This window comes from Chaetodon auriga, chromosome 1 (genome assembly GCF_051107435.1).
Source record: "Chaetodon auriga isolate fChaAug3 chromosome 1, fChaAug3.hap1, whole genome shotgun sequence".
NCBI lineage: Eukaryota > Metazoa > Chordata > Actinopteri > Chaetodontiformes > Chaetodontidae > Chaetodon > Chaetodon auriga.
This window is the reverse complement of record NC_135074.1, coordinates 7,758,753-7,868,763: the sequence shown is the minus strand read 5'-3', so window position 1 is coordinate 7,868,763 and position 110,011 is coordinate 7,758,753. Positions and strand designations below refer to the sequence as shown.

Below are 110,011 nucleotides of genomic sequence, written 5' to 3'. Positions count from 1 at the left end.
TTCACCTGTGCTCCCATCACTACGTGCCCGCCATGCAAGTACTCACACCACCCGAGCGCTGTGCACTCCAGCGTATCTTGGAACTGCACACCACCTCATTACCTCGTGCCTCACCTGCTGTTCCCTGGACTTCCCAGCTACAAGTTATCTCTTTGCACACTCAATAAATTCCTATTTTCCCTGACTCCCTGTCTGCATGTCTGCAGTCACTCCTTTAAAACAAACCCTTCATCACCAGTAGCTTATGTCTGTATTTCTACAGGTTGTGATAAGATCAACCAAACAGAGACCAAATTGGTACATTGATCCAGTAGTAAATGTTCTTCATGTCTTGTGTTACATCACTGGTGTATTCTACAGACCTAAAAGTGCATCTGTAGCCTCCATCAAGGCCACATCCTCACTATAAAATCTATGTGTCACTGTGACAAGATTTTTCATGGTCTGTTTTTCAGATTATGTTCACAAAACTATTTTTGTGTCCCGCTGGTTTAACCCCCCTGGAGTGTCAGTGTCGTGATCCAGTCCTGATGCTGTCAACATGAGGGTCAGTGGCATCCTTTTTGGATTTGGAGGCGGTAAGGATAGCTGAAAGGGAAAAAGTACAAAACGGGGGAGTAGGGAGCAGAATGGGAGGAGGCCAAGGTGAGTCTATGATGGAAAGGGGCGCTAATAGAGGTCAGAACCATTATAGCTAAGAAATGTGGATGTGGACAGCAGGCCAAAGCATCAGGGACTGAGAGATGCCCGACCCAATTGTTTGTGGGTCTGTCTCACATAAGAGTCGGTCCAAACCAAGATGAGAAAAAAGACTCAAGGACAGCTGGATCAGCAAAACTGCAAAAATATTTAATATGGGACTTGTGAAAGAGTAATGGTTCAATGACACACACCCCTGCATAGACTTAAACACGCACACACATACACACATATACACGCACACTCACTTGTCTGTTTTCATTCCTCTGGGCTTTATCTGAAAGAGGAAGTGATTGGTGTTCAGCAGAGCAGAGAACAGAAACACTCCGTTATCTACCAGTGTTCCCTGGACACTTCACTTCTGCCGCCATGTCTCTGTCTGACACACACACACACACACACACACACACGAAACATTCACTGGCTTACAATCATGCACAGCTCGTACATGTACGCGCATGCAAGCACTCACACAATGTGGTGAGTAGCACTGAGCACTTCATTTCAGGTTAAATCCTCTTGAACGTGTGAAAAGTTTAAGCTTAGTCTAAACGGAGAAAAGAGTTGCATTTAAGGGCTGGAATAAAAATCACTGTTGCTTCGAGAGATGATGCTGTGCATTGACTGGTCGGCTGCTCCCATGACAGCTGAAAACAGAACACAGAGCAAAATGGGAAATTATGAAAACAAGAGCAAAGTTACAAAAAATAATAAATTATTGAAGTTCGATTTTAAAGTGACTGTTCATGCTGTTGGGCCATTTTTCAATAAACAGCCCTGCTAATAGCTCTCACAAAGATTTCAGCTAGAATGTCTGCCAGTGGCCTGAGGGCCTGTACTGAAAACACACCGAGACTGAAAACTACAACATCTTGTGGCGATATCAATTAATTCCAACTGTTGCAAAATTAACTTAATGCAAAAAATTCTGCATCTTCTTTTCTGTACAGTGCTGTCCTTTGAGGGGACAGAGAGCCAGAGTCCAAAATGGAGGAGATTATCAGCTAATTGGTTAGTGTTGCACCATTCACTTTCATTCAGCCTGCTCAGTCAGGGCATGAGCTTCTCCACAAAACAGCAGTGGTCTGCAGAAAGTTGAATGAGAGAGGAGTCGGTGGTACAAATAGTGAACTGTGCTGACCATTAGCAAGCTCTTTAGCTGAGAGAGCTTTGTTTTTCCTCTTAAATGACTTTTTATTGAATGATATAGTGTGCAAGAGAATGCAACTTTGCAGTCACCACTTTGTGGTGTGACCGCCTCTATTGGCTTTAATTTGCTATAACTCTGAATCTTTTCTTAATCTTAACCAAGTGTTTAAGTTGCCACACACCAACCATAGTATTGGGGGAACTTTACCATAAACACATTTAACCAACTAACTGTTCTGCAGCTGTCATGCACTTTTATTGCAGGCATAGCAGCTAAACAGCAACTTAATATCAGGCTGAAAAGCTGTGTTTTAGTGTAGTTGAAAGTTTCAATCTATTGCACCTGAAACCACACCCAGCAGTGCATAATGTACTGACCGCACGCTGGAGTACTCTTCTACATCACTGCAGCAAAGGGAGGAGTAAAAGCTCTGAAGGTTAGCAAATGCAAAATTTTCAGGTGGTGTTTACTTGCTCTTTGATATCAAGTGAAAGACGGAAACAAATAGAAATGGTGGAAAGTGGCACAAGGGAAACACAAAATGAAGTGTGCTGAACATGTGATAAAACAAAAATGAAATTAGATTCGACCCTGGCCATCACAAGCCCCCTGCCTAGCTTCTAGACCACTATGTCCCAAACTCTGGGTTTAAAATAGCCCTGTCAGTGGTTGATGTGAGATGAACCAAATAAACCCCTGCAGCGCCCTATTGAACACTGCAGACTGAGGAAGCACCAGGCTGATGAGTCGATGCAGGAATAGTCGATGATGCTGTTGCTGCTGCTTTTCGTCATGTATGCCTGTCTGTTGGAGGCTTAAAGGTTCTGTATCCACATAAAGCAGACACGCACGCATTTACAAGTGTGAGTATTGCACATGCAAGCACCCAGACAGGCACACGTTACACCAGACATTTTAACAGCCTTTTTCATGTGGTCAGTGTACGTACATCAAAGCCTGGGTCTTATGTAAATATGACATCAGTTGGAAATAAAGTCTGCCACTGCAATCATCAAACCTCTTGGAAAGCCTCCTCTTCAAGTGCACTGTGTGGTCAGGAGGAAATGTACATACTGTAAATGTGTGCTGCCTTTGGTAAGCTGTGCTGGTCTGCAGTACACAAGACAGAAACCATGAGTGTCTCCCCTGATGCAGAGGGAAAACCCTTTGGCCTGTTTTTACCCACAAACCAGTTTGCTTGCGTCTGTGGTCACCGGTGCGGCTGCTGATTAGATTGGCCTGTCTAAGTAATGAGCTCATGGCTATAAAGCTGCTAAAGTCATTAACCTTACAGAGCCCGCTGTAATGGACGGCCATATTCTGGCATGGATCTCTGCAACCAAGGCCATAAAGAGCAATCACCACTTTCTCCTGACCAGGGTTCTGCTTTTAGCCTCATACCTCCAACCTGCCCTCCACCCCCCGCCCACCGCACACAACCAACAGCCCTAACCCCCACTATGCCCTGCACAGCAGAGGCAATAGGCAATACAGACAATTATATTAAGCAACCATTTGAGATCCCATTAGGGTTTGGTTGGCTGGAGCTTTAGGCTTGGGAGATGTGGGAGGTTTGATGCATTGCTTTGCCTCTTGTAATGGACTGGATGACATCACATCACTCAGGTCATGACTATGTCCTCAGGTGGACTGCTCTCAGATCATGTTAGATAGTTAAACCTCAACGAATTATGTTGTTATCCAGCTTTGTTAAGACAGCCCAATCCGGTCTGTGTCTAACGAGTTTAGAGTTCACGTATTTAATTGGCTGGTAAAATGCTAGACATTGTTTTTAAGTTTTGGGATGAAGAAGTCTGTCTGAGTGAAAAATAATAGTTTACCAAAAGTACTGTAAGTCTCACAGTGTCTTGTTTTTACGCTTGATTGAGTGACAATGAGAAAGTCTAACCTGGGGGCTAAAAAGTACAAACAGTTTTCAGTAACAGACATCATTATCAGAAAGAACATTGAAACAGTGTGTTTGTGTGTGTACAGTAGTGCTGGAGGGTAGCATCACTCAATTATGTCTTCATCCCGTCTGGATTTTCTCAGGCCTTTTGGGAATTCAACCAAGCAGTTCAATTCAACCAACTCCAATCACCAGCTAGCTCCTGTAATCTGTTGTGACTGCCGACTGCAGACAGACCAGGACACACGAAAAACTGGTAATTGCCCACAGCACATGGAACATTTAATATATCACATTGTCACCCTCTGCACAGGGAGGAAGAACGTCTAGTGCCCTCCTGATCCTTCGTAACAACTGTTAGTATGCCCTTGTGCAAGGCACCCAAGCCCTGATCACTGGAGAATAATGAAAAACACTAACTATGGACCATTTATAGATAGATAGATAGATAGATAGATAGATAGATAGATAGATAGATAGATAGATAGATAGATAGATAGATAGATAGATTTGGGAAATGCAACCTGTGTTTCTTTAATTACTTTTTCATCAGTCACATTATTACAGAGTATTCATTACTCATAAATAAGACCATACCCACTTTGAACTCAGCCTTCATTATGACAAATATGTGAACACCTGCCAAAGTACTGAAAATAGCCTCAGTGGTAGCTCCATGATGATTTGCCATGATGACACACACACACACATATATATATATACACACACACACACAATTCACACACACTTGTGTATACAGTTGGAATAGACTACGACTGTAGACTACGGCTGTGACCAATCAGGCTGCTCAAATGAAACTACCTGTTGTGTATAGCAGGCTGTAGACCGGTTTAGGTAATGAACACACACACCGTCTCCTGCTTTGGTCTGATTAGTGGCCGGAACAATTACTGTAATCGTGTCATCTCATTGAAGGAACAGATAAGGAGTCAGACCTCCCCGTCCACCCGTCCGCCCTTATCATTCACATCACCACACCCAAAACACACGCACAACAAGGCAAAAGAAACACGGAACAGGAGAAAGCTTCACTTCCTACAGATGCCTGCCATTACTTTCACATAAAAAAATATTTATCAGTTCCTAAATGGAACTACTTAAATGTAAGTGGAGTGGACTATGGTAGCCCATAGGTACCCAGTATTTACAAAAATATTTGCATAATTTAGTTCTCCTTTCCTTGAAAATGCCCAGTTACTCCCCATAGTCTTGTTTTCTTCCACTCTAACTACGTTTAATGCCAGTAAGAACTAGTTAGCATTTTATTAGTACCTAAATCATGCAGTGTAATTACCCTGTAAATCAGAGGCTTTATTTTAAGTCATCTTAAAAAAAAACAACTCTACATCGATTACCTTCCGCTGTGATTTTCTATACTAATGTTATACTTACTGTCAAACTGTCCACTTACAAATCAGAGCAGAAAGACATCAGTGTCCTCTCCTTTGTGGGAGATGGATGGAACATCGTAGAGGGATGCTGAATAAGTGTAAGGCTGAAAGTTAGTGGTGAGCTTGCAGGCATACATCCAGGGCTGGACCATCATGTCTGGCTGAACTAATCGATAACGCCAATCATATTTTGAGGAGCTCAAAAAAGTCCCTATTTTTTAATTAAGTTAAGGGTGGTTAGATGGCCTGCACTTGTACAATACCTAAAGGATTATTCGTTTTTTGAAGCCACACAAGCAGCATGGCTCTTAGGATGTCAGGATCAGTCTGTCAGTTAATGTTGACATTTTTGCCAACATCATGATTAGTGCTAATTAGAAAATGTTAGCATGCTAACATGATAAGAGAGTGAACATGGTAACTATTATATATGTCAGCATGTAACATTTGTCGTTGTGAGCATGTTAGCATGCTGACGTTAGCATTTAGCTCATAGTGTGCCAATGTACAGCCTCACAGAGCTGGTTGCATGGCTGTAGACTGTTGCTGTTGTTCTTAAGATTTTGTGATTATTTGTATCGCTAACAGTAAAATAGTACTCGCCAGGTTAATTGTCTAGTTTTAGGATTCCAGCAACCACTAAAAAGAAGTGAGAGGGTATGAATCAGTCAGAAACCTGCAGGGTAGCCAAACTTATTTGGGAGATAAAACACAGGTACATGATAAACTACTAAGATGAGATTTAAGGAATTCAAGACTTTTCTCTTTTAATTTGTTAGATATAATCACATAAGATTCTAGTTAAATAAATATCTTGTTGAACAGTGTAAGGGGTGTTCTGGTTTTTTTTTGGTTTTGTTTTTTTCAATAAAATGACACTTGCCTCTGCGTCATTGTCCAAGTCCACATAAATTAGATTTCATATGCCTCATGAAGCTCTGCAGGACACCGGAAAGAAGATAAGGGTTACTGCTGGAACAAAGATATCGTCTTTGTTGACAGTTTGCTTCCTTTTTAAACAGGACTCAGCTTTCTAAACCAAATGGCCTCCATTCCTCTCAGGACGGTTCACGCCTTCTTTCAAACAACATTGAATTGACTTTTGCACCCCTGTAACGCTTTTACCTCCTTACCTGCAGTGAGTCCACCTGCCTGTATCTCCCTGGCCTCATACAGTGTTCCTGTTAGGATTAAGTCTAGATCTAATAACCACTACCTGATATGTGGTTTCAACTGTTAGGTCAGGCAATCTGATTACAGTCTGCTGTAGTAATTCCAGGCCTGCTAAGACCCTTATTCCAGCTGTCTTTGCTCTTTTATACTCTGTGTGTCGAATAAATCTTTCATCGTCAATGATCAAATTACATCCCATAGCCTAGACTTCATATCCCACATTGAGACCTGGCCTAAACCTGAGGAGTGCTCCCTCCGAGTGGAGCCACAGATTTTTTTAACCCTGTGAAACATGTCTCTGGCCCCACACATAACTGCGGACACACCCCTCGACTTACTCTGCACATGTCTCTCAATTCCCTGAATAACATTGACGTTGTCTCTAACCACAAATGTATTATCTTCAATGCACCTTTACTACCTACTGCAATGACACGTAAACATACAATCCACTCTCACATCTTTTATGAGCAGTCTGCAGCCACATTTTCCAGCTACTTTTCTAGTCTGGACAATTGCCCAGTTCACTTCACCAATATTAATGACCAAGTTAGTTGGTTTAATGAAGTGTGTACATCAGCCCTAGACGCTTCTGCTCCATACACTTTGAGGGATATCCCAGTTATTAATACAACCCCTTGGATCGACAACAACATCAGGCATCAGAATATAAGAAGGCTGAAAGTAGATGGAAAAAGCTAAACTTGAAGTTTGTCACCTACCTGCCTACTTTTCTGGCTTAATTAAAAGCAATAAACACAACCAAAGGTTCCTGTTTAGTACAATTAACAAGCTTGTAAACCTCCCTCCTCCTGTTGTTCCCACCTCATCTTCTAATGTTGTTAAAATCAATAGCCTAGAGCAGTCAACATGGTGAAGCACAATAAACTGGATTGTAATACTGTAATGCATCTATGCAGTGCTGATGTGATGGTATATTAACACAGTGTAACACTTGCTTGCACATATCCATGATCCATGGCTTCACCATTGTCCTCCAAAACAGGAGGGGCGTCAATGGCATCTATGGTGAATTCACTGTTAAGTTGGGAATATGTCGAACGATATGTCAAAAGTAGTTTGATACTAAAGCTGTGTCCATGTCTGGTTGCACCACAGAGATGTAAGGTTCACCTCAACTACTCTGAGATAAAGACCAAACTAACTACAATACTGTCGCAGAAAATTGTGTTTTACTTCCTGTGGCCAATCAGTAACAAGCACTATTCTTAATGCAGTGTTTAATACTGCGATGTCAAGTTCCAATTTAAGTGTGCAAACAATTGTGAAAGGCTCTAAAATGTGCTGGGAGAAGGCGTTCGAGCAGAATTTGAGGGTGCAGTTCCTCTTTACTGTAACTGTTCCACGAGTTTCCTTCCTGGGTGCTTCTCCCTGATGACCTCTGACCTCTAGCTTGACATGCGTTAACTGTATGTGTCTGTGTGAGGGAGATAGTAAGAGGCTAATTTGTCATTACCCAGAGTGGAAGATGCTGATTGAAACTGAATAATGGAAACAGTGGGAGTGTTGTTAATATTCTTCAAAGCCCCTGCCCTTTGCTTAGGAAAACCCCCTGGGAGTCTTAATCACTCTCAGCCCTCTAGGTTTCCTTCGGGTTGTGTGGTGCAAACATTTACTTTAAATTAACCAGCTTGAAAGAAAGTAAACAGAGCTGTGGGGCATAACTTGATTTTTTTTTTTTTTTCTTTTACCCACCCAGTCACTTACAATGTGTCATGGTGACAGCTGTGCTAACCTTCTCCCTCTGCCCCCAACTCCTGTCTAAACCTGCTATTTCCTGTTCTCCTCCACATAAGAGGAGTGGTGCCTTTCTGTAAAGGATGGACGTCCTCTTATTCACTTCCTCTCAGCAGTTACGTGGCAATTTACGTCAGGTGAGAGGCCCCGTGCAGAGGACTGACAATGAAATGCCCTTGCCCTTAAGCAAGCCTGTTAATTGAACATCATAAATGCTAAGAAATTTTTGTGAAGAAGTCCTTAAACGTTCAGTATTTTACCTCATCTGACATTGCACATGAAATTATGACAGATCATAATGCACTCAGCCTTCATGAACCAGTCTCACTGAAATCCATTTGACTTTTCACATAGTGAAACATCAGAGGGTGATGGAGATTGCCATCAACTGTCCACTAATCGCCCTCAGCAAGCGTTTCCACTCTGCCAGTCACCTGATCCCACCTCCTGCCTGTCCACTTGTTCCCCATCATTTTCCGGGGTGGTCGGATGCCTGCATAGAACAGATACATCATAATGAAGAGACAAGCCTTGGGTCATTACAAAGGCTCCACCAAATGTTATTGCAAAAGCAGCCCTCCTTTGCAAGATTTTGGAGGATGCAACCACCATCTCCTTTACAGGCCACAGTATTCCAGACTCCACTGTGCTCTACTCTGTACTTTAAAGTACTCAAGCGAGGCTATGACTTCAACTTGTCAGGAAGTGTCTCGTGTCCGTGCCGTATCAGTCAATAGTGAATATATCACATGAACTGGAACAATGAAATCTCAACTTGTTCTGTTTATCTGTAAGCCTGTCACCCTATGATTAACAGCCTGTGTGGGCTGCTAATGAGGAGCTACTCACATGGATACAGCACTGGATGCACCATGCATATGTCAGATGTCCATCACGGTAAATCCATCTGTGCCTTAGAGGTGCTGGTAGGTGGATTTTGTTACCTTCAGACAGAAGAGGCGAGCTGTGTTGCGCATTTCCAGCCTTTATGCTAAGATAACATCTACAGCCCCATCTGCATAATAAGCACACAGAAATGAGTGCTATTAGTCCGCTTATCTAACTCTCTGGAGGAAAGCAAACATATTTCCTAAAATGCCGAACAATTCCTTTAAATCGGTACTATGTTTGAGAGCAACTTCATGGGGATGATCTTGGAAATGTTGGACTTTACAAGTTAATGAGGATCACATCTGAGTAACCAGACTGCATGAATTGTATCTCATATGTCTCATGACTGCATTTCAGTCTACGCTCTTTATACACTACAATTTTAAGAATTTTGATTTGCACAGCTGCAGACTTTATCCTTAATATCAAATTACAATAGCCTATAGTTTCAACAATACCTGACTTTAAGACATATTGTCTGAATCATGCATGAATATACAGCATAGATCCCAGTGTTTGTCTATCAAGGACTGTGTATTCTTGATAAATGCATAAATACTGAAATCCCATTAGCCAGCTAACTATTTTACATTTGAAGTATGTTTTTACTTTTCTGCAACTTTCATTTCCTCAATTTTTACCAGTGCTCTGTTTCATATAACACCACAGTACATTCACACGGGGAGCCACCCTGTGCAAAATAAAATGACAGCTACCACATATTGCAGCAGAGCGCCCTCTACTGGTATCAGTAGCTCTCTCTCCCGTCCAGACCCCATCAACAGCCAGTAAATGATGTTGATTTTCACATCATTTACCGGCTTTCACTATAAACCAGCCAGCTTCACATCCAGACTCTTCCTCATCCTGAGTAGGAGGACATTACCTGGAGCAGGTGAGGCTTAAGCGACAACTGAAACAGGAAGCTCCGTCTTTAAATATAATAGCAAGATAATGCCTAATGCTATGTTGTTATATGAAATTATGAGAATATAATTATACAAATAGTAATAAAGTGTTTGGGGGATATTGCAGTATTTGTATGATAACGTTGTCATGCAGTTCCAATAATGTCCAGCAGGTGTCAGACACCTTCCACAGTCGCAAATAATTTGACATCGATCCTTTGTTTCAATGAAGGATGTGTCTTTTCCGGTACGTGTTTTTCAAAAGAAAAGCTGATTCTGAAATCAAACAAAATTACAACCGATTTAGTGTTTTGTGTATTGTCTTTATTGGAGTCATGATGGCACAATTTTTTTTTTCTTCTGGCAATCAAATCAGTAAAGTACCATATTTAACCTATGTCAATACAAATATGTAAGAATCGATTCATCAGAAAAGTACAGGATATCATCACAGATAATAATGATGTATTAACTGATTTGATACAAACGTTTGAATACATTTTCAAACCTAAGTTTCATCTGTTTGTTTTAGGTTTTACATCAAATGGCACTATGTCTTGTGCAAGTTTCTATAAACATTTCTCCAAATCTCTGCCAAAACTGAGCACAATTTGCTTTCTTTGGGACTTTCAGAATTATACAGTTTGCACACTTTAGTGTTTGACAATCAAATGTCAAGTTTTTAAACAAGGCATCGCAGTTGACTCTATTATTAGCTTTCTTGACAGCAGGTAAAATTGCAGATTTTTTTTTGGCTGATTGTAAAAGATGCAATTTATGGCAAAAAAAAAAAATTAAAAATAAAAAAAATCATATTTTGAAGTATAATAGCTCTGTATAGTTGCAGTTATGTCTTCTTAATTTGTAAAAATTAAAAATGTATTGTAATGTAGCTGGTAGATTTTATTTCACTACTGTCTGTTGTGTTTTGTTGTAGGCTACTGCAGTGTTAAAGGTCCCGTGTTTTAGTGTTTTTTTTTTTAACAGCGGATGTCTATGAGTTGGAATACAATGGCTTTCAACTGAACTGGCTGAATTTGACTCGGTTGAAGTGAGTGTAATGTGACATGATGAACTGAAGTGAATTATCAGGATTTATTTTGAAAACTCAAGAGAGAAGTGTGACGTTTATTGTGTTTAATTTGACAGTGGACAGCGGAAGTGTCGCGTGACTAACTGGGGTCCTCCGCATAGCTGGTAACAAACGCCTTTTTTCTATTTCTAAACCCAAAAGAAGAGAAGCGTAAGCTATCAATTATTCTGTTTCTTGTTGGCAGCATGTAAAAATTATAAATTGACTTCTGACTAACCGAGCCTGACCGGCACTTTCACCTGCTAACCTGGCGTTAACACCCGGCTGGTCTAAGTTTATGATGTAAGTTACCCCCTGTGGAAACTGCAGCAACAGCAGAGTAAGGACAAAAGTTTTCACTGTAAACATGATGTAAACATGCTCACAGATAATTTCACAAAATTAAACGAAGAATTTTAGTGTTTTCTACTGAAAAGGGATCCGCAACGTTAGTATTTGGTCTTATCCGCTCGCTCTATGTTCACTAACGTGCACGTTTATGTGGTTGGACAGATGAGACGACACAGCTGTGTGCGTTAAGAAGTTTAGCTAACGCTAGCTGTAACTAGAGGTAATTTTTGGCGTCTCTGACCTGTATTCCCATTTGACGGTACTTTAAAAATAGACTTACGTGTGAACGGTGAGTGACCAGCGCAGTTATTTAGTCGGCGTATGACAGTGATATTGGCCCCGGTGTCACGCGTCTTTGGTGAGTTGAATACCGTTAGCGGCACGGAACAGTAAAAGCGACAGGACTAGTGTTAAATGTTTAACTTGTGTAACTTTACGGCTATGTTATAGCCGTAAAGTTACGTAACATAACAAAGTGTCGTCTCATATTAAAAGTTACCCAGCAAAGTATCTTCCAGTGCAACTTCTGACTTTGACAGACCAGTTTAACCGATGCGCTTTTAATTTGAAGAGGCAATACTTAGGCGGAAGGGCGGATGCTGCTAGCTGCGTGTAGCTCGACACAGAGGGGACATGGTGGACTCTGTTGGGAAGCTGTAGATCATCGCCAGGCGGTTCTTGGGGGATCTCTCTCGGTTGTAAGTGAAGGTTAGCGGTGTTACCCCTGGGATGAATCCACCAAGGTATGTAGCTCGAAGGCTGGGTAGTGTCTGGAGGTGTTATGTAGTCAAATGATAGGGCATGGCCAAAACTTGCCTCTTCCCTGCCGCTGCTGCCCTTCAGTTTGCCTGGCAAATTAGCTCGCTAGCCCGTTTTTTGCCTTGCAGATAGCATATGTTTGCTCAGTCACATCCACCAGCTGCTGTAATGCCTTCCTTAATTTACATTTCATCTTTCCCTTCAAGCCTCCAGGCCTCTGTGGATTTACATTCGCCTGGAATATGAGCAGCAGAAGAAGAAGATAAGCAGCGGCGGCGGCGGCGGCGGCAGGCTTCCTGGGGAATTTTGCCCAGGCTTTTTGTTTTTCCGTGGACATGCCTGGTCTATGGAGCTGAGCGCAGCTAGCTGGCCGACATCCGGCTAGCGCAACATTTCCAGGCTTTTGGATGCTTGTTTAACTGAAGAGCTGATTTATTTTGGATCAGCGCTACCTCCCCTCCCCGAGTAAGGAGTCAGCATGGGGGAGTCCAGCTTGGACGACGCCAATGTCAAGGTGGCTGTACGTGTACGGCCCATGAACAGGAGAGGTGAGAGGGCTTCAGTCTGCTCAGACTCGGATTGTTATTGACACACTAACTTTGAAATTGAGGTGGTACACGGAGACTGCAGCTGTCCACGTGCACATGTCTAAATTCCAGGTTACATGATGGATACACTCAGGCAATGTTACAAATGGAGTGAATATCTGATGATAAATACACACAAAATTAACACGATTGGTCATAAGCGATCACAGGCTTTTAAGACTCAAGAGCGCCCTGTTTAATTTCCTGGGAATGGGATGCCAGTCAGAAATCACCACCCATTAGAGAAATGAGCTCCTGCAGATTAAAGAAAGCTGTAGTCTGGCTCGTCTGGATGGCACATGTTTGTACAGTGCTGCCATAGGGCTTTCCTCATGGCTGCATGCCATCCAGCTCGATTTAAAGCCGAGCTGCTGTGTGAGATCTGCTGTTAGAAAGTCTAGACGCTTTGTCTTCTTCGCTGGCTGATACAAATGCCAATGGCTGCTTGACTTCATCCGTGACTTGCTGCAACAGCGGGGCAAGTCACTAGTTAAACATTGTAGCTATGGGCTAATGTGACTTAAAGGTACAATGTGTGAGATGTGACCATATAGTCTGATAGTTAAGACCCTAGTAGTTTCAGCTGGGAGATGTATGCAAGGTTGCTATGTTTCACAAGCTCTCACAGCTGTTTTAGTCTAATAAATGAGCAAAATAAACTCACAAAATGTCAAGAAAGGAAATATTCTTATGAAACAGAAACGCGCAACCTCCTAAATTCAAGTTTCTGTCTTTTACTGAACGAAGACGAGCTCGATTGCCAGCTCAACTCATTGTAAAACCCACTTCATTCAACTTTGACAGAAAGAATGTAAAACTCACCAAAACCATCTTGGTTTGTCTTTCCACTGTTACAGCAATCACCAACTCTGGTTTGGTTCTTCAGGTTAGATGTGAAAATATTCCAGCTCTCGATGCTGCTTTTCCACTGTGGTTACGACCGCCCTTCCTCTCACTCCTCTCCGGGTTCACAGCTCTCTTGTCCCGGCCTGCCGTGTCCAGAGTCCTGGTCAGTGCTGCTGAATCACCTCAGCACTGTTTTCCCTGTCATCAAACTGGCCTCCTTCTGTCTCAGATGCTGTGTTTGGTACCAGCCCTATTCATCAGGAGGCTGCTGAGCCCAGTTCCCTTGCTCGCAGTGTAAGCACCAACAATCCCTTGGTGCTCCAAACTCTCAGTCTGGGCAGACTCAGTGAGCTAATAGGGCCACTAGCTGTATGGCTAACTGACCTAACAAGCTAATGGCAGCTGGTAGCAACAGCCAAAGACACTAAAGCAAAGACTTAAGTGAGTAGTGGTTAGTGGCTGCTCTGGTGACATGCTGCCCTGATTTGTTTGAAGCAACCTTTGGTAGTTAGCCAATTCTTACTCATTGTACCTTTTTAATATGAACAACAGCAGGATGTCAGAAAGCTCTCTCCTTCATGTTGAGTGTACTCAGTCATTAAGTATCATATAGAAATTGAGTTGTACAGTGATGATGTCTCTTCTGAACGGAGGCTTTGCTCGCACTCCTGTCATCGGTGCCTCGCTAACCTCAGGCCAATAAGCATGAATCTTTTGTTCAGCAATCTTCCCTGTGCAGCAACATGTCTACACATTGTTACATCCTCCTCTCCAGTTTTAGAAAAGCCTGGCAAACAAAGGCACAGTGTTGCACAAATTTGCGTGCAAATCCTCCAGCAATTATATAGCAAATGTTCAGTACAGCATGCAGGGAGGCACAGATGACATTTCCTGGTCAATTGCCAAGTTGTGTTTTTGCCATGGGAGACCATGTGTCCCATGAAAGGAGGAGGAGGAAGGGAGCCACTGAGGCAGAGCGATTGACTGACAAGTTGCAGAATGAATCACGTGTATCCCTCTCTCTCCCTCCGCTGAGCTGGAGAAATCAGTCACAAGACCAAAACAGTAGATTGGCACACTGTTCCCATAAGGAGATATTTACCGTTCACTCTAACATTTGGAAACTCGGCAGCCAGAATGATATTTTTCAGTGATGGCTCTCTGCAAGGTTAGACATTTGTTTTGGACACACAAAAATCCCACGTATTTCTGTTTTTGAACAGCAACCGTGAGTCAGTTGACGATGGGTAATTTAACTGTCAGGGTTGTGATTATGGACTGTAGATGCTGAGAAATGGTGGGAGAGGATGCAGATTAGTGCTGGTGTAAAGCCACTTCAGATCAGGTACATTTGGATTCAGTCAGGGATTTACTGTAAATGCATTTCTCTGACCGCATTTCATTCATTTCTCATGGCAGAGTCTGTGTTCCTGACCAAGTCCCAGTATGCCCGTGTCCACTTCCTGCTGTCATTATGAACTCTGCGCAATTAAGAGACCTTTGGTCATTCATATTTCTCTCCAACTAAGAGAAGTAGCTTGCGTTACTAGTAGCTGTACATATGTCCAGCTTCTCTGAAGCATGAGTGCAAACATCCAAGACTTATTTTGTCAACATTGTAAACAAATCTCTGCATCTGTGTGCTGTTGGTCAACAAGACAAGGCAATCGTGATTTTGGTGACAGGGAACAAGCAGGCAAATTGTGGGAACGGGTTTGGAAGTAGCAGTGCCACGTTTCCAAACGTGCCTTTCTGATCCCTGTCTGAATAGAACTTCTGTCCATATCAACCAGGCTTCATGTAAGACTTCTGTGTATAGACTCCAGAAACCATATGAGCTGTGAGTCGACAGAGAAATCTTCTATCACTTGTCAGCTCATCCTTATCAGCCCTTAGAAATAATGTTGCTCTATACTCTTTTCTAGCTCCACATGACTTTTATTCAGGCCTCCACACATTCACCCCTTTGAGCTGTTCAATTCAGACACAGCTCAGACAGTTACTTCAGGACATAGCAGTGATGGGGGTGGAGGGTAAATGAGTACACATTCACTTTCCACACTCACCTTCCACACTCACCTGTCCCCCACCAGTGCCATGACACAGACCTGTGACACAGAAGTGAGCTTCTTAAGCCTTGAGGCCGCTGTCCCTGTGTATCCCAGGTTGAGGAGGAGAGGTGGTGTAGCTGCCTGCCTGGACAAAGGCAGGAAGGGAGTGAGGCTGAATGAATATTTGCTAAAGTTGCGTAATGCTCCATGTTCCCATGGCTGTGGCCTTCGAAGAACAGAGCAACGCCAGGCGTAGCAACAGCAGCACCATGGCCAATCAGCTTCCCGCCTGATGTTGAGCCAAACCTCAGCTCCGGTAGCCCAAGGAAGGGCTGGAGAGACGGCCAGTGGAAAGTGGGAGCTGGTTATGGAGCAAGGAGAGGCAGATAACAATGGGTACATTTATCCTCCCAACCACACCTCATCACACTTTCCCCTCAGCTAATCAGGAAGTACAGCTGCAGCACTAGGGACACATGGGTAATGTAGGCAGCAGCAGAAGAAGAGAGGGCAGAACAAAAAGTTTTCTCCCTCGACCTCTCTGTCTCTGTCACTTCCCCTGTTTAATTTTATCTGCTTCTTTCACTCTCACTGTCTTTCTGTCACTCCGTCTCTGTTGGCTGACCCTGCTTTTTTTCTTTCTTTCTTTTTTTTTGGCTTTGTGGTGTCCTTGACAGCAGAAGAATTGGAGGGTGATTCAGGTCCTCTGACCTTTGACACCAAGTTTCCATGGCTCTACCCATGTGTTCCTGCCAGGAGCAGCAGGCTCTCTAAATAGACAACTTAGCCTCAAATCTGTAATGCTCCTGGTTTGCACAGGCACAGCTAGCTTCTCCTCAGGTTGGGATTCCCTTTTGTATCTCAGGGAGGGAAATGATTGTAGATTTTGACTGTGGTTATGTAGTCTCCCTGAGCAGTCACTTTTAGAAAAAGGTACTCTTGTGTATGTCTATGCTTTATTCTACCTGCCATTACAGACGGATAAAATGTTAACTTGCATTTTCTTGTTGGGAAAACAAGACCATGCTCATAATTGGGTATGTAAAACACACAGCCTGCTGACCACCTACACACCAGTTGAAAGCACTCTTGGCAGGAATACAGTGGACAAATATGGACAGGTACTGTTTGGCAAGGATACAGAGCTTTTCCCAACAGCAGTCATACAAGCAATAAGCTGTTGTCTGTTGAAGTCATCGCACATTTAGGAAACATTTATCTGAAATTGCTCTGTCTCCTTCACATTGTGATCTGCCTGAGTAGTACACTGGTTGTTCAGAATCTCATGGTATTTCTGTATCAAGAAAAATGGCTTCTGCTGACGAGTTTGTTATACAGCATGTGCTCCTTCTTTCTTCAGAGTAGTCTTGCCTTGGTTAGAAAAAGCAACTGTAGGCATGCATATCATAAATGATGACGCTGTGTAATGCTGCTTTAGACAGTTCTTGTAGAAGAAAGGAATTGAAACCACTGAATGTTTCCTGTCCTGACATATTTGCTGAAGTTCAGATCCCTTGCATGCTTGCTGCATAATGGAGCTTGAGTGTGTATTAAAATTAGCTGTCTGGTCATGGACAGAGGATCTGCTTTGGAAAACTACTGGTTCCCTCTGAAGGGGAATTGAGCAGGGTGGATGTTTGTTTACCTGGGAGGCTTGAACTAGGTCTTACAGTTGAAGGACATTATTTGTTATCAACAAGCCCCCTCTCTACTGCAGTGTCCTTGAGCAAACACCGATTTGCAAGGAGTGCTGTTCTAGCCCAGACCTCTGACCTCTGTGTGGAAGGGGGCAAAGTAGAAGAGGATATCCCTGCCAGGAGCAGCATTGGGTGGGGGAAAAGGATCCTGAGTACCATCCTAATCTTTTGTTGCTGTTGTTGCAAAAACCCTTCTAATTGCAGAGAAAATCATGTGGGTGATGTGACCTGTTCCTGTGCTGTTGATCAGCCTACAGCCTGAGATACAGACTGTTTTCATTCCAAACAAACACTGTTACTGACATGATCCTGATTGTTAATGCAATATTTTGTGACCCTTAACCAGACATTTTTATTTTAGCTTTTTACCACAGTGACAAAGTGTAATGCACACAGTGATAAATTGCAGGAATTTGCTCTTAAAAATCAAAGTTTTTCAGTGGCTGTGGCCCAAGCATTCACCAGCAGCCACCAGTAAAACACTGGTATTCTGCTACTGGTAAATTAGTTGGCTCTGTAACCAACCAATTGTCAAATGCTTCTTTTTTCTTTTCTTTTCTTTTTTTTTTTTTAAAATGCATGACCAGTTCTGCCAGAAACTGGATGCCCAGGGCATGCTGGCAGCACCTAGTCTGTGTGTGTAGGCAACCATCATTAGGTCTCATTGGCAAGACAGATGAATGGAGAGACTCACCAGCCTCATGAATTTCCAGTGCGGTTCATGTTGTTATTTTCCAATGCTCTTACTGGTGACTTTCACAGCAAAAGTTCTTTTAAAAGGAAAATGCACATAACATGGAGCATTCTAAACTTATGAACTTATGAAATGCGTTCATTGCATTTGGAAAGGTACATTTTTTTTCTGAAGGGACAGCGAAATTGTAGTCGGCAAAACTACAACTTTGATCAAGTAGATTGACATAAATACTCGAGTGGACAAAGAAAAAGGACCACACCTTATGCTGAGCTGGAAATGGCCAGTTGGTGGTCTGAAGGCCAAGTGTTGCATCATGACACACAAACAGGTCAGGGCCAAAATGGGAGGTCCTTAGTCGTGTGCAACTATTACTCATGTTGTGGGGACATAAATCAGTTTACACCGTCACGTTGTGGGCACTTGGCTTCCTTATGGGGACAAAACGCAAGTCCACGTAATGTAAATCATTGAATTTTAGGCTGAAGACTCGGGTTAAGGTCAGGGTAAGGCAGGTAATCATTATGGTTAGGGTAAGTTTCCAAGAAATTAATGTAAGGTTATGTTTCCATCACTGTGTGTGTTTGAGGGAGAAAGAGAAACTGTTGACATGTCCTGTTTTATTAGATAACTGAACACTCACTCCAAGGTAAAAGGTCATTTTCAGGGTTGGTGTTTCACGGCCTGCTAACACAGTTGCTTGAACGTGATGATCCAGAGGAAATTATTGTTCTATTCTGCTTTTTACTTCTGCTCTCTACCTAATTCAGAGTAGACTAAGATGTATCCATCAAACCAATGCTGGTAAAAAGTTTGTGTCAGTAAATTAGGACAGTAACATTTTGAGTCATTTTTATTAATTAAACATCAAGTTGGCCACTAAAAGGGTCAACGTTTAAGAGGTAGCTTGTAATGGGAAGAATGTAGGGGAAAGATTTCTGTATTTCTTGGTGATGATCCTATGATATCTGTGTTTCCATGATATTTTCTGCTGTATTTTATCATGAAATAGAGCTGGAAATGAGAGAGAAACATACAAAACAATATTGTGTAATAACATAGAAACCAGTAGAATCATAGGCATGTTTGGGTTGTAACACCATGTGTTGTCTGATCAACAGAAAAGGAATTAAACACGAAATGTGTTGTGGAGATGGTGAAGAACCAGACGATCCTCCATCCTGCTGGAGGTAACCTGGGCAAAGGAGACTCCAGGTACGTTTGTGTGTTTGTCAGTAGCTTCACTCCCCAAGACATTTCAGCCTCCTTTGGTGCACACCTTGTTTGCCCAGGGAGGCTGAAATTTGACAGGAAGGTCAAGTTTGTGTGCGAAGGAGTGTCTGCGTTCATGCCAGTTAACGAAAAAGAGTGGCATGGCACCGGGAGTGTCCTCTCGCAGAAAGGGGCATAACTTCCCAATGGGTCCACAGACCTGCACAAGATTTGGTGGAAAGGTTGGTCATGAGCCAAAGGATAGCTGAATAACTGTTGTCATGTGAGGTTGTGTGTGAATGCATGAACGTGTGGATACATGTAGTGTTGCTTTCGTCAACGAAAATTATGACTAAATATCGTCATCAAAGAACCTTTATCACGTGACAAAAACGAGACAAGACGCAACATAAATGCTGGTCATGTGATGATAACTAAAATATATAATGCAATATTGCTGATGAATGAAAACGAGACTAATTGTGGTTTACAAAAATATAAACTCTGCTAAAATGTCTCTTCATGTTCGTTGACTAAAACGAGACAAGACGACATGTTATAACGTTATTTCGTCTCGTTTAGTCGCGTTGTTATTATTATTTTGCAATATTTCTGTTGCCTGTGTCTCACTTCAGGGGCTGCATCAGGTCACGCTGCGCAGTCGCAGCTGACGTCACTTCTTCAATCCCCACTCGCAGCATTATTTAGAAGATGCAGCTGCGGAAGGTTAGCGTTAAGGACAGACAACTGACACAGAGAATAGAACTGATGGCCAGCCAGCCGGCTTTGGTTGTTAAAATAAATATGTTGTAAAGTCAAATCAGAGCGTCTTCCGAGTCTGGAATGGATGTATTCTTGAGTCTATAAGGTAATAATAATATAATAATAAGATAACCTTGTTGAATTGTGAAATGGATGTGGCTAAAAGAAAATTTTGGTTTCGTCTGTACTACTAGGTACTTATACTATATTGACTGGATTAAATAGAATTGCATTACTAAAAAGAGACTAAAATACAATTTTCATTGACTAAAACCAGACAAAAATATCATCAGTTTTCGTCGACTAAAACTAGACAAAAATAGTCACAGATAATTCTGACTAAAATAAGACTAAAGTGCTCAGACTTTTAGTCGACTGAAACTTGACGACTAAAAAGAGTATGAACGTGACTAAAACTAATAAAAACTAAAATGACAGCTTGACACAAAGACTAGACTAAGACTATGTGGTTGCAGCTTTTACGAATTTGGCAACTTTGCCCTTGTTTTTGTTCAGGAGGGCTGCAGTGTATCATGCGTACTGTGTGAGGTGAGAGGGACAGATGGGTGCCAGTTAGTTATTTTACTTTCTCTGTGTGTTTTTTTTCGGTCTTTCATCAAGAGCACGATCTCTCATTTTGAGAGCTTGGCTCATTGATTTCACGTTCAGATGTTGTACTCAAAAAGCCCCTGCATGCTTCCACTCAGGTATGTTGTTGCGTGCACAGATTTCCTGTGCTTCAGCTTCAGCTCTTTTCCTCGCACTCAGGCGCTTGTGAAACGTCTGCTCTCACATTTGATGATCCCTGCCTCCTTCTGGGCACATTTGCTTTACTTCTTAGAACATGAAGGGCAGGAGAGGATAAACCCAGTGAGACACCGCCCATGAGGGACACTGTAAGGGCTTCATCGTAAAATCAAGCATTACAAAATCTTCACATGAAATCAATGAGTCATGTGTTTTACAGCAGTGCCACTTCTTTCTATCCTCACTGTGCTCTGACCGATATTTTGTTTGGAGCATTTCTCTGTCATCATAAAGTAGTTTTTGGCAGGAAACTGACTGACCAGCTGTTGGGCCTTCTACAGGCAGGTGGATTTCAACCCACTTGTCATTTGTTTCCCTCTGTTGGCTTTTACCCTGTTTCCATCCTGTTCACAGCTGTTGTTTGTGGGCAACGCTGAATTATGCTCAGAGTCTCAATCTCTGCACTGAAGGAGGCAATGGTTGGTTGCATTGGGCAAAACAGAAATGTGTGATTGCAAAGTGTGTGTGTGTGTGTGCGTGTGCGTGTGTGTGTGCGTGTGTGTGTGCGTGCATGCGTGGAAGAAAGACAGCAGCAGACAGAGACAAATATACTTGAACAGAGAGACTCCTCTCCTCTCTCCTCTCCCTCCGTTGGGTCATAACTCCCCACTCCCCGGCTTCCTCCCTTTTTCTCAGCTCTTCCGTTTCCGTGGCAACACAGGGGGAGGTTAACTCCGGGTCGCTGTCGGTGACCGTGAAGCCCCTTCCTTGAGTGAGGAGACGATGGAAGAAGGGGAAAAGCCCTCATTTTCTCGAGCATCTGTCGACCATAAACTTCCCCCGGTGACTTTTATGGAGGACTAAACAAGAGCAGAGCTGTAGTTTGTCTCTGTGTCTCTGTGACAAAGGAGCGAGGAAGCAGCCGGAGGATGGGCTGACTGACTGCTGCCCTCAGCGTGCAGATGCTATTTTGGTTTTGTTTGTTTGTTTCTCCATCTTCAATTTGCATAGTATTTACATTAGAGGATTATCTTTTACTCAGCATTTCACTTAGTTGTAAATAGTTGAGAAAGACTGGAGTGGGTGCTCAGAGGAAGTATGTAGTAAATTAGGATGTTGCAGTTGCACGCCTTTTTCTTAGCTAACTGTGGTACCAGCATGCCCTTTGTTTAAAACTGGGAGGACACAGAAGATGATGAGAAAGAGTCTCAACTGAAGCCAAACTCCCAACTTCTATGGCTTATCTAACTTCAGATGTTGCAATAGAAGCTGTCTGCATCAAACTGATAGGCAAAATGTGTTGCAAGGATTCTCGTCTTATTCAACCAAAAAACGTGTAATGTAGTGATTGGATGTGAAAGGGTCTTTGTCTTTAAAACAACAATCTCCTCACAAAAAACAAGATATTCAATATGTAACACTTTAGAGGAACTATGAGGATTGAAAGAGAAAGACAGTAGGTAGATGTTCACTCCTACATAGGTACTACTCAGTCCATCGTGTTACATGTACTGTGTCTTCTATCATGGTCTGTTGCCATCAGCCATTTGTCAGTGTTGTCTACTATTTTAAATACACTCTCATTTTTGGTAATTCTTGCGCTCTACTGAAGCTTCAAATGATCTTCATTTCCTAGATTACAAACACATCCTGCCCCACTTCCAGGATTTGATCTAACCTCCATTTCATAGTGTTTTTTTTTTTTCTTTTGCTTTCAATTTCTTGCATTGTAATATTTAATTGTTTTGTTATGGTTAAACTGCTACAAGGCTACACTGCAGCTTTTGGTTTTGACAGTGCAAAAACAGCGTGGACCCTGACAATTGGGCAATGGCCCTCTATACAAATAAGCCTTAGGAAGAAGTGGAGAATCGATGTGGAGGAAGCCTGTGTGTGTTCCCGTTTTACGGCAGGTTTGCTGTTGTGATACAGTGAAACATTTTTATTCATCATCTCTATTCACCATCTTCAGCAGCAGACTCCTGATCTCTGCAGTCTGACATAAACTTATGAAAAACGTCTTCACTGGTGTTTTGGTGGGTTTGTTGCCAAAGCTAAGGATTAGTTGTGTTTGAATATAAATGAAGGATTTTCTCTTTCTGCCGGTCTCTCAGAAACAGCTTTCCATGTAAGTAATTGGTAAAAGCCAGTGGGCTTGATCTGATATCTCTCCACTAAATGTTTCACTATGAAGTAGAACTTTCATTTGCAAGTGTTGACCGCCTCTGTAGAGCTGAGTCCTGGTTAGTGAGTCCATTCAGACAAACTGCGTTACTTCTAGATTATGACTCAGGCTGCATGTTCTGCAGCTAATACATAGAGCTCATCTGTTCTTTGACTTTCATGCTATGTAGTGCCCATTTATTTCAAATGGAAGCTGTTTTCTATTTTTGCCCTCCTCTTTTTTGTGTTCCTGCGTTCACACATTGAAGACTAACTTAACAGACAAGGCTTAATATTGACCAGCGTTTGCCTGGTAGATTATGGTAATTTCCTAATTGGTTTATGTAATCTGATACGGGCGTTAACAGATAAAAAATGTATGGGAAGGCATGCATGATCATGCATAACTCCAGAGCCTAATGTTCTGTATATTGGCTTTACATATGTTTCAGGTCTGTCATGGCTCTTATGCCTACGTATCTTCACCTGTTTTTCACTCAAGCATGGACAGGGAAAGGCCGCCCATCACTGAAAGAAGACAAGGCCATGTAGGATTGGTTAAATTCACTGAGACTTGAACAACCCTGACACACAATAGACCTTGGCCATCCAGTGTGTAGACCTACTCACTGCCTGTCTACCACATGCTGTTCCTTTAAAATAAGGTCTGAGCTGCAAGACAAGAATTAATCAGTGAATTTTAATTACAAAGTCCCTTCCACAAGCCAAAGTGTTAAGAGTGTTTAGAACTTTGATGGCTGAAGTACTGAAGTGTCTTAACTTTCAGCTTACAAATAAAGTGACATGCTGTGCTTTAACTGATCAAAACACCCACAGACTATTTTTGAATTCTCCACCATGAATAATTTGAAAGGACCTCACTTCAATGTCACTTCCTCTTTTGTTTTTTTAACTTCTCAGTTGTCAGTATTTTTTTTTTTCGGCCTATGTATCTGTCCGATTCAGTTTTTCCACCAGCGGTGCACACTGGACAGGCCACATTTACTGAGAGTTCCTCGCACTGCCACTCGTAGTGACTCATTGCAGTGGTGACTTGTTATATGAAGTCTGAGTACTTCCGTTTCTTTAAGCACTATTTATAGAGGATTATCAATGGGACATTAATATTATGATGCACTGACTTTTGCACCTGCCCTCCTGATGTCCTAACCCCCAGAGTCTTGGCTGCAGGACCAGGGCACTCTGTACCAGTCTGTCTGATAAGCAGACTGCTCACCTCCCTGCAGCCATGTGGTCAGACACTACAGTTTGCCTGAGGCTGTTTGCGTTGGACTGCTGAATCTGGATGTTGACACACTCTGACAACGATCTGTCTCCCGTCAGATGTCACTGAGGCAAACACAAGCGGCTCGGTTTCCAAGGCGATACACAAAAAGAGGCTGCGTGGCCCCGTATGTTGGAATGATGTTGGACGTTTTGTGTGTACATGTGGGTCTGCTGTATATTTGTCAATATGGAAAGGTGGTATTTGTGTGCAGAGTAAGGCCAAGTGCTTAAACAGTCCAGCCTGAAACAACCCTGTGGTGGTGGGAGTTTCTAACAGCCCACTGAGATAATGATAAGGTCAGGAATTAAAGCAACAGCATGTCCTTCATCCACAGGCCGCAGTGGCTCATTTTCTCCTCATTTTTCCTGCTTTCCTGATTTTGTCTCAAGCTGTGTGGAGGTCAGCAACTCGACCCAAGCACGGTGAAGTCCAACATTATCCCAGTTTCAGACCATTTGGTCATGCTCAGGTACGGCGTCGGACACTCAATGCGATAGAGTTAGGAACAATACTTTATGAAATCTGGCTACAAAGATTGCAGGATATGCTTGTAACAGTATGTGGTATGTTCATGTGTGAGACTGCTGTCAGGTGCCAGACAACATTGCATTCACAGGTCATAGGAGCAAATATAAGCAAAAAGACTAAAATGATTGCTGGTCAGTAGCCCATTGGACTTTCCCGTAAATACATCCCCCTGAGCATTATCTGAGTTGTCTAGGCTGGAGTGAGGAGTTACTGAGCTAAAACACAACCACAATCCCTGACCATGTAAATGTGAAGAAAGTTAGAGTGAGCATTAAGCATGAGCTCAAGACAGAAAAGGGTTAAGAGGAAAAGATAACTTGACCTTTCTTTTTGTGTGCTGTAGCTCCAGAGCAAAGGATGAGAGCAGACAGAGTGCACTGGTTCTTCTCACAAATATGTGGAGGCTACCATAGTCACCACTGCAAATGTAGAGTGCCTTTCCAACCAGACAGCAGTCAGACAGCAGTGTCCAAATATGCACATTTTCCTGCTGGTGAGGCTGAACCCTGACTCTGAGACAGTCTGGTGTGCTGCACGGCTCAGGCCTGAACATCTAGACTCAGGGCCTGGTTGAAGTCTGAATGTTGTCCCCTTGCATGCTAATTTAATATCTAAAAATAAAAGAGATGATTCATTGTGCTCTTCTTAGCCACTGTCAGAAATGTCCAACCTTTAATTGGTCGTATATCTAGAAAATGTCTTATTACGTATGAACTGGTTCACTGTCACAAAGTGATAAACATTAACCAATCGAACTGTTTGTATTTTCTAGGTCAACTTTGCTGTTATATTTACATTTCAGTGAAGAGCATGAAAGCTAGCATGAGAAATCAAAACTGTCCAGAGGTCAAGTTCATGTACGTCGCATGGATGGAAAGTGAAGTGAAATTTGATGCAAGGGCTTCATGTTAAGACGTGTATCGATTTCTTGCAAGCTCTGCTTTTGATGTGCTTGTCACGGCCAAAGTCAATGGGAAGGAATAATTAATATAATGTGTGTGGACGATGTTTTGTTATCTTACTGTATACAGTTTGTTTTGATGGCTAAATCCTTGATACTAGCAGGCAAACCCATATTATTATTATTATTATTATTATTATTATTATTATTATTGTAGCAGAAAAAAGAAAGAAATTTGCAGTGCCTGAGTTTGGTTGTCCTGAGTTCTAGGCCGCATCAATTTGATATAAAAAATACAAAAAAAAATATGTCTTAAAGCAGCAGCTACACATACCATGTATTTACAATAAGTGATAAAAACGCAAGTAAAAATCACTGTCTGCCAGAGCAAATCCCCTCAGGCAGAGTGAATGCAACCAGCCTCAGACTAGATGGTGTAACATGGCCTCTGTGACATGGCAATGAATGTTCTTTTAACATCAGTGGGCTGCTAGACCACATGTACTGTAAACATTGTCCACTTGACTCAGTGCATATTTGTATAGTCCACTTTATGTCCCCCAAACATACAGTTTGTGTATGTAGGATGATATGCTGAGGCTGTCTACCACATAATCATTCTCAATGTATGTGGGGGACTATTGTCGCATACAGTGTTATTCAGTATGTGCTGAACCCAGGAACTAGCCTGTTACATGTCCTGTTGTCATGTGCCATCAGTACGCACTGTGTTACACTGACGCCGTTTCTGCTTCAGCTTAACATTCCAGTCTCAGGCCCAGCCTCTTTCCTTCCTAACCCCCCTGGCTACCTTCAGCCTCTTTTCCATCCTCCATCCCTCGTCCCTACACAGCCATGGATGGTGCAGTCCCAAAGAGGAAAAAAAACACAAGAACAGTAGAGAAAGAGAGGAGGCGTGGGGGGTGGGGTGGGGTGGGGGAGCAACCATGCATTAAGTTATTTTTTAAATGACGGTGATCAGAGTGGAGGAGCATGCTGAAGGGAGGAGGGACGAATAGAAGTGTTCGAGGACCGAGGGAGGCGGGTTCATAGCTCTCCTGACTGCCTCGTTCTCCCCTCTCATTGGTCAGGGGGGCCCCTAGCTTTGCTAATAGGCGTTTGAGCGCAAGACATTGGTGCCCCTTCTCGCCTACAGTCTTTCAAGCAACCATGACAGCTGTCATCACTACGTACGTCAAAACCTGCCACGCAGATTTCCCCCTAGTCTTCAGAGATATGACTGTGGGGAGATAGTAGACATGTAAGATGCTCTAAAACCCCCTGAGAGGAGCATTCAGAGATACAAAAATATTGGGGAATGAAGGATTCACAAACATGTCCGTTAGGGATAGACTTTCCAGCGTGACAAGGTTTCACTTCAAACAGCCAATCTGTGGAGATTTTGGTTAATAGAATATTACAATAACATCCTGTTATGTCCTTTCTTTGTTTTGTTAAAGAATGAGATGCTTTGAACACATTTGTTCTTAACAGTCAGAGAGTGAAAATTCTGTCAAATACCCCTAAAATCAATCATCTGGATAAACTTCCAACGCTGTGTAGACGAGGTCCTAATTGTATCCTGGTTTGAAGGGCTACTGGAATCAATATGCCTCCAGATAGAAATTACTCATGCATGCATGTTATTGCTCTGTGAATGCAGCACGTCAGCAGTGGAACGCCAGTGAAATATGAAGTGTTACAGATTGGACTGCATGCTGGCTGGTTTGTGCAAGAGCTGTAGCTTTGGCGGTTTATAAAGAATGTGCATGGGTAAAAGGAAACAGGTGTGTGTGTGTGTGTGTGTGTGTGTGTGTGTGTGTGTGTGCGTGCGTGCGTGCGCGCGTGTGTGTTTTCTGTCTTTAGAAGTGGCAAGTTTGAGATATTTAGATTGATATTTAAGTTGATTTTTGTGATGTATGTCAGGTCAGGCATTGAGCGTTGATGTAAGCATTACTGAGAAACAGAATGGACGTAGTTGAGGGTCCTCATAAGAACAGAAGTGTGTTTGTGTGCGTGCGTGTGTGTGTATAAACCACTAGCAGTCTCTTACCTCTGGCCTCATCATCTAACTTGATGCAACTCTCTGACTGACAGCAGCCCTCACCCTGTGGGTGGAGCAAGCACTGCACAGATGGAGGAGGAAGATGAATAGTCCCCTGTAGTAAGAAGAACACAACACAAGAATGACAAGAGAACTTTTTAGACTGTGGAGAAAGTGTTGTTATAGAAACACCTGGCAGGAGGTTATTTTATAAATGAGAGAAATTCATTAGAGCACTGCATGTGTTATACGAGTTAATGGGAAGAACAAGGCCGCCAGTGTTTCAGACTCTGTGCCCTCGGGGAACGCCAGTCCTAATGTTGTCATATTGCAGTAAGCCTTTTTGATTAAAGGGCCTACCACATGGCTGAAGTTAATACCCTAATGACAATTGTCACTTCACAATCACAAGAAAGCAGGTCAGTGAGTTTTATTGAGATTGTGCTGGAAATGGACATGACATATTAGCAGAAGTGAATTGTGTTTTTTCCTACCAGCTTCATGTTTTTACTGCATCCTGCGGATCTTTTACAGAGTGGCAGCCTACTTTTCTCCAACCTAAACCTAAGTACTGCACAGGTCATATATAGTTTATGGATCATGCCTTGATGATTATCATAAAAGATATGATGGTAGTCTCGTATAATAACATCCACCCATCTCACACTGTCAGTAAAGTAGGTTCAAATAAATGCTGCATTCAAAAGCAGATTGATGCTGAGCTTGGCAGTAGAATAATTTGATTACTACTGAACAACTGCCAGCCTGGTATTTAGTACTGGTGATGATCTGCTCAGTGTGATCTGTAATAGCAGGATCTGTGCTGTTGCAGCTTCCAACAGTAGGTCAAAAGCAAGTACTGTATCGAATGGCATGAAAATGCTGAAATGCCCAGACAGCTACACTATTAAAGCTAGAAAACAGCACATTTTCACCATCAACTAGGGCTGGGCAATATAATCTAAAATCAATATCACAGTGCTGCCTGCTTCAGCCTGCAGACTGTGGTAATGGGGGAAGCCTCCTTTACAACTCCAGGGCCTGTAGCTAAGTTCAGGGAACAGAACATTCATCTCTGTACCGAAAACTCAGAAACCCTGTTTGGTTCTTGAGAAGCTTTAGCTTCTAGTGACTCCTGAGCTCTCCGACAGTCAGCACACCTGCCTCACTGAGCACAGCTTTTACCGCAACTTACATTTATAAGCATTTGTACTTCAACCATTCTGGCCTGCAGACCAGGTGTACCACAGTGAAAACTTGAACTGGTGTACCCCAGTTTTTTTGAAGTGTTCTTGTAATTTATTTGAAGTATATTTTTCTGTAGAAGATGTTAGAGAAGGGTTCATCTTTGGTCTGGATGCTCTGACATATGCAGCGATATCCAGATGGAGTGACTGTCCGTGCGCGGTTTTAAAGGACACGGCTGATGGCTAAATGCTCAGAACTCTGACGTGTTTGTGTGTGGGTTTGTGTGTGTTGTGTATGCGCCTGTTTGCACATGTGTCTCCTGGTTTTTTTCTGTAATAGATGGAGCAGATATTTGGGACAATCCCCCTCCCTATTTAAATGTCAAACTTTTTTTTAAGCTTTCGAAAGCTTTTTTTCCCCCATTTGTCCCTTTTCATTTCTGAGTGTGACCTCGACCCAGTAACCCCGTTACCCCACCATCTGATTCTGCCACACACACGACCTCAGCCCTCTGCCAACTTCAGTACCAACCCCCTCCACCACTCACACATGCCCACACACAGACACAGCAATGCCCCCCAGTCCCAGAGATTTTTCATGTTTCCCCGAGCCCTCAGGGATGAATGCATGACACACACCCATACCAAATCCCCTGTGAAGTTGGTTTGACATGTGACAAATGCACAAGATGTGAACAAGCTACACACAAGGCCGATTTTGAACCAAATGTGGACTAAAGTGACCTGTGAATATAAGGAAAGCCCGAGGCCAGTGGCTCTAGCTGTGCCTCTGTTTTTCTGTCTCCATTCACCCATGTTTTTAATACTCTTTCTGACTCCTTTTCTACTTACAGGGACGCATGATAATAGTAAAAACGGTGATAGACAAATTGTTGAATAAACTGTTTCCATTCTCTGATGCTTCAGATTTCATTTGTTCCAGACACAAACTTCCCAGCAGTCTGCTGTGAAAGGCTTAACATACGAGCAGCCTGTCTAACATGTGCACTAAATGTCATCTTCCTATCTCTCCACATGCTGCTGTGGACCCTGACCCTCACAACATCATCAGGAATCAATCTAAGGTAACACCACACACACAAACTCACTCTGACATTTTAAACGCTGAGCTAATTCCATGGTTATGAATCATCTCTGTGTTGAACAAAGACGCTCCTGTATGTTTTTGACTCCGTTTGAGAACTGTATGCAACTGCACAAGCACTGATACACAGTAATGTCGGTACGACTGTTTTTGCCACATGAGCCCTGTTTAAAAACTCCCAGGAATACTTGTTGCAAGGAAACTTCTGAATATATTTGTGCCTCCACAGCTTGCTTTATTGTGTATCAGTATCTCTCAAGAAGATCCTTTTGGACATTTTCCCATAGAAACGAATGGAAATTGAAATGTGGAATTGTTATTAAATGTTAATTTTGCTGTGTAACAATCAGCCATAGACCTGTGTCGTTCATGTCTTTAGTACTACCGTTTTCACCTGCCAGGTCTTTGCCTATGATTACTGCTTCTGGTCCATGGATGAGACAGATAAAGAGAAATTTGCAGGTTAGTTTGTTCAGCAGATCCAGTTCACATTATTGAAAGTTTTATTGTGTTTGTCACTAAAATGCTTTTCAAGCAGTTCAGTTTAAAAATACTACAAAGTCACTGTTGTATTGAATAAAATTTTCTGTCTGTCTGTCTGTCTGTCTGTCTGTCTGTCTGTGTCTGTGTGTGTGTGTGTGTGTGTGTGTGTGTGTGTGTGTGTCCAGGTCAGGAGGTGGTCTTCCAGTGCCTTGGGGAAAGTCTTCTCCAGAATGCCTTCCAGGGCTACAATGCCTGTATCTTTGCCTATGGACAAACTGGTAATTCACCATGAGACACCTCTCTCACTCTTTTGTTGCTCCTGTCCCAACTGGTTTGAACCGTGCTGCTGCATCAAATTCAGAATGAGCAGATATTTCCAAAACCAATGGAGCTGATGAGGTCAAACATTAGATGTAGTGGTTTTGTTCTGTTTTTGAGTATATGCAAAAAGGATTAGCAAATACATTCTGTTCTATTTATATTTCACGCAGTGTCCCAGCTTTTTTGGAAACAGGGTTGTAGCTACAGGAGTTGAACTCTATATGAACAATTTCTCTTTGCCCTCATCGGCATAGTGCTCTAAATCTTTTTGTATAATATTTAAGAGAGGAGTGTCAGTGTGGCTGTGTTGTGGTACGAAGGTTGGGCAGCCTCTTTTCTCCCCAGCATGAAGAAAAGAGCAAAGCTCAAATGTAGTTTTCAACCAAAAGCACATGTTTGGAGACATAATAGACCTGCACAGTGTTGCTGATGACTAAAAAAACAGGGCTGATAATCTCACACATAATGTCAGGACTACAAATCTTTCAACAGACACGTCAGAGCTGATAAATCTACACAAAAGTCACAAGTGAGTTATACACTCAGTGGACACTTTATCAGGCACACCAACAGCTGCAGTCTAATGCGATCCATCACAGCCGTTCTGCCATGGAGACTACTTAGTTTGTCTGTGATGTCACAGTTTTTTTTGCCACTGTCAGAGGTGTTCATTTAATGATAAGTCTTAATAGTGAGGTCATAGATATTGATGGGGTTGTATTGGACTGCAATACATTCACTATTAAGAGGTGTTTCTAATATTCTGCCCTCCTCATGTATGTTAATGGAAAGAATAAAAAAATCTGTTTAATCAATATGATGCAGTCCAGTGTAACGTCACTTTTAATTATGCAGTAATGTCAGGACTAATTGTACGTTACAAACTTTGTAAAGGTAGAATTTATTTCAGAGCTGTTTTATTGAATTGCATTATATTACATAATGAAGTGGCCATGTGAGATTGTTTTGTAGTTATTGACTCTGTGACTAACTTAGTTGTGGTGCTGGAAGTTCCACATCAGCTGTCACAAAGATGCCATTTTCACTTTTCAGATGACTTGTTCTCGTTGACATTGTCTGTGTGTGTTGTTACCAGGTTCAGGAAAGTCATACACCATGATGGGTTCAGTGGACCAGCCAGGTCTGATTCCCCGGCTGTGCAGTGCTTTGTTTGAACGAACCCAGAAGGAACAGCGGGAGGAGGAGAGCTTTACTGTTGAGGTGTCCTACATGGAGATCTACAATGAGAAGGTCCGAGATCTGCTCGATCCCAAAGGGTACAGCCTCCACTTGATCTTCTTCTAACCTTTTTTACAAGCTTCATTTCCAAGTGCAGACCCTGGGGACTCTGACAATTGACTCAAACACAATTGTGCAACATTAAAGGTTTGAGCCATCAAGTTTTAAGCGAATAACCATTATGTGAAGTCATTTTTAGTGCTGATATCAAGTTGGTGTGTAGAACAGGGAAAGTGGCTGGTGAATTCTGGTACCACCAGCTGCTGTGGACAACAGATAAAAAGATCACTCTTGTGCCCTGCAGTCACAAATGCCGTCCAGTTCATGTCCAGCAGGTCAGCAGTAAATCAGCGGCACAGGCCTGTGTCTGCTGCCCCAGACAGCATAACCTTTGACCTTCACTCACTATGTGACCTTGTGACCTCAGTAAAATGGCCCAAAGAGAAGCAGACCATCTGACAGCCATATGGACTTTGCTGTGGAGAACAGAATGATGAAGTTCTCAGGCCTGGAGCAAGTTTATAGCAAGTGCCAAGCGCTAACAAAGTCTCTATGAACTGGGGAAGGTTGCAGTCGTAGCCAGAACATGCTTAGCCTATATTGCCACTCCTGCTAATAGATCAGGCGAATAGTAACTTGCCAAGAGTGACCATGTTGTTTTTCTGTGTTTCAAGCCTGCTTTTATTTTCTGTCCAGGGGTCGGCAAACTCTGAGGGTGAGGGAACATAAAGTTTTGGGTCCCTACGTGGATGGCCTGTCTCGACTAGCTGTTGCAAGCTACAAGGTAAAAATACTTATCTTGAATAGTTCATTTAAATGTTTGCCTGGCTTTTATGTCAGGTTTATTCAAGTGCAGTCCAGCAGGCATGAGCGGAGCATCTTACTTGCATTCCCTCTAACTTTGAGGATTTTTTAACTGTGCTGCTCACATGTTTGCAGCAGTGTGCTTATTAGTCCCACCAATCACACTGGAAAGAGGCTAGTTATAAAAATGCCAGAATGAATTACATTTTCTAGTTTATGTTGGCCTTCGATTGGGCCAATCAAAGTGGTCACTAAACATGCCTGGAAATCTCACCAAATGTATTGTGTAATATTCTTTTTCATAGTCTTGTGGGGTTACGCTGCAGGGAGAAACAAAATGATTTATTCAGCATTTTTACATTATTTGATTTTTGCTGTTGTGACAGGACATTGAGTCTCTGATGTCAGAGGGAAACAAGTCTCGGACTGTTGCTGCTACCAACATGAATGAGGAGAGCAGCCGATCGCACGCTGTCTTCAACATCATCCTCACACACACACTTAAAGATCTGCAGTCTGGGGTAAGATAAGCTGTAACACACACACTTTAACTTGAAATATAAGTTAAGATCAGAATTTTTTTTCCTCCTGATGGTTTTCATTGTGTTGCACATCATCAGACACTAAGGGCCTGATTTACTAAAGCTTTGCGTGCGTAAAAACGTGCGCAAAAGCGACAGCACGCGCAAAGAGATGATGATGCTGATCTACCAACCGGGCGCACCCAGGATTGCGTCTGTCAATCGGGCAAAATAACACGCGCTACTCGTTTTGCGCTTCTGCCTTCATGAATATGCAATATAGGCGCGCCAGCCAGAACGCACAAAAATATTGGGCGGAGTAGATGCAAATAGAATCATTTTGCGCACGCAATGTGATTTACCAAACCTGAAACTAATTGCGCTGATTATTTTTGCGGCCATATTTAGCACGTTTGAACATCATGTCTTAGGCTACCTGGCACAGCCGTACGCACAGATGGCTGCGGTCATTGTTGCGAGGAGGCGGCGTAGGCAGGACAGGCAACGGAGAGAACGCATCTTTTCTGATCGTGTCACTCTTTTTGGAATGCCCGAAGAAAAAATAATAGAGACATATCGGTTATCCGGCGATGCCATTTTGGAGCTTCTCCGTGAAGTAGGAGCTGATTTGGATCCAGTCACAAGGAGGAGTCCCCACGGTATTAACCTTCTCACAGATTGCCCCCCATATTGCGTTCCTCCTTGTGATGGTCAAATTCCTTTGCTGTAACTCAGCAATGTGCTTCTTTGACTCCTGTACCAGCACCTCCAATTCCATGGGTTCGAATTTGCACGCGCAAAAACTCATGCAAAATCCTCATTTAAATAGGGAGGGCTCAACTACTTTTGCACCTGTAGTCAATTGCACTGTTAATCTTAGTAAATCAGCCGCAAGCCCCAAACAGGCAGCGCGCGCAATCTATCCATGTGCGCACGCAATTTAGCGCTCTTTATTTGGGATCTTAGTAAATCAGGCCCTCAATGTCTTTGCTCCATCACCTCAAGTTGTCCCAGAATCCACCTGCTAAATCTGACTAACAATGGCAGACATTAACTAATGTAACAGAACATTAGTGTATGTATGATTGTGCACGATTCACTGGGCAAACAGTATCTGGCAAGTTTTGGATCAATCAGCCACTGCAGCCGGCGGGTGAAAAGGTAGTTACAAAATAATGTCAGCTCAGCTGTCTGAGCGGGAACTCCAAAAAGACCTAAATGACTTATTCTCTGTCTTCACTGACCCACTTAGCCTCTCTTGCTCCTTGCTCTTATTTCCAGACCAACTTGCCACTAGCAAATGCTGTTAATAATTCACAAGCGTGACTTTGAGTTCGTCAGCTGATCCAGCCTGCTCTGTTTTCAAGGCACACCCAGAGTCACTCACTAATTTGGTCAGTCAGTCAGTAGGCTCATCAAACAAACAGCTAATGTGCGGTCTGTCTAGCCAGTGAGTCACTTAGCTGACACGTCCTGTATCTGGATGAATCAGTATTTGACTGTCTTTGTGACTTTATTTCAATAATCATTAGTTGCAGCCTTACAGTGATTATGTATTAAATTTACCATCTCAAATAACTGGATGTAGTGTGAAGCTACTCTTTAATTATATATAGACCTTCTGTTTTAATGTATAATGATGTAAAATTGAACATCATCACTTTTGGCTTCATTTAACTTCTTGTGCTGTTGGTTGGCTGTTGTTTATTTTACAATTTTTTATTCTGTTGCCAGTAACTTCTATAAACAGAAAGCCTACAACTAGCATGAATATACAGTATTGTACATGCATATAAATGTGAACTTTGCAATTGTTCTATATATACTGTGTATGTTATATATTCTTTTACTATATTATATTACAAAAGATTTAAGTTAGACAACTTTTCAGCTGAATCTCTGCAGGAATACTGACTGTGCCTCATAGCATTGGAGCTCATGTGTGCCCCCCAGTGGCTCAGCATGTGTATGAAGGGGAAGGTTTAAAAAAGAAAAGAAAAGCCACCTATGACCCCTAGCAAGATCTGCCAGTGCTGGATGAGTCATTCTGATGCCCGACAGCTCATCACAGGATTTCCTTACACTAACGTTTCTTTCTCACACTTATGAATCAAACACTCCACTCAAAGTTCAGTCAGTTTGAGCTTCGGTCGCATTTGCTGCTGACTGTCAGTTGTTTGATATTTCATTCTGTGCTCTGGTAACTTAGTTCAGCATATTGGAGAGTTTTTAAATATTTTTATCCGATCGTTTACCATGTGTAGCACCTGTCGATGCCATGATACTTGTTCTGTGCTGTTACCTTCAAGCTGCAGCAAAGCAGGCTGACGGGCTGTATGTCCTGCCTGCTGATCTGGTTTCTGATTCAGGCCATCTCTCCTGGTTACAGAATCCCTTTTTAAGAAAGAAAAATACCACAGTGGCTGGTATTTCCTCCTTTTCATTTTTCACTCAACCAGCTTCATAGATGTTATAACCGAATAGGACCAAAGAGCATCTGCAAACTGTACACAAAAAAAGTTTAAAGTCTAAAAAAGTCAGCCTAAGTTTTAGTCTGTTTTTGGATTTCATTTGCTCAGTGTTTCAGATAGAAATCTCTTGTTTGTTTAATAATTTGCTTTATTCTGGGACATTTGTAGCAGTGCTGGTCTCAAGCTGATCTGTAACAGTGCGTTTGAGGTCGATCGTTATCAGTTAGTCTCATGAGTGCATCTTTTCAGGATTCAGGTTTTGAGTTTGCTCTACCTGAGATTTTAGTGTGATATGAGGTGTATGATAAAACTCTTGAAGCTGTTTAACATCAAACCTATCACTTTGTCAAGATGAGGTTGTCTTTTGTTTTCACAGTACAGTGGAAACCCCCTTACACACTTACTTATTTTACAGTAACAGAAACTGCTCTCATTTCCTTCACAAAACGCCAGTAGCAAAATTTGAGATTTTAAAACATGATATGATAGGTTTCTGTATGCAGAATAATGATGTACACGTTCCTTTTCCAACACTCAAGACTAATTTTAGTTAGCTTTGTAGTTTTTTTTATTTTATTTTTTATTTTTGCTCAGCTTTAATTTCTTCAGCACCACAAGCAGCTAACAGGAAGTAGATGCTTTTGTTATTTACATGTGTTTTCAGGCAGTTGAAGGTTAAAAGTCACAGCTTTAAAGAAGTTAGGAGTTGTGTAGAATCCAGACTGACTCATGGAGGTATGCAGCTGCAGGATTAAACCTGTTTTTTTCAAAAGGTCCACTGTAGACACAGACAGATGACTGAAGCTGCTGACGCTGAGCTGCTGATGTGCTGCTTTCACTGTGCGGCAGGTGAAGATCAGGTGTTACATTCAGCCTTGTCAGCTACTGACCTGTCACGCTTGGCCAGGAGTGGATCTGTCCCAGTGCAGATGGGGATGTGATATCCAGTTCTTTAACAGCCTGCAGCAGGAAACTGAAGGAACCTGTCAACAAGAGACTGAAAGATGAGAACCCAAAGTCTAACAGAGCATCTTGGCATCACCGCGTTGATAGAATCACAAGAATCAGATCAAAGCAGAGAGAACAAGACCCTTTGAACAAAAGTGGACCAAAGCGTCTCCAGTAGCTCAGCAAAGGCAACAGCAAATTCACAAGGGGAGCTTTCTGATAAAGCCAAACGCCTTGTTGTTTATTTATGGGTTGTCTGTTGCTGCCATGCTTGCAAATCAGAGCAGTGCTTAGTTGAAACCCAGCCAGGGATTGCCTTGATGTAGTGCGGCCGTGGTGATTAATGAGACTTCAGAGATTTGTGACCTCACCTCACAATGATGTATGGTACTGCTTTCAGGAATTTCAGCAGATCCAGATCTGCAGATATGTCCTAGACTGGAGCTCCAGGACATTTTATATGTCCCACCAGGCTGGACATTGCACTGCTTGGTGTCACATGGCTAACCATTATGAGTTGTGAAGCTTGTGAATATTCAGTCAGAAGACAATATAGACAACAAAAGCTGGTTGCTTTATACAGAGTTCAGAAATGAAAAGCAACCCTTGTCAGGCTTCAAGGCCACTGTTTGAGTGATGTGTCCGCCCAGCCCATTGAACCTGCATCATGCTATTTGGCTGCAAGACAAACAGAAAATAATGGCAATTATGACTGCCATTGTTGCTGTGAATAACATGCATGCCTTATGTCATTACAAGTCATTCTTGAGTTTGTTGGTGTAAAAAATTTGTGAACAGTATTAGCCAATGTTAAAAACTGCCAGTTGTGGCCAGTATTAATATGAACATAGTCTGAGCAAAGCTCAACTTATGGGTACAGTTTGCTCCAAGGTAAATGGAAAGCTGTCTGCTTTGGACATAAATGTTGACAGAAAAAACAAACAAATCTTCCACAACACCTAGGAGGCTAAGTGATGCTAATGAATAAAGAATATGCAATTTGCCAGCTTACTGGCTAAATATAAAGGCAGTAATCATACTTTCTCTCTGTCCCATTCTCTTTTTGTCTAGACGAGTGGAGAGAAGGTGAGTAGATTGAGTCTGGTAGACTTGGCTGGAAGTGAGCGAGCAGCAAAGACCGGAGCAGCAGGAGAACGGCTCAAGGAGGGAAGCAACATCAACAAGTACGCAAAAGCAGTTCAACACACGTGTACACACATAAACCCACAATTGGGTGTTTCCCCCAATTGTTGAGTATCCTTAGCTGTCTTAGAGATGCTTTCATTCCTGCAGTTTTTTTTTAACCAGATACTGTTGTCATATCACTCCTGGAACTCACTTTTTTACCATTTTGGTATTCAAAGTCCATGTGGTTGCGGAACATGACAGGGACCAGGGACTGGTATACCCACCCCTAATATAGAGTCCAACTGCAGCACCTAAAGCATAGTATTATACAAAGTGAATGAGTCTGGAAAACTCTTCAAACACACTGAATGTTATATGACATGATGTGTCACATATACAGACAGAGATTCACCCACTAAAGGAACAGGGACACAATGATACCAACCCTTGAACAGATACATGAAGTGAAATGTGTGTGTGTGTGTGTGTGTGTGTGTGTGTGTGTGTGTGTGTGTCTGTGTGTGTCTGTGTCTGTGTGTGTGTGTGTGTCTGTGTCTGTGTCTCTGTGTGTGTTTGTGTGTGTGTCAGGTCACTCACGACTCTGGGCCTGGTGATCTCGGCACTAGCTGAACAGGGAACAGCCAAGAACAAAAACAAGTTTGTTCCTTACAGAGACTCTGTTCTGACATGGCTGCTGAAGGTACGTACATACATACATATCCAGTACATGTTCTTAACTGTCTCAAAGGAAAAGGAAAAATCCTTCTGTATTTCCTGCATCTTTCTCCAGGACTGTCTTGGTGGCAACAGTCGCACAGCAATGGTTGCAACTGTGAGTCCAGCAGCAGACAACTATGAGGAGACGCTATCGACCCTGCGCTACGCAGATCGAGCAAAGAGCATTGTGAACCATGCTGTAGTTAACGAGGACCCCAACGCTCGCATCATCAGGGAGCTCAGAGAGGAAGTAGAGAAACTAAGAGTGCAACTGACTCAGGCAGAGGTGAGATATCTTTGAAATATTAGAAATGAGAATTTAGAAATCTCTGCTTTCCATACCTTTCATTTGCTGCCTTTTTCCCTTCAGTCTCTGAAGGCTCCGGAGCTGAAAGACCGTCTGGAAGAGTCAGAAAAGTTGATTCAAGAGATGACCATCACCTGGGAGGAGAAACTTCGCAAAACTGAGGAGATTGCACAGGTAAGACAGACATGAGTTTTTCAAAGTTATTTAATTCTATGTGTAATTAATAAACCAAATTGAGCGACTGTGCAAAATCTCTCCCGGTTTGATTTTCTGCATTTGGTGAAATTCCTCCCAAGCAAGAGTTTCAGGTATGGACTTAAACACCGTATGAATGTTATGTTTGTGTGTTTGCAGGAGCGTCAGAAGCAGTTAGAGAGTCTGGGTATTTCTCTCCAGTCCTCAGGGATTAAGGTTGGAGATGATAAGAGTTTTCTTGTCAACCTTAACGCTGATCCTGCCCTCAATGAACTTCTGGTGTATTACCTGAAGGTACACACACATATTTATCAGCCTCCCTCCTCATGTTTTACTGAATGCCTTCTTATTCAGTCGTCCTATAAACACCAGACTATATTGTCACTGAGTTTACCATCTGTGTTTGAGTCAGTGTCCAATCCATCTGCCCTTTTAAACATTACATCCCAGCTCTGCTATTTGGATTATAAAAAAAAAATTCACAACTACCTGTGTGAGTAGGAGTCAGTTGTCATCAGACTGACAGTGGGTGCTTGTTGATAACTGTGTTTTTGGAAGCCTTGAGACAGAAATGTAATCAATTCTATCAAATCTGACGGCACAGAACAGCTTTTTGAGGGAAAAAAGAGTAATGAAAATTTGATGTGTTGGATCAGAACAGGTAAAGTCATATCAGAACTCTGGCAGGGGCAAATCAAGTTTGTCAGTTGTGATTATATTTTTTAACAACAATGGATACTTTCCAGACTTGCTTTAATCCATTAATTTGTCCAACTGTCAGATGATAATGTCAAGCAATATCTTAAATGTTTATATCCAATTTCAGTTTGCCTGTTTTTTTTTATTTCTATTCTTCTTTGTGCAGTAGCACCTCGGGCCCGTGAGCAATGACGTTGTGATCAGCTCTGTACTCTGTATATGGATGAATGACAATAAACTTGAAGCTGTGTTTCAGGAACACACAAAGGTGGGCTCAGCAGACTCTCAGGACATCCAACTGTGCGGGATGGGTATCCTGGCAGAGCACTGCATCATCGAAATCGCAGATGCTGCTGTCATCCTCACTCCCTACCGCAATGCTCGGTAAGGACCACCAACGTCACAGACCCAAAGTCCAGACACCTAAAATGGCCTTGTTAAGAGTTCCTTTACTACTGGAGACATCGTTACATTGGTTTTTATCAGTAAGTCCTAATGTCAGTGGTGTCTTTATTGTGTTTTAGGACGTGTGTTAATGGTTCTCCAGTAACCAGTGGTCTGCAGCTTCATCACGGGGACCGAATCCTCTGGGGAAACAACCATTTCTTCAGGTAATTTTATACAGTCTCCAAATATTTGCATGTTTGCTGTTTTGTATTCTCAAATGGTTTTTGCGTATCATAAAATATTGCTCATACTTTCAAAAATAATTTTGTCATTTTACGTAAATTGCACACACTTTAAATTCATGTATATCTTCAATATGCATTTTTAATTTAATTTTATAATTAGATTTTTTATTCAGACACACCCAGCTCTTCTCATGAATCTCAACTGTGATCTATACTAGTTAGGAATTATTCAAGATATTACCTAATCACTGATTATTGGGTTATAGCAAATTGACCAACTGATACCAAAGATGGCAGTGAATTAACTGGACATCCTGTCTGCAGGATCAACCTGCCTAAGCGGCGTTTTCGGGGAACTGAGGATGAGGAGGGCGAGGGTAGCGCAATGAAGAACAGTGGCAGCAGTGAGCAGCTGGATGCAGATGGTGACACAGCCAGCGAAGTGTCTAGTGAAGTCAGCTTCTCCTATGAGTTTGCCCAGACAGAGGTCATGATGAAGGCTCTGGGCAATAATGGTAAGGAGGCGTTAAATATCTTTACTCTGCACAGACAGAACATCAGCTAGTTTAGTTTCCTGTGTGTGTTTTCTGATTCATCCACATTTTGTCCTGTCAGACCCCATGCAAGCAGTCCTGCAGTCTTTGGAGAGGCAGCATGAGGAGGAGAAGCGCTCTGCTCTGGAGCGACAGAGACAGATGTACGAGCAGGAACTCCAGCAGCTCCGCAAGAAGCTGAACCCGGACCGTCTGTCCACAGGCTCGTCTGGAGGGTCAGTGTCTGGCCAGCAAGGTCCGGGACAGCAGTCTCACTACCGCAGCCTGGAGAGACTCAGTATGGGAGGGATGAGTCATTCATCCAGTGCTCAGAGCAGACTGAGACAGTGGAGTGAGGACAGGTGGGAGTGTTTTTCTGACTGTCTGTCTGTCTGTGTGCCTATATAGAAATGCACACTGAATTAGAGACTCTTCCATGTGTTGTACGTACATTTGGATATGAATGCATACTAAACACCTACTCCTTCTATTCCCTCCTCCCCGCCTCGGTCACCCTTTCTTCTCTGCCACCTCCACTCCTCCATCAGGGAGGTGGTGCTGGTGAGGAGTCTGCGGCGGCTGAGGGAGCAGATAGTGCGGGCAAACCTCCTGGTGCAAGAAGCCTGTTTCATCGCTGAGGAGCTGGAGCGACACACGGAGTACAGAGTCACTCTGCAAATCCCATCAGACAACCTCAACGCAAACCGCAAGGTCTCACACACATAAACATGTGGCCACTCATACACATATTTCCTGTCTTCTGTTTTCAGCAGAGTCAATTCTCTTAATACATCTGTGTGTGTGTGTGTGTGTGTGTGTGTGTGTGTGTGTGTGTGTGTGTAGAGGGATGCAGTGCTCAGTGAACCAGCAATTCAGGTTCGACGTCGGTGTCGAGGGAAGCAGATCTGGAGTCTGGAGAAGATGGAGAACCGTCTGGTCGATATGAGAGAGCTGTACCAGGAATGGCAGGACTACCATGTCCATCACCACGACAACCCTGTGAGTTAGCTTGACAAATGTGCCATGTAAAGTCTTATCAATCACCCTCTAGGACAGGACCAGGAGTCCACCAATCCAGTAAAGAACTACTTTAATAACATGAGAAATGAAGACACGCCCTTTGACCAGCTTATGGAATCATAAATGAGCACTGTTGAGACCTATGCGCTAATATGCTAAAACTTGCATTGCAGTAAAGTGAAGTTGCATTCCATGCTAACCTGTTTTCCCTCGTTCAGGTGATGCGCTCATATTTCCGTCGAGCGGACCCGTTCTTTGACGAGCAGGAAAACCACAGTCTGATCGGCGTTGCCAACGTCTTCCTTTCCTGTCTCTTCTATGATGTCAAGCTGCAGTACGCTGTTCCCATCATCAACCAGAAGGGGGAGGTGGGTCATCAAAGACTTGTTGGTTAACAATTAAATTCCTATATCTGTTTTTCACAGCTTTCATCCTCCAGAATGAATTTCCTCAGTGTCAATTTTGTTGGTTGCTAAATTTCAGAAACTACTTCTGTTGAGATTTTACATTGTTCAGATGATATTCAGATGATAATCATGTTCCAAGTATGCTAAAGTCCTGTAGTATTGATGGCAAAATACAGTAAAAACTATAGAAAGGAAATGCCAGCTGTAGCTATGGAGTGGACTACCATACATTCACAGACACATGGTCTGGGTGTGGTTGCAGAGAAGGTTGGGTTGTTTTTTGTTTTTGTTTTTTTTTTATGTGTGTTTTCCCACTCTGTGGTCAGGTGGCAGGGCGTCTTCATGTGGAGGTGGTGAGAGTTGGAGGGGGATTGGAGGACAACATGGCCGGAGGAGATGAATCCGACAACAACCAAGACACTGAAGTCCAGGATCGCAAACTGGTCTGCATGGTAAGATGGACAGATTGTCAGCCAGAAGTACATCATGTCTGTTAGTCAGACCTGCTTTAGTCAGTAGCTGCTGTAGTCATTCCTGGAGCTTTGATTTCGAGTTCAAGGAGCATGAAGTAATAGTAATATGTAATGATAGTAATATTAGACTGCATTAATTTTAGCTTGCAAAAGATATATATGTTTAAATGTTGAAATGATTTTTTACCTGTGCATCCTCTACAGATAAAGATCCTGCAGGCCACTGGTCTTCCTCAGTTCCTGTCCAACTTCGTCTTCTGTCAGTATGCATTCTGGGACCAGCCTGAGCCCATCATCGTGGCTCCTGAAGTAGACCCATCGTCCTCTTCGCCCAGCACCAAGGACCCACACTGCATGGTGGTGTTTGACAGCTGCAAGGTGAAACCTGAGCGAGAGACAATGAGTCCATATTCAGTGCTTTAATGAACCCTGTCTGTGTTTAATTGTTCTTGTTTTTAACTGACACATGGGGAGTAGGAAATGAAATAGTGGTGGTGGGGGGTTCTAACTTGTTGTTGTTGTTGGTATAACTATGATCTTTCTTTGGTCCTGTAGGAGCTGGCAGTGTCAGTAACAGAGGATTTCATTGAATACTTGACTGAAGGGGCAGTTGCCATTGAGGTGTATGGACACAGACAGGCTGATGCAGGGAGAAACCCCGCCCTGTGGGACCTCAGCATCATCCAGGCCAAGACACGCACACTACGGGATAGGTAGACACACACACTCACCTCTGGCTCATTGTGTTGCTTGCAAGACTAGCTTCACTTGCTTTCCAGTAAGTGATGGGAAAAAAAAACAATGCACCAGTGTTGCTCACATTTGCCAATAATGCTTTATGAAGGTGGAGTGAGGTAACACGTCGCTTGGAGCTGTGGATTCAAATCCTGGAGATAAACGAGAACGGAGACTTTGTCCCAGTGGAAGTGGTTCCTGCTAGAGATGTGCGGACTGGGGGAATCTTCCAGCTTCGTCAGGTAGGGATGAGCCAGAACACAACCACAGTCAAAATGGTCACTGCAGGAGGAACTGGCAAACTTCAGCTGAAAAGCCAACTTCAAATTATTTTCAAACTAATGTCCTCTCTCCTAAATGTCTGTGTCTTGCTCCCTCCCCCCCATCAAAGGGTCAGTCAAGGCGAATCCAGGTGGACGTGCGCTCAGTTCAGGACTCGGGCACCATGCCTTTGATAGCAGAAATACTGCTTGCAGTGTCAGTGGGTTGTGTGGAGATCAGAAACACCACAGCAAACCAGGAAGGAGATGAGATGGACAGTTATCAGGTAGACCCGTTTAAAACAACCCTACAGTCTGGTCTTACATTGACATACAGGGGAACTGAAGATGATAAACTGATTGGTTTATTTTAAAGGAAAGAGACCTGGAACGTATGAGGGGCCAGTGGTTAGGTGCCCTCACTAAGAGACAGGAATACCTCGACCAGCACCTGCAGAGCCTGGTCAGCAAAGCAGGTAATGCATAAAAACACACACGTCACTGTGCTTACACATTCAGAAATCTGTAGTGCTGCTCTCTGCTCCTGTAACTCAAGGTTGTATTGACGGGCGTCTTCAGCATTAGGCTAGTTAAAATATGAGTGTTTTTTAGTTTACGGTGTGTTTAATGTTTGAGCGTTGTCGTGTGCACAGAAAAGACAGAGGACGACATCGAGAGGGAGGCCCAGCTGCTCGAGTGGCGCTTGACTCTGACAGAGGAGAGGAACGCTGTTATGGTGCCCTCTGCTGGCAGCGGCATTCCTGGAGCACCTGCTGAATGGTATGACAGCAGGGTGTGTCTGTGTGTGTGTGTGTGTGTGTGTGTGTGTGTGTGTGTGTCTGATTTCATTTACTTTGTGTTTCCTTGTGATTGCCTTAACTTACCTTAACAGAAAATATACCGTGATTGTTCACAGGGTTCCTCTGCCAGGCATGGAGACTCATATTCCTGTTGTCTTCCTGAACCTCAAACGTATGTCCCTTCCTTTCTGTCTGACGTATGCTTGCTCACAGGTTTTTCTACTCACAGGCTGATTTACAATGCTTTCTGTTGGTTTTCCCAGCTGATGACCTCAGCTCTCAAGACCAGTTTGAGGTTCCTGAGGCTGGAGGTTGGGATGCCACCCTGAGCGGAGAGGATGAGGACGATTTCTTTGACCTACAGATTGTCAAACACTACGATGGAGAGGTGAGGATGGACCTGCATGAGGTTTTCTTTTTTCCAAGGAATTCCTGGAGTCCGTTCTGGGAACCGTTTCATTAACTGGTTGTGTTTGTCCGACCCTGTAGGTAAAAGCAGAGGCATCGTGGGACTCTACTGTCCATGACTGTCCCCAGCTCAGTCGTGGGGGAGCGTGGCCGGAGCAGCGAGTATACCTGACAGTTCGAGTGGTGGTTCAGCTGAGCCACCCTGCCGACATGCAGCTGGTCCTGAGAAAGAGGATCTGCGTCAACGTTAACCCGGGCCGCCAGGGTTTTGCCCACAACTTCCTCAGAAGAATGTCCACCCGCAGCACCATACCTGGCTGTGGGGTCACCTTTGAGGTGGTCTCCAACATCCCCGGGGTAAGGCCGGGGTAACATGTCAGGGAACTAGGGTTTTGCCAAAGACATCAGCACGGAGGACTATTAAACATGATGTTTTGTCCCATCAGGACGCCCCTGGTTCAGAGGACAGGGAGATGCTGGCCCGGCTTGCTGCCAGCGCACACAACAGCCAGTCGGGTGATGACGAGGCTGCAATTGAGAAATACCTCCGCAGTGTCCTCAGTCTGGAGAACATCCTGACTCTGGATAGACTCAGACAGGTAAATGGAGAAACTGGTAGATTTAGAGTCAGAGAGTTAATCCATATGAAATTTTAACACACAGCAGCCTACAAGACTCATTGCTTGTTAAAAGTTGTTTGTTTTTCTTTCTTCACTTTATGCTTTTTCTACTTTCCAGTATGTTGAAAATGTTGTGTGTGTGTTTTTAGGAGGTGGCTGTGAAGGAGCAACTGACAGGCAGAGGGAGGAGCAACAGAAGGAGCCTAAGCTCTCCTTCCGTCCACAGGGTAAACACAAATACAGTGACATTATACTGTCCAATATACTACAACATCATGTGAATTCTCTCAATGTATTCTCTCTCTCTCTCTCTCTCTCTCTCTCTCTCTCTCTCTCTCTCTCTCTCTGTTCATTCGTCCTCAGCTGTCTGGTAGCAGACAAGACTTATCCACAACCTGCCTGCTCGACGATAAGGTGACACACAGGATATGCTTCAGTCTCTACATCAAGTTCAAAGTGTTGTGATAATTTGTGGATCCAGTTTTAATAATTTGTATGATGGAATTAGATAAAACTTTAGTGTTTTGTTTTGTTTTGTTTTTTTTACCATAACTAATTATTTTCAAACCAATGTCTTCTGGCTGTTTCTCAGGGTCGATGGGAGAGTCAGCAGGATATCTTCATGCCTTCTCAGTGTCACCGCACCCTCCCCCGGCCTGCGTCTTCTCCCTCCACCTATTCCACCTCCCCTTCTTCATCCCCGACTCCCTTCGGCATGACGCCACCACAGACCCAGGAACCAGAGCAAGGTAAACCTTCTCCCTTTCCCCCCTATGCCTTTCCTCTCTTCTCTGCAATGAATTCCTCATCACTTTACCTCCACACTTCATACTCTTACTCTCCTACCAGTTCTTTCATCCTCCCCTCTTCTTCTTTCTAAACAGACTTATCCATTTCGACTGTATGCTGGTCTCATTAATGCTTTGACACACTCCTTGCTTTGCTCTTCTTCCACCTCTTCTCCTTCTGTTTGATGTTGCTGACATACAGCAGTTCACAACACAGTCCCATGTGTCATTTACATAATTAAATGCTGGGTCTCTACTCGTTTCCTTCCTCCCCTGTAGTATCTATTCCTACCTGCTCCTTCTGTTGTCAGTCACATCTGTTTGTGTAACCTGCGTTGTCTCATGCTGTGTGTTTCTTCTCTTGCTTCATATTCATTACCAAAGCTTTTCAGTGTTAATTGAGCTGCTCTTATCAGTCTGAATATTTCTCTTTCTCATAGTAATTTCTTGCCCATGTCAGAAATCACGCTAGTCTCATGTGCTTCAGATTAATTCCGTTCACAGAATGAATTAATCTGTTTCTTTATTATTAGTTTCTTTTCAATAATTCAGTGAATTAGAATGTTTAATCACATTGTAATAGCTAAATCAGCCATCTGTACGTCAGTGTGTCCTATGGCCAGCTGATGTCTTCTGTCTGTCACTGTGTTGGGGTTTTTTGCCATTTTCTGGACTCGCTTTCAACTTCCGGTCTTAATCTTTCACACCTCTCTGCCTCCCACACCTGCTCATCTTTCCTTGCTTCCTTCCTCTTCTGCCTTGTCCTCCTCCTCTCTCACTTCTCCACCCCCTCCCCCAGGTCGTTCAGGACTTGCTGCCTCTTATCTTTCAGTTAAGGCGCTGGTTCCTCAGATGCCCAAACTGCTCAAGTCTCTGTTTCCAGCACGAGACGACAAGAAGGAGTTGAGACCTTCACCACACAGCCAGCAGGTCAGCAGAGTCAGCAGAGCTCAGTGCAGCCCAGAATACTCTGTCCGGTTGCATAAACTACCTTAAGTTTCAAACTTCAGTTTGTCTCTTGTGCAAGCTTAAAATGTCCCTGATGTTTCCCTAAACTCTAAACTAAGGGGTTCATTTAGGAGAGACTCTTAAGTCTCCTTGCCTAAGTCTTTAAACTAAGACTTTCACTATGGTTACTGTCATGATACACACATGGGCGCTTCAGTTACCATGGTTACACTTCACTGTCATCATCATCCTTTAACATTACATCAGCATCCAATCTGTATTCTCTAATAAGTTGCACATGACTCACAGTTCAGTGGGTTTTCCTTGTCCCGACAGATGTGTGCTGGTATCCCTCCTCCTCAGTCACATTAAATTCAGCCATTGTCTTATGTTTCCCAAATTATTTCACTTCTAAGAGAATTGTATGGACTCATTTAAAAATTTCTAAGGAAAGTAGTTACCAAAGACCTCCTAGCAACATATAAGGAAATACTTAAGGAGCTAAGGGCAGACACTTAGAGATCAAAAGGTTCCCCTTGAAACATCGTAAGGAAATCCATATGGAGATACGCAACTCATTTCTCTCAGGCACACTTAGTGGTTTTATGCAACTGAGCACAGGCCTTTATCTAACTGTGAATTACAATTGAAAAAAACATGCATAGTGAATAATGAATCATGCTAGACTTGTTCAACTGCTAAATTTCAAGCTCTGGCAGCGAGGCCAGCGTTCGTGTTTGCTTGTCATGACCTTATTTGTTGTTACTCAGCAGCATGTTCCTCGCATCATGGCATCAGGAGGGGACGACAGCCGAGTCAAGGCTGAGACGGTGAGATTGTGTCCCTGTCCAGCTTCCCCTGAGAAGTTGAACAGTTTTTTGTTCTTGTTGTTGTTTTTTTTAATGTTTTTGCAAGCTATAGTAACATAAATGTACATGTACATCACATGTGGTTTAGAGACCTTTTCATGTATTTATTTATTAGCCCAAAGGGAAGCAGCATTATCTGTGTAGTTGACCACTAGACTTTATAGCAAATGACTGTTCCAGTGAGTGATTGTAACGTTTTTGGGGAAGTTGATTATTGTTGCTGATTATTCTTTGTTGTTTTGCCTTGTCTGCATGCTCTCGTCTGTCCCTCCGTTCCTGTGGCAACCATTGGTTTCCTGTAGACTGCTATTCTACGGCCCCCAACCAAAGACAGACGGGCTGAGTTCCCAGAAGTCCCTCCTCTTCCTGTGCATGACCCGCATGACACTACCCCCCTCAGCCCTCTCAGCCAGTCATCAAGCGGCTACTTCTCCAGTAGTGTTTCTACGGTTACTCTGTCTGACGTCCTCCAACCCTCCTCCTCATCTTCCTCCCTCCTGGCCGCTGAGACTACGTTACCCACAAACCCCCAGCAGCAGGGTGCTGACAGGAACGATGTTGTGACCTCTCCTTCTCAGTTTAGCGTCAAGATGGCTGTCGTCACTCCACCCATTTCCCACAGCACAACCAACCACAACAACGTCACTGCAGAAAACTCCTTCTCTGAACAGAAGCTGGTCAACTCAGGAGGAGGAGGAGGAGGTGAAGGCTTCGAGAGGCTGGAGATCTTTGTGGATGATGAAGAGCGTAGCCATGACGACGTACTGCCTGATTGGCTGACAGATGGGGCGTGTGTTACAGTGGGAAGCAATAAGGCTGGGACAGTGCGCTACGTGGGAACAACACAGTTCGCTGAGGGAGTGTGGGTGGGGGTGGAGCTGGACACCCCTGTAGGTAGGTACACAATTCAAAAGGGTCAGTTCACCCAAATGATGTAGATGCATGAGAAACCACTTCCTCAAACATCAGGCCAAGTGAAAGCACTTCTCATTTATACTACATACAGTGTATTGTAGTACTTCTGTAGAAAGCATTTCAGAATGATCAGCTGAGCCCTGACTGGTTCCCCAGTCAATATGTAAGGGATAATTTGCGGAAGCAACCGTCCTCCGATTCACGTCGGATGTTTCACGCCTCCGCGTCATCCATTCATTTCTGATAATGGACACCTCGAAGGGCATTATCCGGCTTATACCATGGTTACTTACGAAAGAAATAAATATTAAATCAATTATTAATACGTTAATGTTGTTTTTTACGGTTGAAATCGTAAGTTTTTCACAAGAAGCGGCTGAGTGGACTATTTAATATCGCTCGTTGTGATGTGTTGCCAAGGTAAGCGGCTCTGGCCACAGAACCTGCAGCTCGGTCACCGCAGTTGTTATATTAGGCCTAATCAGTGGAGGGGAGTGAGACGATTGCTTAACATTATGAGGGCAAGTGCACCTCTTACCGCTTGTGTGTGTCCAGAGGATGATGCGAAATTTTGTTTCAAAGAATCAAAGTCCACAGATAGTTTCCTAAATCATTTTATTGCAAGAAATATTATCCACCATTCACTCTGATCATTAAATGTGGTTAAAGGAAACTATAAAATCACTCATGTTGTCTACTGTCTTGCCGTTGTGATAAATAAGCTGTGAAATAACGTATGTTCTGAGTTTCTGTTGCCACGGTTACCAACTAGCGTTTGAGCCAGCGCAATAATTTAGAACAATCAGGCTATTTGACGGGAACTTTTTTATAGGTGTCCTACAACACTTTTTAACGGACACCCTGCAGCCAATCAGAATCGAGTATTCACCCAGACCATGGTATAAGCTGCCTTTAATTGGTGGAGCTTTACATTATAGCGCTGAGTGACCTCTGATTAGTGGTGACGACCTTCTTTATTTTCTCCTACAGGTAAAAATGACGGTTCGGTCGGAGGTCATCGGTATTTCCAATGTAAACCGGGTTACGGGGTGCTGGTTCGCCCAAACCGGCTGTCCTGCCGTGATCGAGCCAGTCGGCGCACGGGAGACCCTGTTCCTCCCGCCCACGTCCCCATCCTGCGAGGAGAAGCCATTGTTGCCCGCCGGGGGGAGAACCGCAAGTCCTGGAGCAGCTGAGACAGGGAAACCAGGAGCTAGATGGGAGAGATGAACTCCCCACAGCCCTCCTCCTCCTACTACTCCTCCTCTCTTCTTTTCCTCGCAGCTATGCAACAGGCTCCCACATCAGAACTGACATTCTGCCTACCCTCTTATAGACTGAAACTACATTCACTACGTCCATTCACAGGTAATGGATAAAAATAGCATAATGTCAGTGAAGAGACCATTCAGAGGGAATGCAAGTAAATAGATGAAAGACTGCAGAATATATGGAAGTCCATGGAAGGACTCTTATCATGTGGGAAGATCATGCTCCATGAACGGTGGTCAGTGGGAAGACTGCTCAGAGTGATCGGAGGTCAGTGCAGACTTTGTTGTACTTGAGATGTTGCGGCTCTGCAGGGGTGTGGATCGGACGCTGTGGTCTGGAGCTGATGCACAGGGATGCAAACTAATCACATTTTAGGCAGGAGTTACTTTTTTTTGTCTTTTTCTGTGAATATCTTTTAAACTTTTAAACTTAGCCACTTTTATTTTTTTCTTCACCATTCATAATGATTAGTTTTTCTTAGTAGTCATAGGTAGAAAAGATCAAAATATACTGTATGGGCATTCTGATATGTAACCACATTCTTGTGACAAGCTGAGATCGATTAGATTTTTTTTAATTTGCTGTCAGACCCCAGTCATGCAGCAAGTTCACTTGTGATGCATTTGCATCCCTGGATATGACGTTTCTACCAGACCGTCCCAGAACCCCCTGCTCCAGCTGCCACTCCCCTGAGCTCTCTATGTCTGCAGACAGACACTTTGACTCATTGTTTGAGACACGTCTCCTCCTCCTGGACTCCTTCTCCTTTCTTTTGAAGATAGATCCTCCCAGAATGTGCCTTCACCATGGCTTGGTCTGCATTCATTTGTCTGTATATTAATTGTCTGTTAGCTGTGTTTGTGTTTAAGAGAATGCCTTGAGCTAAGTGTGGGGTGATCTCAGGGACTGCAGAGGGGAAAGGACAAGGAGGGGGGTGTGTGCGTGTGCATGCGTGCGTGTGTAAATGCTGTACGGTGTTGCTCTTTGTGCACAGGTTCATGTCCTAGCCTTGTTGATGGTGAAGATTATATGTGTAAAGCAGGAACCGTTGAGTCCTTGTTGGACAAAGCCACTATGGAAGCAAATTGTTCATACTGGGAGGCTTTAAAAGTGGATTTTGCACTGGTGACGTTGGATAAGAAGCATCTGTATGTGAGCAGACGGCGTCTGTGGTCATGGTGCAGCGAGACAGAGATAGAGGAGTGTTAACAACCTGAAATGTGACAATGTGAAAATGGCTCGTGATGACCTTAAACTCGAGTGTGTTCTCCATCTGAGAGGAGGCGCTGTTGAGAGGAGCACTGTGGTGGTGTGTTGGTGGGAAAGAGGCATGTGTATGTATTGAGGAAAAGAAAGTGAGAAGGACACGCAGATGTTTTGCTGCGTGTTTCATTCTTGAGCAGAGAACCAACTTGCTTCTATGCATTTGATCTGTTTTCTAACAGATTTTACCTTTTGTTTCTGAGTGACTGACACAGGTGGGAGAACGAGCTGTGCGTTTCAGGAGAGTCTTCAACACAAGCGCCGTTCTGGCTGATTGAACAGCCCTGACATGTCTGTTGAAGAAAGAGTTTTTGAAATTAGTTTTTTTTATTGAACGTCACATTCCAGAGGGACTTCAACATTTTACAGTGACCTTATTCTTTACATATGAATTAATGGGAAAGCATTGGTGGTACACCACAGTACGGTTCATCATGTATACCATCAGTTCATGATAAATGTGCACTGAATACACGTGTTCCAACCGCTTGTCCACAAGTTAAAGGGACACGCAGCCAATCTTACATGTCTGGTTTACTTGTCATCAGGAGTGCTGCTCAACCTGTGAAAACAGTTGTGCAATATCATCTGCAGCTCTAGAGGGAGCTTTATAAAGTCTAAAAGAAAAGTAAAGAAATTAACCCTGATGATGTCATCAGGGGTACTACCTGAATACTATAATTTTTGCATAGAAAGCCTGTCTTACAAAATGGGCACGTGGAGTTTGATAGACACAGACAAAGAACATATGGGGAAAGCCTACCAAAAGAAATTCTAGAGTTGCATTGTGGGAGATGTAGGCTCTAGTGTTTTTAGAGCTTACCCATATTGATACAAACGAAAAGTGAGGATATCTCGGCCTCTGGGTCTTCGATTGTGATCATTCTGTTTTCTCTAGTACCCATTTCATAAAGTAGAGTGAGGTCAGTGTAAAGTGTTCAGTTTGAGTCATCCTGAGTTAGAGTGATGCTGTCTCACCAAGTGAGCAACAAGCATGTGCTAATGGTGGATGGAAGCAGTATTTCATCATTACTCGGTGTCCTTTAGCACCATGTCTCATTTCTAATGGCTGTGACGGTGATGACTAACCTGAATATGCTAGTTGACATGTTATTGATGTCCACTGAGGGGACATTCGGTTCATCCATGTATACTAAGGAATCTATGCGGATTCCTGAGGAGATGATGTGCTGATGCATGCTTATCAATACATCATCTGGCATACCATGCGCATGTAAACGCACTTGGTATGTCCAAACACTATCATGTTTATGGATATATGTTTTCCATTCTTTTGATCATGCCTCTTCTTAATTCGAGGGGCATGGATTTACTATTTATATTTAAATGCTTGTACACATGCATTTATCGCATGAAAATTGATAAAGCCTTTTTATTTTAAGAAATATTGCACAAATGATTCCATGAAAATTGCTGCTATTAGCATTGTAAATTTACCTGTAAATGGATCCATTGATTTCTCTGACACTCTCTATCTCTTACTGTATACTGGATAGGAATTCAGTAGTTTGTTTTTTAATCCCAGACAGAGAAACTGAAGGCGGCGCTTTGGTTCAGTGGCCAATATATTTTTAATATGAAGCAGTACAATTCCTAAACAAATGAGGCACTTTGTCATGTGAGCCTTGGAGAAGATGTGAGAGTAGGTCTGAATATTTTCTGGGTGAATAATCACTCCATGGACTTTTTATTTTTTTCAAGAGGAAGAGGAAACTATAATGTTGGAGTTGAAGTATGAGACGAGGAGACAATGTATCACCATAGTCTAGATATTATCTGTGATTATCTGTGTATTTATTATCTGGCCTTAAAGCCCAGGACCCTCTGATTGGATACTGTAGGTGGCTGTCTGGTATGTTATTGGTTGGACTTGTGAAGTGGTTCATAGAATGGACTCTTGTTGGGTTGGTTGTGTGTTAGAATATAGTGGTTCATAGCAGCTATGTGGTAACGAAGGAAGGGAGTACACTTTTCTTGTGTGTGCGTATGTGTGTGAGAGAGAGAGAGAATATTTTGGATGGACGTGGCTTTGATTCAGTCGTGTCCGTGAGTTCTCGCCGAGATGGGAAGTGACCACCAGCTGCCACTTCACTTCTGATTTGAGCGAGCAGCAACAAACTTTGACCCCCGCTGTCATTTAGAATTCCAGTCTCGGTGGCTGGTGGGATTTCCCGTCCCGGTCTTGGCTCAGGGCACTGCTAAAGGGGTTTGAGATCACTTCAGGCTTCTGGATGTCCCTTTATGTTATTGTGCCTCAGAAATCACACGACCATGTATCTTCCAACACTGTCTTCATATCAACGCTTCGGTTCATTTGCACAGAAGTTTCCAGAGGTGATGAAAGAGTTCATTTGTGGAACGCTTGTATATGAAGGAAGAAAATCCATCTTTTTATTTTTGCTTTTTTAATGGTTCAGTGTTCTCAAGTTTCCTGTTGTGCTTTAAATTGTACTGAAATTGTTTGAATTTTCTGCTTTCGGTTCAGTGTTTAGAGTTTTTGGAGCAATATTCTTCAGCTATGTTCCTTCACTCACCGCTCAACTACATTTCAAGTAAAAAAAGATGGAAGGTGGATAAATTGGGAGTTATTTTTTGACATGACTGCAGAGCTAATAAGTGGTGGTAATAAGCGACGTTGTCTTTTTCCAGCACACTTCCTCCTTTGTAACTCTCCACAGCAGCAGCATAAACGCATTAGTTTAACGAGTGTGACGCTGACATTAGATAGGAACATGTGGCTCATGGGCTGCGTGGTGATCATTAAGAGCCATTTCACTAAAGAAACTGTAAAAAGCAAACTATCATTAGTAATAACTGTTTTGCTCGGAATGGATTTAATGTTGTAACTTTATTTCGGTGGTCTCCATCTCTGCCAGCAGTGTTATAAATGTGACTGTATCGACCATAAGAACCACATTCACACATTTGTGTCCAGTCATGTTCAGACTGCAGACTGATCTGTAGGAGTCTTCAGCCCCACAGAAAGTTTCTTTGCATTTTTGTTGTATTGTTTTTGTTTCCTTTTTTTGACTTAAGTGCATTTGTTTTGCTCTGAATTGGTCCCATATCTCTGTTTATCTCTGTGCTCAATCGCCTCCTGTAGCTCTGTGCTAACTGTGGGATCACTGGTCTGGAGCAACATGTTCCTCCACCTTAACGTGGCCTTCAATCTGGAGCCAGACTGGTTTTAGCAGGAACAATCCCAGCTCTCTAACTCAACGCGCTGTACTATAAACCTGTGCTGTTGAAGAGAGTCATTCCGAAGCCGTGTAAAACCATTGTGGTTCACATTTATTAAAAAGACGTCAGTGGATGGAGGAAGCTCACCTTCTGATGATCAACACCGTTCAGTCGAAGGTGGTTTGGTCACAGATGCTGTCAGGTTTTTAGACATCAGAGGGATTTTGGAGAAACATTTCACAGATTGAACCTCCTGCCTTACTGGAGGGATGGTTATTGTGTCGCCCCCTGCTGGCTGCTGTCACACCTCAGCCACAAAAGGGCCCGACTCTTCCACACAGGGAATTTTTATACACAACCAGAAAATGATCAAAATCAGTGAATTTACAAGCCACCACTGCCCTGCAGCAGCATGCCTGACAGCTTCTGCCTACCTGGGATCATTCCGCTGCTACCAGCCAGAGATCTGAGGTTGTGTTTTGTTGTAAAAAAAAAAATAATAATAATAATAATAATAATTGAACCTGCAGAAAAGTAACGAGCTTTTGTATTTGCCAGGCACTAAAACGTTTCCTCGTCTCGGTCGTGAGCGTTCACCTTTTTTACTACCTCTCTCTGCCTGTCCGGAGTGTTCCGCCGCCCTCGTCCCTGAGGCCTTGTAGCTGGCACAGACTCGAGCCTGCTTCACGACTGATCCGGCTGCATTCAGCTCACTTTCTGTGTGTTCTCTAATATTAGAATAAACCACACACACAAGCAATACTTGGCTGTCAGGTGATGTAATGCAGCCCTTTTGCAGGTGCACAGCCTTTTTTTTTTTCTTCTTCTTCTTCTTCTTCTTTTGCAGTTTTTGGCAATGCCGATCTGCACCTGGGTTTGCTTTTCAGATACAACTTCTCCTCTTGGTGCATCTTAAAGGCAGTTGGTATCAATACCACGTTGCATTTAAGTTTCCTAGGTACCAGCGGCCATATTTACCTGAGCTGTGTAATAATGGAAGGCTAATAGGATCTTCAGGAGAGGGCTCGGTGCTTGCTAAGTCGGGAGTTTTAGTAGAACCTTGTTACTCCTGCGAAAAAATAAAAATAAAAAAAGCCCCTCCAGTCCCTGTAACCTTTGACGCATTTAACGAAAGATGAATTTTAATAATCCAACATGGGTTTCAAATGAGGTTTCGGCCTGGTCAACAGTATTTCTGTATCATCCTAACCAATCACTATCAATTATGTTTGTTGCTACTGTTGATTCTGTGGAGTGGATTTGTCTTGATGTGTCATCTGTATGTGTGAGTGCACCATTGGAGTGGTTGTTCTTTGTATGTATGTGTATATATGCGCATATTAAGACTTATAAAAAGAAAAATCTGAGCACAAGTTTGGGTTTTGATTAATTTAATTGTTTTATGTAATTCTATGCTGCAATCCAAAGAATAAACATGTATTATAATACATTTATAATTTTCATTTTTTATCATCTGAACAGTAATCTGGTAAGAAAAAATAAAGAAGGAAGATTAACAGAGTATTTGTTCTTTATTTGCACCAGATGGGCTGAATGTATACGGACGTGTGCAGAGGTGTTGGAGGCTGATGCAGCGTGTAGTGACTGCACTCCACCAGCTCCTCTTCACCAACAACTGGTGACTGATGTGAAGTGCTGTTTGTTTCTTTTACATCAATGAAACTCGACATTATTTGATGAGCTGACCACATTTCTCAAAAAATACCTGCTTATATGGACTTAAAAATGAACCGTTTCCAAAGACGGTGATACAGCTGAAAGCTAAGGATGCTGATTTTGGGATTGTTTTGTCAATGAATCCTTCCAAGGTCGACTCCACCGCTGCATCCTTTGAACATTACATGTTACATTACAGGCTTCAGCTGGATACCACTTATTTACTGCTCAACTAATATGGATTCCAGAGATTTAACGTCTAAATAATCTTCTTACTGTGAGCGACAGAGTCCTCCTAACGAAAAAAAAAAAAAAAGACACACCACATGGAGTCTGATCAGTTTTTATTCCCTTGTAAATAGAATATCAATAAAAACACACCTTAAAAATAACAAATAAGGTTTATCCAACAGATGAAAAAGTAACAAAAGGCATATGTAGATTTTCTACATAGCGATTACAGAACAGTCTACTGTCCAAAAAAGGCACTAAATCTTGAAATAGAGAAGAACGAGAAGGGATAAAAATCTATTCAAACGGATAAAACAAACATCCTGCTGAGGCTTGATATTTTTCATTCTAGAGAATTATTGAAGAGTTTATTGCCAAAATGAAAAATTAACCACTCAGAAGTCTCAAAAATGTTTTTTTTTTTTGTTTGTTTTTTTTTTTACATGACTGATAAAATGTCTGAACCAGATGTTCATTTTTTAAGTAGTATTTACAGTCATTGGCTGATTAAAGGAGAAACATTTAGAATGGAGCATCTACACTTTATGTTGAATGCATGAAAGTCAACTTTTTTCCACTTCAACAAGAAGAGCATTTTGGAAAATAACCCTTCAAATGTCACACTGCAGCTCACGTATTCACCATGTTGATGAAGGTAAGAGACGGGGAGCGTTCAGTCCTGAGGCATGAAACCACACTGACACCAGATCCCCTGCACCTCCTCTTCAGACCAAAATCCTCTACAGCCCCTTTAACATCTGGATCAAGTGCCAATGGAAGCATCCACAATCCAAACAGCCCTAACCAGGAGAATATTTACTGGACTGGATTTGGGTGACAGGTATATTGCCAGAGGGAGAGAGAGCTGGATTTTGGTAGAAGTGAAGTGTGATCAAGGTTTAATTAATGCCAAAGGTGCTTCCAGGTGAAAAACAGGATCTGATCTGAAACGCCAGCTGCTGTGTTCCTGTGAAGAACCCATGAAGGAAGCTCATCCTGTCAAACCAAACAGCGGCCAGGCAGCAGAGCCATGAAGGCAGATGGCAAAAACAAAGAAAGACAACATGCTGAATTGAAGTGCAAGAGCGAAGGGGGACACTGGTGTCACTGCGGCTGGATTTCATGCTAACCTGGACTTCGTACGCATTTCAAGTTGATTAGAGTATGAATACGTACTTTCTGGCACTCTGATTAGTGTAAATAAAAAGTAGAGACAATTTAGGGTCAAAAACTGAAAGCAAAATGAAATGAGGTCAACAAACAAGGACCAAGACCACTTAATGAAATCTGTAAATGAGAAACAACATAAAAGATCAGGAGACTGCTGCCGTGAAGTCAGCTGCTCTGCTTCATTGTGTGAAGTAGTTATTTTGGATCATTTCTTCATCATCGAAGGAATTTGGGCCCAACTTGAACACTGTAGTGTTAAAGTAGCTGGATCTGAAGCATTTTAACAAGCTTGACAAAATCTTTCATTCACCTGATGAGGAAGTCTGCTCCGTGTTTGAAGCGGGCAGAAAATGGCGAAACTGATTCTTTTGTGCAATAAACATCAAAAAGTAGGAAGACGATCGAGAGCAAAACTAACTATTTCACAGAATAAAACCAAGACAGCAGCCTCACTATTACCGTTTACAGGTCTGCTTCAGCTGTTCTGTTTCTCATTACTCAAGCTACTTTTTCACTTCACATTAATTTGCTGCTGTAGAACTCCAAAGTACAACTTCTTGAGAAGACCATGAAGGCAGCATCTGAAATGATTAAAAACCCTGAAATAATCTCAAAAGCGTGTTGTCCTCAGTGAATCCACGATTCACTTCAGAAAGGCTTCTGCTTGGCAGATGTAGAAGAAAATGAAAATAAAAAAACTTTCTAACCCTTGGTGGGATCATATATTTTGATATTTTGGTGTAAATAATTCAAACACATGACAGAACGCTACACAACTGACTAATGATGCCTCAGAGTTTTAGAAACGCCTCAGACAAAAACACTCAGGACAGCTCTGCTGCCGTACATTTAAGAGACATTCCACCACAAAACGTAGATTCTGTCAGTCTGAAACCTACGCTGACGAGTCGCGTCAGTGTTCCACCAGGATGCGGGAATATGTGTTTGTATTTCATGGACTCTGGCGGAGGCAGGAGCTTATGAAGGAATAAATTCTTTCTTGAAGTGGAATTTCCCTTTACTTTCAAACGTAACGTTTATTGGCTCGAGTTCAAGAAGGAATTTCCCTTTTAAAAAGGACACTGACATTTCTGTTCCACATCAGCCAATGAGCCATCTTTCCAGCCTCGTCACAGTTTGCTGTCAGCCTCCTCTTCTACTCTCAACTGTCTAAACTTTGATTCACATTGAAGCAGCCGTGGAGGAACCTGTGGGGTGTAGCTTATAGCTGCGGGGGGGTAAAGTGAGGTATCTGTGTTGAGTTTTTAACTCTGAACTAGTAGCTTAGCCTGTAAAGCACCTGGTGATGAACAATGATGAAGCGCTCTGAATGAAGCCATCATGTCTTTAGCTTTCTTGCATTGGTTCTGATACAGTGATGTATTTACAGCCATTGTAGAAATCTTTCAAGCGCTGCAAAAAATGAAGGCACTTCAACTTAAAACCGCACAAACCGTCGCTGACATGGCTGCGGATGGTTAGATCATTAAAAAGTGTTTAGCGTCACTTAAACACTAAGGTTTGTATTGTACACAGCTCATACGGACAACTTTCCTGGGAAACTAGTGAATAAGCACTTAAAGATGACGATGTACGACTTAATAAAGAGTTTTCTTTGAAATTAAATGAAAACATGCGTCAAATGAACATTTCTCATCCATCCGGCTACCAGCTGATGGTTAAGTATCACCTGTCCGAAAGGCTGGAAAAGGATGAATCCTGACTTTTAAAGAATCCCCTGTGGAGATGAACACAGGTGCATTAAAAGCTTGGACTTCTACAATGGCTGAAAGAACACTCCTCGCGGTGGTTGTTTCAAGAGAATCCTCCTCACTCACTAAATGTGAAACTGTTAGCTTTTTGAGGAAAACATCAGCTTCCCTAATCATTTTTCTTCCTCTTCCTGCCTCTCTGGTTTGTCATTCACACTGATCAATGAAATGTTTCAACAGCAGGGACTCTAAGCACCGTGACATTGATCCAATAAAGTGTCATTTCAAATGAACATACTATTTAAACACGTCGGTATGTGTTCAGAACACATGGCATATCGAGCACAAACACAGATGTACCTTAAAAGGAAATGCATTTTGCTTGCAATAATTTGACACATCTGATGCATCTTTGATTAGCATATCTCTAATACGTAGTTCCACCCATGACTATCATACACTCGGAAAATACACCAAACTTAAACTTAATACTTTGGCTAATGCTTCACTCACCTTTCACCAACAAGAAAAGACTCATACTGATAGTTTCTCTCATTTGAAGCTAAATATGTCTATATACTGTAAAGAGAAATGGATCAGGTGCGTGTGTATGCACATATATACACACGCCCCTTGTTTATAGAATATACTGTATATATGCATGTGTGTATGCATACATACACATGTGGTATATGTAGTATATATTCACTTTATACTTTAATCTGTAGTATCTAGTAACAGTTTGTCACACTGCTGAATACCTCCCAACTGATCCGTACTGATTAGAGATCATCTCACAGTGATTCATTCATTGTGCCTGATCACCCGGTGGGTAAGTGGGCGTACATGAATAACACTCGGCCACCTGGACATCCGAGTTTCTACTTCCTTCAACATTCATGTATTCAGAAAGTTCTTGTTTTTTTAATTACTTGTTATCAGTATGGAAGCAAAGAGAGAGAACACTGAATACCTAACTGTGAAATATGCTCTCCTCTGAATACTGTTATTTAAATCCCACTGAATTCATAGCAATGAAGTATTTCATGTAGAAAACCGCCTGTTTAAGAGGTTTAAACTCCTCATTGTTTCAAGCTGTACAATAATAAAATCAACACTTGTATTTGTGAAGCTGAATGAAAATTGTTGTTACACAAATTCATTAATTTCAAGTGAAAAAAGTCTATGTTGCTCATTCTGAAACGGACGTGAAAAGTTTAATTTGGGCGTTCAGGACACCCAGCAGTGACGGACTCAGTCTGACCCTGGCCTATCAGCTGACACTCTGTCAGTCATGTGATCTAAGTAGGGGTGGAAGTAACAAATTACATTTACTCTCATTACAGTAGCAAAGTATTTTTTGTATATCTTTCAAAATCTGTAATTTTACTTTTACTTGCATACTTTATATCACAAATATTGTACTTCACTACATTTCATGTGCCATCTGTCACAGACTGAAAACAAAAGTCACATGAAAAACCTGTGAGAATGGACCGAGAAGCTGCAGGTGTGTCTGCGGCTGCAGGAGGGCAGAGCTCCACGTCCGACTCTACACTCAGCTGACACTGTGGAAATGTGCGTTGACTGGCCGAGCGTCAGAGGGGGCTGGGGGTGCAGCCTCACTGCGGTCTCTGAACAACAACGCACGATGATGCACTAAAATTCCAGATGACGTCATTATGGGTTAAGGTTAGCATCACAGTTACCTAGCTTTGCCTAGCTAGGCTGTGTGTATGTGTGCAACCACACAGATTTAGATGGTTTTCAGATTACATATTTCAGTGCCACCCATCCAGTGGCATTTCATTTTCAGCAGTATTCAGCTGTGGTTCACTTTCACTCAGTTGCTCACAACATTCAAAATGACTGTGGTCTTCCTTTGCTTCCATACGCTGAGCTTCTTTTAACAGGACAGGAGGTGAAGGTGTGTCTGCGTTATTCTGTCTTTCTCTTTTACATTTTCAAATCATCTTGAGCTCACAGAAATATTACCAACAAGCCGTGACCTCGATGAAACAGCTTATTCTGCTATTCTCCTCACTGGAAGGAATTAACATTAAAAAAAAGTTATATGATCAACTGTGATGAAATACACTATACAATTTTCAAACAAGCAGTTAAAAATGAACTTTCAAATTGATGTATTTACCTGTTGAGGAGGTTCAGTTGTGTGATCACAGTGCAAGACCCTGAAACTATTTGAACCCCGTGTCAAATACAGTGTTGTCCTGCTGTGAAAAATGCAGTTTCCAGAGGAATCTGCACAAAGCATCAGGTCCTGTTAGACCGTCTATGGAAGATTTCAAATGCCCAAATAAAAGCAAATCGCCAGTGAAAAACACTGCTCTGTGCGTGTCCTTTAATGTATGCATTTACTGTGTTAGAATTAAATAATTCTGAATTCATGTCACGTTCTTTCTTTGATTTGCTTCTATTCAGGCATTTCCATAGCCTGCTTGGGAGAACTTAAACGAATAAAAGCTAATCATTATTATTGTCATTATTATAATATACTAGTAATACCTATAAGAGTGTAGCAGAGCAGGTTGGTGGTTGGAGGTAGGGTTGGGAGGTATCTCGGGGTTGGAGTTTACACGACTTTTGGTCTTTTTTTTTTCACTTATTACATTCCTATAAAATCTGCTTGCATATTAACAGACCTCTGATCCTGTTCCATCCATTACTCCAACAATTTCAATATCCACCGCTCCCTTCAGTCGTCTTCCAGCGTTTCCGTCTTGATGTCATTCCCCATACTGCAACTTGCCCCTTCTACCTGATTGGCTAGGGCTTGGTTGCTGTGACTGACAGCCACCTTCTCCAAACCCATTTGGTCCTGGGGCTCGGACAGCACACTGTGGATGGTGGGTTCCTCCTGGAGGGAAGGAGAGGGGGGAGACCAGGACACACCTGTCAATCTGGAACCTTCCGCCTGAGCGCCCGCCCCTGACACTAGGGAGCGGCCAATCAGAGCAGTGCCCCTCTGTCCAGACAAGCCTCCCCTACCCAGGGCGGAGAACCAGCTGGGGAGCAGGGTGGGCACCTGAGTGAGGAGGAGAAATGAAGGGAATGACTCATAGATTTTTGGCTCAATCTAGATTTTCTTAAATTCAAAGCTTCTAATGTACATCTGCCCAGATCTATTTATCTGAGGCCAAAGCTCTGATGATGCAGTTGTAGTGAGGCAGCAGTGCGTACGGACCTGGGTGGGAGAGGACAGGTCGGCTCGGCTGAAACCAAACTGCCTGGCTGAAGCTCTCTTGTCAAATAAGGACACCTCACAAGCCTGTGACAGAGCAGCACAGAGGTTATCCAATAACCAGCTCATTCCACCGTCACAAGAACGGTGTCACAATGCTGCGACCTCTGACTTCTTCGCAACTGGTTATTCATAATGTTAGAGATGAAACACCCATACTGACTAAACGATCATGCTGTCTAAACAGAGGGGACAAATATGCAACTAAATGTGAATTTAAACAGCTTACGCAAACAGGAATCAAAACAAGTAGATTATGTAATGTTTCATCCACTGTTAAACTTTACTGACCAAACGTTCACTAACCCCGCTGCTCCTCACATTCATACCTCTGAGCTGCTCACTGCAGATACCATCATCCTCTCTTGTCACTGGACAGCCCTGTAAGAGGAGTTTGACCATCTACATCTCGTTTACCTGGTCAGGGAAGTCGTTGCCGTCCACCTCGTCGCTGTTGGACTGACCACCTGGACTCTGAACCTCAATGCCGTGGCTCTCCAAGATGGCTGCTTCTTCAAAAACACAAACCTCATCATAGCATATCGACTTCAACAACATCCTGTTACTGCTGCTGCTAAAAATCACACAGCTGCAAAAGCAAAAATTTCCAAGAGGTCATGACAGGAATGTGTGTTCATGGCCAGGTGTGTGTGAAATTATACAGCACGAGCAGGATGGCATCTAAGTGCTAGTTGGGTGAAACGGAGAGCAAAGAACATCCAGCTGGTCTCCCAGGATGTTTGCTGTACAGTCAAAGATCTTTGATGTGTGTTTATTCATTTATTTTGAGGCTGTTTGGGAAAGCAGCACAGCACAAGACACAAGGATCTTCAGGGAGGGCCTGCAAGTATCTGCTTCATGTCCACTTCTTTAGCTACGCTAGGATATATTGTATGTATAGCTCCAACAACATCCACTACTGTTAAACATACACATACACACACACACACACACACACACACACACAGAGGTAGACATTACCAATGTTAGCGCGCCTCTTGATGTCTTTGCGGCGGTTGGCAAACCAGTTGTAGACTTTCAGAGATGTTACCCTCTCCAGATCAGTCAGCTTCTTTCCTGTAACACACACACACACACACACAAACACACCAAGTTAACCAAAAGAAGCTGAAAGACACTGGATGACAGTTTCCAGTCTTGAGAGGGGGACATTGTAAAAACAAACAAAGTAATTCACACGGCAGAGGAAGCACCAGGGTTCTTCTTATATCACACCTCATTAACTACTACATAGGATGTAATTCATAGCCAAATCCATTTCTGTGTGGCGATTTGACATGGAGAGGTTATCAAAGACACTGCTGATCCACGATGTGCCCCTGAGCAGCACATAAACCTTCGTCCTCTGCTAACGAAACAAGAGCTGAATGTCTAATTGGCAATTATGAAGCAAGTTGCTAAAATGAAAGAGTAAAATATTTTTCTTAATCAATGTTGATGTTGATCGATGTTTGCTAATGACCAGCAATTACATTTAGTAATATACCACAGACTGTCACTTCAGTGGAAGTCATTCATCCCTGTTTCTACATACCTGGTTTCTGAATGACAGCATTGCAGGCGGTTGCAATCTCCTCTCTCTTGGCCTCATCGGGGTACTGGTTATCACTGAAGTAGCTGAGTAAACACACAATTATGTATTATTCTTTGTTTCCTTTTCAGCCAATCCAGACCTCCTCCTTTACCTCCATCCCAACCCTCCCAGAAGCTTACCACCTCCTCCTCCTCCTCACCTCTCCATAACAGCCAGACACTCCTTCCTCCAGGTGAACCTGCTCCCGCGCCGCAGACGGAAGCCCGTAGGGGCAGAGCCAAATGAAGGTGGGGCTTGGTGCCAGTCCATCATGTCATCCAGAGCCAATGGAGCGGCTCGCATGGCCAGAGTGGCACCTGAAGTCAAAAACACCAAACAGCTCAGTCTTTTAGTTTATTTTCATGACAGTCTTGTCTCTTCAGACAGTTCTGTTCAGCGACTCTTCACCTCTTCACCACTCTTCTCAAATGTCCTAATCAAATGACTTCATTGTATATTGTAGATCTAATATGTACCTTTGGAGTAAGTACACTTCATCGTCTGGTTGTAAGGACAGAGTACATCCTGAAGTTTATTTTCATTTCTTTCAGAGCATCGAGCCAATGAAACAAATGAAAGTCAAGAGATTATGATTAAAGCATCACACCAGTCTGTTTCATACTGCACATGCCACTGTGTTGGTCTCAACTCAACACAATGCATTCATTGTTCAATCATAAGAAAAGCCTCAAGATGCCCATAAAAATGCAAGCACATGGCATTGGTTTTCTTTTCTATTAAAAGACTCTTTGATAGCAACTTAATGTCACATCTGCCCCTCTCCGAACATTGGACACCAGTCCTGCAAAATCATGGCTAAAAAAACTGTTCATCTCCCTTTAGTTCATATTGCAAGAGCTGTCAAAGGAGACTCTGACTGTATGTGGACATATGGGTTGTCCATTGTGAAATATGCTTTTAATAAATGTTGGTTAGTGTTGAAGAGTGGGAGGTTATGCAGGAGGTGTAGGCCTGAAGGTGGCGGGTGCTGTTACCAGGGTTGGTCTTCTCCAGCTGGTACCAGCGGAAGAAGGCTCGTTTCTTCTGCTCGCTGAGGTCTGATCCCTGCTGCAGGAGCCAGTGGGAGATCCGGCTCTGGCTGATCCCTGGAGGAAGAGGAACAGAGCAACATCCGCATCATCAGTAGGCTGGATGCGTGCTGGCATGCCAACTCTTTCTGGTGCTGATTTAGTGGGCCTGGTTCAAGTGGAAGATGAAGATGATACTCACCCGTTACCTGAGCAACCACGGCCTGAGAGATCCGCCTGTTTGCCAGGAAGGACTTAATCTCCTCTTTGATCACAGCACTGTCCCTCCTACAGTCCGAGAGGACAATATACTGTTTAACACAAAGTCCAATAAACGTTCACAGCTCAAACAGTCTGATATTACTGACACACACGGCACAAGACGACCGTCACTGTGTTGAAACCAGCTGCAGGTCTGCAATCCAAAGCCAAACATATTCATGGCAGTGGCTGCTGAAGCTGAATGTGTGGCCCCATCCTGCTGTAATATCCGTGGCTCTCTTTCTGGTTTGATTTTCATACACCCTCGAATCCATACCACTCTGATTGCTGCTCTCTGACTGCAGACTACAGATGAGAGGTACTAGTGTGTGAGTGTGTGTGTTTGTGTGCGAGTGTACACAGGATACAGTATGTGTGAGTGTGTGTAGGCATTAATCCTTGTATCATATTCAGATTCAGAGTGGGCTACAGGCAGGCTTGTCGACCATCAGGCCCTCTGTATCAACACCTGCTCTCTGCTGCAGGATTGTATGTGTTGGCATTTCTGGACTTCACTTTCTGACATAAACACCAGCCGGGCCAATTTATCGGTTGGGTTCTACAACTGTCAGTCGTTATTTTACGGATTTGAGAGATTTTTGTGCTAAAAACACACCTTTGCTTGCTGTCAGCGCCACTTTGCACACTGTGGAAGGGCATCACTCCACAATGTCCAATGCTTAATACAAGCATTTCATTGGACAGGTGGAAAGGTGGTCTATCCTTCGTCTAGCCACTCATCCACTGTGTGGGAAATAATTCCACATTAAAAGGCTTATGGAAACGGTTGTGCATTGCTCTTTACAGAGGTGGGATAAAGCCCAGCATGGACTGGCTCGCCAGTAAAACGCGAAGATGATGTCGCACTCAAAAACTTATTTGGACAAGTAAGATAAACAGTGAAATTTATGCTCAGTATAAAGTGTTTGCAAACACTTCTCGGTTTTCCCTTAGCTTTTCTATGGGAAGTATCTGGAACAGTCTCCCATGCAGTGGGACCATCAGCCAATCATATCACCCATTGATGAATTATCTGTTGCTGTGTATTTAAACATGATGTAACGCTGTTATCAGATCGTGTAGCCTGACAATCAAATCTCAATCAACCATCAAAATGCCATTCCTCAATACCTTCTCTGAGCTCATCTTGTTTTTCCTGGCAGCCAGTTCTGGTCTAACCATCTCTGAGTACAGACAAGTCTAGTCTGGTCTCACCTCATCAAGTCCTCCACCTTGTCATCAACATCTATGTCCTCTTCACTGGTCTCAAACCCGTAGCCTGGTGTAGTCACGCTGCCACTGACCACACCAAGAGGAAACCGGGGCGGTGACAGCTTCCCATTGGTGACAGTGACTAGACCGTTCTGAGCCATGGTGACGGGGGAGGCTACTGGAATCGGCAAAGGCGGAGAGGTGGTGTCAAAGTTGTTATTAGGTGACAGTGACAATCGGTTGTCAGGGAAACTTGTTTGAGTGGCGGTGGAAGTCATGGAGGAAGAGGCGGCGACGGCGCTGGAAGAAGACAAGGAAGACGAGGGAGGCAGGTAGGAAGGTTTGTGGGTCAACTTGTGTCCATGCTTCCGATCCAGGTGGTCCAGGGTGTCCAGGGCATGGAGGACCTCCACCTGTGTGATCCCTGTCCTTCTTAGCCTCTGGAGGAGGTCAATCTGCTCGATGGTGAAACGAGGCTCCTCACACTGCTGGAACATCCTAGAGGAGATCATAACAACACCATCAATACCAAAGAGAAATGACAAGACACTCAGTACTTTCACTCAAACGCTGCTCTCTGCAGTGCAGTTTGAAGCAGTGGTATTTTACATAAATATTCCCAGCTTGTAAGATTCTCCAGTTGTCTCCTACATCGCACATTAAATATAATTCAGTATCAAAGTTCAGCCTCCTCCAGAATAAATGGAGTTAGGTCAGCTGCGCCACTCAAATACTTCTTGTAGGTTGTGCCCCTGATGAAATTAGACTTGATTTTCTCTCGTAAGCGGAAACCACTGTGTTTCAGAGCACAACACACTACAAGCTACACGAAAGCATTTTTCTGCAAACAGAACAATTCTGTGCAATTTAGTTCACCTCACTGTCTACTTTAATCATGCAAGTAAAAAATCACAAAAAAAGCTAAAGGCACTGCGTGGACTTTCTGACCACTAGCAGTACTTTGCAGTAATGTTTTCATGAGCACGTCTTTTGTTTGTAGTGCCCACATAGTTGGCGTGATTTACATCCTGCCACTGGTTTCATGATGTTTTGCTGATGGACAGCTGTTGGCAGTAACGCACCAAAGAAGAGTTGCAATGCTCCAACAAACACAATGAAGACAAAGACTGCTAGCAAGAAAACATGGACGTAAACAATGCACAGTTTAAAATATTGAGTAAAAAAGACATTTTTCTTTCTTATTCAGTCCTGGATGGTTATCCCCCACATCACGTCCAGGACATGCATGCATTGTTTTCTGTGAATCTTGTACATGAGTGCACAATTTGAATGTCCACTAGTGACTAAGAAAACTATTAAATACTGTAGAGAGGCGATTCAAGAAAGCACATACACTGAGTGTATTGCAAAAAAATAAAATAAATACTGGCCATAAAACAAGTCAAAAATGGGGCTTGGTTTAATGTAGATTTCAGTTTCTACCTCTGATTAACTGATTTAGGTTTTAGCTCATTAGTGATTTTTCTCCTCGCACTGAGCTTCACATCCCTGACAAAAAAAAAAAGAAAAACTCCAATGGGACAATCACAGAACAAAATGAAATGAATGTACAGTCACATCTGTTCGCTTCCTGTCTGCAGATTTACAGCACACACACACACACACACACACACACACACACACACACACACACACACACACACACACAAACAGAAAGATGTCAGAGCTCAGCAGCTGCTATCCAGATATAAAGTGCATTCCTCCAGACTTACTACAGCACATACCTTTTCAACCACAATAATCATTTAATATTCAAATAACGTAATGTGTGGTATGTTTTCAAACCAAAAACGTGGCCACGTCAACGTGACATTAAGGACTGATCTGTCATTTCTAAAAACTGTCGTAATAACAGTCGCTGAGGAGGAGAGGAAGACAAATGGAGAAATGAGATAACACATCTGTCTCTGTGCTTTTTTTTCTGATGCCGAGAAGAAAAATAGGCCACAGCAGAGAATCAAAGTCAGCAGACATGTCAACACTTACACAGGGAAGGAGGGTGAGGTCGAGTGTGTATCTCTGCGCGTGTACGTGCGTGTGTCTCGGGAAAAATGCCAAGAAAAATTTACATCTCAGGCAGCCAAGCCGCTCCATACTTTCTCTCAGTGCTGCAGAGGATGAGTCACGCTGTGTAAAGTTAGACTGATACACAGGATCGATACAGGCCTCCAATGGTATGCTTAAATCATAACTGATGTTATTATCAACAACACTTTATTAACAATAACATTATTTCATTTATTTCTGTGTAGCATTTATTAAGTCTTCTTTACAGTTTTCCTGCACTGCAAAACTGACAGAATTAACATTTAAATCACTTAATGATTGTTATTACTTTTGGCACTGCTGACACAAAAATCTATGGTTTGCGTAACATTTCTCTGACCAAAGGGAGGCATGGAAGGAAAGTGACAGCATAATAAAAAATAATATATATTCAATCAAAAAGTGACAAGGACGATCCTAATTTTCATTCATTGGCGACTTCTTGCAAACAGCAAACAGATGACAGGAAATGAAGACAGAAAGAGATGGGGAATGACATGCCACGAAAAGTCCTCGGCCGAATACAAACCAGGGATGTTGAAATTCATGGTTGAAGCCTTAGTCCCAAGGCCACCAGGGTGGCGCACCAAACCACTTTTGCCTTTCAGTGCCTGCCACTGTCCTGTCTGAGTCTGGCCAGAAAGACGGCTTTACGAAGGGTTCTGGTGGCGTTTAGCTTTGCTCTACATGCACAGTGAACTGTGACGACAACGATGTTTGTGTGTAAATTTGTCAGATGCAACCTAAAGAAAAATTTAGAATGATCAAAGGAAACAAGATGCATCTAAGTGCAACAGACAGGCGAAACACATTTCTAATCACAGCACTTTTTGTAAAAGGCTGCTTGAATACTGTGGATTATTCTCATATTCTGTCAAAAATCGATCTCAGTTTGTAATCTAAGGTGTTCACAAGCAAAGGAGGATTAACAAAACACTGTGAAAATGTGACTTTCAATGTATGAACAAGTGTAATCTGGCCAAACATTTGGGCAGTTTTTGAATAAATGCTGAAACCAGCCACCAGGGAAAAACTACACTATTTTAGCCAAATCTACCTGCTAAATCATCAATCTTCCAGCAGCCACTTTGGCAGGAAACCAACTTCCTCTACAAGGTGCTCTATTTGTAGGAAGACACGGTGGCTTTTAGATGCACAATGACACCATGTGACCAGGAGGCAAACAGAACATTTCCTTCCTGCTCTGAGAAAAGAATCAGACTAATTATTCAGCATAGCCTTGCAGACAAGAGTGTATCCCATCCGACATGCATCTTGCCTCCAAAGCAAACCATATCAGGGCAGCAAACCCACCTGTATGTTATGCATTTGTCAGTGTCTGCCAGATGAGCTCGAGTTTAAACTTTTACTTTTTCACACTATCTGGAATGTGTACCCAGTCACTTCAGTGGACACTGAAGTTTCTCATCATGGCTACAGTACATTAACAGAGCCTTTCCAGTAGGCACGATCACTTTGGTAATAAGGCAACGCTAGTACAGTACAGGACAAAGTACTTTTATCTTGTCATTTCTATCATTATAAATAGACAATGTCAAGAAAATATGTCAGATTATTTTGGAAGCTGTAACAAACTGTGGTCCAGTTTTAAACTGATGTTGGCAGTCGAACACCAAAGCAGTGTGTGTCACAGTATGTGTGATTATGTGAGGCTGGGAAATACGTTGTGTGCAAGTAGGGACAGAGGGACTAGTAATCAAATAGTGCTGACTGTCACTGCTCAAGTCCTGAAGAGATCTGTGCTGAGCAGCAACAGCAGGAAGACAAAGGACAGGAGCATGGACACACATGGACGGACACACAAACACACACACACACACACACACACACACACACACACACACACACACACACACAACACACACAAACAGAAGTCACAACTGAGGTAATACTGTTTGACTCAAAAAGTAATGTGCCTTTCCAACTCACACAACGCTGTGTGAGCGTTCTGGAGCAGGACACTGAACACCTAGCAGCTCTGTAGCTGAGCATGTCCTGACCTCTGACCTCTCTGTGCAGCACAGAACTTCTCCACAGAATGCCCCCAATAAATATATCAACACACTGTCCAAATGTCTCTAGGCTCTGTATCACAATCCGGGTTCACTCCGGAGACTACTCACATTTTCTCTGTCCAAAACAAATGCTTAGACAATGTCTGCTGCGCTTGAAGTATTGCGCCTAATAAAGGTTTAACGTGTTACAGATAAACTGTATTAATGTTCCTGAACCCGGTGACCTGCCTCCCAGCCAGACGTGGCATAAAGCGCAGCCTGGTTACAGACAAGAGCCAGCTGAGCACATACACAAAAGTCATTTAATTACAGTATGCAACTTTTTAACCAGCCTTGGAACCCGAAATTTAACAACAACAACAAAGAGAACCGCTGGCTCACGGGGCCGGAAACAATACTGTAGCAGACCCAGATGTCAAGGGCGACCCGATGCAGAGTGTTCTCTTGAAATGATCGCCCTTCACGCCGAATCACACTGAAAAAATAATGGATTTTAATGTTGCCCTGCTCCAAGGAAAACAGGCATGCTCGATAGACGGTGTCTAAAGGCGTTTAATGGATAACGAAGAACAACAACTCAATTCGGCATGTATCTCACAAACTAAACCACTCCAGGCTAAACAGAATAGTACATGTTATTACTAGTTCGCCTGTTGTTCACCGGAATTATTACACTCTACTAAAATGAACCGTGCATCGCGGTAGCGAGCATTAGACCAACTGGAAAAGTTGATATTAAGTGTTTTTTGGTGAACTCCGTCCATGCCGAATTAGAGACTGACTACTTATCATTCAGTCAAGACCGTTAACAGCAGTTTACGTAGAGTGAACCTTCACCGCAAAGTAAAACGCTGCAGCACAGGCGGAAATTTTAAGGAGTTTTCAGTTATCACTATACAGAGAAAAGGAAATGCATCGGGCTAGCGGGACCGTTTTAAGACAGCAGTAGTTGGAGCTGCAGGACTTAACTTACCTTAATATTCCAGTCTAAGAGCCTCTACTGATGTTTCTTTTACCATATATCTATTGTCTTGGAGCGCCAGGACACACGGACACTGACAGTTTTCCCAAAATGTCTCCTCTGTCTCTAATTGGGTTTCAATCCACCGTCAGACAGATTCGCCTTTTGTCCGGCAGACAGGCGCCATGTTGACACAATGACGCAAGGAACGACGGGAGTTGCAGTGTACAGAACTCACTGTACTCAGAAGCGCCACTTCATTCGTTACACCTGGCAACAACTGACAACACAACATCCCTGTAATACTGCCTACCTTTAGGCAGTATTACAGGGTTTATGGTGTTCAGCTTTTGTTGACAGTGCCAGAGAGGTGTTGATTCAACTCAACTGTTTTTGTTACTTAGTTTGTTTATTCAGTCAACTTTCCAAGTATTTTGTCCCTGCTTTTTTCCCCACATTCAGTAAAACAATTCCTTTTCCTTATTTTACCTTTCTTAATTTTTCACAGCATAAATATTTAGGTGCCTCTTAACAGTCGCACATGCACACACACATATAAACAAAAGAGTTAACTTTCTATATTACACCTAATCAAACTCAAAACCTCATGCCATGTTCTGTACCTACAGAGCAGGAAAATGTGGAACCAGACAGCTGAACACAGTATTGCTCCTGTGACCTTTGAGTAATTGGAACCACCAGGTCTGTTTCTTCATGTACATTAGTGACATGAAACATTTTTGGTTGCTGTACAGTATTTCATCATGGCAATCAGTGATGTGCACTGGATCAAAGGGACAGCCTGCATTACCAACTCATAACCCTGTGCACACGCTTAGAGTTATGTTCAGGTTTAGTGTTCTTCTTAAATTAGTCACATCAGTGTGGTGCTCGAGGGTATTTAGGATGACTACTGGGTCACCTGGGCTGCTGAAGTGCTGCTCCATTTAAAAAAAAATGTCCCATTAGGCCACAGTCATATTGTATCTTGGTTAAAAAAAATACATAAAAAATAAAAAATGGGAATTTTAGCAATAAGAACAAAACACACAGGGATTGTTATCCTGCTTGTGACTTTCTGGAGCTGACAACAGGGTCTTAGAATACTTTTACCCAGAATGCCGCTGATGTGTCAGGACCAGAAGGAACCTATTGGTATGGCCCTTCCTTAAATCAGTAGCACTTGTGCTCATTACTCAGAGTCCTGCTGGTTTGCATTCTAGCTGCCGAGTCAGTGACTAATAAACACCTGGGAAACAATGGGAATACAATAATCACCATAGTAAGGAAAGCTGCAGTGCTGTGAGTCCTGACTTACCAAGAACTGAGAACTGCTGCTGTGTGCAAGGAAAAGTGTAGAACACAATTACCAGACTACACTGTGCATACAATGATACAACATTTCATTGAGTATACTGTTGATCGCTCATTGGTGTATATTGATTGTGTCCATCAAATCTGCAGCGTGCTGGATGATGTTAGCCAACGTGGCTACATGACTGTGTTCAATCCGATTTCCGACAGAAAAGTTCACATGACTTTGGGGTCGTTCTTGAAGAAAGCATGTCACGATAAAGGTCGTCTTCATAAGCTGCTAGTATGCTGTTAGCAAGATAAGGTGAGGTAATTCAAGTGCATATGACACGTGGGAGACATTTTCCTCCAGGGCTTTCAGCCAGAGAGCAATGCTTGAGTGTCTGATGAGTAGAGTCAAAGGTGAACAGGTAAGCTCGTTCTGCAGGCGAGTGGCAGTGGGGTGGGTGGAGATAGGAGTGCAGACTATTTGCATATTCATAGATCTGCGTATTCTAATTGAGCACAAAGGGTGCAGTTACATCTTAGCCTCCTGAAGGATAAAACATCTAAATATGCAATTTTGAAGAACAGAGATGAATTTTTCAAGGTTTACTCAATGTTCTGTCAAATTTAGATCCTCTTGCAAAATTTAAGGAAGCACAACACCACTGCTGGACAATAAAACATTGTTCTATTTATTGGTAGAAAACATGTGAGTCTCCAGTACGGTATAAAATATAAAAATAAATGTTACTGACAACTAACACCTATGTATAGTACTGACAGTTACAAACAGCAGTTTTAAAGAAATAAAGAGGTCGGCTTGTGTGCAAGTGTGTGTGTATGTCTGTGTGCGTCTGTGTGTGTGTTCATTCAGGAGGGAACCCAGATGTTGCCATGTGTGTCCGGAGCCTGGCTATAGGGAATGTTCCAGATCCAAGGCTGATCTGGAAACAGAGAAGGAAAATGAAATGTGAATTCTTTGGTTTCATACATAAAAGGGACATTACACTGGGCCAAGTGGAAACATTTAGGCCTGCTACACTGTCTTCATTCACTGTGTAAATGGAGGCGCATGCCTCACTCAAAGTTTAATATTCAAGTGGTATCTCAGAGATCCCATGAATTTTAAATTATGCCCATTCAGCTGCTAAAAGAAATTGGATTGAATGTCTTCAGAAAAAATCAATATGATATGAAATGCTTTGAATTTAACTAAGCATGAATTTTACTCAAACCCTTTGTTGTTTGAAGTGCTGCAGGAAAAACTGCTGGGGGGGGGGGGTCTACAGACATTTTACAAGCACTTTTCATCCCAGCTCAGAGAGAGCATCTGACAAGATGTGAACTAAACCCATTTCTACTCTTGTCAGATTAGAAACATTGTTTACACAATACAATAAATATAGCTTAAAATTAGGGAATCAAAAAACATATAAGCCACAAGGCAATGATGACAAGAAAAAAAAAATATTTAGGTCTGTCTGAGATCAACAATATGCCACGAATCCCTAGAAACTGATTTAGTCTTAAACTGAAAAAATATTTCTACTTTATCCTTTTCCAAGAGAAATGAGTGTCGACAGCATTATCACAGAGCATGTGGTATTTCAACCGCGGTTACACCTGAGAGGGGCCATTCCAATCTGCAGCAAACACTGCGTGACAGAGCAACACAGTCACTGAATAATCCAGTCTGTACATAAATACACACAGAAGATATCAAACACACACTCCTGTACCTTTAGGGGAGTAGCATGTGGGAGGGAGGTCAAAGGGCACAGTGAAACCAGAGGAGGAGGAGACAGGAAATGGACTGTTGTCCACAGGGAAGGTCTTCATGTTCTGGAAGGAGACAACCATCACACCGCGTATTACTACACACCAGTATCATTCAGCACACTGTTTCTCCGACACTGTGATTCATGTGTTCGAACACTGAAAACACTCAGAGGTGTGTTTCAGGTGAAGAATGACGTGTTAGCACAGAGCTCCTGTCTGTCCGTGTGTGTTGCTCTTACAAAGGCGGAGGGCACGTACAGGACTCCCAGCTCATATGACCGGACCATCACCTGAGTGTTGTTCTTCTCCAGTGCACCCCAAGCTGCTTTGGACAGGTTGGCACTGAAACGCACACAAAAACACACACTCTTTAGTGCTTCAGTATGGCTGTGTGGACGAGGAAGGAACGAGCATATCAATCATCTGAAATGATCGTTTCAATTCATCTTCAAAAGGGCGTCATAAACAGTTTTATCTGCTGCTTCGTCTGTTAAACTGACAGACTGATGAGAGGCATAATGACACAACCACAATACACAAATCACACAAGCAGGTTTTATTACTGATCATCTTCTACATCGAACATACGACACACACCTTGTGACAAGGAACCAGGCCAACTGAGTGAAATCTGGTGATGCCCTCATGTACGTCTTGATGTGTGGCATAGCATGACTCCTCCCTGTCGCGTTTGCCTTCCAGCGGCTACACGCAGACGACAATGCAAACAAGAGTAGTTAAGTAATGTATTAATAGGGCTGTGTAAGCTGGAGGTGTTTACGAAGCTAAAGTCACCTTCTACATGCTCATGTCTCATCACTTCTGACCATATTTCAGATGCAATTCAAGTGTAGAATGTTTACAGTGTAAATTAATTGCAATATGGGCATTACAAATGAAAAAAAAGTACAGATATCATGACTAGCTAAACAGTTTTAGAGAGGTTGATGTAACATAGATGTACTAGTACAACAGGACTGAATTTTGACTGGTGGAAGGGAACTTACTGGAAGTAAGAGTGGAGCCAGAGTTGTTTCTGAGCTGTCTGGATGCTGTAGGGAAGAGAGCCTCCCGCTGGAGGACAAAAGACATGCACATCTCAATAAAACACACAGCAGTCACTCAACAATCAAATCCAAGATCAATCAAGCAACACGTCTAACACTGATGTCTGCGGTGGGCGATTAAATAAATAAATGAGGCACCAAAAAAGCTGCTAAACTGATCATGCTGTCGCCAAAATGAACCTGTGTTTAGCAAAGGTTGTTTTTATTTCCATACAACCACTACAACACATTACATATGAACAAAATATAATAAGACAGTTTATACTCACCTGGATAACCTTCCAAACTTGTCCTCACATCTTCAACTGATGGATACAGCTGCAAAAGATAACAAGTTGTTTCAGAGGTTTTAAAGGGACACTGTGTCACTTTTGCTGATCTGTGACCAAACATGACAGTAACACTTCTACATTTGACAAGAAACCTAAGAGATCGCTCAGTAGCGCCAGTGGAGGGGCTGAATTTTCTATCAGGCATCATTGTGACTGAAAGTCTTTACAGATCGGTTTTAGCCTTTAGATTGGTTATTTCTCTATTAAAGAACAGAATGATAATATGAGCAGCAGCAGCCACAGAGGACCTCATTTGTATTGCATTGTTTTGGATTATCCTTCTCATAGCATTTGAATGCAGCATCACATGAGCAACAGACCATACTGAGTCTGTGCTGGGGGAACGTACCAAGTGCATGGGGGGGTCTGAGCGAAGAGAGGATTTCCCCAGGGTGGTCATGGTGCGCTGAAATTCCCCTGCCAACCACTTGGTCTTATCCTGTCCCATAGAGCCAATGCTGGAGAACTGGCCAATCACAGGCCACTTTTCCTCACCAGGAACAGGCTCTGTGTGGTCGTACAACAGCTGATGAAACAAGAAGAGAAGAAAGAGCTAAAGAAATATGTTAACATTTTAAAGTGCCTCTGAAGATCAGCGTCTGTGTTAAGCCGTGTGTTCAAATTCCTGCAGGGAGCTCTGAAATGTAAAAGCTGGCTGAATTCAGATTATCCTTTGAATGAAGCTATATATAACATAGAGGAACTGGAACTACTGGCAGCTTGTGTCTTGGCTTGCTGCATGTCAATAACTCGTTAGAGTGCAGAAACAAATGTAAATCTTTACCTTTCTCAGCCTCAGGTGGCCCCAGTGCTCCATGTCTGAACCCACATATCTCCCTGGGGTTGAGCCCACCAAATAAACCCTGATAATAGAAGCGTATAAGATAAATTACTAGTAATCCAGATTGTACAGTAGATTTACACTGAACTGCAATGAATGTTGCAGGACCGTCATTGTTACCTGGTTGGATGGAAGAGTCATTATTCTATCTCCTTTTTTTCCAGCATGACTACTCCTATCTATGTGAAGCGTGTGCATGCATATGTCCACCTGTACGTGCCTCACCTGGTCTCCGACAGGTCGTGCTCTTCGATCCGTTTGATCCACTCCTCCAGTTCCGGTGCTCGGTATGATGCCAGGTATTTCAGCAGGTCCCTCTTAAAGAAGGTTGGTGACTCACCTGCGCTCGCACTGCTGCCCTCTGGTAACCGTGGAAACATGGGGCTCATCCACATCCTGTGTTAGAGATACTATGTTCAGGCGCATTTCCATAATCAAAGCTCATGTCTGCTTCCTGTGCAGCACACAGGCTCACCCTTGTGTTTTCTGGTACCAGTCAGCTCTGATGAGGTTGGAGGTCAGAATGATGACTCTGAAGCCTTCCTCGTACCACAGCAGCATCATCTTCCTGCACGAAGGCACACAATATGGACGCTTCATATAACAACAACAAAGACTCTAACACCTGTAACAGCTGCAACGTAAGCCGTCTGGTGCTGAATGTAAACGTGCCATTTTAGACAAGAGGCACACAGACAATGCCTGACTAACCTCCACTTGTGTCAAACTCAGTACGTTGGAGTTTGTGACAACGTCAGCAAAACAATAATACCATGAAGGGAAAGAAATTCTTACGTGTGGTGAGTTCCAAAAGCAATATCAAGCTTGGCCTGTCAGGGAAAATCACACACATTAGTCCCATTTAAATGGAAATCCAGAGCCCGTAAAGAACAGCCTCAGTCTCACTTTAAAGATCAGAGTGTATGTACAGTAATTTCAGCCAAGGAGCACTTCAGAGAAACTGTTGTTAAACAGTGCAGTTGAGTTTGTACCTGGCAGAATCGAACATGAGGATAAGGCTGAGCCTGCTGCACCAGCCGGGCCTTGGCCTCCCTCTTATCTCCATGGACGATCAGAACCGGACGATCCCTGTCAACACAACCCAACACCAACCATGAATTTCATTTTTTCAATACATACATTTGCAAACATGTGATACAAGCCATGACACACTAGAGGATGCTGTCGTTAGTATAATGTGGACATGAGCAGACCGCCACTGGGGGTGTGTGTATGATAATGTGATGCTTGCAGCAGGAGAGGCAGAGCTTACCTAAACTCTGGTGGATACTGCTTAACCATCCAGGCAATGTCGAAGCAGTAGTTAAACTATGAAGAAAGACAGAACACTGGTATTAATGGCCAAAATGACTCCACCTGGCAGATGAAAACAGGAGTCTACAGTCATGCTAACAGCTAGCTGTCAGACTGTTGTGCTGTTACTTTTTGCTAAATGCTAATGCCAGCATCACAATGACAATGCTGACATGCTAATATTCAACAGATATAGTGCTTACCATGTTTTCTCATCAATGTCAGCATGCTAATCAGATGCTAGCCAATTTCCACAATTCATATGGTTACTCACCTGAACAGATTCTTTCAGGGTCCCGAATAATGGAGAGAGAATGTCTGGATGAATGAAAAAAGGGAAGATTTCTTGATCGATCAACTGTAGACAAGGTTGATGACAAGAAGTGATAGCTGCACCCCGCTGATTTCAAACATCTACAGCAGCGACATCTTAACTAAAGATTTCAAGTAACATTAAGACACTCAGCCTCTGTTCACCCAGAGAACAATTTCATCTGTTCTTCACTTTGACTGGGAGCTTCCCAGTACAACCAGCCATGTACTGCTGCCCATTGAATGACTCCACTGGAACATTGAAGTGCTTCAAGGACATTTGGAACTTGAACTTGCAACATCTTAATCAAAAGCATGAAATGCAGAATACAGACTGTCTCTGCACCAAATGGAAGTCACTGACAGTCTTCTCACCTCTGATGTGCAGAGCTCCGCTGTTGTACTTCCTGTCCAGGCCTGTGACTTTGGTGAGGTAAAACCTGAAGGTGTCATTTAGACAAGGAACACTGGATTCAAAGAAGTCCTCTGACTCTTCGATGTAGTAGAGCCGGCCGTGGGGACTAGGAGGGCGCTCGTTCTCCACCTTTGCTTTCTTTGTTTTGGGTCTCGGAGGCGTCTTGTTTGAGACGAGACTCTTCACATCTCCATCATCACCATCACTATCTGAGAGAGCCCAGCCTGAGCCGTCTGACACCTCTTTCTTACGCTTTCCAGCCAATGACGGGCTAGTTTCATACTTGACTGGATTTAACTGGTTCATTGCTGCCGACTGCCTGGCCTCAGAACCAATAACAAGTGAGGATACAGGGGTGTTAGCTGGTTCTGCTTTCACCTCCACAGCGGCTGTCACTGGTTCCAGTTTGGGGATGGGGAGAGAGACAGACCGATGGGAGGTGGGACCGGATCCGGTGGGTTGGTGGGTTTTAGATGTCGTAGTCCCGGAAGCAGGAAGATCCTCATCATCGTCATCACTGCTGGAGACTGTCCACTTGCCATGTTGACTGTCCTGAGACATGCCTGACCAGAGAGACAGAGTTCAAACAGCAGCCGAGCAGCAGGATGAGAGTGAGCCTGAACTGAGTGAGCTACGGCGCTGAAAGGGACAAGTACAGTACAGCTTGATGTGGCCAAAAGTTTACCCTGATTTTATCCATTTCGAGACCAAACATCGAATGATATCCATGAAAGTAGAACAGACCGCTTCTGAGCCAAGTTATTCCACCAATCTGGTGCTGATTAACAGCTGCCCTAACAGAGTCCTATATGTTTGCAGGCGAAAACACAACTTGCAGTGTATCAGTATTTGGGTGTATAAACACAATGAGGTTGAACACTGAATAGCGCAAATTTAATAACGGGAACTTCCAGGGTCTCAATCTAAAATGCGTGGACACACATCAACGTGCGAATATGGTTAAAAACGCGTAAAGTATGAAAATACCAATTAAAATATAAAGCAATAAAAATGATTTTATATTTAGGATTAACATGGCGTGTACAAATGTCAATAGAAGCCCAAGAGATCATGCAAGCTGGGCGAGTTTAATTGACAGACTTCGATGATCAGATGGTGTTTTAACTGTTACTGTGATGACAAACTAACAGCTGAGCGTCATTTTTCTTTTACCGGGTCAGAGAGGAGGCTCAGGTTCACGATGCTGTGCGTGCACACACTCTTCTATCCACCGCCAAACAAACTCCTGCACATCTGCATGAGAGGAACAGTGCAGGAGGTGCGCATGGCACAAGTGTCCGACTCGAAACTCCTCTTCCGGTCTGTTTTTTTGAAGTTCCGCCACAACAGCGAGATCTAAATCCATTAACACAATGAGACACAGTTCAGGTTTAACTGAGGAGGGTTGTACACAAGCATGATCATTACCAGCTAACGGCTTACCTACTTGGCAAAGCTTTCAAAGTAATTTCTATTTCAATTTTAAATTTATGATTTAACTTTAAATTTGAACAAATATGAACTATCACCACTGTGTCCCTATAATGATTCAGCTTGAATGTGAAGTGAAATATTTAGGCATAAAATTGATCAAATATGTGAAAGAAAGAGAAAAAACTATCTATGAATGAATAAATCCCTAAATCACTGGCTGACAAGAAACCTTTCTGTTTTGGGCCAAAACTTGTTGTCAAAAGTTGAGGCAATATCTGGATTGGTCTATCGAATTCACTCTGTATGTTGGCCTTCAAAGTATTAAAAAGGTTAAGTCTATAATCTATAAGTTTATATGCCTTTGAGCCTAAATGTATGTTCCTAAAACTCTGAAAGTAACCCACATGCTTTGATTTAGCCAGAGTAGACTAACTTGATACAGTCTGTGTCCCAGATCAGAAATGCTGAAAAAGCCCTCTCTCCATACCTAAACACACAGACGGAGGAGCTGATGCAAGACATTTATTTCACGAGGACTGTGGAAGTACCAGGCATGGCCACAGGGTGGTATGAGTGCAGCAGTATGAGTTTTCAACTCCAGAAAATAGTGGGATAGGAGAGAAAAAGAAAGATAACGAAGATGTGGGTTTTGTGATAAGATACTGGGCCATTGATATTCTCATAGAAAGCAGTTAAGTGCAGACACACATATCCTGTGGTTTCCCTGTGTGTCTCTGTGTTCTCTGTGTGAGGCTGCAGCAGTATATAAACACCAGCTTTCCTCACAGCCTTCACCAGATTGTTCCATCACCCACAGTGGAGGCTGACGCTCTCAAATTTACCTTTAAAACCTTTCACTTTAAAGCCTTCTGCCTGCCACCTGCCTACCTGCTCACTCTCCTCTGCCGTACCCTGTTCATCATCCCCGCCTGCCTTCAACCGCCTGACCTCACAACCTTCAGTCCCCATCTGACATCCACAATTTTGAGTTTAGTTTTACAATAAACCTTTCAAACTGTTCTCTAGTCTGAGACGTCTCCTTTTGGTTCCTCAGAGGACATCAGCTGACTGGCTGGAAACAGCAGCCTCCATGTCCTCGATAGCACACACAGCACTTCCTCTGGCACAAAAAGTGCTTTCATCATCCATCAGCTGGAAGGATTTGGAGCACCCATCAAATCTCTTGTACACAGCTTTGACCATGCACCTGCCCACTAAGCTGCAGGTTCCAAGGAAAGCAGTTTTTGGAAAGTATCCACACCCAGCTAGGCAGGGACCTGCTGACTTAGTCAGTAATTTGCCAATCTCAGCACTGGCAGCTTCAGTACTGGTATCTATGTCTGGTGCTTCCAGGAGGAACTTCAGGGGAGTTTCCACAATCTCTGGTAAAAGGTGTGCGGTGCTCTGCTCAAGCTTCAAGCCCTCTGCTGGTTTTGCATCCCTGCATAGAGTGGATTGAGAAAAACAGCACATACTAGCTTCACACCAAAGATGTGTGGTACATTATCCCAAATGATGTTTTAAATGACTAGAAGTGGATTTTAATTTAGCCTCTAGAGTCAGCCATGATAATTGCTTATGCATGGAAAGAACAGTGAAGAGCTAATGTTGTATTGATGTCCCATCATTTTAGTGTATAATCACAAGCCTGGAGAAATATGTTTAGAGTGTTTCCAAAGCTAGATGTCATTCAAATCTAGGCCTTGAGGATTTGTTGTTGAACCTATAAAACTAGTCTAACACAAAGAAATATCTTAAATGATCAGAAGTAAATGTTAAGGATCAGCCTCCAATGCCACTCAGACTTGTCTTGAATTCACAGTATTGTCCTTTTGTGTTGTAACTGCGTGTTGACCCTGCAGGATAAAGTGCAAAAGAAAGGCAATGCAGAGAGGCGCAAAACTTTTATGGGGCCCCAGAGATACAGGGGCCCTGCAAGTTTCAGGCTCACTGTTTGCCACGCTGTTAGCTGAGCTTTAACTGAAATTTTGTTAAGGGAATAAACAAAGCACAGTGTCAGCTGTGCAGCCTCATCGTCTGACGTCTGTCTGCGTCAGTTCATACTCCCGTACAGGTGGTGGCAGTATTGTACCAATAAGTTGTTGGTTCGCAGTCATGAAAACAAAAGAAGTTGTATTTCGTCTCTTCACGCCGTGCTGCTGCTGCTGCTCTGAGGTCCTTGGTGTGGAGAGGAGTCTCGGCTGTCCGTCGACTGTTGTTGGGTCTCTGAAACAGTGAGAAGGATTTACCACCTGTGTGGAAGAAGGATTTCACAGTATGGCGTTAAACTTCACCATCAACACAAGCAATCCCCCTTTAGGTGAGTTGCAACCTGCTATTCCTAAGTAAATACTTCAATGAGTCGTGTGCACTCAGTGACAGCTAGCAAACTGCTAGCACCGATACGTGTCATCCTAACGAATGACACAAATTCCTTTTGAAAATCTTCCCATTTCGATGTTTATTTGTCGAACTTGTAATCAAATATAGATAACTTTGTCAAGGAAAACACTCGACCAGTCATTACGATTTCGCGGCTGATACGGACGAATGGTGAAATTGCATATTAAAAGTTATTTTTTGTTTAGATTATGTCCAATTTGTTTTGTATAAACAAACGAATTGAATAGCGGATGTTTTTCAAGTCGTAAAAATGAAATAGCTGTGGAATAGCTCAGAGGTTTATTTTCTAAATAAACATCTCTGTAACTTGACCTCTATATGAATTAAAATTGGCATGTTGGTGTGTCCATACAAGTTAAATGGGGCGTGTTTGAAGTTAGCTAACCTTACTGTCCAGCTAGGTAATGGGAGTATGTAGCAAACGTTAGCTAGCTTGTCGTCGTGGCACACCAAACCACAACATGAGGGCAATTCGCTGAAATTGACTTTCAGCGACACCAGCTACTTTACACTTTACACTTTACAGCCTTCATTGTGGTGTGCTTATAAACATCATTCTATGCATAAAGTCGTCATGAATTTACAAGTGACACATGGATAATCCACGCACATCAAAGGATATGCAGTATGGATCAGTTGACACGCTGACATGAGCTAACCCAGGTTAGCTCATCTGAGTGGTTTGGGCTTATACATGAAACATTACTTGCTGCTAAAATATATCTATAACCTAACGTCTTATATTAATATGTGACAGTTCATCGTGTCGTGCTCAGTATATAGTTTGGACAAAGCTGTCAATTGGTTAGTGAGTTTCTGTTTTGTACGAAGAAAAGCTAATGTATTAAGTAGCTTTGACAGTGACTGAACAGCGCCACTGTGCGACTACGGTGAATACAGCAGGCTGATGCAAGCAAGCTGAAACGTGGTGTTGCATACGGAGTCCAGATTTTTGCTCTCTGATTTCTGTTTCATTTGCATTGCACCAGCAAAAGGAAAGTGTAATATTGGGCGTTGTTAGTCAGTGGCTGGGGTAATGTCCACAAACCCAGCTCTGCGGAGATAAACTTACTAATGCTAAATTACTACTGAGATGTTGAAATTGTATTTGACATGTTGGAAAGAGTGCACTGCTGTTGAGGAAGCAGGAGAGGGTTATGGTTGGATTTAGCAGAGTCACATGAAATACAGTGCATGGCTTGCACCACGGGACCAGTTCAATTGGTTCTCTATCCAAAATGTTTGTGAAGCTCTTCAGCAGTCCAGGTCAACATCTTTTAAGAATCTAAAGCGAATGCTTGCCCTTGACTTAACTCTTGTCCATTCTGTCAGTAAAGCTGTTGTAGGCTGTTAATGTTAAGTTTGTTCAGACTCTCAAACACTGGATTTTCTCCTCTGTCCTGCAGGGGCGCTTCTGGCAGCAGAGCATGTGAAGGGCGCTGTGCAGGTATCAGTGGAGGAAGGCAAAGACACCAGGCTTCAAGTCTCAGAGTAGGTGACATAATTATTTCATCTAATTTCTGAGTGAGCTTAAATGATGTGCTGTAGAAAAATGTATATGTGAGGAGGCTGTAGTTTGTTGCTGGAGTGTTTTCATGATTTATTTGTTTCAACTCTGTGTTCTCTTTCCTTCCCTCAGTGAGATCCAGTTCAATGATGCCAACTCTATCAGTCGGTACCTGGCTCGGGTGGCTCCTGCTCTTGGCCTCTATGGAGCCAACACAATGGAGCAGACTGAGGTGTGTATGTTTGTGTGTGTGTGAGACATTCTTTTGTAACAGTTTGGGGTTCTTGATCTATATTTGAGATGCTCGTGTGGTATCTGCAGGTAGATCACTGGTTGGAGTTCAGTGCTCGCCGTCTGTGTGGTCAGCCTGGTTTGACTGTGGCACTGGGTGAACTGGATAAGGCCCTCTCCCTGCGGACCTTCCTGGTTGGACATGCCGTCACCTTGGCTGACCTTTCTGTCTGGGCTGCCCTCAAAGGTCAGTACCATCCGGGATGTTTTCTGTCTGTTTTAGGGTGGAAGTTCTGCAATGAAACAGTTGAAATGCAGCGCTACAGTTGTGTTTGTTTCTCTGCAGGTCATGGGGAATGGCCAAGCCAGGGCAAATCCTTCTCCCACGTCAATCGCTGGTTCTCTTTCCTGAGCTCGCAGGTTCCCTTCACTGCTGTGGGCAACAAGTACGCCAGAAAGTCAGCTCCAGTGAGCAAATCGAATGTAAGTATAATTTCAGGCATTAAAAAGCGAGTTGTGATTTGATATTTATAGCATTTGTAGAAAAGGAGCATCAGTGTGACGCCAGGCAGATAAAACAAAGCTGTTGTGAAAAGTTTTTAAATGTTAATTATTATTTTTATGGTAACTAATACTTCATTTTCATCCCTGATCAACAGTCGGATGAGAAGAAGCAGGATGTTGGCAAGTTTGTGGATTTGCCAGGAGCTGAGATGGGCAAGGTGGTGGTTCGATTCCCCCCTGAGGCCAGCGGGTAAGTTGTCATCCGAAGTTTGGGCGAAGTTCAGGTGATCCATGGTCATAAGATTCCTAAGAGCTCATTGGGAGTTCAGTGTCTTTCTTAATGGGGACTATTTTTCTGTCTCTCTATGGCCAGATACCTGCATATCGGCCATGCCAAGGCTGCTCTGCTCAACCAGCACTACCAGGTCACATTCAAAGGCAAACTCATCATGCGCTTTGACGACACCAACCCCGAGAAGGAAAAGGAGGACTTTGAGAAGGTAAAGCATCCAGATCACAGAGCAAATACAAAAACTGAATTGTGTGACTGAGTCTTTATTCCCAAACTACGTGTAAGAAACCAGAAACAGTACTGCCTTTTCATTATTCAGCTGGAGTTTGTGAACTCATTTCTACATGTCATCCCTTCAGGTGATCCTGGAAGATCTTGCTATGCTCCAGATCCATCCAGACCAGTTCACCTACACCAGCGACCATTTTCCCATCATCATGCAGTTTGCTGAACAGCTGCTTAGTGAGGGCAAGGCCTACATTGACAACACGCCCCCTGAGCAGATGAAGCAGGAGAGGGAGCAACGCACGGAGTCCAAATGCAGAAGCAACAGTATGCCTGGGGCGCCATGACCTTGTTACCAGTCACAGTGAATGTTGAAGCTGCAGCATGCACATTTCTGAATTTTATGACACTACAATATGGAACCTCTCTGTCCTGTGTAGCGTTGGAAGAGAACATGAAGATGTGGTCGGCGATGAAAGCTGGAACAGAGTATGGTCAGACCTGCTGCATGAGGGCCAAGATTGACATGAACTCCAACAATGGCTGCATGAGAGACCCCACCCTCTTCCGCTGCAAGAACACCCCCCACCCTCGCACTGGAAGCACCTACAAGTACTTTCCTTTAATAAGTCCCGGGAGGAGAATCTGTAGTATTGGCATAAAATATTGGACAATGTTCTATAAATATGAATTATTGAAACTGTGCTGATTCTGTCTTCCAGAGTGTACCCAACGTATGACTTTGCCTGTCCCATCGTGGACAGTTTGGAGGGTGTGACCCATGCTCTCAGGACCACCGAGTATCACGATCGTGACGAGCAGTTCTACTGGATAATTGAAGCCCTGCGCCTTAGGAAGCCTTACATCTGGGAGTACTCCCGACTTAACCTCAACAACACAGTGCTGTCCAAGAGGAAGCTCACCTGGTTCGTCGACCAGGGATTCGTCGATGGATGGTGGGTTTAGTTTGGTTTATTTGGTGACTGATTCTTAGTAATGTGACAAACGTGTAAGGTGTCTATTATTTATACTTCTTTGTGGCCTCTCATAACATCCTCTCCCTCCCCCTGTCCTCCATGTCTGCCTTTTTCTTCTCTCTACCCCCATGTTTTCTTTTGGCTTATCTCGTCTCTTCTTCCAGGGATGACCCTCGCTTCCCCACTGTCAGAGGGGTCCTGAGGAGAGGAATGACCGTTGAGGGTCTGAAACAGTTCATAGCAGCTCAGGTACAGCTGTCATAGTTAGAGATGGGCAAAGGGATATAAAGGGATCACATTTAGTACAATTTTAGCTTGCAGATAGCATCCATAGGGTGCAAATGCTTTTTTTAACTATCTGTTGAAAATGTGCTTTCTTTTATCCTCGTCTTTCTAGGGTGGATCAAGGTCAGTGGTGAACATGGAATGGGACAAGATCTGGGCCTTCAATAAGAAGGTACATGTTTCTCACATGTAGGCCTGATTGTCTGAACCTAGCAACTTAAATAATGATAATAGGGATTCTGACATTGAATTTGCCTCCTCCTTTATTTTGGTTGGCGCAACAGTGAGATGTATGAATAATCCATAATTTTGCCATGGTTCTTATGTAGACTGCTGAGTTAAAGACATGATGTAATCTTACCTCTTTGATTAGTCTGTCTGAGAATCAGACTGTTTAATTGTACCTTATATAAAACAACTGCAGACCATTCTGATATAATGACATGTGTATCATGTGCTATGTTTGAAGGATAAGAGCTACTTATATGTTGGTTTGACCCACTTTGTATGTTAGAAAAAGAGGGGCTATAATGAATGAGTATGAGTCAAACATCACAGGCTGAAGCCTGTACTGACAGAGGTTCAGAGAATTGCCTGTGGGTTCACTGCTGGCATGGCTTCTTTCTGCTTTGCTCTTCTCATTCTGTTATACACTTTAATTTGCTGCCTGGTTTCCTGCCTCATTACCCCACTCTCACCTTCCATATCACCTTGAATAAGACTGAAAACTTCAAAAGCCAAACCAACTGCTTCATATCACGTCCCACATTTGTTTGTGCTCATGTTGTTTTGACCCGGCTTCATCTGTCTGGACGTCAGTGTTGCTTCCTCTGTGTGGTTTTTCCTTGCTGGCACTTGCTGCTTCATCCCCTCGTCAAGTAGAAAGTGTGAAGCTGATAGTTTAGAAATGTCCATAGACAGAGAGTGAAGAAGTGACACAACATACATATCTCACGCTAGGGAAAGGACAAGTGAGACAATGTTAGAATTAAAAGTACATTTCATGCTAAGTACAGGTTAGTCTTCAGTTGAATGCAGGCTGTAAAGAAGCATCAGGGACAAAGTACCAACAGCAGTGAAGACAGCTGGCGTCAGGTTGACATTCTCTGTTTTTGCAAAGGGCTTTATATGCATGATAACTAACTCCTCCTCCCCGCCTTTCTCAGACAGTCTCATGCCCCCAGAGTTCCTTCACGTCAACTTGGCAATATTTAAAGTTGCTGTAACAGCATATGTCTAAATGTGGTCACAGACATTTTTCACTACTGTATTAGGTGGTCCTATATTTAGCGAAAGCCTCTGAGTTCACTGAACGCAGGTGTACATATGATGGTGTTAAATCGCAGTCAGAATAATAAAGGAAGAACAAACCCAGTGAAAAATAACAGACTTCAACAGACGCGCTGTGGTATCACTCAGTGTTCGTTTCCAGCACTGGCTCCAGAACGACACGCCTTACTCTACCTGAGGTTCTACTTTATGTTTATAGGGAAACTTTACAGTGAAGTGCGAGTACTCACTAGCTTGTAATTACATTTGTGGCTGAAATATGTCGCAGAACACAGCAAGAGAAAGCATTAATGAAAAGCCTGATTGGCTCAGAAACAGGAAGGTGTAACAGTTGTATGGAGGACAAAGCATTGAGGGGAAATTATGTAAACGGTCCATTCTCTGTAAATGTGTCTCTACCTCTTTCTCTTTTCCTCCCTCCTTGTATCTGACATTAAACAGCATCTCACTCTTCTGTTTCCAAGCTGCCAATTAGCTGTCTGAAGGTACTCCTCCACCTCCTCCTCTTGCTCATTTTCACCCACTCCCTCCCTGCTTCCATCATGGGCTGGTTAATCGGAAAATCCACCAACAACCTTCATTATTTTACCAGCCAAGCAGATGTTCGCCGTATGTAGCGTCTATCTAAACACACCTGCCAAAGAACAAACAGCATTATAATGCAAAGGGCAGCAGAGTTGCGTAGTAACAGGTCAGAGAGACGTGTCCACTAGCAAGACTCCAGGACTCTCTACTGTCCCCCAGGAGCTGTTTTAAATCTGATGTGTGCAGGGCGCAGTACGGAGTGATTACACCATGTGACAGCTCATATGTACCATAGCACCAAAACCAGTAGGATGATAAGACAGAGGCTCAGTTGTTGCATACTCACCATGTTTTTTTACCTGTCTGCTGCTTTCATCACTCGCCATTCTCCATCCTCCCTGATTTAAACTGATAGTCAGCCGTTTGCTCTGTTCTGTCAAACAATTCTGGTTCTCCAGTAGTTCAGACTAATGCATATAGAAAGAAGACAATAATACGAGGTTGTCACAGTAGCTTGACGATAAAGGAAATGCGTTTTACCCATACCAACACCAAACGGGTTGAAACTGCGTGGTCTTACTTGGCGTGGTGGGCACGCTCGACTGTGCAGCCCCTCTGTGATTCAGGCAGATTGAAACCCGGGAAGTGAGATTAGGTACATTTTACAGGATGTTCCAGCTGTAGCTTTGAAACTCCACCAAAGAGACTGGTTTCATAAACTGCAAAATATATTTAAAAAGTCAGACAATCCTTCACCAGAGGAAGTATCAAAGCTCTTGTGTTTGATATATTTTTTTTTTTTAAGCCAGGCTGTCATATCCAGTGTTAAATCCTCCTCCTTATGTTTCCTCTCCATCTGTTCCCTTCATCCTTTAGTCCGTTGCAGCTTTTTGAGTGAGCAGTTCCTCCTCATTTATTGACTATATCCTCTTCATTTAACGTGTTCATTAATTTGTGTTCTTTCCTAAATCACCAACATCACGAGCCCCTGTCAGCGAGGAGGTCAGAGGTCATTGTCAAATTTGCCCTTCACAGATAATCATTTAGTCCGTCTGTCCTCATTACTGATAAGAACTTTAGCATGTTTTTCTGTAGCAGCCGTCATATTAATGTAAAAAGGTCACAAGAGATGTGTTTTTGCAACAGCTGGTGTAATAATCTGTCCTGAGCACAAATATCGTAAGTTTGATGCTGTAAAACCTGTGGACCGCCTGCCGACACTGGTCATGCTGGGATGATGCTGATGTGTTCCTGCTGCTCATTCAGTCATTCGGCCTCTTAAAAACCGGAGCTGGCTGGTAAAATAGTGAACGTGGATGGTGGCTGAACAAGCAGCTGAAGAAGAAAAGCTTGTTTCTCTTGTTTTCGTCACCTTCTTCCAATCACAGTTCACTCATCCAATCGGTTTTTCTTCCTCTGCTCATCTTTCTTCTTATGTGTCTTACTTATTTCCTTTGATGAGATGGGCTATTTTTGTTTTGGTTTCTTGCTAAAGAAAGCAGTTTTTGGATAAGGTTGCATCATTTTTTTTTTTTTTTTTGCTTTGTCCTTTCATTACTCAGCATTTTGTATGTGGAGACTGTTAGAAAGCACCAGTCTGCTGTTTCTTTTGCTGACCTGTTTGTGTCTGTGTGCATGTCTCTGTCTGTGTGTTTGTTAGGTTATTGACCCGGTCGCTCCCAGGTACACCGCTCTGTCCAGGTCCTATGTGGTTCCTGTTTCCATCTCAGAGGCCACAGAGGAGATGAAGGAAGTGGCCAAACACCCCAAGGTTAGAGTTCTCAAGATTCCTGAAAGGCGGTCCTCTTGCTGGGGGGCGTTGGGAGTAGTATTTGGTAGTTTTATGGGTTTTATCCAGATGCCAAAGGTGAGCCTAAGGACGTTACAAAAGTCAGAAGTCTGTGTGTCTGCTCGGCACGACAGTATCAGAGCATCAGAGAGCAACATCTGAAATTTACTCGTGCTGATTAATGGGCCTCAGTGGGCAGACGTGTTCACCTCCACCAGAAGCATCTCTGAATACACAGTAGGGTGCAGATTCTAGAGATTATTTTTATCATATCTCAGTTCTGATACTAAGTTAAAATGGCCTTACTATTGGCCTACAAAAGAAAACAAGGAGATTAAGAAGTGAAATTGAGTTAACAAAAAAAAAAAGACTTTATTAAGCACTTTATTTTAAGATGCACATGTCTCAAAAGCAGACTTTGGAAATGAATCAGTTTGTTTTTGTTTTTTGTTTTTTTCATTATGAAACACTCATCCTCTGTGTCCATCCAGAATGCAGAGGTGGGCATGAAGACGGTTTGGTATGGACCTCGGGTGCTGGTCGAAGGAGCCGACGCTGAGACGTTCTCAGAGGGGGAGATAGTCACCTTCATCAACTGGGGAAACCTCATCATCACCAAGATCAACAAGTATGTGGGGATCATCGCTCAGCTAATCCATGCTGTTGCTGAGAATCACATGGTGTGGTGTTAACAGAGCGATGTGCTGTCCCACCTGTCCATGCTCTGGCTCTTTCTCTATATTCAGAGGGGCTGACGCTAAGGTCGTCTCCATGGAGGCCCGCCTGAACCTGGACAACAAGGACTTCAAGAAGACGACAAAGATCACGTGGCTGGCTGACACAAACAGCGCCCCCCTTTTACCAACCATCTGCATCAACTACCAGCCTCTCATCTCCAAAGCAGTCATCACCAAAGACGACGACTTCAAAGAATACATCAATAAAAACAGCAAGGTCTGTTCTGCACTGTGTGCTCTTAACGTTGTGACATTTGCTGTGGTCGTTTTTGTAGACTTTTTGTTGACTTCCCGCTCTCTCAGTTCGAGGAGAAGATGCTTGGAGATCCCTGTCTGAAGAACCTGAAGAAAGGAGATATCATCCAGCTCCAGAGACGGGGTTTCTACATCTGTGATCAGCCCTACGAGCCGGTCAGGTGAGGGAAAGCACCCATTTGTTTGAGTTCATGGAGATCACCAAATACATACTTGAATGAGTCCAGTGTTATCACAGTTTTCTGCTGTGGAGCCGTGTTTACCGTCTGTGTCCAACTGTGGTTAATGTCTACAGTCCTAACAGCTGTAAGGAGAGTCCCTGTGTCCTGCTCTACATTCCTGATGGACATGTCAAGGAGATGCCGACTGCTGGATCCAAGGAAAAGAGCAAGAGCCAGGCCTCGAACAACACAGTGAGTGCTTTTGAAGAGCCCCCCCCCATACAAATAAAGTTAATTATTATTATTGAGTGATAGATGGGCTCCACTGTTGTCTTTAAATCTTGGCTCGGAGTCTGTCTCTTGTCAGTGTTTCAACACAAAAGGGAAAGCATTTAAAAGGCACATGAAGAGGAACCTGCAGTTGTGTCTTTGACGTCTGGGATAAACTGGTAACTGCCCGTGTTGCTCTTCTTCTCTCTCTATAAATCTGTCTTAGTCTGCCGCCCCTGCCAAGGCTACCTCAACCTCTGCTAAAGCGCCCGCCTCAACCTCAGCCAGTGACTTGTTCACAAGCATTGTAGCACAAGGTGACACTGTCCGCCAACTGAAGACCGCCAAGGCTCCTAAAGACCAAGTGGACCAGGCAGTTCAGCAGCTGCTTTCTCTGAAGGTACGTCAGCGGTATTTGGAACCGATCAAACTGATTTATTATCAAAGTGATTTGTATTTATTTGCTTTTCTTTCTTTCTTTGCAGGCACAATTTAAGCAGCAGACAGGGATGGACTACAAGCCAGGCATGGCCCCTCCCACCTCTGCTCCAGCCCCACCCACCACCACAACAGACTCCGCCTCCTGCCCGTACACCCGCGTTACCCAGCAAGGCGAGCTAGTCAGGCGACTGAAGGCGGAGCAGGCGCCTAAGGTACCTGAACATCGGTCCAGTTAGTAATCATGTCCACATCTGTTTGTGTACTGAGTGATTTGTCACTCATTTCTCGTCCCCTCATTCGTTGTCCAGTGAATTCTCACATCCAACGTCATTTGTCTGGACGCTCACTGCTCATGTCCTGAATGATTTGTCCAGTGTCAGTGCGCATGTCCCCACGTTATCTGCATGCCAGTCAAGTTTATGCTTAACTACCTGCCCCAATGTTGATGGTACCAGGACCAGATTGACGTAGCAGTGAAGCAGCTCCTCGCTCTCAAGGCGGAGTTTAAAAAGCTGACGGGTCAGGATTACAAACCAGGGATGGCCCCTTCTGCTCCTTCTCCTGTGACCTCATCTTCTTCCTCCTCCTCTTCCTCCTCCTCCTCTTCTTCCTCTTCTCCCTCTGGCGTTTACGAGCGTGTTGCACAGCAGGGGGAGGTTGTGAGGAAACTGAAGTCTGAGAAAGCCCCCAAGGTATTCTGATGTCGTAGACAGTAGACATGTAGTGATAGAAGAAAAATCCAATAAAAAACGATGCTTAAAAATGCCTAAAATATAATTGTCTATATTAGTGAAATGCTGCTAAATTTTGGTTGCAATTAGCAAATCTATGTCTATATCTATCATGAGTTTACTGTGTAAAGTCAGTGACCCACAAATATTAGGCCCATGTTCTGTAATTTTGTTCTGGAGGCTTTTAATTGAATTTTTTTTTTTTTGTTTGACCTTTGTAAATGTCTGCTCTTTATGTGGCTATATGAGAAGGACAGTGAGTCTATAAGGTCCTGAGCTTCCTTTCTCAATCTGTAATCCGTATCTTTACTACAACAACCAGCCAGACTCCTCTGTGCTGAAACCACACATTCCGCATTTCTAAGATCAAGAAACGTTTGACTTTCTGACTCTGCCAGTCACTGTGGCTGCTGCAGGCCAATGCAGACTTGAAGTACCATGAAGTAACGTAGCGAGACTACAGCAGGGAGACAGCATCTGGTGTGGGGGATGAACAGATAGTTGAACCCCCTTTGAAAAACACCAATAATGATGCAAAGCTACACCTGTTTCATATTGTTGAATAGTCCTGCTGCTGTTCTGGCTGCTGTAACTAAATCATTTTCTTCTTGCTCGCTGTTCATCAGGATCAGATAGATGCTGCAGTGAAGCAGCTGTTGGCTTTAAAGGCAGAGTATAAACAACAGACCGGACAGGATTACAAACCAGGACTGCAAGCCCCAGGTAGCCCTGCCCAGACCCAGTCCAGCTCTTCCCCACAAGTCCAGGAACTGTTCTCAGAGGTGGCCCAACAGGGAGAGCTGGTGAGGAAGCTGAAGTCTGAGAAGGCCCCCAAGGTAAGGAAGTGGTCACAGAGCAGAATTAAATACGGTTAGTAGTGGAGAGGAACAAACAACTCTCCTTCCATTTCAGGACCAGGTGGATAAAGCTGTGAAGACTCTTCTGGACCTGAAGACCAAGTACAAGACACTTACTGGAGAGGAATACAAACCAGTGGCTGCTGCCGGAGCCACAGGAGGAGAGGACAAAAACCGCAAAGAGAGGGAGAACAAGTCAGAGAAACAAGGAGGAGGAGCAGGAGGAGGGAAGAAGGGTAAAGGAGACAAAGCCAGCCAGGGCAAGGAGGCCTCAGGAGGAGCAGGAGGCTCAGGAGATGGTCAAGGACCGAAGAAACAAACACGGTGAGAGACTGGAAACAGGTGAAAAGACAGAGGTGAAGAAGTATACCCAGACCATGAGAAAAGCTTGACACGTGAGCAGCCTGCACAACATTTAGTACAAAATGAGACTCCATAGTGACCAGTTCTAATCCTAATATTGAGGAACGAAATTTTATTTTTACTTTTTGCATCTGCAGTCAACTTTTCTGCTTTGGACTCTTTCTTTCAGTCTCTGTAAGAGCAGAATCAACTGTCACATCATGGCGCTTTCAGTGTTATGTTGCTGTGTTTCACTGTAGGGTACACTCAGATGTACGCAGAGGTCATAAGACAGTTTGTCACACTGGAAATAATTTGGCTGAAAGTGACCAGAAGTGGAGTCAAAATGTCTGAGCCAATAAAAAGCCTTCTCCTGAACTGTCTTCTCAGAAGTCTGTTTTGAGCACATTGTAGTTAGTTGAGAGCCATGTTTCCTTTGGAAGATGCATTGATTTGTGTGGAGGTGTTTAATTGTAAAGACAACATGCTTAACAGACAATCGCTGGCAGTTGATCTATAGCTTTTTTTCAGGCCTCACATTGCCATGAGTTATATGTTGTTTTGAGCTTTGTGGGGACAGAGGTGCATACTTGGATTTGTTTCTTGGACACTGAAGATGGATCATCTGTAAGCTCAACCTTCTGCATCTGTAGCTTAAAGACTGAGGAGATTTTTCCTTTTTCTATTCAGAGTTGGTGAGTTTTAATTGGCTGGTGTGCTCTTCGTCTGCTTGATCGGTGTTGTGGTCTACCGTCAGCCTCAAGGATGAAATTTGATGGCTCTACGATAGTGCTGCACGACTAATATATAATTTATACTCTGCATGTTTCCATTCTGAATCCACACTTCAGCGCCCTTAAAGCCTGTCAGTCTGAAGTTGGAAATTGTCAAGGTTTTGATCTGAGATGCAAAAAGTACAGTTAAAACTTCTGTTCCTCAGATAAAGACTAAGAATCATGGTCATAATATCATAGCAATAATGGGGATTATGTTTTCGTCCTTCTGCTGTGGCTCTGTCTGTTTTGAGCAGCAGGGCTGGTCTGCTGGCTTCGTGGTTGAGCTTTGAGTGTCATGGTTTGCTGCACTGGGATTGGCTGTGTGTTCTGTCAGGATTGTTTGAATGCACTCAGATGTAATCTTGCTTCTGCACTTGCATGGCTGATTAATTAGTCTGACATATCAGTGATTGTGTTGTGGTGATTTCCCAGATCGCTCTGCCTTTAATTGGACCAACACTCCTTTCAGTGAAAACATAATAAAACGTTCTGAGCAGAGAAACCTTGAACAGAGACTTTGTGTGCAAAATAAGATCTATTCTTCTTAACAGGATAATACATTAAAGGTTGTGATTCACATAATAAAAACACCTCAGTGCACATTTACACATTAAGCCATATGTAGTATACCTCAAGGTTTGCATCACACTAACTATGTTGTCTGTCCCCTAACAGGTTGGGTTTGGAGGCCAAGAAAGAGGAGAACCTGGCTGACTGGTACTCTCAGGTGAGGGAAATATACACAGGTCCTCTTTACTCCAACTAAACATTTTTCTACTTCCAGAAAAGCCACAATAAACAGAAACAGAATACCTTAAAGATGTCCAGTCTTTCCTGAAATGTCAGTGTTATGTTGCTCCTTCCCTGTAGGTCATCACTAAAGCAGAGATGATTGAGTACTATGATGTTAGCGGCTGCTATGTGCTGCGGCCCTGGTCCTTCGCCATCTGGGAGGCCATTAAAGACTTCTTTGACCGGGAGATTAAGAAACTGGGTGTGGAGAACTGCTACTTCCCCATGTTCGTCTCTCAGGCCGCCCTGGAGAAGGAGAAGTCCCACATTGAAGACTTTGCTCCAGAGGTAAAAGGACTATTTTTATGATATCCTCCCATGGATAGAAGCATGTGTAGCAGCATTCAGAAAAATAAAAACTGAGTACATTTGACTAAAACAAGAAGATGATTAATGCAGCACAGCATATGACAGTATGACTGCATGATGCTAATAATCATTTAATGGTGACGTTGTCATCTTTGTCAGGTTGCCTGGGTAACCCGGTCAGGAAAGACCGAGCTGGCCGAGCCCATTGCTGTGAGACCCACCAGTGAGACAGGTCTGAACCACAGCTCCTCAGTGGACTCTAAGAGCACACTGCAGACACACACCAAGCTATACAATATCTAGATAGCTTTTTAAATGTTTGTCTTGTTGTGCCGTTCACGTGGTTTTTAGTTTTCCAATGAAAGTTCCTCAAAGTATCTGATGCAATTTTTTTTTTTTTTTTTTTGTGGGGGGGGGGGGGAGAGAAGGAGAAGGATCTCTCAGAAGATAAGATGTGTGAAATAAACACTAAACCAAAGAGATCATTGAACTGTTGAAAGATTTGGATGTGATTCAGATCACAGACACAGATCAGATAAAGACAGGTAAAGGATAAAGGAAAGTTTCTATGGGGCAAATTGATATTATTAAAAGAGCGACTCTAAAAAACATCCACTGTTGAGCAGCAAACGTGTATTTGAAGTCAGAATCCACCAGAGACTTGCAGTAGTGTGTAAAACGACTTCAGCCAGTGCTCACCAAGAGACATGTTTGCAGCGGGCTCAGAAATCTATGAAGGCTAATTTTCAAACAGCTTTACTCACTGATGAATGCTGTGCTGCTCTGGATGAAGGTCTGGATGGTTGTTAAATGGCCACCCTGTTCCAGCAAGATCGCAACATCAGCAAAGAGGCCAGAACATTGAAAAGTGAGCTGGCAGGTCCCTTTAGGTTTCCTGAGGGTGTGACAATGACCTCTACAGAATCTGTTCTTTAGCGACCTTTCCTGCCATGGTATAAAAGCAAGGATTGGGATTGTACATTCTGGATGGTCTTTTTTTTTCTTTTTGAGATATAATGAAACCTTGAATTTATGTTTACAAACTGCAACCAACAAATCCTGCTCATTCTGCCTGTAGTGTGGTGGTTGGTAAGGTTTTGTTGTTCTGTCGTGTTTGGTATGAACCTTTGGCTCTGTCCTGTTCTGCTTCAGTGATGTACCCTGCCTACGCTAAATGGGTCCAGTCCCACAGAGACCTGCCAATCAAACTCAACCAGTGGTGTAATGTTGTGGTTAGTATTGTCCTACAGTCACATTCACACCATCTTCATCCACAGTTCCTTTGTCACTCATCTTACTTGTACGTTTACTTTCTAATTGCAAGCTTGGAGTCTTGTTCTCTCTTCTCACCTCTTTTTCTCCCCCCACTCCTCCATCCAGAGATGGGAGTTCAAACACCCCCAACCCTTCCTGAGAACAAGAGAGTTCCTGTGGCAGGAGGGCCATTCAGCCTTTGCCACCAAAGAGGAGGCAGCTGAGGAGGTAACAGCCCGAGCAATGCTGCCTACCGCATCACTCATCTACTGTTGTTTATTAGTGCTGAGATACGTAACGGAGCAGGGCTTTCCCACCACTAAATTCAGTGGTAGTGTTTTAACTACGCCGTGTTGTACAAAGCAGTAAGTCTTTCTGAGCTCCATGCATGATGTATTTGTAGGTGCTTCAGATCCTGGATCTGTACGCCAAGGTATACGAGGAGCTGATGGCAATCCCTGTGGTGAAGGGGAGGAAGACTGAGAAGGAGAAGTTTGCAGGAGGAGATTACACCACTACTGTGGAGGCTTTCATCTCTGCCAGCGGCAGAGCCATTCAGGTACTGCAGTATGCTGGAGTACTTCACTTGATCCCCTCATCCATTCACACTGAGGCCAGCCCAGTGTTATGTTTCAGCTGTAAATCTCAACAATGGATTTTGCGTCTTTAAAAAAAACAAGACAAGTAAACGTGAAGTCATCTGGCCCTTGGCGTTGCTTTGTGCTTCCTCAGGGTGCTACATCCCACCATCTTGGTCAGAACTTCTCCAGGATGTTTGAGATCATGTTTGAGGATCCAAAGAGACCGGGTGAGAAACAGCTGGCTTTCCAGAACTCCTGGGGAATCACAACCAGGACCATCGGTGTCCTCACCATGGTCCACGGAGACAACATGGGACTCGTACTGCCACCCCGGGTGGCCTGCCTGCAGGTAGACACACACACACACACACACGGTCACAGAGACGTGGAAATACAGTAGCTATGCTTGATGGAGATTTCAACTTTTTTAACTGATAAATATCTAGTGACAATAACATTAAGCACAAGACACCTGCTTTTTATCCTATTCTAGACCAAGATGAAGAACAAACCCCTTGCTAAATTAAACAGCTGGCCCATGACAAACACTGATACATGCAGAACAAAAAGCATGAACTAAGCAGTGAAACTCTTTCAGGTTGTCATCATCCCATGTGGAATCACTGCCTCCCTGCCAGAGCAGGAGAAGGAGGCACTGCTGACCCAGTGCTCCAAATACCTGAACAGACTTCTGGATGCTGGCATCAGGGTGAAGAATGACCTCCGAGACAACTACTCCCCAGGGTGGAAGTTCAACCACTGGGAACTCAAGGTCAGATATAATGTGGTAATAGTAGCTAATGATGTGCTTCACCTGAAGGCATAAATTCAGCAGTAGGAAACAATGAGACAATGACGATAAGAGCCGACAAGTCACAACAGCCAACCAGCCAAGTATGTTGTGAAAGCTTTGATAATTACGGTAGCTGTCTCTCTCTCTCTCTCTCTCTGTATGTCTGGGTCTCTCCTCCAGGGAGTTCCTATCCGTCTCGAAGTGGGACCTAAAGATATGCAGCAGCGTCAGTGTGTTGCAGTGAGGAGAGACTCGGGCGCAAAGGTGACAATTCCAGAAGCCGAGGTGGAGAAGAGGTTGATCGCCATGTTGGAGGACATACAGACCTGCATGTTTAAAAAGTGAGACACATCGTTACACACAAGGGTCAGACTGCACTTGGCTTTTTATCACAGCTTTACATATCAGCAGTGAAGTACAGCTGACTACAGAAAAGGCACGTTGTGTTGTCAGAGTATGGAAAATGTGCAGTTGGAACTTGTCTCAGTAGCCGCAAATCCCACTGAAACTGACTACAGACATGAGAAAAGGAGGGTCAACATACTGTTTGTCAGCCAGACCCTCACTCAAACATACAGATTACATAAACCCATACATGTTACTGTCAGCTTGAAGTTTGTTTTTGTTTCTATTTTACTTGAATTTGAGATATGTGTGATTTCACAGAGAAGATTGCTCAGTGCTGGCACTCATTATACTGCTGATCACCATTCGCTCTCATAAACAGACAAAAAAAACTGACACGTAGTGATGAATTTACGGAGAATTATCACCTGAATCTGCAGCTTCCTGCTTACCTGAATCAAGGACCCAAGGATAGAGGGTGTCATGTCATTGTTGAGCTGTCTGGCCCACACATTTTCAGTGAAAAGGCTGTATAAACCCACTGTACCTATCTGCACAGTGCCAAGACAGACACAGTTAATGGCTGGTGAATATAGTGGAGCGTTTAGCAGCTGAAGAGTCAGATATTAACTTCAGGAGTTAGCAGAGTGTTGGACTGAACGACTGGAAGTGTAAAGAAGCAACTAAGCTAACAAGTTTGCCACATCAACTTAAAAGCTGATCATTTGTAAATGTTGTGTTTACAACTTGTTTCCGCTGCTCCCAAGTGGCCCAAAAAAATCAGTTATTCAGGTTTGAAATCATCCTGTTTCTAACCAGCTGGGCACAACATTGTGTTGGAAATGATGTGCGCAGACTGGAAAGATCCAGCTGCAAATGAGGCTAAACAGAATGAAGAGATGTTTACATGGTGTCCATAAACATGTAAAAAGATTGATTCAAGTGAGTTATGTGTATGTTTGTCAGAGCTTCAGATGACCTGAACAATAACATGGTGGCTGCAGACACACTGGAACAGTTCCAGAAAAACTTGGACCAGGGCAAGGTGAGTAACACAAGCCACATGCAGCGCACAGCGTTTCATAGTCTGTCCTCACCTGAGCCAAGTGATTGATCACACTTTTATCTCACTTGATAGATTGTCCAGATTCCGTTCTGTGGAGGAATTGAGTGCGAGGATTGGATCAAGAAAACCACTGCCAAGTATGTGCAACATGTCATTGTCTGACTGTCTTTGCTCAACCTTTATCTGTACAAATGAAAACAAAAAAAGAGTGAGTATCCATCAAATGCACATCTGCAATAAGCAGAGTCACAGCGTGCAGTCTCTGGAGGGAACAAAAACTCTTTTTGTTGTTCAGTAGAATTACTTCAAGAGCATGTATTCAGGATTTTCACTTCCTCTTGTTTGTCATTTGTCCTGTTAACATAAGGTTTAGGGAAAATACCAAATGTTAAATATTGATTGTCCCAGCCCAGTTTCCACTCAATTTGCTTTGAGTGCTTTAATTTCAACCACTAAAGACATTTTTGTGCTTTGTTCTTCTTTAGGGACCAGGACCTGGAGCCTGGAGCCCCGTCCATGGGAGCCAAGAGTCTCTGTATCCCCTTCTCCCCGCTGAAGCAGCTGCAGCCTGGTCAGATGTGTGTCAGCGGCAAAGAGCCTGCCCAGTACTACACCCTGTTTGGACGGAGCTACTAAAGATGCGCTCTGCTGGAGCGCGTGGATGAACATCGTAGTCGAAAAGGGCTTCCCCGCCTTTTCTCATCTATTTCTTCTCCTCTGAGCTCTGGGTGTCTGGGTAATGGGGGGATGGATGTGGCTGGACTGTGGCTTTATAATGAGAAATGTTCTTTTTTTCTTTCTTTTTTTTATTATAAACAAATGTTATATTGTTACAATGCATCTGAATGAAAGTGGATGTAAGGGAAAGCGTTTTCTTCCACTCTGAGAGAAAATGTTTGTAGCACTGTTTCTGTCCTGCACGGCTGCTTACTTTGTAAAGGCCATGTCAAGAGAGCACTGTCTTGCAGTGTTTTGTATTGGGATGGCAAGTCCTGCCAGAAACAAGGCAAATATTGAATCTTTCCTGTGTCTGGCAGTTAATGGAGTGCTTTCAGAACATGGCCCTTACAATGCTAAAAGCAGCTGGTCGAGTTTGGAAACCACTTCTGAGTTGATGCCTTTTTTCTTTTTCTTTTCCTTTTTGTAAGTCCTTCCTTAACACTGTCTAAAAGCAAATCTCATGTAGTTACTTTAAGTGTCTGTGAACATTGGTTTGGACCTTTTGAAATCTGAAAGACCTCAGAAAAAATAAGTACTTATGAAAGAAACATCTGGGGAAAAGTGCTCTTTGCCTGCCAGCAGTCCCATCTCTTGCAGCCAAACCGTCTCAGGAACTCTGCAGGACCCCAGGCTTGTAGTTGGGGTATTTTTGTCGCAGCATTAATCAGCCCTCCTCTCTATACAGCTGGTTACAGTATGTGAGTCATGGTTCACAGCTTAATACAAATTCCTCAGATCCACCAGAGCCAAAATGACAAAAGCTTTGATGAGCTCTGTATGGTTAGTAGCCTGTAATATAGCCTACTGTCACTTCTCTCCCATTAAAGAACTCAACTACTTGTCTATAATAAAGTCGTTTCCATGGCAAACTGCCAAGTGTTGTTTTTGATCTGACATAAAGATGGCAAATGTATAACTGGGGAATCCCTGCTGTGCTGAGTTGGTAATTGATGGTATGTGTTGGACTGATGTATTGGAGGGCAATGCAGGATAAAAAGGAAGTGCAGTGATACTGTCAGGATGCATTAGACTGCAGGTGTACCTAACAAACTGTAAACGGTGTGTATGTAGTGGAATGTGCTGGGTGCATTATGCCTTCAGGCTTCCTTGGTTACATAATACTGAACCTTGCCTGGCTAACAGAAAAAGAGTCACTTCCTGTCTTTAATTTCAAAATATTATCCAAAAGACAAACACTGGAGCTGGTTTTAGAGCCAATGTAAGGATACACGCTGAGGATGAGGATTATATTGTCCATAGTTTAGCCTCTTAGACAACATCTACATTTATCCAGCTAATTTTGAAAAGGTATATTCCCTACATGCTCTTGTATGCAAGCACCTCCGAGGATAGAGCTTCCTGATTAGACTCTGTAAAGTGTATCCATTTGACTGACAGGAAATGTGATCAGTCACTGCATACCCAAAAGAGGAGATTTAAGTCCTGTTTAACTGCTTAAGTGATTCAGAATGAATGTTGGCTGTTGAATCCTGACCTGAAATGTATGCCAAAACAATGATGTCAAAATATTCGGTTGACTAGACTTAATTTGTAGATTAAGTGATTTTATCCCACAGCATTGAACAGCACATCTTTACTGATGTTGGATTTATGAAGGACTTTTTAACCAGTCACCACAGTATGAGCAACTGTACCACTGCTGAGGGTTAAACCTTTTCATGGTGGCAGACTGAATAAACCCCTGTGTATTTATGTTGTTGTTATCCTGATCATCCTTAGTTTATGTGCTTATGCATACATCCATACAAGTTCCTTCATACATCTTTTTCTTTGTTCTTGCAGTTACAAATGCATCCCAAAAACTTTAGTTTACAGCTATGTTAATGTGATTTGATTTTAAAGGCCCTTCTATGTACAATAAAATTATTAAGAGAGCAAAAAAATCTTAAAGGTCATTGCAGGTGTAAATGCTCCATCACTGCTGTCCCGTCATCAGTCCATTCCAGTTATTTTGTCGCCAATGTGTCTTTTATTTTGAAAGCTCGGACCGGAATTTAGTTCCGTTTAAGTTCCTTAGGCGGAGTTCCGCTAGCTGTCAGTCCGCCCGGCCCAGCTGCGGTCCAGCTTCGTACTGTGAGCAAAAATGAGCGACAAAGGTCTGTCAGACGAGGCAGCGGCAACAGCTTGTAAAGATGGAGACCCAATCACTAAGGTAAAGATGATTGTTCCTCTTGAAGCTGAACTAAACTACTAACCAGACCCTGTCAAAAACCCAGCCAACCCAACAGGCCAACGACTCCCACACAGGTTAACCAGCTATGCACCCGTAACATAACCGGGGCACGTTTCCTCCTTAAAAGTTCACTGGGTGCACCCGGTGACAGCGTTCGGTTAATTAAACATGATTACAAAGCTTGGAGCGAGCAGTGTAGCGCCATACACATCTCCGGTATCAAATGCGTGGTGGTTTTATTGCAGCCTGGGTGAACGATAAGCTAGCTAACTTTGTCGTGTGGAAAGAAACTTCGTGGAAAAGCTGCGTAGCGTACGTCGAGCAAGTCCGTCAGTAACGCAAGAGCTGCCCGGACTCACGAGTCGGTCCTGAGGCGCGGTCAGACCGCAGTTACACCTCCATGCTGGGGCGACCTGCAGGCGGGACTGGAAATGGCTAATGTGTGCAGTGGCGCAAGCAGTAAGTTGCCGGAGCTAACCTGTCCAGCTGGCTGAGGCACACATGGAGCCTTTGTAACCGTGTATTGTATTGTCCTCACTCAGTGACAGTGTCTTGCACTCACTGGCAGCCATTCAGCTCCCTCCTGCTGTGCTATCTGCATTCTTTCACTATACAAAGACAGTATGAACACTGAATATGTCATATCTACAAAGGAATAGAAACAATTGATGCTTCCCAGGACAGCTCAGCGTCACCATAAGTACCACTTTGAGGAATGAATGAGCTCTGGCATCTCCTCAAAGCTCACATTTATTGGAATATTAAAAGGGAGTTTGGTATACAGATTAAATGTCCACAGAGGCCTTCTCTGCAGTCCTCTTGAACTGTTGAAGTTCTGCCAGAAGTGGTCACTTTAGCTACAACTTGGCAAAATTGTGACTGTAGACCACATGGAGTGCTGGTGAAATGGGTCATGCTGCAGCAGCGTTTGAGGACTTTCTATGAATGCCTGATGCATTGTTACACTCAGTTTGAGGAAGGGCACAGGAAAGAGCAGCCACATAGATAACACCCGGCTGTGAAACACACGGATACTGAGTAGATGTTTGGTTTTCATACACTGAGAAGTACAAAATATCAGGATCAGGGTAAAAACCACGCGCAAGTTTTTATATGAGATCGCTTCTTTATTAGTTTTCACACGTCACAATGCTAACCATGCGTCTGACCCATGCGTGGGCATGCGAGATCCCAGCAGCTCTTTATCTGCAGTTTACAAACAACAGTCCTTTGTGAAGTGTAAGTGTGGTAATATTGACTGATGCATATCTCACACGGATGTGGAGATCATTGGTTGCACAGAGGTGCAGTTTCGCTGAAATCCCTTTTCACGAGTGAGTGCCAGGATACAAATTTTCCTCCGCTGGACTTCACACACAGCCAGCGGAGCCGAAGACAGAATTCTGCACTGCAAACAGACGTGTTGTGAAGGCTTCTCTGAGCTTTGTAGCACATAAAACAGACTGCTTCATATTTATCTGCAAGGCTCAACATCTCTACCTATCCCAGTGTTCATCCTTGTACTTTTTCCTTTTAAAAAAAATTCCATATTTTGCACTTGCAGCTGTTCAGTGCATTTCCCCCCTCTTGGAATTTTCCTGCTCACTTCCAATGCCCACACAATAGATATGCACATGTCCCTGCAGGGAATTTTTAAATATATAACATATACCAGTGACAAGGCCACGAGCCTCTAATGTTGGCTAACATACAAGGAATCGTTTGTGTGCAGTGAAATGATGCAGCAGTTTTTCCATTTAACACACTGTGGTGCAACACATTTGCTCTTTGAGCTACTAAACACATGTTTCTCTTCTTGGGAAGACCATATGCATTTCAAAGAAACGATAACCCACCATCCTGTACTCTTTGTGATTGCTTAATCGTGTTGCTGACCACTTGACTAACAGTGTTACGTATATAAAACTCTCTGATTGTGCTTCTGTCGTAGGATTTCATGATGCAGCAGACGATGCTGCGAGTTAAAGATCCTCTTAAATCCTTGGATTTCTACACCAGAATCCTCGGCATGACGTGAGTGGTCGTGTTCAATGAACTCTATACACAAACTGGATTTTGTCTCTGAAGTTTTCTCTTGTGTGCAAAATCTTCCAGGCTCCTGCAAAAGTTCGACTTCCCCTCCATGCGTTTCTCTCTCTTCTTCTTGGGCTTCGAGGACAAGAAGGAGATTCCTACTGATGTGAAGGAGAAGACGGCCTGGACCTTCTCCAGAAGAGCCACCATTGAGCTGACACAGTGAGGGTTTATGTCTTGGAATTGGTTTGACCACTTGAGACACAAAATTATTTTACTGCACAATAGGGCTGTCAAAATTAAAAAAACCACATCAGTACAAACCATTTGGATGTTTATTTTTGTGCATTATGTCGATAAGAGGACAAACTGATATGAGAGACATACTACTTGTATGTTGTTTCAACATAAACCTTTTAAAGATCTACACAACCGCACATTACAAAATACACATAGTTTAATATAATGTCCTATACTGTGTGGTTCAGTTATGGGCTCGAGTTTCCAGTTGGCGCTGGCCCTCATGTTCTGGAAGACTTCAGTGTCCCAGACAAAGGGGAGGAATTCTGGTCTCATATTATCTGATTATGGACTCTGTTTTAACATGTTTTTTTGTCCAAGTGACACAGAGAGCCTTCAGTGCAGCCGCTGTGAAGCTGCTGCATGATGATGACTTTTTCTTCTACAATTAAACATTACTTGTCACAATCAAATGTATGTATGTTTTTACAATTTCAGTATATATTCAAACTCACAGTAATTGTTGGCAGCCCTGCTGCACAATTGGTGTCTTAAACGGACAATCCAGAAGAACCTTCTTTGGTCAAAGATTTGTTTTGCTTTTTCTTTTCCACCGTAGTCATCTAAAATATTTCAGTCCTCAACAACTCTCCAGTTATTAAATGGAGAATCTATGATTGAAAACATGATTATGCGTGATCTCTCTGAAAATGATCATCTGTACCTCCTCCCCTTCCTCTGTCTTATCCACCTCATTTCCTCTCATACTTGTTGTGTCCCCTCTCCTGTCCCCCTGTCTGGCAGTAACTGGGGCTCGGAGTCTGATGAGAGCCAGTCCTATCACAACGGAAACTCAGATCCACGTGGCTTTGGTAAGAGAGCTGCTCTGCTTTATAAACTGACAGGAATGACCAATAGAATTCAAGTCTCACAGAACGTGAGATTTACAAGATGCAAGACTTTGTAGTCCCAAAGGATTTATTATTTCTGCCTTCAGAAGACATAATTTTGCTTTTAACAGCCATGCACTGAATTTTCTAAGGATACGCTGAATGCTTCTTGTGTGTTACTGTGTTCAGATATGTGGATGCACGCATGTATATGTATCAGCTCACTGGAGCAAACTGGGGTATGTGGAAGTACAGTGTGGATTTCCAGTCAACAGTCTCTGTTTGTCCTCTTGACATTGACAGGACACATTGGAATTGCAGTTCCTGACGTCTATGCAGCCTGCAAACTGTTTGAAGAGCAAGGGGTCACATTTGTCAAGAAGCCAGATGATGGTAAGATGTGAAGTGTTTGAATAGATAAAACTCGACAGGCTTGACAGTTAGTCTGTTAGACCGTTGTTTGGCTCATTCACTCAAAAGGGGAAAAATAAGAAAATGAGGGTTTATTTTTCAGAAATTGGTAAAAGGGACACAAGGGGGAAGAAACAGGCAGTAAAAGCTAAAATATGCAGCAGTAGTGAAAATCTTGATTGCACCAACATCTATAAAGACTGTTCATTTAACTTTCACTCACTTCACCTCAAACAATATTAAGTCAGTGCTGAATGCTGATTGCTTTCAACTCTAAACTAACAGGCAATCCTAGTATTTGTCCTGCTGTATATACTGTAATAGACTGTATATTATGGCTGTTCCTTTCCATGTACTGGTTGATTATATAACAACAGAAAGCACCTGCTCAGGACCCCATTTGAAACTTCTCTTCAGTGTATTCTCCTTTCGTTACAACACTACGATTAGAATGCAAATTTGTGGAATTCTGAACATAACATTTTGTTTCTATGAATATATTTAGCATCTTTTCTTCATACAGTATTCACAGTTCACCTGCCTCCCTTCTCTTCTTTTCTTCTCAGGTAAAATGAAAGGCTTGGCCTTCATTCAGGACCCTGATGGTTACTGGATTGAGATCCTGAGTCCTAACACTATGGTGTCCATTACCTCCTAAAACTCTTACAGCGTGCTACCTGCTGCAGTGCGTACAGGCCAGACCTGCTGTCGCTTCACTGGGAGAGCAGAAAGTTGGGGTTTAGATAAGAATTTAGCAACAGGCGCCGGAAAGCTGAGGGGAAATGGAGCAGGATCAGTTGCACACTGGCGATCAGTGTGCCCTGCTATGGGCTGGACTAATATTGGACAGTTGATCCAAACTGATTAGATACCTGAGTTATTGCTACAAATAGCAACTACTTTGTGTAGCTGTTGACCTTGTCTACATCATCAGTTTGTATGTGTCTTCAAAAATGCTGAAACATTGCGGTGTTAGTGTGGAATAAATGTGAAAGCCACTGTTCAAATAGCATGGATTTGTAATTTTTTTCATTTTGAGAGTGAACTCAAAAAGGAATCAAGACCGAAAGATGCTGCAGCAAAATTTGATCACAGTTAGGATTCTAGCAAACAAGCAAAGGTAAGATAAGGTGACCTGCGTCTTTGCTACAGTTCAGTCATAAAGGAAAGAAATGTGATAGTTTGGAACTCTTTGACACTATAAGTAAAACCTGCAACAACTTATTGTCACGTTTTAAAAATGCTTTTTCCATTCACATGGTTGCTATACCTCCTCCATCAGCACAACTGTTTCTGCTGTTGAGCTGACATCATTTTGAAGGACATTTTGCTTTGACTAGTAAATAAAAATCAGGGTTAGAAAAAGAGAATTTCACATTCAAAGTAATGTTGAAAGAATTTACTTTGAAACTCGTGGTTCTTTGAGAGAGTTGTGTATTTGTGTGTATAGTCAGTTGCACATTCATTTCTATTATAAAACTGACCAAATTTACCACAAATTATGACATGTCCTGTGAAACATGAGGTCAGATGTTTACAGTGTGCCTTCCTCACTTGTGTGTGTGGCCTCACATTTGGATGACTTTTCAGACTTAACAATAAAATAAGTCATTAAGATCTCAAGATAATGCAGAGTCATTTGGATGATATTTCAAGTAAATGAACAATGGCTAAAAGTTTGACTTTACAGTTCTCAATAAAATAGGAACAATAGATTTTATAATTCTAATAATTCTATTTCAACTACGACTAATGCCATCCATTTTTCTACTTTCACCTTTGCATCGCCTCAACTACGTAGAAGCAAATTTTGGCAAAAGTGGCTCTACAGGCATACATGCAAATGCATTTAAAAAAAAAAAAAGTTGTTCTGATCATAAGCAGGTGTTGTGGCACAGGTAAAAGTGCCTGTCTTTTAAACAGGAGGTCCTGTGTTCAAATCTCAGTAATACCTGTCAGTCAGTTCCCTTCCAGTCTGGTCATGTAGACAGCTCTACATCCATCAGTTTTGGCAAGTGCAATTAAAACTTTGCAGGTAGACATTTTGAGGATTACATGTGAAGGCTACTAGAAATTACACCATTGACTGCATCAGAATATGCCTTTCAAACACATTTTTCTACATCTTCATATTAATCATTCAGCACTTTCTGCTTTTTACCTAAAGGCTGATGGTACGAGCCCACCCATGATGTCACATGACTTCATCTCTGTCGTCCAAGAGTTTAGTCCGTTGATAAAGTATTGTTGACAAATGGCAAGTCACAATTGTTCCTGCAGTCAAACCGCGTCTGAGCCTGGATTTGCTGAAAATGTGACTTATCTTTCGTCCATTAACCTGTCAGTACCTGTGGTCTCTGTGCGACCTCTGCTTTGCAGCAGTGTTTGCTCCTTTTTATCCCTGCAGGTCCTGCAGGCGTACTTGAAAATGCTTGAAAACAAAGCGAGGCCCCAGCCATGCTTACGGCTCTGTGAAGCTGCACTAATACACAGCATTAGTTTAACCTAAATGCTCACAATGACAATGCTGATACAACTTCAATGGTAAAACAACAAGTTAGAGTTCATGATTAAAGTGACTTAAAGCGACCAGTGTCTGCTGTAATCTGCCACAGTGGGCAGGTGGAGGATGGGGCTGTGGATTTGTGTCAGAGGCTGAAGGATGTGGGAAAGAATTTTTTGGCAGAGGTTTGGGCTGCACCTCTCTGGCCGAATCCAACAGCAGCTGGAGTTGAGGGGAGCTGGAAGAGGCTTCAGGCAGGAGCTGGAGGTTTGACATGCATCTGATTGTTGGAATTTGCAGGTGGAGGCCGGGGCTGGAGGTTGCTGGCAGAGGCTAGTGGCAGGAACTGGGTTTGTCTTCTAGAACCTGCATCTACTTGCCATCTAATTGCCAGAAGCTATGGGTG

General features: G+C 43.1%; 5 protein-coding genes across 13 annotated transcripts; 3 read left to right on the top strand and 2 right to left on the bottom strand.

Moving 5' to 3' along the window:
* Positions 1–11,062: 11,062 nt before the first annotated feature.
* kif13ba (kinesin family member 13Ba) lies at positions 11,063–56,238 on the top strand. 5 transcript variants are annotated; one of them, XM_076740525.1, is made up of 39 exons: positions 11,063–11,097; positions 12,289–12,630; positions 19,079–19,172; positions 29,862–29,874; positions 30,296–30,356; positions 30,563–30,655; positions 31,795–31,975; positions 32,634–32,721; positions 33,128–33,262; positions 37,753–37,865; positions 38,398–38,509; positions 38,600–38,812; positions 38,897–39,007; positions 39,188–39,322; positions 39,984–40,111; positions 40,252–40,338; positions 40,684–40,874; positions 40,975–41,254; positions 41,441–41,603; positions 41,736–41,891; positions 42,131–42,280; positions 42,646–42,771; positions 42,997–43,170; positions 43,348–43,505; positions 43,637–43,769; positions 43,919–44,074; positions 44,164–44,263; positions 44,441–44,567; positions 44,704–44,759; positions 44,851–44,975; positions 45,077–45,352; positions 45,442–45,594; positions 45,765–45,842; positions 45,979–46,029; positions 46,208–46,364; positions 47,203–47,333; positions 48,122–48,181; positions 48,523–49,114; positions 50,126–56,238. In XM_076740525.1, exons 2-39 carry the CDS (start codon positions 12,561–12,563, stop codon positions 50,329–50,331), a joined length of 5,433 nt encoding a protein of 1,810 aa, XP_076596640.1. In that variant the 5' UTR covers positions 11,063–11,097; positions 12,289–12,560; the 3' UTR covers positions 50,332–56,238. The 5 variants fall into 5 exon arrangements, with proteins under 5 accessions (XP_076596640.1, XP_076596908.1, XP_076596816.1 ...); XM_076740793.1 differs by lacking the exon at positions 11,063–11,097 and adding an exon at positions 11,939–12,066 and having other exon boundaries at positions 47,236–47,333; positions 48,125–48,181; XM_076740701.1 differs by lacking the exon at positions 11,063–11,097 and adding an exon at positions 11,939–12,066 and having other exon boundaries at positions 47,236–47,333.
* A 656-nt stretch (positions 56,239–56,894) lies between these two features.
* On the bottom strand, positions 56,895–72,292 carry LOC143326944 (homeobox-containing protein 1-like). 3 transcript variants are annotated; one of them, XM_076741133.1, is made up of 10 exons: positions 72,095–72,292; positions 67,022–67,516; positions 65,748–65,833; positions 65,513–65,623; positions 64,678–64,834; positions 64,479–64,561; positions 63,905–64,000; positions 63,341–63,432; positions 62,867–62,950; positions 56,895–62,707 (listed from the first exon to the last, which is right to left on the bottom strand). In XM_076741133.1, exons 2-10 carry the CDS (start codon positions 67,513–67,515, stop codon positions 62,378–62,380), a joined length of 1,533 nt encoding a protein of 510 aa, XP_076597248.1. In that variant the 5' UTR covers position 67,516; positions 72,095–72,292; the 3' UTR covers positions 56,895–62,377. The 3 variants fall into 3 exon arrangements, with proteins under 3 accessions (XP_076597248.1, XP_076597171.1, XP_076597329.1); XM_076741056.1 differs by having other exon boundaries at positions 63,341–63,435; positions 72,095–72,280; XM_076741214.1 differs by having other exon boundaries at positions 63,341–63,429; positions 72,095–72,244.
* A 1,606-nt stretch (positions 72,293–73,898) lies between these two features.
* On the bottom strand, positions 73,899–80,733 carry tdp1 (tyrosyl-DNA phosphodiesterase 1). Its single transcript, XM_076740926.1, has 16 exons — positions 80,615–80,733; positions 79,402–80,004; positions 78,989–79,032; positions 78,674–78,729; positions 78,393–78,489; positions 78,196–78,230; positions 77,876–77,968; positions 77,626–77,796; positions 77,344–77,422; positions 76,909–77,085; positions 76,497–76,545; positions 76,168–76,234; positions 75,758–75,865; positions 75,400–75,502; positions 75,121–75,223; positions 73,899–74,325 (listed from the first exon to the last, which is right to left on the bottom strand). The coding sequence occupies exons 2-16, from the start codon at positions 80,000–80,002 to the stop codon at positions 74,252–74,254; spliced, it is 1,857 nt and encodes a 618-aa protein (XP_076597041.1). The 5' UTR covers positions 80,003–80,004; positions 80,615–80,733; the 3' UTR covers positions 73,899–74,251.
* Positions 80,734–83,015: 2,282 nt separating this feature from the next.
* Positions 83,016–102,202, top strand: eprs1 (glutamyl-prolyl-tRNA synthetase 1). 3 transcript variants are annotated; one of them, XM_076740124.1, is made up of 35 exons: positions 83,016–83,195; positions 84,685–84,769; positions 84,918–85,017; positions 85,107–85,263; positions 85,363–85,499; positions 85,676–85,770; positions 85,894–86,020; positions 86,172–86,364; positions 86,478–86,649; positions 86,760–86,993; positions 87,179–87,263; positions 87,412–87,471; positions 89,054–89,074; positions 90,775–90,885; positions 91,395–91,531; positions 91,650–91,857; positions 91,944–92,056; positions 92,191–92,308; positions 92,553–92,726; positions 92,812–92,979; positions 93,223–93,459; positions 94,125–94,334; positions 94,411–94,679; positions 96,149–96,200; positions 96,344–96,553; positions 96,734–96,806; positions 97,727–97,806; positions 97,955–98,056; positions 98,232–98,387; positions 98,561–98,758; positions 99,008–99,181; positions 99,383–99,543; positions 100,514–100,592; positions 100,686–100,750; positions 101,099–102,202. In XM_076740124.1, the coding sequence occupies exons 1-35, from the start codon at positions 83,153–83,155 to the stop codon at positions 101,247–101,249; spliced, it is 4,755 nt and encodes a 1,584-aa protein (XP_076596239.1). In that variant the 5' UTR covers positions 83,016–83,152; the 3' UTR covers positions 101,250–102,202. The 3 variants fall into 3 exon arrangements, with proteins under 3 accessions (XP_076596239.1, XP_076596329.1, XP_076596418.1); XM_076740214.1 differs by lacking the exon at positions 89,054–89,074; XM_076740303.1 differs by lacking the exon at positions 93,223–93,459.
* Positions 102,203–103,368: 1,166 nt separating this feature from the next.
* glo1 (glyoxalase 1) lies at positions 103,369–108,109 on the top strand. Its single transcript, XM_076740000.1, has 6 exons — positions 103,369–103,506; positions 105,479–105,561; positions 105,643–105,783; positions 106,606–106,673; positions 106,995–107,084; positions 107,669–108,109. The coding sequence occupies exons 1-6, from the start codon at positions 103,438–103,440 to the stop codon at positions 107,758–107,760; spliced, it is 543 nt and encodes a 180-aa protein (XP_076596115.1). The 5' UTR covers positions 103,369–103,437; the 3' UTR covers positions 107,761–108,109.
* The last annotated feature ends 1,902 nt before the right edge of the window (positions 108,110–110,011 follow it).

What these genes read in the sequence shown, in the direction of transcription:
- tdp1 (XM_076740926.1), bottom strand. Translation starts at nt 80,002, where the DNA reads ATGTCTCAGGACAGTCAACATGGCAAGTGGACAGTCTCCAGCAGTGAT. An exon ending in CGGAGCTCTGCACATCAGAG is followed by an intron (nt 79,033 to 79,401) that starts GTGAGAAGACTG and finishes TCATTCATCCAG; the next exon opens with ACATTCTCTCTCCATTATTC. An exon ending in CACGACCTGTCGGAGACCAG is followed by an intron (nt 77,423 to 77,625) that starts GTGAGGCACGTA and finishes TTCTATTATCAG; the next exon opens with GGTTTATTTGGTGGGCTCAA.
- eprs1 (XM_076740124.1), top strand. Translation starts at nt 83,153, where the DNA reads ATGGCGTTAAACTTCACCATCAACACAAGCAATCCCCCTTTAG. An exon ending in CGCACTGGAAGCACCTACAA is followed by an intron (nt 86,650 to 86,759) that starts GTACTTTCCTTT and finishes TCTGTCTTCCAG; the next exon opens with AGTGTACCCAACGTATGACT. An exon ending in TCAACCACTGGGAACTCAAG is followed by an intron (nt 99,182 to 99,382) that starts GTCAGATATAAT and finishes TCTCTCCTCCAG; the next exon opens with GGAGTTCCTATCCGTCTCGA.
- kif13ba (XM_076740525.1), top strand. Translation starts at nt 12,561, where the DNA reads ATGGGGGAGTCCAGCTTGGACGACGCCAATGTCAAGGTGGCTGTACGT. An exon ending in AAACTGAGGAGATTGCACAG is followed by an intron (nt 39,008 to 39,187) that starts GTAAGACAGACA and finishes GTGTGTTTGCAG; the next exon opens with GAGCGTCAGAAGCAGTTAGA. An exon ending in CTTCACCACACAGCCAGCAG is followed by an intron (nt 47,334 to 48,121) that starts GTCAGCAGAGTC and finishes GTTGTTACTCAG; the next exon opens with CAGCATGTTCCTCGCATCAT.
- glo1 (XM_076740000.1), top strand. Translation starts at nt 103,438, where the DNA reads ATGAGCGACAAAGGTCTGTCAGACGAGGCAGCGGCAACAGCTTGTAAA. An exon ending in ATGGAGACCCAATCACTAAG is followed by an intron (nt 103,507 to 105,478) that starts GTAAAGATGATT and finishes CTTCTGTCGTAG; the next exon opens with GATTTCATGATGCAGCAGAC. An exon ending in ACCAGAATCCTCGGCATGAC is followed by an intron (nt 105,562 to 105,642) that starts GTGAGTGGTCGT and finishes AAAATCTTCCAG; the next exon opens with GCTCCTGCAAAAGTTCGACT.
- LOC143326944 (XM_076741056.1), bottom strand. Translation starts at nt 67,515, where the DNA reads ATGTTCCAGCAGTGTGAGGAGCCTCGTTTCACCATCGAGCAGATTGAC. An exon ending in GCTGGAGAAGACCAACCCTG is followed by an intron (nt 64,835 to 65,512) that starts GTAACAGCACCC and finishes TTTTGACTTCAG; the next exon opens with GTGCCACTCTGGCCATGCGA. An exon ending in ACCTGTCCTCTCCCACCCAG is followed by an intron (nt 62,708 to 62,866) that starts GTCCGTACGCAC and finishes CTCCTCACTCAG; the next exon opens with GTGCCCACCCTGCTCCCCAG.